This window comes from Onthophagus taurus, chromosome 3 (assembly GCF_036711975.1).
Source record: "Onthophagus taurus isolate NC chromosome 3, IU_Otau_3.0, whole genome shotgun sequence".
Lineage (NCBI taxonomy): Eukaryota > Metazoa > Arthropoda > Insecta > Coleoptera > Scarabaeidae > Onthophagus > Onthophagus taurus.
Window position 1 is genome coordinate 7646378 of NC_091968.1, and position 112393 is coordinate 7758770.

Genomic DNA, 112393 nt, shown 5'->3' on the forward strand with positions numbered 1-112393 from the left:
CATTACTTATGAATCACCCTGTATATGAGGAATAGGAACAGTCCCAAGATCGGACCCTGGGGTACTCCTGTTGCCACTTCTCTTCAAGTTGATTGTTGACCTCGCCAAAAAACCGATTGTTTTCTTCTTTGCAAATATGATGCTAGAAACACTTCAATGCATTTTCTCTTAATCCATATTTTTGTAGTTTGCCTAATAATATTGAATGGTTCATCGAATCGAAGACTTTGGTTAGGTCGCATAATGCAATTTGAGTGAACTTTTGTTGATCAAAACCGTGAATTATATCTTGTATTACGCTGAGTAGGGCAGTTATTGCAGACCTTTGTTTTTGTACCCTTGTTTATTATGTTCTCTTGAAAATGTTGAAAAGAAATAGGTCGACATCGGACGCCATCCGGACTTTGGTAGAATTTGTTCAGAATGGTTTCGAGGCCAATATTTATTCGGGAGCTGCATTTTATGATTTAACAAAGGCGTTCGACTGAGTCTCTCATGAGTTACTAATTCGTAAATTTAGTGCCTTCAATATGCACATCAGCAGCATAAATCTTCTCGAAACTTATTTGACGAACAGATCGCAGTATGTTTCACATGGCGGTCTAGAGTCCAGTCGTCTTCCACTTAGGTATGGTGTACCTCAGGGCTCAGTATTGGGGCCACTCCTGTTCTTGATATTTATCAACGACCTACCCAGTAACATTCCACATGATTCCGACCTCATCCTTTTTGCTGATGATACAACCGTAATGGTCTCCTCAACAGATGCCGATGCCTTGCGTCACCGCATATCTGAGTCACAAGCAGTCACAAACATGCATCTCAAATTGGATTCAGGCCAACAGACTTAGCATGAATAGAGAAAAACACAAACATTAAACTTTTCACTTAAACGTTTCAGGTCGTGTTCGGAGCTAGTCAAGTCCCTGGGGGTCTATCTTGACTCTGGTTTGACGTGGACGGCCCACATTGACCAATTGACGAAAAAACTGAATATCATTCGTCATTCGGAGACTGAGAGACCTTATCCCGTTCAATGTTGTGATGAACACATACTACGGCGATTTCTTCAGCCACGTATCGTACGCGTTAATTTGTTGGGGTCACTCTGCCCATGTGGATCGTGTTTTTGGTGTGCAGCGAAGATGTGTTAGAGTTATGGCCGGTCTAGGTTTTCGGGACTGTTGTAGAGCCAATTTCATTGATTATAAGATACTGACATTCCCTTCGCTTTACATTGTCTCTTATATATCAAGGGTAATATCTTCAAATTTAAAACTCTTAATACTTATCATAATTACCACACTAGGGCGGGTGATACCTTAATGACGGACTATTCTCGAACGGCAAGGGCCAGGGATGGCGTCAATTATTTTGGCATAAAATTCTACAATGTCCTTCCGAAACACATAAGATTGCTAGAGAGTAACAATTTCAACCACAAAATGAAAAATTATTTAGTGGCGAAGGCCTTTTATACTGTTCAGGAGTTTTTGACCAATGATTTTGATGACTTGCTATGACCGGTGTGACCCCAGAAGCCTTTTTCTTCTTTTTTTGTTCTTTTACTTACCTGTTGTTACTTATTACTACTTTTAGTTTATTGTATTATTTTCTTTTATAACCTGTGAAGATCACTTATTGATGCTATCACCAATAAAGTATTATTATTATTATTACATTGATCGCTTAGAGCACGTCCAAAAGCGTTTTCTTCGGCACCTTTCACACACATTTTTTATGCCATATTGCGACTCTGCTCACCAAAGCAGAGTTTTCGGCATCCCGCAGCTCTCCTCCAGGCGCAAAATAAATGATTTAATTTTTCTTCATAAAATGAGTAATGGCGTTGTTAAACACGATACTATCTGAGTTACAATATGAAGTTCCTGTTTGACCATCTTACGACTTGTCTTTTTTTTCTGTACCACGCACTACTACGAATGCGTTTTCAAACTCTGCGATTCCTTGTTTTATGTTCACTTTTAATCGCTATTGTTCTGGTTTGGACATGTTCACTGCCTCCTTGGTTTCCTTTAGAAAAATCGTACATTCTATATTCTGATTTAGCCGAGGTCATTTGCATCCGAGGCGCTATAATGCACTTCTGGATTGATATGATATTAAATATATTTGTGTTCTTTGTCAAGGTTTCTAACATCTTCATCGTATCAATCCGAAATCATCATCTGTGAATAGAATCTGTGGTATTACCTAGGTCTTTGTAGATTTATACAAATTCCAGAATACTTTTTATTCAATCAAAACAATTTAGCGAATTTTGTTTGTTTATAAATAGATACCCAATTAATGCCTTTGAAAAAACTTATTATAAACTTTTTGATACAAATAAAAAATAATTTATATTATATTTTTTCTTCCGAATTATTTTTCATAAACTTTTTTCTTCACCCTTAAATAGCAAAATGAAAACAACCTGGATGACAAAGTCTGAGAATAGACAAAGTCTTCCTCGTTCCTCTTTAACCGTCGGTCGCTTCAAACCCGCAGATTTATACGGAAGGCAAAAGGAGAAAATACAAAGGTGCGATCCGATCTCTCAATTGTCGGGTCTGGTTGTAGCTACCACCGTCGTCGTAGTTGTCGCCGTTGAGCTGTTGTTGCATCCCTCCTTCGGGTTCTTCGGGTCTCTCCTTTGGAACTAGATCAGGCGACGGCAGCAGCAACAGCAGCCAAACGCCCGCAGTCCCGAAGACCTCGGCCTTCTCGTTTAGTGATTGGCGGTCTGCGATACCGGGAACATGACGCGAAAGAAGTGCTCCTCATCATCACCACTCCCGATTCTCTTCGTCGTCGTCGTCTTCATCCTCATTAAATTATCTTCCGCTAAGTGCCGTTTCAAGGAAGGACAACCAGATTCTATTTTATTAGCTACTTGTGAAGCTCGATGTCTTCATCAGGACGATAAAGATATGGTAATTTTATTCTTCTCTATTTTGTTTTATTTTTTTTTGTGATGTTTTATTTACAAATTCTCGTTTTGTGTCTAATGAAAGATAGTCATATAGAGAGATAGAAACTCTTCCTGGTATAGGTAAACACAGTTACACGATGAATCACAGAGTCGTCGCCGAGAGAACGAGGATTATGGCAAAAAGCCGACAATCCGAAAGGAGTCGAGGAGAGATAGTAGATCCTTTTAACTAAAGCCGAGGAACACCTCTATCTTCTGATCGATCCGCCGGCTTTTTGTCTTTAAAATCCTTGGTAAATGATGGCCGAGCCCAAGCAACTCTTAAGATTAATCTTTTTAAATATCCTTGTTATTTCCACTGTTTAATTGATCTTTTCTTCTATTTTGTGTAGTGTCAAAAACTTTGCGTAAGAAGAGGTTTAACAAAACCGGGATCTTGTCCACGCGATATCCAGTATAACTCCAATTTAACTTTATCGCCGTTTTCGGCAGTTTGCGTGGATACTTGTTCCAAGGATTCGCAGTGTCCGGGGATTTTGAAATGTTGCAGGCACGATTGCGGGGTTTCTTGTCAACACCCACTTAATCTTCATAACGCAACAGGTATTAAAATATTATATTTAATGATTTTGTTTATTATTAATTTTGAAACGCAAAAAGTTTTGTTTCTGTTTAGTTCAGACACGTGCTTAACACGTAAACCAACCCACATGTTTTATGTTTACAATAGTACTATTTACAATAGAACCATTTATAATACCCTGGCTAAGCGCATTTATAATAGTTATGTTACGCCATCGTTGTTGGTCTCTCTTTTACTTTTTTTTGTTTCTTTAAAGGTTCGCTTTTCTCTCTTTCTTTCTTCTTTCCGTTGGTGGGTTTATTCTGTCGGTCGGTGTGCGATTGTGTGTGTTGTGTACGAGAGTAAATAAAAGATCGGGCTGGAGCGGTAGGGCCTCGAGTTGCAGTAATTTCAAAAATGCCATTACGCGATTTGCGCGTCAAACCATAAAACGCCGTTTGATATTTATTGCGGCATTGTTGCGATTCTGGGAAGTCTCTGGATTGCCCGCGTACGTGTGTGTATATGTGGTTGGAATGATCTTGGGGTTTATAACTTTTTTTTGTATGATGGGATGGGTTTGATGGTAATAGCACAGTATAAATAACAGACAGTACTCTCACTCGGTTTGGCGGGAAGATATGCGCAGCCCTCATTACGCAGGCGAGCGGCCATTACGCTGGTTTAAATCTTGCTAATCGCCAGTGTGTCTGTGAGGTTTGTTTTTGTGCAGAGCCGTAACGACAAGTGTAAAGATTAAAATAAAATATCAAATATTATAAATAATGACGTTATTACTTATATAATATATAACTCAATAACTAATGTTTTTATCAGTTCAGAAATTTAATTGCGAATAACTTTTTTAATTTAATATTTTCGACGTTTTAAATATTTTTAATGCGGACCTGTTGTGTTTTATGCCAGAATAATGGCTTCGAGGTCATTGAAAATCAATTCGCCACATCAAACGTGCCGCCACTGAGTGAGAGTACTGTCTGTTATATATACTGTGGTAATAGTAAAGGTTATCTTTGATGCTACCATTTTCTTTTTATCTGAAACTAAAAAAGGTTTTAGATAGTGATGGAATGGATAGTGATTTTGGATACCCTTCGGTCGGATATCCGGTTATCCGGCATATCTATCCAGCCATTATGATTATAATTTCTGAAGTGATACCCTATATTGCCACATTATTGCGATATTTGAATAAAAATGAAATTAATAAGAAAGCTGATAAGATATATCAACTTATTTGGATCCAAGATACAACATGAACTTTTTTGATGCTGATTTAACTAACGAAGCAACTCTAAAAAGAGGATACTTTAATTAATAATTGGCGATATATCCACAAGGATCCTTCAAGAAATTAATTTTATAGCAAGTTATCGATGAAAATTGCAACATCACAAATTTTATCAAAACTTCAAATATTGTTTTCTCAAAAACTAAAAGTTATTTTTCAAAACGTGTTCGTTCATTGCAAAGAAGACACTTCTATTAACATTTCGGGAAATTTTCATACTCATATTCCAAGAAATCGATTTTATACGAATTTTTTAAACTTAATCGGCGCAAATTGCAAAATTCGAAAAAATGTCGATTATTTCAAAATTTATTTCTCAAGAACTAAAAGTGATTTTTCAAACCGGTTTTTTGCATTAAAAAGAGGTTACTTTAATGAATAATTGGTGATATTTCCACAACGATCCTTCAAGAAATAAATTTTATAGCGAATTTTGAATGTTATTGAAGAAAATTGCAACATCGAAAATTTTATCAAAACATCAAATATTGTTTTCTCAAAAACTAAAAGTTATTTTTCAAAACGGGTTGGTTCATTGGAGAGAGGACACTTTTATTAACATTTTGGGATATTTTCATACTCATATTCCAAGAAATCGATTTTACGCGAATTTTTAAAAGTTAATGGGCGAAAATTGCAAAATTGGAAACAATTGTCGATGATTTCAAAAATTTATTTCTCAAAAACTAAAAGCGATTTTTCAAAACCGCTTGTTGCATTAAAATGAGGATACTTTAATGAATAATGAGTGATATTTCCACAAGGATCCTTCAAGAAATGAATTCTATAGCGAATTTTGAAAATTATCGATGAAAATTGCAACATCGAAAATTTTTACACAACTTAAATATTGTTTTCTCAAAAACTAAAAGTTATTTTTCAAAACGTGTTAGTTCATTGGAAAGAGGACACTTTTATTAATATTTTGGAAAATCTTCATACTCATATTCCAAGAAATCGATTTTATACGAGTTTTTAAAACTTAATCGGCGAAAACTGCAAAATTTGAAAAAATTTTCGATTATTTCAAAAATGTATTTCTCAAGAACTAAAAGTGATGTTCAAAATGGCTGTTTGCCTTAAAAAGAGGATATTTTAATTAATAATTGGTGATATTTCCACAAGAATTCCTCAAGAAATGAATTTTATAGCGAATTTGGAATGTTATCGATGAAAATTGCAACATCGAAAATTTTATCAAAACTTCAAATATTGCTTTCTCAAAAACTATAAGTAATTTTAAAAAACGTGGTGGTTCATTGGAAAGAGGACACCTTTATTAACATTTTGGGAAATTGTCATACTCATATTCCAAGAAATCGATTTTATACGAATTTTTAAATCTTAATCGGCGAAAATTGCAAAATTCGAAAAAATTGTCGATCATTTCGAAAATTTATTTCTCAAAAACTAAAAGCGATTCTTCAAAACGGCTTGTTGTATTAAAAAGAGGATACTATAATGAATAAATGGTGATATTTCCACAAGGATCCTTCAAGAAATAAATTTTATAGGGAATTTTGAATGTTATAGATGAAAATTGCAACATCGGAAATTTTATCAAGACTTCACGCTTTCTCAAAAACTACAAGTAATTTTTAAAAACGTGATGGTTCATTGAAAAGAGGACACTTTTATTAACATTTTGGGAAATTTTCATACTCATATTCCAAGGAATCGATTTTATACGAATTTTTAAAACTTAATCGGCGAAAATTGCAAAATTCGAAAAAATTGTCGATTATTTCAAAAATTTATTACTCAAGAACTAAAAGTGATTTTTCAAAACGGCTTTTTGCATTAAAAAGAGGATATTTTAATTAATAATTGGTGATATTTCCACAAGGATCCTTCAAGAAATTAATTTTATAGCGAATTTTGAAAATTATTGATGAAAGTTGCAACATCGAAAATTTTTACAAAACTTCAAATATTGTTTTCTCAAAAACTACAAGTAATTTTTAAAAACGTGATGGTTCATTGGAAAGAGGACACTTTTATTAACATTTTGGAAAATTTTCATACTCATTTTCCAAGAAATCGATTTTATACGAATTTTTAAAACTTAATCGGCGAAAATTGCAAAATTCGAAAAAATTGTCGATTATTTCAAAAATTTATTACTCAAGAACTAAAAGTGATTTTTCAAAACGGCTTTTTGCATTAAAAAGAGGATATTTTAATTAATAATTGGCGATATTTCCACAAGGATCCTTCAAGAAATTAATTTTATAGCGAATTTTGAAAATTATCGACGAAAATTGCAACATCGAAAATTTTACAAAACTTCAAATATTGTTTTCTCAAAAACTACAAGTAATTTTTAAAAACGTAATTATTCATTGGAAAGAGGACAGTTCTATTAAAATTTTGGGAAATTTTTATACTCATATTCCAAGAAATCGATTTTATACGAATTTTTAAACCTTAACCGGCGAAAATTGCAAAATTCGAAAAAATTGTCAATTATTTCAAAAATTTTTTTCTCAAGAACTAAAGGTGATTTTTCAAAACGGCTTGTTGCATTAAAAAGAGGATATTGTAATTAATAATTGGTGATATTTCCACAAAGATCCCTCATGAAATGAATTTTATAGCGAATTTTGAAAATTATCGATGAAAATTGCAACATCGAAATTTTTTACAAAACTTCAAATATTGTTTTCTCAAAAACTACAACTAATTTTTAAAAACGTGATGGTTCATTGCAAAGAGGACAGTTTTATTAAAATTTTGGGACATTTTTATACTCATATTCCAAGAAATCGATTTTATACGAATTTTTAAAACTTAATCGGCGAAAATTGCAAAATTCGAAAAAATTTTCGATTATTTCAAAAATGTATTTCTCGAGAATTAAAAGTGTTTTTCAAAACGGCTTTTTATATTAATATGAGGATATTTTAATGAATAATTGGTGATATTTCCACAAGGATCCTTCAAGAAATGAATTTTATAGCGAATTTTGAAAATTATCGATGAAAATTGCAACATCGAAATTTTTTACAAAACTTCAAATATTGTTTTCTCAAAAACTACAAGTAATTTTTAAAAACGTGATGGTTCATTGGAAAGAGAACACTTTTATTAACATTTTGGGAAATTTTTATACTCATATTCCAAGAAATCGATTTTATACGAATTTTTAAATCTTAATCGGCGAAAATTGCAAAATTCGAAAAATTGTCGGTCATTTCAAAAATTAATTTCTCAAGAACTAAAAGTGATTTTTTAAAACGGCTTTTTGCATTAAAAAGAGGATACTTTAATTAATAATTGGTGGTATTTCCACAAGGATCCTTCAAGAAATTAATTTTATAGCGAATTTTGAAAATTATCGATGAAAATTGCAACATCGAAATTTTTTACAAAACGTCAAATATTGTTTTCTCAAAAACTGCAAGTAATTTTTTAAAACGTAATGCTTCATTGGAAAGAGGACACTTTTATTAACATTTTGAAAAAATTGTCGGTCATTTCAAAAATTAATTTCTCAAGAACTAAAAGTGATTTTTCAAAACGGCTTTTTACATTAAAAAGAGGATACTTTAATGAATATATATTTCCACAACGATCCTTCAAGAAATAAATTTTATAGCGAATTTACTTGCGAACTAAATGAGCAATTATGAACCTCTCATTTACACCAAATAGTTGACCAAAATGTTGAGTATAATGGTAATAGATCGTCTAGTGTAAAAATCAAACATGGTGTTCCTCAAGGGTCTGTTCTTGGACCTCTCCTGTTTATTATGTATATTAATGATCTGCCTTACAACATTATTGAAGAGACATATTTATATGCTGATGATACATCCATCGTATTAAAGGACACTACAAAGGATAACTTAATGGCTAAATCACAAGAAGCAATATTGTCCACTCAAGAATGGTTCAGTAATAATCTGCTCAAACTGAACAGTGAAAAAACAGAACATATAGTGTTGGAGACCACTCGACGTGGGAGGGAATCTACAACTGTAAAATTTCTGGGTATGCATCTAAACAGCGGAATGACGTGGGAAGTGCACTTGAAGCATCTGAGGACTAGGCTGACTTCTGCTATCTTTACAATACGAAGACTAAAACAAGTAGCCATTCACCAGGCAGCCAGGTTGTCATACTTTGCATCATTTCACTCGGTGGCGTCGTATGGTGTTCTTTTCTGGGGCAGGGCATCTGATTTTTTGAGGATCTTCCGACTACAGAAGAGGGCATTGCGGGTGCTGTGTGGGCTGAGAACATACGAAAGTTGTAAGAACTACTTTAAATATGAGAATATACTTACCTTACCAAGCATATATATACTTATGGCATTGCTGCATGTTCATGATAACAGAGACAGTTTTCCCTCCAATGGTGGTACCCATAGCTATCTGACAAGATCACGACACCAATAAAAGGTACCGTACCACAGAATTGCATCAACGCAAAAGTATGTGGATTACTGGGGTCCAAAACTCTATAACGTACTACCACCGCAGCTGACTGCGCTGTCTAGGCAACGGTTTAAAAGGAAAATAAAAGAATATTTGATGGAGAACGTTTTCTATTCGTGCGAGGAATATCTCACGACAGTTCAGTCTCACAATTTTAATGCGTAATGTGTAGTGTGCAGTGTGTAATTGTCATGAAATGTATATTTGTATTATTGATATTTCATTTCGTTTAATATGTATTCAATGACGTTTTGTAGTAATGGTTTATTACGATAATAAAATATATTATTATTAGTTCTCATAATAATTTTGACACTCAGCTGAATCTATATTTTAGACTTCAAAGACTCTGTACTGCATTTAGTACAGTTTTGTGACTCCGAATATCTCTAGTAATGACATCCAATCGCATTTCATAGATTATAGATTCTTATCGTATCGTATCTGATGTTGGCCATGTTCTTCAATTCTGCGCAAATTTACTGTTTAGATTCCTGGCACAATATGCAGAGATGCTATAAGAGATTAAGATGCTTTTGCAACTAACTGAAAACGAAAAAAGATAACATTATTTTTATTTGTTCTTAACGGTATAATTCTTAATTATTGTTTCGCAAACAGATTAAAAGATAATCCGACTTAAAAGAGGCAAAAAATTGTGATACACAAACAAAATTAAAAAATCAACAGGCGAAAGATATGTGTGACAAAAAAAAAGGATAATCTAAGAATAGTCATTGCTATTACAGTTTTAAGTGAGACAGTTTAATTATCCAGATGACGACGAAGACAATTTTAGATTGTAAATGAAGAAGTTGGTTGCTTAAATAAAACATCATCTTTTTATGTAATCCTTTTTTCATTTTTCTCGAAAAAAAGAAAAAAAATCAATTCCCAAGTAATTTCTGGTGTACTCGGAGGGATACGTCTATTAAGTAACGCTAATTGAAGGGCAGTCAGTACGAAAACTTGCAAATTAAGCAATTAAGCTCTGCGTTCGCATCAAACCAATTGACGCCTTAACGGTTGCGGATGCCGAAGAAGTCGATGTAGCTCGTTCTCGATCGCTCCAACGGTGCACACCTCGTCGTCGAAACGAGAGATGTTCGGCGCGGAGGGGGCCCCGGTTTGGGGCCGCTCACCGAAACGTCTTAATAATTAACGAAATTACAGAGCGCGGGCCGCAATTTAAAACGGGGGGCACCGCTACATTTTAGCGGCGACCGATCCCCGGTTGTCGGGCCACTTTGTTACCGTCTCGTTACCCATTGAGGTCTTAATGCGGCCGGCTCTTTGGTGGTCCTCGCCGGGGCAAAAACTGGGTCATTATTTTGATATCTCGGCCTTCTACGCCAAGGAACGCTTAAAATCAATCAGTTACTGGCCCCAAGTTGACTCTATACCTGCCGGTTCCTTGGTTGGTTGGTTAGCCCCGCTACTACCTGAGAAAAGAGAAGATCGTCATCTCAACGATTGGAACACCACCACAAAGAAATTCCTTTTTCTTTGCGACAGACCCCCCGATCTTACTGATTTACAACGGCTGAAAATAATCACCTTTTAAATGACATTTTTAACTTGGAAGATAATCTTCTTTTTACTACTTTTATGGATAATTAAATACGCTTTATGGTGTTAAAGAAGTAGTTCCTTGAAAAAAACAATAAAAATTAATTTATGATCAAAGTTACAAAATAACCATAAATCATTTACAAATTTCGGGTTATAAAGTTTAATCTTCCCGCCTTAATGACACTCAGAGAGATATCTTATCATCTCTTACTATGTTAAGCACTAACAAGAAGTGCAATAAATGACACATAAAAGTCCTTCCTGAGTAATTGCTGAACATTGTATAACACAAAGATTCAAGATCAATTTCTGACAAGATTTGTTTTGATCAATACAGTTGTACGAGATCTATATGACTTATTTTGCCTTGCAGTCTTTTTCTGAACGTAAGCGGATGTGTATGTTATGTATGATATTTTAGGTACAATCTGCAATTTTGTTCAACCAAAAGGTTGCTTCTGCTACAAATTTTGAAGGCAAATAGCAATTTTTATGGTTTTATGGTGCCACTTTGCAACCTTTACAATAAGAAGATATTTGAGACTCCACCATTCAAAGACAAAATATTTTGTAAAATGTTTGAATTAAAAGCTTACTTCCTATCTTAGCCCAGTTCTTTAAGAATTTAACTTAAATTAGAAGAATAAAGCAAGAAGACGTTCAGAAGACGATTTGGGAAAATTAATAATTATTTTGATGAAAAAATTAATTTGAAAATGATTAAAAACAAGACCACAAAAGCAATGAATGAAAAAGCTGAAAAAAAAGAAATATAGATTCGATTTGGAGATATGAAAATGAAGAAATGAGAGGAAGAAACCCGAAGGAGGAGGGCTCCACATGCAACATTGTAAATGAAGGACGAAAGATTAATCGCCGAAAAGCACGCTTATTAAAATGTATCAATATATTAACAAGATAAATTGCCGGTATTACGGGGACTGCGGTGACGGATCGCGGCGGGCGGCAGCTTCGGGGGTCCGCGGGAACCCGAGGAGACCGTGTTTACAAAGCCCGAAACGGGGGTCGGCCTCGAAAAGGGGCCGACGGTTTCGACGAAATCATTAAGCTCCAGAACCGTATTCAATTCAATTTACATTTAAATCGTAAAAAAAACCTAAATAAATTAAAAAGACGTAAGATGGAAATTGTCGATAAGATATCAAAAGAATAATATTATCTATTTAATACGCCGCACGTCTCTCAAGACGGCTAAATTCAAATGATTCTAGTTCTAGTCACAGTGCTAAGTAGCGCTAGTTAACACTAGATATCACTATATTCATAGTTTCTATTGAACTAATTACTTTCTAGGTCTAGTGTTAATTCTAGTTTTACACTAACACAATCACTAGAACTAACAAAAGACCTAGAACTAGAAACATTCGGATTTAGCCGAACGTCTTTCAAGACGGCTAAACCCGAATGATTCTAGTTTTAGGTCTTGTGTTAGTTCTAGTCACAGTGCTAACTAGCGCTAGTTAGCACTAGATATCACTACTTAATTATATTCTATATATAATTATTTCTATTGAACTAAAACTAGAACTAACACAAGACCGAGAACTAGAAACATTCAGGTTTAGTCATACGTCTCTGAAGACGGCTAAATTTTAATGATTCTAGTTCTAGATCTTGTGTTAGTTCTAGTCACAGTGTTAAGTAGCGCTAGTTAACACTAGATATCACTATATTCATAGTTTCTATTGAACTAAAACTAGAACTAACGGTCTGAAGACGCACGGCATAACCGATACTTTCTAGGTCTAGTGTTAGTTCTAGTTTTACACTAACACAATCACTAGACCACTAACAAAAGACCTAAAACTAGAATCATTCGGGTTTAGCCGTCTTGAAAGACGTTCGGCTAAATCCGAATGTTTCTAGTTCTAGGTATAGTGTTAGTTCTAGTTTTACACTAACACAATCACTAGAACTAACAAAAGACCTAAAACTAGAATCATTCGGGTTTAGCCGTCTTGAAAGACGTTCGGCTAAATCCGAATGTTTCTAGTTCTAGGTGTTGTGTTAGTTCTAGTCACAGTGCTAACTAGCGCTAGTTAGCACTAGATATCACTACTTATATATATTCTATATATAATTATTTCTATTGAACTAAAACTAGAACTAACACTAGACCGAGCACTAGAAACATTCAGGTTTAGCCGCACGTCTCTCAAGACGGCTAAACCAGAATGATTCTAATTTTAAGTTTTGTGTTAGTTCTAGTGGTAGTACTAGTGTAAAACTAGAACTAACACTAGACCTAGAAGTAAAACATTGATACTTTCTAGTTCTAGGTCTAGTGTTAGTTCTAGTTTTAATTGTTATGCAGCGCTAGATTGTCGTATATTTTTATTGAAGTATAAGTAGAATTAAACACTAGACGAACAACTAGCATCATTCGGGTTATAGCTTGTTTGTATGTAACCCTCTCCACTACCGTTGATAATACCGGTAATATGCTTATTGGTCCTTATATGGGACCTTAGTCCCGATAGGTAGTGGGATTGCTTACTTTAGGTAGCGGAATAACGATTGCTGTCTTCCATTGCGAAGGAAAAACACCCTCTTTTAGGCATACGTTAACTATATGAGTAATAAACTGTAAAATATGACAGCCGCAAAGATTTAATGTGTCTATGCTAATATCATCTATACCGGTAGACTTCGATGTTATTGAACGTAATATTATTCCTATTTCATTAATATCCACATTTCTAAAGCGAAATTCAATTTTATCTTGAATATCAAATCATCTGGATTATCTAAGCCCGGCGCCGGCAGTAGCTTCGTTGTAGACCGGCTACAAATACCCACCCTTCCCAGATCATTCCACAACTGCCTTGAGCTATTATTGTTTGATAAAGGACTCCATTGTTGACTTCGATCAGTAATGTTAAATATAAAAAAATTAAAATTCTTAACATCCGAAATTATTATACCACGCAGCCGCTACTAATTGACGCAACAACCTGATGACGGAAACTTTTTCCGAAACCGGTAGTTGAGAACAAACAAATTTCATTCTTCGGAATTTTATCTTTTTTATGTTGAGCTATTATGACCAATATCCACCATCAAATTACTAAAGTAAGCTTTTTTCTCGGACCTTATCGTATTAGTTTTTAAATTTCTTAGACGTTTGTAATTTTGCCAATCTATATCACGTTTATAAAGCCTAAATTTAGTTTTTGCATTATCCCGAAGCCTCATTCACAACTTTACATTTGCAGTGATCCAAGGAAGGTAGGGCTTAGTAAATTTTCTGATAATTAAAGGAGCATTTAGCAAGTTTAAAATGGAATGTGTAAAAAAAGAAACCTTATCATCAATGTTAGGCATACGAAAAATAAAATGCAGGGAAAGGTCATACAAATCAAGCAAAAAAGAATCAATGTTAATAGATGCCAACGCACGGTATGTTTTACGTAACATCACAGTATACCATGTTGTGATCACTGTAACTACAGTCAACAACATTGTCTATCACAAGAGACGGGTTCGTGGTTATTATCAGATCTATTAATGTAGATGAAATTCTCAATACGTTCAAAAGTTGTTGCAGATTGAAACTGGTCATCATTTTAGGTGATGCGTTTTTTATGCCGCTGAGTGTAGTTCTTTCCAAACAGATTTCATCTTCTGAAACCATTGTCGCCTAAACTAGTCGCCTACAAACAATATTTAATCTCCTATAAGTAGTGTTTATTCTCCAGCATGCAGCATTAAGTTCTACGAGTAAAGACGGCTAAACCCGAATGATAATAGTTCTAGGTCTTGTGTTAGTTCTAGTGATAGTGTAAAACTAGAGCTAACACTAGACGTAGAACTAGAAAGTATCGGGTTTAACCGTGCGTCTCAAGACTTCAGACAGCTTTTAGTTTAATAAAAATATATGCAACAATCTAGCAATGAATAACTAAAACTAGTACTATTACTATGTAGAATGTAACTATGTAACATTACTAATAATGTCACTATGTAGAATTAACATTATACCTAGAACTAGACAGTTCCTAACTTATTTGGGTTTAGCCGCACTAGGTATAGTGTTAGTTCCAGTTTTACACTTGCACTATCATTAGAACTAACATTAGACCTAGAACTAGAAACATTCGGGTTTAGCCGTGCTTCTCATAACATGGGTAAACCCGTGTAGCCCGACGTGAAACCCAATATGAAAAATAATTTGGAGTCCGAGTCGGCTTAGAACCGAAGTACTGTCTGGCTTAAATTTTCTCTTCGTTTATTTAGATGATATATTGGTAGCAAGCAAATCTGAAGACGAACATTTAGAGCATCTCCAAATTTTATTCAAACGGCTTAGTGATTATGGCATCAATATCCAACCTACCAAATGTATCTTCGGTGCTTTATCATTAGATTTTCTAAGCCATCATGTTTCTCAGGCTGGTATTAAACCCTAAAAATATAGAATGAAGCTATTTCAAAATTTCCTCTTCCGAATACGGTTAAAGAATTACAGAGATTTTTAGGAATGCTTAATTTTGACCACCGTTTCCTTGCTAACATTTCTAGAATTTTATCGCCATTACATTCTTTGGTTACTTCTTATAATTCAAAGAAATTAGAAACAATATCTTTATGGACAACAGAAGATAAAAAGGCATTTGAAGCTACAAAAGAAGCCCTAATCAATTCTGTCCTTCTTGCTCACCCTTCCCCTACAGGTACCTATTCTTTAACCACCGATTGCTCGGATTATGCTATGGGAGCAGTTCTTTCTCAAACAATTTATGAAGTTACTTCACCTGTAGCATTTTTTTCAAAGAAATTAAGTTCTAGTCAGGTAAAATATTCTACTTTTGATAGGGAATTATTGGCAATATATTCAGTTATAAAACGTTTCAAGCATTTCTTACATGGAAATCAATTTACTGTATTCACTGACCACAAGCCGCTAGTAGAGCGACATGTACGTTCCCGGACGACTGGCAAACAGCTCTCCAGAACCTAAATAGTGAATTAAATGAACTATATGAATTAACACTAAAGTATAATCTCCACTTGAAACCTTCTAAGTCTCAAGCAATTTTATTCGGTAGTTCTTTGGTGATCAAATCGCTTACCCCACAGTTTACAATTAGTATTAATAATGTTACTATTCCGATAAGTGAAAGTGTAAAAAACTTGGGTGTTACAGTTAAACCATTGCAGATCCTCCCTGGTATTGTACTCTTTCAGAGAAGTTGCACTGAGCATAACGCTCTCCTGTTCTTCTCCAAACTCTCTCTCGACCATCTCGAGAGTACAAGCCGAACCTCGACTGGTCTGACAACAGTACTTTCGCCACTCCGCATTGGTCCACTGAATATGATCTCGTGTAAATTGTAATCTAGCAACACGATGTTCTCGAAGCAACAGTGGTCCAGTTGCTGGTCTCGCTGATCTTAATCCTGCTTCTTCAAATCTCCTTCTTACTGTGCATTCACCCGACGCACTTGCTCCAAATGATTTCTTATCTCAACTGCTGTGGTATGTCGATTTCGTAACACGGTCGTTACAATATATCAATCATCACGGGGTTGTGTGGTGCGTCTTCTTCCTGAAACAAGTTGTCTGATGAAGGTGCCAGTCTGCCGAAATCTTTGAATGGTGCGAGAAACCGTACTCTGTATCGCGCCAAGAACACGAGCAAAGCCACTGTCTGAGCAACATCTGCAAGACTTAAAGGCATTTCTTGTTTAGCAACAGTGTACGACGTTAATGACACTAAACGTCACTGAAATGTTTTCGTCAATTTCCATGACTTGCTTTAATTTCTGATGGCGCTGCCGAACAAGCTGCGTTATCTTTTAGAGCATGTAACTTTGGTGTTAATAACAATAGAAACTTGAACAAAAAACAGAAGTGATCAGAACAGACGAGACTACAAGCCCCTTATGATTAAAATTATTTTCTTTGATCGGTGCACCCCACAGCAAGTTTCAAAATGTAGGAAGAAAACACGCATTAGCGTTATTCACCATTGCTGAAATTAAAGAGCGCCAAAATGGGGAAGCGCCTACAGAAATATTGGCAAAGGGTAAACCTTCCAAATAAAAAAATCTTATTCAAATCGAGGAATACGTTCAAAACTTATTACAGTTTGAAACCGGTCATGATTTTAGGTGATGCGTTTTTTATACCACTGAGTGTAGATACTAATATAGAAGACAATATATTGTCAGCAGGAGACCAGATACTGCAGATAAATGACTTGATACAACTGTCAGAAAAGTAGATACTACTAAAAGAATACTAGAAAATACTATTAACTTAAAATTTTGTTACGTTCCCTACTACAACATGAAAAGAAGTGTAGAATTCGGGTTAGGTTGGTAGTCGTCTTAAGAGACGTGTTTAATTCTAGTTGTAATTGTTATTCAGCGCTGGATTGTTGTATATGTTTATTGAATGAAAAGTAGGCTAACACTAGACCGAGAACTAGAAACATTCGGATTTAGCCGCACGTCTCTCAAGACGGTTAAACCCGAATGATTCTAGTTCTAGGTCTTTTGTTAGTTCTAGTGATTGTGTTAGTGTAAAACTAGAACTAATACTAGACCTAGAAAGTATCGGCTATGCCGTGCTTCTGAACACGCACGGCTATACCGTTAGTTCTAGTTCAATAGAAATAATTAACATAGCGCTACTTACCACTGTGACTAGAACTAACACTAAATCTAGAAACATTCGGGTTTAGCCGCACGTATCTTAAGACTACTAAACCCGACTTCTATACTTCTTTTCATGTTGTGATAGGGAACGTAACAAAATTTTAAGATAATAATATTTTCTAGTCTTCTTTTAGCAGTATCTAGTTTTCTAACAGCTGTATCGAGTCATTTGTCTGCAGTATCTGGTCTCCTGCTGATAGTATATTGTCTTCTATATTAGTATCTATTTCTTTCCAAACAGTTTTCATCAAATAATATTTGGTTTCATTTAATCACCTGTAAATTATATTTAATCACTAACAAACAATTTAACTTCTCTAGCTTTTCCTATGGAAAAATTTTTTTAATAAGGTAGAGAAATCAAGATTTTTTACAATTTCATTTTCGATAACATTACATAGCGAAACTAGGTCTCTTACGTCTTGTTTCCGATATTGTTGGTCACACCTTATTAATTTTCATTTGGAAAAACTGCGTTCTCCAGTTGCAACTGTTACTAGTATTGTTAGCAGGATAGGCAGAGTAATCCAGGTGTTAGGTAACAACTCTTAATGTGAGTGTTTTTTAATCAAATTCAAAACTTAGGTAGGGGTAATCTTTCAGGTAATGTTGCAGACTCAACATTTCGTCACACAATAAGTCTCTGCACTTTTTGTAGTGCAGAACAATGATTTAACAGTTGTTCTTTATTTTGCTTTTCTTTTATGTCAAAAAAAATTTAAAAAAGTTTTAGAAAAATTAACAATATTTTTACGCATTTTTGCAATATGAACGAAGTATATTGGGTGATTGACTTGCTTTGGTCACAACTTTGATTTGAGCTAGACGATGTAGCGAAAATGCATTTGTTCTATGTATTTTGTAAAAGGTTTAAGATATTTTTCAAAAAATTAAACGTTTTTCAGAACAGCTCGACAAAATAATTATGGCAGCTACTTGCTTGCGCAACTTTTTAAGAAATGATTCTTGACAACCTGATGAACTACAGCAAACAGAAGTGCCACAAGGTTTAGATCGTATTAGAAATATGAAAGGCAAAGGTACTCGTGATGCAATAAATGTTGGAGATAAATTCTCAGAATATTTCAGTACGCGTGAAGGACTTGGTCCTTGGCAAAATTAACGGATTAAAGGACAGAAACGGAAATAAGGTTACAATGCAATATTAGGTACTTACCCGGTAGTTTTATTTCCCTAGAAATTTTTTCTTACGCATTTACTTTCATTTCTTGGTTGTGATAATTTTTATCACTATCACTAGACCGAGAACTAGAAAGTATTGGGTTTAGCTGTGCGTCTAAAGAATAAAGCGTCAATAGGAATAATGAACATAGTGATATTTACTGCTATCTAGCGTTACTTAGCACTGGGACTAGAACTAACACAAGACATAGAACTAGAATCATTCGGTTTTGCCGTCTTGAAAGACGTGCGGCTTAACCCGAATATTTCTAGTTCTAGATCAAGTGTTAGTTCTAGATTTGCACTAGCACTATCATTAGAACTAACATTAGACCCAGAACTAGAAACATTCGGGTTTAGTCGCACGTCTTTCAAGACGGCTAAATCCGAATGATTCTAGTTCTAGGTCTTCTGTTAGTTCTAGTGACAGTGGTAGGTAGCGCTAGTTACCATAAGATATCAGTATGTTGCATATTTTATTCGCATTTAGCCGATTTAAAAGACGTACGGCTAAATCCAAATGTTTCTAGTTCTCGGTCTGGTATTAGTTCTAGATTTAATGAACATAGTACGCGTTACTTAGCACTGGAACTAGAACTAACACAAGACCTAGAATTAGAATCACTCGGCTTTAGCCGTCTTGAAAGACATGCGGCTAAATCCGAATGTTTCTAGGTCTCGGTCTAGTATTAGTTCTAGAAATAATGAACATAGTGATATCTAGTGCTAACTACCGCTACTTAGGACTGTGAGTAAAATTAACAATAGACCTAAAACTTCATTTGGTTTTAGAAGCACATCTTTCAAGACGGCTAAACCCGAACGATTCTAGTTCTAGGTTTAGTGTTAGTTCCAATTTTACACTTGCACTATCATTTCTAGGTCTTGTGTTAGTTCTAGTCCCAGTGCCAAGTAGCGCTAGACAGCACTAAATATCACTATGTTCATTATTTCTAGAAGTAAAACTAGAACTAATACTAGACCGAGAACTAGAAACATTCGGATTTAGCCGCACGTCTTTCAAGACGGCTAAAGCCGAATGATTCTAGTTCTACGTCTTGTGTTAGTTCTAGTCTCAGTGCTAAGTAACGCTAGATAGCACTAAATATCACTATGTTCATTAAATCTAGAACTAATAGCAGACCGAGAACTAGAAACATTCGGATTTAGCCGTACGTCTTTCAAGACGGCTAAAACCGAATGATTCTAGTTTTAGGTCTTTCGTTAGTTCTGGTGATAGTGCTAGCGCAAAACAAGATCTAACACTAGATCGAAAACTAGAAACATTCGAATTTAGCTGCACGTCTTTCAAGACTATAGTGGTAGGTAGCGCTAGTTAGCATAAGATATCACTATGTTGGATATTTTTATTGCACTAAAACATTCGGATTAGTGATAATGCTAGTGGAAAACTAGAACTAACACAAGACCTAGAACTAGAATCATTCGGGTTTAGCCGTCTTGAGAAACGTGCGGCTAAATCCGAATGTTTCTAGTTCTAGGTCTAGTGTTAGTTCTAGTTTTAATTGTTATTTAACGTTAGATTGTTAAATATTTTTATTGAACTAAAAGTGGAACTAACAATAGACTTAGAACTAGAAACATTTAGGTGCAACCGTCTTAAGAAACACACGGCTAATAATTTTTCATATAACGAACAATTTGTTGAAATTATTCAATGTAATATTGGATTATGTAAGATTGTATCGTTTAAAAAAATGTTTGCTTATTTTGAGTATTGAAATACGGTCCTGCAAGTTTAAAAAACGAAGTATTCGTGCCGTGGGGCGTGTGGGGGGCGCGTTGATAATAATAACAAGTTACAACTTGTAGGTATCACGCGGTAATCCGTTGCCGACGGACCACCTGCGCTCGTACCGGTCCAATTTCGCAGCTCACTACTGTTTCCCATGTCGATAAAATTTATTTTTATACTCTTAATTGACTCTCGGGGACTCCCCTCGGACCCCCCTCCCGTGATCGCCACAATTTTTTCTTCTTCTCCTCTACCTCTTCTTCTGCTTCTTTTCCTTTCGACCACCTATACACTTCTTCGGCACCATCCAGTTACTCTTCTCCCGTGAGAATCTTTTACTTTACTTTGTTACCGTTATTTCATCTTTATCCTTTTCTTTACTATCTTATCCATAATAAAAAAATTAATCAATCATATTCAAAAATCAACTCAAAATAATAATTTCGAAGATGTTTTTTTGATTTCATTATCGTTTTTTTTAGGTTTACCGCCAATCCCTACAGAAATCCGAGTCCGAGAAAAACGTCGAAGAAAAGCAGCGATAATCGAATGGTCAAAACCGCACTTTAACGATTTCAACGTAATTTATATTTTACAAGAACGTCATTACACCGGAAAACATCTCCAAGCTGATCACATGACTGAATGGTCGGCTTGTATGAAAGCTAGAAGAGCTAGGATCCGTTTTTCAGTAAAACCAGGAACTTGGTACAATTTTCGAATAGCAGCCGTAAACGAAAACGGAACAAGAGGATTTTCACATATGTCACTTAATTTTATTTATTCAGCTGGTAAAAATTGTTTGGGTAATTAATTAATAATTGAGGTAAAAATTGTTTTAGATCCAAAACCGCCAAAAGAACCCACCGATGTTCAAGTAGGTCCTTTATGGCTTCAAAACGGATCTTTAAATACAGAGTTAATATGGTCGCCACCACATTCCGATTTACCAATACAAAGATATAGTGTTTTTTGGAGTCGAAGGTTAATGGGAGTTACGGACTCCGTTTTGGTGCGACAACAATACGTTCCAAAGGTTATTAAATATATTTATTTATTATAATCGATTAAAATTTTAAATAATTAATGACTACATTCGCAAGCAACAGTAACCGTAACAATTTCAGAAATCCATTCTTCTTTTAAACTAGCTGGAAGACTGCTGTTAGAGCTTTCATCTTCGCTAATTTTCTTCTTTAAAACTTTAACTTTATAAGGTGTTGGTTTACATTTATATGGTCCCATCCAGCAACTTTCGCCTTTACAAAGTGCTGTTAACAAATATCTTGGGTAATAGTGAGAACCTAAGTCCATAATTCCTTGTTCTAATCCGCAAGAACAAGTTGGTAAATACGAAGATGGGGCTTTCTTGTATTTCTTGATTCCGGTTGAAACGACTTTTTGATTTCTTCGGATGATATCGAAGAAGTCGTAGTTTGGAGAACATTTTCCGTCTTTACAATGTAATTTAAAAGTATCTTTCGGTTCCGTTTCGATGAAATCTTTTGTGAATTCATCCCAACTATCGGGATAAATTTTCGAGGTTGAGAAATGGAATAAAAGTAAATACAAAGATAACTACAAAAAAAAAATTAGTAAGAATTAAGCTAATTAATTTAACTTACTTTTAAAATTAGAAGTTCTACTTTCATCTTGTTTAGGTGGTGTTTAAGATCACACTGAATTTTCTTTGGGAAAAGAAGGGTTTATATACTTAATAAGAGACAAAACATGTCAATTCGGGGCTTTATGTAACAATATTCTATTCACGTCGGGTTTTCCTTGGGGGAAATCCATTAAAATATTATGTTTCAAGGTGTTAACGTTTTTCTCTATTTTTATTATTTTGGTAAAAGTTTTAATTATTTATCGCTAAATTTCTATTTTTATAAACACATTTATTTTTTTATTTAGGATCAAACAAGATTCTTATTACAAGGATTACAACCGAACTCCTCTTATTTCTTACAAATTCAAGCAATCGCTTATTATGGTAAACAAAAACTTAGGGGAAGAAAATCTGGGTTAGTACTCAACACGACTATTTTAGCAAATGGTACGTAATTTGTTTTTAATTTTAAAATAAATAATCATTTAATTATTTTAAGTAACTGAAGATGATTATTATAAATACCAACAAAATAATTTTGGGTTAAACGTAAAAAAACCTTATTGGAAAGATGGAGATTTAAGAACGAGAATAGTATGGAAGAAAAATAGTTCAAAATATAATATAACGTGGTCGAACGTTTCTTGTAATGACCGAGATGTTGAAGTTATGAAATTAAATGATATAACAACGGTAAGTAATTAATAAAAATAACAATTAAATTATCATGAATTCTTATTATAATGGAACATCTAAACTTTATCTAATCTCAAGGTATAGTAATATAAATGATATCGTGCTTAACGATGAAATGTTTTTATTTTTTGGTTTCGACCGGTTTCGGCTTATATTACCATCTTCAGGAAACCACGTTATTGCGATTTATTATTAACACGTTAAGTACGATGCGAGGCACCAGTGCCTCGAATGAAGTTCAAGCCATAAGAGCTGTCGTCCTTAACGTGTTAAAGATGGCAATATAAACCGAAACCGGTCGAAACCAAAAAATAAAATTAATAATAAACGTTTTATTGTTTTTTATATTTACAATTTTTCCCTTTTCTAATACCGGGTGTCCGCCGGGAAGGTATACTACTTTGTTTTGCCGCCATTTTGGTAAACATTACTCTTGACAGTTCATATTTGGCTGTCGTGAAGTAGAGACGTGGCAAATTTATTATGGAAAAATATTCGGTAAACCAACGTGTTTTAATCGTTAAAACATTTTATCAAAATGAATCATCGATTACTGTGACAATGAGAAAGTTACGTGAAATTTTTGGGAGAAACTTGCCGTGCTCAGGAGTTTGGTCTTCAAAGAACAACTTTGGCCACAATTTTGCACAAGGATTTGCATTTGTTTTCATTTAAGATTCAGTTGACACAAGAGCTTCTTCCAGAAGACCATTTACGCCGCCGTACATATGCCAATAGGATGTTACAGCTCGCCCATGACAGCCCGATTTTCATGAAAAAATCATAATGAGTGACGAGGCACATTTTCATTTGAATGGATATGTGAATAAACAGAATAGTCGGCTCTGGGCAATGGAAAACCTTCAAATTATTCATCAGTCACCTTTGCATCCATTAAAAGTGACAGTCTGGTGTGCAATTTGGTCAGGAGGAATCATTGGACCTTACTTCTTTGAAACTGAAAACGGCGTAACGGTAACTGTCAATGGGGAGCGATATCGTGATATGATTGAAAACTTTTTAACGCCATAACTGCATGCTTTGGGCTTGATTAACATGTGGTATCAACAAGACGATGCCACATCGCATACAGCCAGGATTACAATGGAATTACTGCGAGACCTCTTTCCACAAGTTATTTCAAGAAATGGTGATGTTGATTGGCCTCCACAGTCGCCTGATTTGACTGCTCCGGACTTCTTTTTGTGGGGATATCTGAAAAGCAAGGTTTATGCAAGCAAACCAGAAACGCTGAAGCAACTCAAACAAAATATTCGTGATGAAATTAATGAAATACCGCGTGAAATGTGTGAGAATGTAATGAAAAACGTGCTCAAAAGGGCTCGCATTTGTGAGGGATGTGTGAGATATTGTATTCCATACATAATTGCCGACATTAAATAAAACATTTATCAATATAAGACCCATTCTCTTTCATTTAATCAAAAATTATAAACAAACAAAGTAGTATACCTTTCTTCCTTCTTGTTAATAAATAAAACAATATAATAATAATACAATATAATATATAACAGGGTGAGTTTTTTTCCATGTTTAGTATAGAGATCTTGAAAACTAGCGGATATAGAAACACGATTAAATAGGGAAAGAATTGCAGTTTCATGAACTCAAATTAATGAGCTTTTTGTTTTTTGGATCAAATGCATGGCTAACTAGATATCTCGAAGTCATATCAGTAGAACATTATAACTGTTCAGGTAGTATGCTATGGAAACAATTGATAGATACGTTTGGTTATGACAGCTTAAGACAAACGTATGTTTCGTTTAGTTTCTAATTAACGTTGATTGAGGTTTTGTAAATTATAACCAACATGAATTTTTCTAATCAATAAAAGCGTGATATCATTTAGTGTTACATTTTATGCTATAAAAATGCAATACAAGCTGCAGAACAGTATTTTGATCGTCTTCTCTATCTATTTTGAAGAGACTGATATTTTGCGCGCGTATGGTTCTTTCTGTAAACTAACTAAAGATGCAAGACAGAAGTAAATGTCTTAGCACGAATCCATCAAGATGCATCGGTTTAACATAAGTTGCATCTGAAGCAGACACTTCACAACGTACTGTCGTAAGAGAACTAAAATAGCATAGATTTCATTCATATAAAATGGCAGTTTCACAAACACTACCTCCAGATGACTACAATAAGCGTGTAGAATATTGTGCGAGGTTTATGGACATGAGTGACGCTGATCATAGCTTAGATTAAAGTTTTGTGGACCGTTGAAACACGATTTACAAATTGCGGCATGTTTAACCCTAGGATACTTTACCAATAAAATAAGTATAGTAACTAAATGCTCGCCGGGCCCATAACTCAAAAATTATTGCTTAAATAAAATAATTAGTTGACTGTTTTATTAAACATGCAATACCCTAAAAATTTTTCCTTTACACATTTTTCCTAAAATCAATAATAGCAGAGCCATAGGTATCTAACGATATAACAAAAAAACGGTTTTTTCGAGATATCTAGTTAGTCATGCATTTCATCCAAAAAACAAAAAACTCATTAAATTGAGTTCATGAAACTGCAATTCTTTCCCTATTTAATCGTCTCTATCTTCGCTAGTTTTCGAGATCTCCATACTAAACATGGAAAAAAAACTAACCTGCATATACAGGTTGTCACACAAAAAACGCCCCAACCTGTAACTCTGTTATTTACATTCCCATTTTTATGACCCAGTTATCAAATGATATGGTTCTATAAATACTATGATTTATGCTACGAATAAACTTTTTCCAACGCCATCTTCAATTTTAAGCGATTATCAACTTTTGATTTTCAAATTGCTCGGTATGTTTTTCTTCGCGCTATTGGATAAAGATTCTTTTTCTGAATCGATTAATGTACAATACAGCAACGTTAATTGTAATTGTAGCATAGAAAAACATTAAAATAATTTCCTAACATTCTCTTAAAGTCACTTGTGTTATACTGTAGTGTGCCATGAGAAAAAATAAAAAAACAACTTATAAGTATCATTTACAACTGCTTCGGGCATTCAAATAACATTTAATGACTGTTATCAGATTTGCGAGTTATTTTTTTCCATGGCACACTACAGTATTACAGAAGTAATTACGACAATGTTCGGAAAATTACAATTAATGTTAATGTATTGTACATCAATGGGTTCAGAAAAAAATCTCTATCCAATAACGTGAAGAAAAACATACCAAGCAATTTTAAAATCAAAAGTTGATAATCGCTTGAAATTGAAGATGGCATTGGAAAAAGTTTATTTGTAGCATGAATCAGCATTTATCAAACCATTTCGTTTTTTGTGTGACACCCTGTATATATATATATATACCGGGTGAGGCGTTTAAATTGAGACAACCTTATAACTCATCTCATAAATCCTCAATTTTATAGCAAAAAGTTTCAGATAAAACTTTTGTCATATGAAGGGGGATAATTAAAAATCATTTTAATTTCAGCAATCGTATGACTTTCCAACCTTAATTAATTAAACGTAACGACTGAATTTGTAGCTAAAGAGAAATTTTAACAAATATGGCCATGGGTACTAAAACAACTGCCACCTGCTATGGCCGCCTTAATATTTCCACCCTACTTAATGTTAATTGTGGTGTTCCCTGGTTACATCTTGAATTTGTGTTGTTCGTAACGTTCACCAAATAAATAAAATTTCAAATGTATGTTATTTATGTTATCATGGAGAATACCATAGTTTTGAAAAAATATATATTCATTTAAAAAAACATACTTAACAATTGAAAGACATAGGTGTCGCTTGTAAAATGTAACGAAAACCATACAGAATATTATCCCCCTTCATACGATGAAAGTTTTATCTGAAACGTTTTTTGATAAAATCGATGGTTTATGAGTTATAACGTCATCTCAATTTAAATGCCCCACCCGGTATATACAATATACAGACTGTATCTGAATGACGTTGTTTGAATTTGGTGGTTTTTTCCAGGTAAGTTGTAGGATTTCTTGCTGCCCGTTTATAAGCTGTGTCATTGAGCATGTCCGTGATCTTGTTCTTATAGTCCACTGAATCCATAACCACTGTTTCGTTGCCTTTGTCCACCGGTAGTATATGATGTATACTACCGTATACATCATATATATGAGGTATAGTGAGTATATATATATACATAAGTATATGAGGTATAGTGATGTCCTGGTTATTTTTAAGACGTTTTACTGCCTGGAGTTCACTTGGAAGTTAGGCTTGGGTAAACAGTTGGCTAAACATAGGATCCAGGAGATGTCCATTCTCAGAATTACGGCTTTTTACTTGTTCATTGTAGGTAAGCTGGATTCGACGTTGGCAATGATTTTTTTAACTGGAATTGTCCTGGGGGTTAGGGCGTAGAAACCTTTGCTTAAGACGGCTTTTTCGGCATCGGAAAGAATATGGACAATTTTCTGGATGTGGAGAGGTGACTGCTTCGATTTCTCGGTGGATTCCGTTTGCAAGCCCCCGAATGTCGTTTGGAGTTTTTTGGCTTTTCTTTCTCGTTTGGCGAATTTCCTCTCTGATAAGGGAGTTGCTAGCTCGTCTGAGGATGGTTTGAGTTTGTCGGGATCTGGTATGGTGAGCTAGTCTGGTGAAGATCGGCTGTAAGTCATTGTCACGACATCATTTTACGAAAGTCAAATAGCAAAGTAAGTTGGTTTTCTTTTCGCTTAGTCTTTCGAAGAGCCTGGTTTTTCTGTAGGTTTCTTCCCCGTAGAGGTGTATAATGGTAATGTGTAGTGCTTCATTCATGGATGGAGAAGTATGTGTTGTTGTGGTCGATCTGAGATTTCATCCGTTCTTCCTGTTGGTTCCCTATGGAAAGGGGCAGACGTTTCCCCAAGATCTTACCTGGCATCTTCAGTGCGTTGTCGTAGTCTCGGAAAATGCGTGAAGCACTACGCATTACTATATATATTTCGATTTCGAGCGTCCGACGACGTTGTCCGATCTTGCCACTCGCTTTCATTGAGATTCCTGTCACTCATCGTTCTGAACAGCATATTACATAAAGTTACTTGGTGGAAAATGTACCCAGAACATTTGACTAATAAAGGAAACTTAGATGAGCTCAATTAAGTCACACAATATCATAAGGAATAGTCAAGTGCAACTTCCGCTTAAAAATTGCTGTCAGTCTCTCCTGTTATGACTCTACTCGCAAGTACTGCCACAATAAGTATCGTATCAGCATCATACTAATCAGGACTCATCCATTTCAGTCTTAGAACTGTCAGAAATTTACGCAATTTTAACATGCTCAATTTTCTTCTAAGATATTTTCTTTCCTTTCTAAGATACTCTATAATGACAATATAGAGTACTCCCATGACGTGTTAGAGTAAAGATGTGAAGAAAATTTATTGAGATTATAACTGGGATCAACGATATTAAGATATGAGAAATTTATCGATGCACCCAATCGATTATGAAATTACGCAATGGTGTTTTAATTAATTTTAAGCAAACCTGGCCAGCTCAGTAAATTTGCGAAAATCCTCAGTAATGTTAAAGAAGATAAACATCCCGTAGGTTATGACAAATAATTTCAAAGCATTAATTTCCTAATATTATTTAAATTGAAGATAGTTTTAATTCCTAATCATTTTAATTTCTTTTTTTTTAGGAATCAAAATACGAAGTTCATAGTTTAAAATTTGGATGTAGATACAAAGTAACATTAAGAGAATTTTCAAGAACAAAAACATCTCACGATACAACGGTAACGTTTGCAACCCCATTATGTTTAGAGTTACGTAAGAATAACAAACACGTTCGATGTCATAATCTTTGAATGTTATATAATTTTTAAATTGTATTATGGATGTTGGTTATAGTTAAAATGATTAATAAAAGAGGTTTTATTTATTGAAAAAACTGTTTTTTTTTTTGGCGAGAAAAGGATTTTTAGGATGACGTGAAACGGTTTTTTTAAAAATTTCTTTTGGATATTTTTAAAAAGTTTTTTTCTTTTTATTATTAGAAAAAGACACGAAAATACAACACGATTAACACGATCGTAGATGACATAGAAAAATACAAAAAGAAAACTTAGCTCAGTCTCACTCAGTTAAAAAATTCCTTAAATCTATTAACACGCGACTATCTTTAAAAAATACTAAATAAATTACTTAGAACTTAAGATTCTTGTTTACTACACTACATTTTTTTTTAAATTAAAGAAATTAGATGTATAGGAACAATCAAAGTTGAAAAAAAAAATTAAAATTATATTGTTATCAAACATTGATAGACATCTTTGTTTTTTGAAAAGGATTAAAAAAATATATCACAAGAAAGTACATAAAAAATTCCTAGTTTTAAATAAAACTCAGCTTTAGACTGAAGATTGAGGAAATAAAAAATTAACGTGTATCCATAGAAATATAAAGGTTACTTATAAAAAGTAGCTACAACACTAATAATAAGTCTTATGGAATAATACTTTTTTGTTCATTTTTAGTTTTATTTCCTTACCTTGAGCACTGGGAGTTAGTTTCTTTTTGTCGGAAGACAAACTTGGAAGAGAATATTTATTTTGGGAATGTCTCGTTATATCTCCTTACTTTAAAATCTTATAAAAAAACTTAGTTAATAGGTTTACCAAGCTTACTTAGTTAATACTATCAAATTAACTCGAATGACTTATAGAGTTAAAAAAGAATTAAAAACTACAAAGATGATATATTTTAATAAATAATTAACCTTTCAATACTTTCTGGTTCAAAGTTTAGAGATATTTCTATTTTTAATTGTTATTCAGCACTAGATTGTTATAAAACTAAAACTAACACTAAATCTAGAACTAGAAACATTCGGGTTTAGCCGTCTTAAGAGACGTGCGGCTAAACCCGAACGTTTCTAGTTCTAGATTTAGTGTTAGTTCTAGTCACAGTGCTAAGTAGTGTTAGCTAGCAGTAAATATCACTACGTTCAATATTTTTATTGAACTAAAACTAGAACTAACACTAGACCTAGAACTAGAAAGTATTGGGTTTAGCCGTGCGTCTGAGGACGCACGGCTAAACCCGAATATTTCTAGTTCTAGGTCTAGTGTTAGTTCTTGTTTCACACTAGCACTATCACTAGAACTAACAAAAGACCTAGAAATAGAATCATTCGGGTTTAGCTATCTTGAAAGACGTGCGGCTAAATCCGAATGTTTCTAGTTCTCGGTCTAGTGTTAGTTTTGCACTAACACTATCACTAGAACTAACACAAGACCTAGAATCATTCGGGTTTAGCCGTCTTTAGAGACGTGCGGCTAAACCCAAACGATTCTAGTTCTAGTGTTAGTTCTAGTTTTAAATGTTATGCAGCGCTAGACCAAGAACTAGAATCATTCGGGTTTAGCCGTCTTGAAAGACGTTCGGCTAAATTCGAATGATTTTTAGTTCTCGCTCTAGTGTTAGTTCTAGTATTGTACTAGCACTATCACTAGAACTAACACAAGACCTAGAATCATTTGGGTTTAGCCGTCTTTAGAGACGTGCGGCTAAACCCGAACGATTCTAGTTCTAGTGTTAATTCTAGTTTTAATTGTTATGCAGCGCTAGACCAAGAACTAGAATCATTCGGGTTTAGCCGCCTTGAAAGACGTGTGGCTAAATCCGAATGATTTCTAGTTCTCGATCTAGTGTTAGTTCTAGTATTGTACTAGCACTATCACTAGAACTAACATTAGACCTAGAACTAGAAACATTCGGATTCACACGTCTCTCAAGACGGCTAAATCCGAATGATTCTAGTTCTAGGTCTTGTATTAGTTCTAGTGACAGTGGTAGGTAGCGCTAGTTAGCATAAGATATCACTATGTTGCATACTCTTATTGCACTAAAACTAGAACTAACACTATAGACACAGAACTAGAAACATTCTAGTTCGAGGTCTAGTGTTACTTCTAGTTTTAATTGTTATTCAACGTTAGATTATTGAATATTTTTATTGAACTAAAAGTGGAACTAACACTAAACCTGGAACTAAAACTAGAAAGTTTCAGGCATATACTGAAAGGTTAATGTAGTTTAAAATTCAATTTAGAAACTCGTAAAATAAAAAAAAAAAGATGGCACAATTTCATTTTTTGATTAAAAACCTCATTTTAATCCTTAAATTTTAAAATTTTTAATTCATTGTGTTTGCGGAGGTAATTGGTTTTGATTAAGCGCTTCCAAAAAATGCGGAGCAATATCATTGACCATAACCGCAACGTTTCCGGTTGTCGTATTAACCGGTTGCGTTACGTTCGGGAAAAACGGCAAAATAATCGTGTTATTCACATTATTGATATTCGAAAAATCTATGCCGGGATTAAACATGTATTTATCTTCAATAATCGGATATTGCATAAACGTTTGTTGAAGTATCAACTCTTCCGTTTTACTCAAAACTAAATCCGACGTCAATTCCGTTTGTGCGTCAACCGGAACGACAACCGAATTTAAATCTTGAGGTAAACAACAAGATTGAGGATCGTTAACGTTTTCGATTTGAGTTGAAATATTTTCGACACGGTTATTTTGGGTTATAATCGGGAGTTGTTCGTCCGATTTTTTTATTGTGTTCGTTTCGGGGGTTTCTAAATTTTTACCGGTTTTATGATCGACTTTGTGCCTCCTTCTGATATGTTTTAACCAATTTGGGTAATTAGTGAACGTTCTTTCGCAATATTTACAAACGTAGGGTCTCTCACCTGTATGGACGTTATAATGTTGCTTTAATTTAGTACTGCTTAAAAACCCTTTGTTACAATAAGTACAAATAAAAGGACGTTCTTCAGCGTGAACCATACTGTGTACTTTTAAACAACGCTCGGTTTTATACATTTTATTACAAACCTCGCATTTAAAGGGGCGTTGATCGCTGTGGAAACTGTAGTGGCGAGCTAAATGAGATTTTTCAGCGAAGCTGTATTTATAAAAAAAATAATTAATTTTTAAATCTTTTTTGTTTAAAATGTTATTCATAATTAATTGTTTTACTTACGTTTTTCCGCATTTATCACATCGATGAGGTTTATCTCCTGTGTGTTGTTTGGCGTGTTGTTGCATATTAACTTTTTGGGTAAAAGTTTTTCCACAAACATCGCACATAAATCGTCGTCCCAATCGATGCACATTCATATGTGATGTAAGCCCCCCTCGTGTGTGTAAAACTTTTCCGCAAACAACGCAGGGATAATCCTCTTTAATTTCGCTTTGGTGTTTCCTTAAATGCATTTTCAACCCAGCTTGAGTCATAAAGTTTTTTCCGCACTCTTCGCATGAGAACGGCTTAACTTTGCCATGTTTACTAATGATGTGGACTTGTAAAAGACTTTGTAGGCAAAAAGCTTTGGTACATTTTGTACATCTAATAAAAAAAAATGATTTTTTAGGTTAATGAGAAAATTGGGAGGAAAGTGTATTTACTTGTATCTTCCTTCGGTGATGTGGCGATAACAATGAGAACGAAATGTGCTGTATTTTTCGATGGTTTTATTGCAAAAAGCGCAGGTGTAAACTGGGGTTATGTTGTAAGTTGAGGTGTAATGTTCGTCGAATTCTGCTCTGTATGGGAAAACTTTTTCGCACATGTTGCATTTAACACCCCAATGGGAGCGGAATTCTTCTTTTACGTTGTCGATCATTTCCAAGCTTTCATCACCTATAAAACATTATTTCTACGTAGATTAAATTGTATTAATTTCAATATGGATTTAACATGGCGCAGAGCGGTGCGATACAAAAGATTGTAAAAAGTGCAATAAAAATGTACAGACTGGATTAAAGTGCATAAAATGTGGTGGTTTATCACATCATAGTTGTGTGAAATATTTAAAACCGGTTGAAATAATTGACGAAACAACGATAAATTGCTGTGAGACTCACGAGGAAGAAATAAAATCAGACGACGACCTCGAGTTGTTTTTTGGCAGTGCTGTGGATGTCGGGGAGATCGGTGGTAAAGACATAATACACTTGAAGGATTTATTAAAACATAAGGACTATATAATTGGACCGCGTTATGCATCACTTGACTAAGCGACAAATGAACAATGTTGAGAAAAACGGGATTTTCGTTTTCATCTCTCTAAAAATATGACTTCTCAGAATCGACAGGCTCAAACTATTGAAAATTGTTTGGTGCCTATCTATTTTTATCACAGAACACTGATGACAGCCATTACAAGCACAGAATCCGCTTGGTTAGTTGTTTTACGATTATACAGGCTGTTTCTGTAAGTAGTGGCATAAATTTAATCACAAATACTAGAGTCAAAAATTTTTGAAGAAAATTATCTAAAGTTTGATTTTGGACTTTTCAACTGGTGTCTATTTTATATAGAATTTAAGTCTAACTAGTTTCGGCCCTTGGCCACCTTCAGAGACTCTACAAATAAATTAACATCCTTCATCCTATCCATTTTACAAACAAGTTTCTTAATATTTCTTTTTCTTTTGTAAAAAAGATCACACAGCTAAGTCGAAATCAGATTATTAGTTACTAATTTACAAAATTAAAGTTTAAAAAGTTGTAAAATGAAATTAAGGACGAAGTGTTACAAGTTTACAGGTTAAAATTTAAGAATGCTCTTTTTTAACATAAGAAATATTATGAAACTTGGGAAAAATTCAAGAACCATCATGTGGCTTAAAAATCATTTCAATTTAATCAATGTAAAATGACCCAAAAAAACGCGTTAAAAATGAAAAGAAAGTGGTGAAAAGTGACTAGATTAACTTCAATTATAAAACTTCTATAATATGATAACTAACTTCAGGTTTAAAATGTCAACCTCAATTTTGACATACAGGGTGTATCTAAATGACGTGCCCAAACTTCAGGGGGTAATTCTTTAGGCAATTTTAAGAGTATTTTCTCATATAAACTATCAGCGATTTCGACTCCCCTGCGGAGCTACGCCCCTTCAAAAATGGCGAAAAATTTTGGTTTATTTTATTTTTCCCGAAAACCATTAACACCAAGAAAATGAAATTTGGGAAATATGTTTAGCTTATAATAGGGCATGTTTCGAGCCTATTTGTACTTTCAATCTTCCCTTCTAAGTTACTAAACATAACCCCCCCGTTCAATTTTTGTCTAGATCTCTTTTATGGCGATGATAAATACATTGGAAATATTTTATTTAGATAGACGAAAATATTCTAAAACTTTTTTGCCTCTCTGATGTTCTTCGAAAAATTAATAGTTTCTGAGAAAAAAATTAATTAAGCAAACACTAACTGTTAAGCTGTAGCGTTGTTAATCGAAAGTTGGAATGAATTTATAAAGAAAAAATCTTAGCAGGCTTAGCAATCTTTGTCAGAAATATTTTTGACGTTTAAATGTCAGTGGTTTTCTTACTATTATTATTGTTTTATTTAAAATTTTGAAACGTTGAGTGAACGAGCGTAAATGCGGTAGAACTTTATTCATAAATTAATTTGAAAAACAATAATAATAGTAAGAAAACCACTGACATTTAAACGTCAAAAATATTTCTGACAAAGATTGCAAAGCCTACTAAGATTTTTTCGTTAAAAATTCATTCCAACTTTTGATCGACAACCCCGTTGTTGAACGGGCAGTGTTTGCTTTATTATTTTTTTTCTCAAAAATTAGTCGTTTTTGAAAAAATTTTAGAGAGACAAAAAAGTTTTAGGATACTTTCATCTACCTATGTAATTTTTTTTTAATGTATTTACCCTCTGCATAACAAAATTTTAGCAAAAATGCAAAGGGGATGGTTACGTTTAGTAGTTTAGAAGGATAGGTTGAAAGTACAAATAGGGTGAAAACGTGCCCTACAACCAGTTAAACATATTCCCCAAATTTCGTTGTCCTAGCGTTTATGGTTTTTGAGAAAAAAAAATTAAACCCAAATTTTTCGCCATTTTTGGAGGGGTGTAGCTCCTTAGGGGAGCCCAAGACGCCCATGGTTTATATATCAAAGTACCCTTAAAATTGCCTAAAGAATCACCCCCTGAAGTTTGGGCATGTCATTCAGGAGAAGATTACAAATTCACACCCTGTATTTGTAATCTTCATTAAAAATCCTTTAAAATGAGTAGAAACGCGACATATTTATCTTCAATATTAATGAAGTTATGGTCAACTTCCGGTTAAGAATGTCAACGTCAATTTTGACATATTTGTAATCGTTGTGAAATATCCTTTAAAATGAGTCCAAACATGATACGTTTAATTCTAATATTACTCGTGATTTTGACATATTCTTAATTTTTATAAAATGTCTTAATATTAGTCACAAAAATCTAAAATTATGGTTGGTATTAATATTTAAAAATTAAATTGCTATATTCATTGTTGCTAACTTCGGGTTTAATGTTTTTTATTCTAACTTTTTTGTTTTTTTGAGATAAGTCCGTCATCTTTGGACTCATTTTAAAGGTTTTTTAATGAAGATGACAAATCTGTCAAAATTGACGGTGACGTTTCAAACCGGAAGTGATTGTATCTCCATTAATATCAAAGTTAAATATGTCGAGTTTGGACTCATTTTAAATGATTTTTATGAAGTTGACAAATATGTCAAAATTAATAGTTGAAAGTTCGAACTTTTTGGTTTTTTGAGAGAAATGCGTCGTGTTTGGACTCTCTTTAAAGGTTATTTTATAAAGATTCCGACTATAATAATAAAATTAAAGTTGACATTGACAACTGAAAGTTTTTTTCACGACTAAACCCGAATGTTTCTAGTTCTCGTTCTTGTTTTAGTTCAATAAAAATATACAACACAGCAATATCTTATGGTAACTAACGCTACCTACCACTGTCACTAGAACTATCACTAAACAGAGAACTAGAAACATTCGGATTTAGTCCCACGTCTCTCAAGACGGCTAAACCCGAATGATTCTAGTTCTAGGTCTTGTGTTAGTTCTAGTGATAGTGTAAAACTAGAACTAACACTAGACCTAGAATTAGAAAGTATTTACTAGAATATTTCTAGTTCTAGGTGTAGTGTTAGTTCTAGTTTTAGTGCAATAAAAATATGCAACATAGTGATATCTTATGCTAACTAGCGCTACCTACCGCTGTCGTTTGTAAAAATAACTTAAATTCTATATAAAATAAAAGACATAAACTTTTAATTTTATACTAACATCTAGAAAACAATACTGGTCCGAAATTGTAGGTTCATCTATATTTTCTATTGTAGAATTTCTTGGTGTATCCCAGTGTCATATCTAAGTCGGTTCTTAGACGTATGATGCAAATCGGACTTGCAATTGTATAACGTGATTGGCGCTTAGCTTTATCCTTTAAAACGAATGGTATTTTAGGTCTTTCGGTATTCTGAATTTTTTTCTAAGATAAGTTTATACCTTTACCTACCAGACAGCATGAAAATCTCTAAAAACGATAAAATGTCGCTTAGTCAAGTGATCTATAACGGGGTTCAATTAAAGACTTACGTCCATATATCGGTAGTTTGAAACAACAGATTTTCCTATTAAATAAAATAGCGAAACTGACCCTAAACAAAAACCAGTTCCTAAGAGTGGAATTGAAACTGATTTGATTTCAGAAACCTCAATCTTACTACAAATTTTAAAAAAATTATTTGGATGTTTTAGGAATGATAGCGTCAAATAACAAAGATTCTCGTTCATACACAATATATAAAAATTATAAACAAGAATACATCTCACTTATACAACAGGTCGCTGACAACAAACCACTACCACTAGAAGACGAAAGAATAATCATGATGGATTAATAATAATGGAATTAAATCCAAAGGCTTTTAGTGATTATTTCAAAAATGAAATAGAAAAACTTCTTTCAAATATGCCACAAACTACAAGGCAACCTGATTGGTATTCAAACAACATAAAAATGAGTTACTTTCATGCTATTTTAACAAAACAAATACAATTGAAATACAAAAAATTATAAAGGAAATGAAAAATAAAAAAACCGTAAATTTTTTTGGACTTACAGCTCATGTAATAAAAGAGTGGGTGACGAAATATCTGAGGTTTGAGCTACGAGATACTTTATTTTATTTTGTTTCTAAGAATAAACAGTTTAAATTCAGAGCTGCATTTGATAAACATCGGGTGTTAAGAGGTAATCGATTGAACAACTGCTTGGATGTGAATTCTGGTTCCCATGCACCTAAGATTGAACTTGGACTTGTTGTTGTTTGCATAAAGTATAAACTCACAAGGAAGTTACTCGTAAGAATACTGACAAAAAATGCTTGAGCTTTTTGAATAGAAATTTGCAGACATCCCTGTAACGCACATTGCCCAGGACATGAACAGCACTTCGTTGCAGTTTGAAAATATGTGCGCTAGAAGGGCTATTACCCCATACCAAAATGCAGTAGGTTGCCATGGAATGGACCAACGCGCGATACGCCAACTTGGATACATCCAGCGAAACTGTACTCATCAGGAGTCTCAATGCAAAAATATTACGACTTATCTTTACTCCTATTATGGTAGCATGATCATCAAATTTTAAATTAGGTGGTGTAATACAGGGTGATTCACATAAGAACCTGCTCTCCCCCTGTACATATGTCCCTGCTCTGCCCCTGTACATATGTCCCTGCTCTGTGTCGGTTCTTATGTGAATCACCCTGTATAATATTTTCAAGATCATTACACATACAGTATGTCCGCAAAGTAACGGATATAGGCGATAAAATCATTATAAACGGTTTATGGTAAAATCCCTGAAACGGGTCTAAAGATTTAAATTTTTTGCAATAGTTTGGTACAGATTTTAAATTTCTTCCGCCATTTGTAAATGAGTTATGAGGTCATCGAAATTTTTTTCAACTGGTAATCCCCCATTTTTATTACGGAATATGAAAGAGGATTTTTTTCTAAATCTAGTACAGTCAATATTAATATTGGTTACATAACAACATTTTCAAGAAAAATTACTTTAAAATATAACTACTTCAGATTTGTTGACATGATGAAAATAGCAGTAGCCATGAGTAACTAGAGTAACCAATTATTTTAAACAATTTCCTAAGTGTCAAAAACTGATTTAGCAAATAGTTCACCTCTTTAATACAACATATCCTGATCGCCAACTTATTGGCCAAAGTATGGTGAGCCTAGTTGGACTAAATTTAAAAAGGATGGGCATCTCTCGAAGTCTGGCCTACTATACCTTTCAGGAGAAGTTCAATAAACCGTGGTTTTGGCTGGCCAAGAAAATCATCATGTTACTATAAGGAGTATTGGGTCTAATTTAAACATTAGTAAATCAACGGTTCACAAAATTGAAAAACCCGCAAAATATCATTCCCATTAAGTAAACCTCATTCACGAGCAATGAATTGTAGTTTTTATAACAAAAATTTTGCAACGATGACGAAGACTTTGTCCAATATGCACTAAAGATTTGAGGAAACCTAAACTGGAAAGAAATAAATTTTTTCAAAACGATGTCATTCCTTCCATCCCGGTAATGTTGACCCAACTCAATTCCAACGGCAGTTTATTCCAACAAGATGGCGCGGCACCATACTTCAAGACGTTTTACTAAATTAGTTTTTGACACTCATGGAATTGTTTAAAATAATTGGTTGCCATAGTTACTCATGGTTACTGCTATTTTTATCATTTATACAAATTTGAAGTAATTAAACTTTAAAGTAATTTTTCTCGAAAATTTTCTTATGTAACCAATATTAATATTGATTGTACTAGATTCAGAGAAAAATCCTCTTTCATATCCCGTAATAAAAATGGGAGCCAATTGCCATTTGAAAAAAATATCGGAAAATTTTAATCTTTACACCCGTTTCAGAGATTTTTCCATGAACCGCTTATTATGATTTTATAGCCTATATCCGTTACTTTACGGACACACTGTATATTTCAAGAATATTTTATAATGGTGTAAATATGTATGCGAGAGAGTATATTTGTGATTTTAGAGTAAAGTCAAATATGAAAATGATCCAAAAAGACGTTCAAGGCTGAAAGAACTTGAAGGTCATGATCAACGAAATAACTGATATTTGTTATGTTCTACAAAAAGTTGACAATTTGACCGATGAGGAAGATATTGATGAAGAAACTATCGGTGGAATACAAGATTTGCCATACTATTGCCAGACAATGAAATTGCAACAATGTTGCCTGACGTCGAAGTTGGAAAAGTTCCACAAAATTGCGCAATTGAGATGTAGGTTGATTTACTAAATCAAGAATTGCCGCTTACCACTCAATTAATCAAATTGCCGGTTTTTGAAGATATTACCTGGTGCAAATAAGCTTGTGTTTGATGAAAGCGTCATGCAATGTATTATTTCAAATTTCATAAAATGTTCGAGAGATTATAATCGTCCTCAATTTAGCTTAGATAACGATTTAGAAGTTTTTTTTTAGGTCTACTAATTTTCAGAGGCAAGAAAAATATACATTTAGCAGATAATGATCAGTTGGATAAGAATGATAAATTTGCTAAAGTTGAATGGTACCATACTTCGATCGTCAGTCAGCGAAAAACAAAATCTTCGGAATTATTGAAAATTTCCGGATATTCCAAGACGTCTTTAGGAGATTCTGAACATCTCTAAATATCTTTGAATATCTTTAGAAATTCTCTAAAAGTGTTTTGGAGATTTTGCAAAACCTTTGAAATTATTAAAAATATTCTGAGACAAGTTGGATATCTTTGAATCTCTTTAGAAACCATCTAAACTAAAACTTTTGTACTTTGTGTAAATCGTTTGGAGATTTTAAAGATTTTCTGAAGTTTCCAAAACTTTTTGGATTTTCTAGATATCACTGAAAACCTTTAGGATACCTCTAACACTCAAGACAAAACACAATATCAGCTATTCTTCAAAGCTAATTTCAGACTATTAAAGTATATAATAAGCATACTTGCTTTTTTTATTTTGGAAGATTCCATATTGATTGCAAGATATACATTATCTAGCAGTATTTTGGAGATTTTGCAAATCCTTTAAAGATTTTGAACGTTTTCTGGATTGCTCAAAACATTTTTTGCATTTTACAAAACGTTTATCTATGTTTATCTCAAGACATATGATTTTGTCCATTACAATATTATGAGAGAACAGAAGTGAGTTGAATGAACTTGGAAAAAATCATAGTTATAATACTTGAAACAGGGAAACTCTGGAAATACCTTTACATTGTTTGAGTGTTACCCAACAAAATATTAACTATTACAGTTTTAAGTTTTATAATAAGAATATGTTACTTGAAAATAACTTTTATTCTTACTCTTTGTATTTTGAAATGTCTTTAATGTTAACTGACTATGTTATTGAGCAATAAATATTATTACCTTTATCATCAGCATACCCTCGAAAAATATTATCTTCATCAAAATCCTTTAAAACTTGATCACTTTGTGGCAACTCAGAATTGGAATTAAAAACATCTTTCTCAGTGGGATTCTCCAAACTAGTAGCGTCTTCTTTATCATCTCTAACTGAAATTTCCTTCTTTTTAGTATTTTTTTGCGGGGCATGTGATTTCCTTTTATTTTTTCTCCCACTTTTCTTCCCGTTTTGAGAAAACTTCCAAATTTCACTCTCAACATCAGCAAGATCAAACCCCAGATCGTCATCGAGGTTATAAGGAACATTTACATCAACAAATTCCGTTTTCATGAATGGTTCGCAATCATCTAAACTTATATCAGGGATTTCCACCTTTAAGTTAATACTCGAGGTGAGTTCTTCAAAATCTTCTTGTTTAATTCCAAACATTTCATCGTTTGATGCTTTAACGGGCACTTCAACACCTTCTAAATGACGCATTTTTCGATTTTTTTTCAAATAAATTAAGTGTTTATTGTTTACATTCGATGTAAACAGATTTTTAGGTTAGATTTGAAGTTTAAAGCGATATTTTAGGTTATAATTTAGTTCCTATTACGCGGTTTCTTCGTATTTGTCCAGTTTATTGAGATTATTTTCTTATCTTATCTAAACGATGCAAAAACGCTTTGTTATGGGACATCAAAAGCGGTTAAAAAGGGCTTGAGAAAACTTTTTCAACTTACCAGTTAATATAAGCGTTCTTTGTATTGGGAATATTATAAATAAACACCGGTGAGTTACTTTTAATGGGATTTACGGTGATATTTTTGGCTTATTTGCTTCATTTCAACGATTAGTTATTGAGTTATTAAAAGGGTAAACAGTTCGGGAGCCATTTTACAAAGTTTTAATTCAATTTAATGTGTAGGGTGTTTTTTGTTTAAGGGTTGGTATGAGCCATTAATGACATTTATTTAAAAATTAAATAATTTTTTTATATGCTATTATATTTAACATACTTATCATTCATGAATATTTCATTTAAAAATTTAATTAAATAAAAACAATTTTTATTCAAAATTGATTTTTTTAATTCTTTTTTATACAAAGAGAAGAAAAGATTACTCACGAGATGGCGCTGCAATCGTTTATTTAAATTCAAAAAAATAATTAAGTTTAAACATTTTATTATTTACACCTTAAATATAAAGTTAAATCAATGTTACACTAATAATTTATGTAAAGGTATGGCTGAAATATCACAAAATGCAACAATAACTCTTTAAGATAATCCTCCAGATCTAAAAGTTGTTTAAATACAATTTTTTTTAATCCAATTTGCAACGTGACTAGTACACTTAAAATTAATATTAATTAATAAACCTTATTATTTACCCTGAGAAGAACACATTAATTGGTAACAAAAATAATAATGTAATTGGGGGAAATGCATGTTTTTAAGTACATTTTTTTAATAAAAACTTTTAAACGCAAAAAGTGTTGTTAAAATAGTTAAAACTACATTACTTTGAACAACAAATCCTTTTCCATTATAAGAACGAACCGGGGACTGTCTTAAAGTAACGGTTCTTCCGTTTAAAGGTTGCACCTTTCTGAAATTTAACGTTAAAGGTCCTTCTTCGGACCAAATTGATTCAAAATGGGTGTATTGGTCGGCGGAAATTGGTAAAGGTTTTCGAAAAAGGGTCCAAGTAACTCCTTCGTTACATCCAGGGGTTGTTAAAGAACCCTGATACCTAAAATAATCTGATGTGTGCCTTGGAAGGAAACTTTTCGGTGAAATCATTCTTTCTAAGGCGACTTCTTGCGATGGATTCTTCTCAACTCTATCCATTACTTCAACTAAAGGAATGAAATCATCGTCGTCATCAAGAGATATTTCGAAAAATACACCTAAAACCGCAATTCCTTGGGATTCTGCTGCTTCTGTTAAGCTCGAGTACTTTGTTGAGTAATGCACTAAATGCATTTCAAGAGGGAAACTAAAATTTAAAAAAAAAATTAATTAAAATAAATATAAAAAATTAAATTTAAATGTTACCTTTCCCCGTTAACTGTATGTTCTGATTCCCAATGGAAATGGATGTGATCTAAGATGTATTTATCGTTTAACCCACCTCCAGTAATTATAGGGGCTCCATCTGTACCATTTAGTAAAGTAATTGCAACTAAAATTATTAAAATACGTTAGTTTATATGATTAATTAATTTAGATGTTTTGTTACTAGAATGTCCGTTATTTTTTACTCTTCCTTGGTAAGCTTTGTCGTAATTTTCGAAGATAAATGCTGAATACACTCGATCTGTTGTTTTGGATGGAATTAAATCTATTGGGGATTGAGCAGATCCAGTTTGGCACACTCCAGGCCAAGAATCTTTAAAGAAAAACAATTTTTATTAAATGTTACTAATTGTAAGTGTCTTACTACGTAAGTGCTTTGTTATTATTCAACGACGTATTTTTAAAATTTCTGTGTATGTACTATATGTAATTGAGCTTTTGAAAATAAATTGTTATTGAATATAGGTATAGAAAGTGCAGAAATAATTATTCGAGCGGCCGAGAATTGCAAGAAATTATAGATAATTTATCAGATATAGAAGAAAATATTGTCGACTTTGGCGATGAAAGTGAAGGCGAGAATGAATTTATTCAGGAAGGCGATCACAATAGTGGATCCGAACAATCCATGGAATTATCACATAAACAAGAAGAAGACTATCAGTTTTATGTGGGTAAAGACATAGATACAATTTGGAAATGTACTCCTGTAGCTGTTTCTAAGAAAACAAAACATAAAAATATTGTCAAAGTGATGCCTGGGTACAAAGAATTAGCAAAAAATGTGTTAAATTGTTTAGAGTCGTTTTTTATGTTTGTAACCAAGGACATGATTGACAATATTGTATCTTACACAAATATATATATTGAGAATAGAAGATCAGAAATTGTCTACCAAAGGAATAGAGATTGTAAATTAACTTGCCGTATCAAAATTCAAGCTTTGTTGGGAGCACTGTTCATTATTGCGGTAAAGAAAGGAAATCATAAATGTAAATAAATTATGGACCAACGATGGCACTGGAATGATAAGACTGAGGGCTGCATTTAGTTATAAGAAGATTTTTGTTTCTACTTCGCGCTTTACGTTGTGACTATGTAAGAACTAGAAAAGATCGAGAAAAAACTGATAAATTAGCCGTATCAGAAATATTTACTATAGTTTTGTGAAGAATTGCATGAATAGTTACAGTTTGGGAGAATTTGTTACAATAGATGAGATGTACAATATATGCCACAGAAACCAGCCAAGTATGGCATAAAAATGTATGATCTGTGTGATAGTAAGACCTTCTATGCTTGGATATTTAAGATATATTGTGGAATTCAACGTGATGGATCTTACAAGACATCCAATAAACCGTTCGACATAATCCAGAGGTTGGTGAAATCGATAAGAAATTCTAATCGAAATATAACAACCGATAATTACTATACTAGCTATCCTTTGGCTGTTTATCTTCTGGAAAATTGTCCTATGTTGATTGGTACGATGAAGAAACATTCCGACATTCCAACATTATATCATAACAATACAGAAGAAGGCTACCGTCCTATCACTTTATTACCTGTGATCAGAAAAATATTTATCTATACACCAATTCGGCTTCAGACCTAAGTAATCCACAATCCATCCTTTAATTGATCTCACGAACAACATTCAAGCTATCAAAATCCAGTACAAGAAAACTGCGACTTTTCAAACGATGTTTTGCCATTGTACTGGCAAAACCACACAGTAAAATTTTTTTTTTTTTTAATTACTTTATTTTTATCCACAAATTCAGATTTTACAATAATATATATAGGGTGCCATTTAAAAAATTGGTCGTGACCTTCATATAACCTCGAAAATAAGGTCAAGGTCAAAAATGTTATCGTCATATGGTTTCCCTCTTCGCACAGAACAACTTTTATTTCATTTTACATAAAAATGAACCGTTTACGAGATAATCGCTTGTCCCACGTTAAATGAACCAGCCTGTATAAGTTCCTTCAACAACACGATATGGATCTCTTAATGTTTGTGGAAACTGAGATGAGAACCGACCAAAAGATATGCTATAACAACTGGCAGATAATATAGCGCAATGGATGTAAAAGAGATGGAACAAGAGGTGGATCTATAATACTAATGAATCCAGAAAATCCTCTCGGTAAAGCAAATGCTCCATTCTTGAATAGACCTTTCAATAAATGTCTCTACTGCATCATCCCATTCAACTCAGAACTTATTCATATCTTCCTTGATATATCCAACCTCATTCTCCCCTTGAAAAAAATATGTTCCACAAAGCGTCGCAATATAAATACTAACCACCATGTGTAACGCAACAAAATTTGCTGCGCTGACACACTGATACTAGCGCACCTAAGTGAGTTAGCGCAATGTATCAACTCAATTGCGCCATAACACAGTTGCTGCATGCATCACATCTATCTCTCGCTGGTCAATTGCGCCGGTACCGCCTGCTGTCTCGTTCCAAGTTCTAGCAAATGAAGGTTTTATACGTGATTAAGGGCTGGAATGTTCACTGACATACATATTTGTAAATCTTCAAGCCACACCGCCGTGCTTTACTACGCCAAGGGTGGCGCATTTGAGTTGACTCATTTTAAAATTGGGTATCAGCGCACGTAACACACTGTACTAAGTTAACTCAATTGCGCCGCGCAGCGCAGTGTTACACATCTCTAATAAATACGCAATAATAGTAGGTGATTTCAAGCTTAACTCAGCGAGACGTAAAGAATTCCAGTTGTTCCTGGACAACTCCAATTTTCCTGGTCTCAACGCTGGAGGTACTCATCCACATACTTGTCCAATATTTCCAAAATTCCTTCATTCCCAATCCAAATAGTGACTACGATAATAAACACCAACATTTTATAAGCGTGTGGTACACAAGATTCTTGAACATATCCAAACACAGCCATGATCAAATACGGGAAATAACTCAAGAAGAATATGACGAACATCTTGCAAAAGGAAAAAATTAATGCCACGGATCTGATCTTATAACCAAGAAGTTACTCAGATAACTTAGTTCAGAAGTACACAACACAATCCGCAACATGTTTAACTTTTGCATACAAAAATTCATATTTCCACCTATATGGAAGAAGGGCACAGTTATAAAAAGGAATAGAGAGGGGTTTCTATAAGGTTGATCTGATCATTCATTAGTAATATTTTCGGGTCATCTCTACGTTTGTCGATTTCGAATTGTTCGAGTAAGTCGAGTTTATTACCTTTGTTACATACGTGTATAAGGGTGGAATTTTTGAAGTCGATGTTGTGTCCTGTTTCAAATCTATGCTTATACAGGATGTATCTGAATGACGTGCCCAAACTTCAGGGGGTGATTCTTTAGGCAATTTTAAGGGTACTTTCTCATATAAACTATCAGCGATTTCGACTCCCCTGTGGAGCTACGCCCTTTCAAAAATGGCGAAAAATTTTGGTTTATTTTTTTTCCCGAAAACCATTAAAATGAAATTTGGGAAATATGTTTAGCTTATAATAGGGCATGTTTCGAGCCTATTTGTACAGGGTGTCCCAATTTCGATGTCCGCATAGGCTATCTCCGAAACTAAAAGAGATAGAAAAAAAGTAGCTTACATGTCATGATCTAGTTTTTCGAGAAAATGCTAATACCGAAAACTCCGCACAGCTATCGTCTTTTGTTTTCGCCCTATCGGCAAAAACTGAAAATTTTGCAAAAACGACAATCGCGAATATCTCACTTATTATCAAAGATAGAGTATTATAAATAAAACATTATATGGGCAACTTTTTACGAAGAATTCAGTGGCGAAGCTAGAATTTTTTTCCCATCTTTTATTTTCGAGATTTTAGACGTAACTTTATTTTTTTAAATGGAAACCATAGTTGGCTATGACTTAAAATAATTTGGTATTTTCTTCTGATAACAAATATATATAGTTTGTGGGGTATATTTCTTATAGTTATTGAATAATTAACAAAAATTCATTTTGTTCTATCTAAAACTAATGTATGTATTTAACAGATAATGTTGCTATGGTGATAACCATACATACTATGATGGAACATAATGTTTGAAATAATTGCCAAAGCTTGTATTTAAAAATTCGATAATAACTCTGGCATTATGTGCTGGTACGATGTACCAGCATGTTAAGTGTCAAAGTATAACAAAACTGAATAAAACTTTACAATGAATTTCGAAAATTATGAAAAATTTAACATGATGGAATGCTATATGTTATCAGATAAGAATGCGACGTTAGCCGCGGAATTTTATTTCACAAGATATCCTGAAAGAAGATAACCGCACGTAAGAACCTTCAGTCGGTTAGCAGAAAATTTAATAGATATTTGGTCCTTCCCCAAACCACATGCAAAAACATACCAAAATGACCTGCAAGAGAAATTGCAACAAGACGTGTGACCCAAAAGCCGCTGCTCCCGAATATGAAAGAAAAATAAATATAAACCATAAAAACTTAAACTCAGGGAAATACCTTAATATATTAAGGCAGCAAATTGAGCCTTTAGTCAACAACTTGCCACTAAATATGTCTCAAATGATATATGCCAGATATGCCACATAATGCCAGAGTTGTTAGTGAATTTTTAAATACTACTACAAATTCAAGGACAGTAGAGTCTAACAGGACTGCTACATCCATTGTTGTGACAACCTACCCGCAAACTACGTCACACCATATTCCACGCCCAGCTGTTATTATGGTCTATGCGTTTGCTGTGTGTTTTTAGCGGTTATATCCTAGATGTATTCATATTAGTTTTGAAGTTTTATGTTTTAGACGTATTAATGTCTATCATATAACCTCTAAAAACACAGACAGTTACCAGGCGTGGCAAATAGTGTGACGTAGAGTGCGGGCAACCAACCCGTAGTCGACTACAAAAATACAATGGATGTAGCAGTCCTGTTAGATTCTACTGTCCTTGCTACAAACTTTGACAATAATTGGAAACAATGCTTTCCCTGATGGTATGGTTATCACCATAACAACATTAAGTTTTAAATACATACAATAGTTTTAGAAAGAGCAAAAAAATTGATACATTATATTCCATCATAGTATGTATGGTTATCACCATAGCAACATTAACTTTTAGATACATACATTAGATTTAGATGGAACAAAATGAATTTTTGTTAATTATTCAATAACTATAAGAAATATACCCCACAAACTATATATATTTGTTATCAGAAGAAAATAACAAATTATTTTAAGACATAGCCAACTATGGTTTCCATTTAAAAAAATAAAGTTACGTCTAAAATCTCGAAAATAAAAGATGGGGAAAAAATTCTACCTACGCCACTGAATTCTTCGTAAAAAGTTGCCCATATAATGTTTTATTTATAATACTCCATCTTTGATAATAAGTGAGATATTCGCGATTGTCGTTTTCGCAAAATTTTCAGTTTTTGCCGATAGGGCGAAAACAAAAGACGATAGCTGTTCGGAGTTTTCGGCATTAGCATTTTCTCGAAAAACGAGATCATGACATGTAAGCTACTTTTTTTCTATCTCTTTTAGTTTCGGAGATAGCCTATGCGGACATCGAAATTGGGACACCCTGTACTTTCAATCCTCCCTTCTAAGTTACTAAACATAACCACCCCCGTTCAATTTTTGTCTAGATCTTTTTTATGACGATGATAAATACGTATAGATAAAACAGATAAGATAAATACACGTTTTCTACCAAGATTTTTTCATTAAAAATTCATTCCAACATTTGATCGACAACCCTGTTGTTGAACGGGCAGTGTTTGCTTTATTATTTTTTTTCTCAAAAATTAGTCGTTTTTTGGAAAAATTTTAGAGACAAAAAAGTTTTAGGATACTTTCATCTACCTATGTAATTTTTTTTTAATGTATTTACCATCTGCATAAAAAAAATTTTGCACAAATGTAAAGGGGGTGGTTCCGTTTAGTAGTTTAGAAGGATAGGTTGAAAGTACAAATAGGGTGAAAACGTGCCCTACTACCAGTTAAACATATTTCCCAAATTTCGTTTTCCTAGCGTTTATGGTTTTTGAGAAAAAAAAAATAAACCAAAATTTTCCGCCATTTTTGGAGGGGTGTAGCTCCTTACGGGAGCCCAAGTCGCCCATGGTTTATATATCAAAGTACCCTTAAAATTGCCTAAAGAATCACCCCCTGAAGTTTGGGCATGTCATTCAGATACACCCTGTATATTTGAATTATTTTTTGTTTTGTGTTCTGCTAGTCGTTTTGATAATTTTCTGCCTGTTTGTCCGATATATATAGCTTTGCAGTTGATACATGAAATAGAATAGATTACACTGCAGTTGTGTGTTTCCTCTTTATTCTTCTAACTGCTTAATAATTTAAGAATGCTGTTGTTAGTTTTATAGCCACCTTTAATTTCTTATTTAATACAAACAGACGCTTTAAGAGTTTAATTTCAACTTTCCAAACATTGTTATTATTTTTTTGTTTTTGTAGTTTTGTTAATTGTTATTGATTTTTTTACACGGAAACTATTAACTTTAAGGAAAATACTAATGAGACAAAAAAGTACCAATAAATAATGAGCTTTACAACCCTTATTTTTGTATGTTAATATTCGATAGCGTTCAATTTTGAGAGCTCATAGCTCGAAAACAAAAGAGTGGCGACGCTACGTTTATATAAAAAATTACACTAGTCTACAAAAAAAAATCATAAAATGTACATCTGACGCCACTGTATTTTTCTTATGTGTTTGGTCCCCTAAACTCAAAAATCACATTTAAAATTTTTTCTATGGATACGTTTTGGAGCTATGAATTTTTTTTTTTTTTTTTTAGAGGTACTTTGACTATTTGCACCATATCTCGAGTTAGAGATGACCGATCTGGTGGTGCTATTCATCAAACTAAAGAGTATTGTATAGCCAATAAATGGTATTAATGCTTATTCCAATCGGTTCGGTAGTTTTAAAACAATGGCCCATAATATGTGAAAAAAAGGATTTTTTTAGACAAAATGTGAACCAAAAATTCATTCAATATCCGTGTAGAGTCGCAGAAAAATTCTTTTTTACCTTCTACGTAAAGGTTGCTCTTTTTAGAAGACAATAAGGTACGCAGGATGAGAATCGGTGGAGAAATTACCAAAAATTATGATCTTCTATATGTGAGAGCACAGCTTTTTCTTGTACAAAAAATTCCGCGCAACTAGACCGTTAGAAATTTTTAGGTTTCATGTTCATACGTTTCTGAGATTTTACGTGTAGGAGCTATTCATCCCAATCTTTCGATTTAAAATAATTTCAAGATGGCTGCCACATCTAGTGTACCGGAAGTGGCCTACAACTTCGTTATTTTAAACGCAATGCTGCAATTTTTATTGGATATTTGAATTGAAAAACGGTTTTTTTAATCAAAAATGACAATACAAAATTCACACGCAAAAAGAGAAACGCAAAAATTTCGTCTTATTTTTTACATACAGTTTGTACTATTACAATAGGAGGACAGTATTTACGACCAAAGCCTATAGAGAAATATCGAAATTATGATCATTTGTGAGTCAAAGTGCCAACATCCAGCTTTTCCTGTTTCTGTAATTTTTTTCAAAAAGCACGAAATACAGTTCTTCATTCAGTTTATTTTGATTGTAACACTTAGGTATTTATAAAATAGTATGCACAAGTCTTAGAAATAAGTTTGCCCCCCGCTTTGCCTTCTGTTTCTTTGAGAATCCGTCTCTCTTATGAGGAACCAGATATAGTCTCCCATCATTCCTTCATCCCAAATTCCCTGATAACGCCGCTCAATGTTCTTCATTTGTTGGTGGAATCTTTTGCCATGTTCGTCACTTACGTCACCAAGATTCTCCGGGAAGAAATTTAAGTGTGAGTGTAAAAAATGAATTTTTAGAGACATATTTACACCTGTTGGAAAAAATTAAAATAAAATTAACCGCATAACTGAAAATAATGAAATAACGTGTATTTGTAAACTGCCTGCATCCCCATAGCTTTTGAAATGTACATCGAAATTAAATTCAGAATAAAAAACGTGTCATTCCTTCATTGTTTTTTTATTCTGAATCAAAATGTCTCTTAACTCGGAACCTGCAGGGATGCCGGTACTTTACGGATACCCGGAATAATAATAATAATGATCTATACCCATTTTTGCATAATTCTGAAGCAAATTTTCAACAATTGTCTCGTAATTCGGGCTTTTATTGTTTCCAAGAAAATCAGAAACAATTAACTGAAACGAATTCCAGGCTGCAGCTTCAACGGATGATAAACAAGTTTGAAATTTGTCATCTTTTAAAAGTTTTTTTATTTGTGGACCGTTGAAAACACCTTCCTTGATTTTTGCGAATGAAAGATTTTCAAATAAGGTTCTTAAATAAGCAAACGCTTGGCCTTCTATATCCAGCGCTTTCACAAAATTCTTGAAGAGTTCCAAGTTTAATATGTAATGGCGGTAGAAGGATGTTTTCTTTTTTAATAACAGGCAAGTATTTAATGTTGCCCTCGCCGAGGGTGTGGCTTTTTCTTTCAGGCCATTGCTTCCTCTTATAATGGTGTTCCCTTGCGCGGCTGTCCCAAAGACAAAGGAAACAACAATATTTCGTGTAGCCGCTTTGTAAACCACATAACATGCCTGTGACTTTTAAATCGGCACAAACTTTCCAGTCATGGTCTTCGTAATTAAGAGATTTTAATAGTTTAACCATTGTTTCGTACGATTCTTTGGTATTTACAGCATGCGCGATCGGAATTGATGGTTTTTCATTTCGATTATGCAAGAGAACTGCTTTCAAACTTTTATTGCTATCAATAAATAACCGCCACTCGTGTGTATTATAAGGCTGGCCAAGCTCCTCGAACAAACCGGGAATGTCTTTGCAAAAGCATATGTTATCAGTTGACGTATAATACTTTGAGTAAGGCCTGTCACGGTCTCTGTAATATGTTACTTTAACACTCGTATCCAAAAAGTGATATTGCTTCATACGAGATGCATGTAATTCTGCTTTCTCCTTTGAAAGCTCCAAGTCTCTTACCCAATCATTCAGTTCTTCCTGTGTTAGAAGATGCTGTTCATGCTGTCCTTGACATTCAGTTAAATCACTTCGGAAATCTGACGTATCAGTACTTGAGGACTGAGATATAACGGAAGTTTGGGACTGAGATAAATCAGGGCAGTTGGGGATGGGAAGTGTATCTGAATGCGGAACTGGAAACGTGACAGATGGTACATTTGGATAAACCCATCGCATATTTTTCCCAATTCCGGTTTGTTTACTTAGGCAAAAGTAGCAGTAAAAAACTTGGTGTCCATTGTTCTTGAAGATTCTCAGCTCGTATTCCAAAATATTGGAGATAATTTTCTTGTACCGAATTAGTAAATTTACGTATGTTTTTCTTGACGACATATTCACCACATACATAACAGAAATTAAGGGGGTCGTTTTCACACTCAAAAATTCGTTGTCTTTTACTCATTTTATAATCAAGCATGCAATTAAACTATATTATACGATACAATTTGTGAACAACTGTTTAAGAGCCCACTTTACCAGGTCGGTCAGTTTCTGAGGGGCGCAGACGACGGACGTTCGGAAGCAACGAGGCGGAGTTTATTTTCTACTAGGCCCGACCCTTTATAGATTAAAAAAACATCGTGTTTATTTTATTACGATTCTTTTTCTCGTCGATGTTGTTAATGAAGAAATTAAACGACTTCTTCTAAATATTATTGTTTATTAACAATTTTTCTTAATTACGAATTACAATCAATCTTTTTATTGACTTTCCAATTTATTTATTATTTTGATTTTTTATTAATAATCGTAGTCGTAGCCCACCTTTTTACTACGTTTGTTTTTTTAAGTATTTTGGTTCACAACAATAAAACATTTATATCATTTTGAAACGAAAATAACATTTATAACTTCATTTTATATTAAAATAGATATATTTGCAATACAGGGAATGTGAAAAGTTCGGTACAACATTTATAAATTATATCTTTGTTGTATTATTATGCGTTCGTTTGATATACAGGTGTCTCAGAGTAACCGTGTAAGTAATTTTATTTGAAAACACAGGTAGTTACAAAAATTAAAGAAAAAATAGCTGAATAAATGTGGTTCCTTTATGAATATTATTACTTTTCATTCGAACTTTTTTAATATTTCTGTTTAAAAAATGGACTGCATGGTCTGCATCACCTTGTATAAGTAAATGAAATAATATGTAATACCTAATTAATAATAATATTAAATAATGATTGAAGTATACAAAATATGGCTAATAGTGTAATAAATAAAACAGCCCTGACTAGAAAAATCTTTAGAAAATTTTAATTTGCCATCGTTGAATAGATGCAAGCTCTTGAAATTCGCTGGACACTTCACCTCGACGATGGCATTTTCGTTTTTTATTGTTTCATTTGGACTTGCAACTAAGAATCCATACATCCTACGGATGAATAGAGCTCAAGAGCTCAAATTTTTTTAATGCAAGCCATTCATAGTCTTGGCCATGTTTAGTGTTATTATTTCTAGCAAATTTCGAGTACAAGATTGATTTAACTTTATTTAAGCAAGACGTGTCATTTCTCATCCTACATACATCACCAAATCTCGATGCAGTTAGGCACAGATACCTTTCTTGGATCCATATCTGATTGGTACTTTAGCTTCTGGTAAGAATTTGTATTTTATTTCTGTTAATGCATCCATCTTGCAAGTTTCCAATAAATTCTTCTTTCTTTTATATTCTTCGTGTGAAATGTCACTCATAAATTATAACCGAATTGCTATCATTACCCTGATCGGCTTTCGCTACCTACCTGAATTACTCTGTATACACGAGTATTTTATTTTATTGTATACAATTATTTTATAGCAGTACCACTCCGGATGATGCATCGTAATTGATGTTGTTCGAGCGTTTAGCGTTTACAGTCTTTATTCAGTCTTTATTTACTTTTCCTGAAGCTGTAACTAAATTAATTCTTCTTTACCTGCGTTCTTCATAAACTGCTATGCCATGTCACTTGCGGTTTCTTGATATTTTTGGAATGTTTTTGTTAACATAAATAACAAACACATAACAATAATTCTTCAGCCTGTGTATATCCGGTACCGACAGATAACAGAAGAGTTTATCTCAATAGACTCTTTGCTTTCTTCAGTGTAAGCTTCTTTTTTATCCCGCACATAAAACATAAAAGAAATGAGCTGCTAAGCCCTGACTCATTAATAAATTTAATGCGAGTTTTGTTGCAGTTGAATGAATTATTCTCCACCATCAGTATTTGGTTCTGCATCATTTGTATTATTTATCTTATGGTATCGCTTCAAATAATGTATCGTTTTAATTTTTACTGTGATGGTTTATTCTTTTTAAATAAGTCCTTTTTATGTGTGCCACAGTTTATACAATAAAATTAATAAAATTTAACTTACCTTTCTGAATGAATACATTTTTCAATTGAATCTCGGACTATAAAATATGAAATTTTAGATTGTATAAAAATTTATATCGTAAATTATTACCGTCTATTACTCCTTTTTCGAGAATATCTTTAAATGCTAAGGGGTAGTTTTTTAGATGAACATACTTACCCATTGTTTATAAAAACTTTACACAAACTAAATTAAACTAACACTATAGTACACAATAAAATAACAACTATTGACTATAAATTCAAAAATTTTGTTAAATTACACAATCATTAGTAGAAAATCACGGAAAATAAAGTTCAAAACGTACTTTTGGAAATGATTATTTTCTCTACCACATTAAAAAGTAATAGATAAAACAAGGAGCTTCGATGAAGAGAGTCGATGTAAGCGCCGCTCAGTCGGCAAGAGGCGGGACTAACGCGGTGGTAATACTTCGTGGGAATCTTGACGGAAAATATTCATTTTTACGCTACCTTTTTGCAATTTTAGCAAATTACAAACTATTCCTTTATAACTAAAAATTTTGAAAAAATTGATTTGAAAAATATTACTATTTTCAAGTATACTATCATGCAAGCTAAAAAAGAACGACCAAATTGTATAATATTGAGGAAAAAAACCCCTTTTTTTGGAAAACTTTAAAAATTTTCACCATGCGTTATGTAGAATTGTTAGAAGAAGCTATGTACAAAATTTCATCCAAATATTTTCATAAATAATGTATGTTTTTTGTAATTTGCCGAGCTGTATGGTAAAGTAGCCTCTTAACGCTGAATATGGAACTCGAATGAATAACTTTAGCAATCTTAGTCTCCACGAAACCTTCCCTTACGGTACAGTGGGGGTTTTTATGATGCTCACTTTTTTCTTACCATTCCGGGAAAAAACCTTTTCATTTGTCCACGAGAAACGTATTTATTTTAATATTGTTCAAGTAGGTAAAAAAAGATGGGACAAACCTGTGTGCGAAGAACCTTTGTTCTAAAACCGATAGTTTTCCAAGAATAATAAAATGCACTGGTACCTCAAATATCCTTTTTCAAGTAAACTTAATTCACTGAGTAAAACGGCAATATACGTTAGGAATACCGAAAAATATAGAAACAGGAAAAACCTGGGCATCTTCCTATTGTAAAAGTACAAACCTTATGTAAAAAATAAGACGGAATTTTTGCGGCTCTCCAAGGTGTTTAAGTGAATTTTGTATTGTGATTTTTGATTAAAAAAACCGTTTTTCAATTCAAATATCCAATAAAAATTGCAGTATTCCGTTTAAAATAACGAAGTTGTAGGCTACTTCCGGTACACTGGATATGGCAGCCATTTTGAAATTATTTTAAATCGAAAGATTGGGATGAATAGAATAGTTCCTATACGTAAAATCTCAGAAACGTATGAAACATGAAACCTAAAAATTTCTAACGGTATACTTGCGCGGAATTTCTTGTACAAGAAAAAGCTGTGCTCTCACATATAGAAGATCATAATTTTTGGTAATTTCTCCACCGATTCTCATCCTGTGTACCTTATTGTCTTCTAAAAAGAGCAAACTTTACATAGAAAGTAAAAAAGAATTTTTCTGCGACTCTACACGGATATTGAATGAATTTTTGGTTCACATTTTGTCTAAAAAAAATTCTTTTTTCACATATTATGGGCCATTAGTTTAAAACTACCGAACCGATTGGAATAAGCATTAATACCATTTATTGGCTATACAATACTCTTTAATTTGATGAATAGCACCACCAGATCGGTCATCTCTAACTCGAGATATGCTGCAAATAGTCAAAGTACCTCTAAAAAAAAAAAAAAATTCATAGCTCCAAAACGTATCCATAGAAAAAATTTTAAATGTGATTTTTGAGTTTAGGGGACCAAACTACATAAGAAAAATACAGTGGCGTCAAATGTACATTTTATGATTTTTTTTTTGTAGACTAGTGTTAGTGTTAGTTTGACAAGTACTACATCCTAGTAAAGTTTCCGGATTAAAAACTGAACCACCTGTATTATGTAATTAATTACATACGATAAATATTATAGAATTATTCACTGTAAGCGGAAAAACTCGCTACCGGGTCGATAGCTTAAATAAACATATTATATATATTTATATGTTACTAAAAAATTCAAAAAAAAATTAATGTATATTTTAATTAATAATCTAAAATCAACAAAACTTCAAACTCATGGTTTGTTTATTTTTAATCAATCAAATTCGTTTGATAAACAAAGCTTCATCCATTATTGAAAAGTTTTCGCATCAATAAGTATTTTAATCAATTCATCTTCATTTCAAAAGCATAAATTGAAAAACACCTAGATCAAAAACGTATTGTTTAACCTGGACACAATACCTCATGGTCGATATTTCCTCCTCGTTCATTTTAAATTCGTTTTGGTCGACAGCCAAAGGTTGTTGCAGTCAACAAACTGCACTCGGAAAATGTGCGCCAAAATGTATTTATAAAATAGTTGGAAATCACGAATTGATCATTTGAAAAGTTTTTAACGGTCAAAGATCAGAGAACGAAGTATTTCTTTTCGAAAACGATATTTTCTTTGACGCAGTTTAAAAAGTTTAAATGCGGTTTTAAAAACATACAACTTTTTTTCAAGAAATGTTCTAATCCGTTTTGTTCGCGCCTTTTGATGTGGTTCACTTGAAGTTTTAGTTTATGAATTTAGTTAAAAAAAATAGGCGACAAGTTTTTGATTTGGTGCCAATTTTTTTTTTTTAATTTGTTAATTTTATTAACATAAATTTATTATTTTTGATATTTTTAAAATTTTATTTTATGTGACACCCGAACAGGAATAGTTATTTCACGGTCCAACGGAAAAATTTACGATGGATATTTTCGGGTTTTGTCATAAAAATAAATTGCGAAAACTGGCAGATCGTTTTATATTTTCAGACTGTTATATTCACATTGTAATTTTTATATCTTTCCTAAAACATATATTTTACATCAAATTAACTTTACTGTCTAGTTTGAATGACAAATTACAAGATTATCAACTTTTTTATCTCAAATTGCCACTCATTGACAACTCAATTACTTGATAATCGATAATCTTTAACTGTTTAGATGTATGAGTAAGAGGAACGATTAAAAATCACTTCATAATTTTCTAATTTACTTACCAGAATCTCCATAAGACCAATTACTCCCTAAAACCAACTGAACCCCTAAAAAAAAAAAATAAAGTTTATTTCTAATTACATAATATGTATTATTAATTAAGTGTTAATAAACAAACAAAAATATTGAGCGCCAAAATGAAATGACTAATTTTGTTATGGTTATTTAAGAGTCAGCGGTCGCTAAAAAACGTAGATAATTGAATATATAAATAAATAAATCTGTCGTAAATTATGAAATTGTTGGCTGAATTACGACTCAATAAAAAAATATGGCTGAGTTGTAAATTGTTGAGGCTTAAAAAAATCGTTACTTAATCTGTGAGTTAACGGTGATTATTTCGATAGCATATTAACGAAATTATCATTGGAAAACGTTTAAGACATTTTATTTTGAAAAGGTTGGAATTATTAATTAAGAAGTGAAAAAAATTTAATTCATTAATTCATCACTTATTAAATCGTATCATGGAAATTTATAAAAACAAAGAAATTGTTCTCGATACATTAAAACTTAATCAAATTTGTTATAAAATGGTTTTTAATTCAGCTTGATACCTCATAAAAGAAAAGAGTATTATTAAAAAAATCATAACATCGATATTAGTAGGAGTAAGAAAATAATTTTCAACACATTAATTAACGAACAAATTAGCTTTAAAATAGTGTTGATTTCAATCTGATATCTCAATTAGGTATTGAGATACGAACACTCAAAGTTCTTTAATTATCAACCAATCCTCAATCAATTTAGTGTGCGTCATTTAAAAAATGGTATCATCGGGATTTATAAAAATGAAGAAATTATATTTGGTGTGTTGAATCTGTATTAAAATTGCTACAAAACGCTTCTTATTTCATTTTTATATCTCATCTCCTTCTTGAGATACGATATTTTTAAATTAAATCTTTATTAAGCGAAGACTATTATTTAAAAAAATCATAACATCGAGATTAGTAGGAGTAAGAAAATAATTTTCAACACGTTAATTAACAAACAAATTAGCTTTAAAATACTGTTAATTTTATTGTCATATCTCAATTATGTCTTGAGATACGAAGACTCAAAGTTCTTTAATTAACAACCAATCCTCAATCAATTTAGTGTGCTTCATTTAAAATATGGTATCATCGAGATTTATAAAAATGAAGGAATTATATGTGGTGTTTTGAATATCTGTATTAAAATTGCTACAAAACGCTTTCTATTTCATTTTTATATCTCATCTCCTTCTTGAGACACGATATTATATTTAAATTAAATCTTTATTAAGCGAAGACTATTATTTAAAAAAATCATAACATCGAGATTAGTAGCAGTAAGAAAATAATTTTCATTACATTAATTAACAAACAAATCAGCTTAAAAATAGTGTTAATTTCATTGTGATATCTCAATTACGTCTTGAGATACGAAGGCTTAAATTTCTTTAATTATCAACCAGTCCTCCTCAATCAATTTAGTGTGCTTCATTTAAAATATGGTATCATCGAGATTTATAAAAATGAAGGAATTGTATTTGGTGTGTTGAATCTGTATTAAAATTGCTACAAAACGCTTCCTATTTCATTTTTATATCTCATATCCTTCTTGAGATACGATATTTTTAAATTAAATTTTTATTAAGCGAAGATTATTATTTAAAAAAATCATAACATCGCGATTAGTAGGAGTAAGACAATAATTTTCAACACATTAATTAACAAACAAATTAGCTTTAAAATAGTGTTAATTTCATTGTGATATCTCAATTAGGTATTGAGATACGAACACTCAAAGTTCTTTAATTATCAACCAATCCTCAATCAATTTAGTATGCGTCATTTAAAAAATGGTATCATCGGGATTTATAAAAATTAAGAAATTATATTTGGTGTGTTGAATCTGTATTAAAATTGCTACAAAACGCTTCCTATTTCACTTTTATATCTCATCTCCTTCTTGAGATACGATATTTTTAAATTAAATCTTTATTAAGCGAAGAGTATTATTAAAAAAAATCATAACATCGAGATTAGTAGGAGTAAGAAAATAATTTTCAACATATTAAGTAACAAACAAATTAGCTTTAAAATAGTGTTAATTTCATTGTGATATCTCAATTACGTCTTGAGATACGACGGTTTAATTATCAACCAGTCCTCAATCAATTTAGTGTGCTTCATTTAAAAAATTCATATCATCGGCATTAATAAAAATGAAGAAATTGTACTTTACACATTGACACGGAATGAAATTTGCTTTAAATTGCTTTTTATTTCATCCTGATACCTCATCTATTTTTTGAGATATGATTTTTTAAAATTTAATTACTATTAACCGAACAGAGTTGTATTAAAAAAATCATAACGACGAGATTTGTAGGAATAGGAAAATAATTATTGGCAGATTAAGTAATAAATAAATTTGCTTTAAAATGCTTTTCATTGCGTTGAGATATCTCAATTAGCTTTTGAGATATGATGGTTTAAAATTCTTTTATCATCAAGCTATCCTTAACTACTACAGCGAGGTTCATTTAAAAAATTCATATCATCGGCATTAATAAAAATGAAAAAATTGTACTTCACACATTGAAACTGAATGAAATTTGCTTTAAATTGCATTTTATTTCATCCTGATATCTCATCTATTTTTTGAGATATGATTTTTTTAAATTTAATTACTATTAACCGAATAGAGTTATATTAAAAAAATCATAACGACGAGATTTGTAGGAGTACGAAAATAATTTTTGGCAGATTAAGTAATAAATAAATTTGCTTTGAAATGCTTTTCATTTCATTGAGATATCTCGATTAGCTTTTGAGATATGACACTTTAAAGTTCTTTTATCATCAAGCTATCCTTATCTACTACAGCGAGGTTTATTTAAAAAATTCATATCATCGGCATTAATAAAAATGAAGAAATTATACTTTACGCATTGAAACTGAATGAAATTTGCTTTAAATTGCATTTTATTTCATCCTGATATCTCATCTACTTTTTGAGATATGATTTTTTTAAATTTACTTATTATTAACCGAATAGAGTTGTATTAAAAAAATCATAACGACGAGATTTGTAGGAGTAGGAAAATAATTTTTGGTAGATTAACTAATAGATAAATTTGCTTTAAAATGCTTTTCATTTCGTTGAGATATCTCAATTAGCTTTTGAGATATGATGGTTTAAAATACTTTTATCATTAACCTATCCTTAACTACTACAGTGAGGTTCATTTAAAAAATTCATATCATCGGCATTAATAAAAATGAAGAAATTGTACTTTACACATTGAAACTGAATGAAATTTGCTTTAAATTGCTTTCTATTTCATCCTGATATCTCATCTATTTTTTGAGATATGATTTTTTAAAATTGACTTATTATTAACCGAATAGAGTTGTATTAAAAAAATCATAATGACGAGATTTGTAGGAGTAGGAAAATAATTTTTGGCAGATTAAGTAATAAATAAATTTGCTTTAAAATGCTTTTCATTGCGTTGAGATATCTCAATTAGCTTTTGAGGTATGATGGTTTAAAATTCTTTTATCATCAAGCTATCCTAAACTACTACAGCGAGGTTCATTTGAAAAATTCATATCAACGGCATTTATAGAAATGAAGAAATTGCACTTTACACATTGAAACTGAATGGAATTTGCTTTAAATGGCATTTTATTTCATCCTGATATCTCATTTATTTTTTGAGATATGATTTTTTTAAATTTAATTACTATTAACCGAACAGAGTTGTATTAAAAAAATCATAACGACGAGATTTGTTGGAGTAGGAAAATAATTTTTGACAGATTAAGTCATAAATAAATTTGCTTTAAAATGCTTTTCATTGCGTTGAGATATCTCAATTGGCTTTTGAGATATGATGGCTTAAAGTTCTTTTATCATCAACCTATCCTTAACTACTACAGCGAGGTTCATTTAAAGAAATCATATCATTGGCAATTATAAAAATCAAGGAATTATACTTTACACATGGAAAATGAATGAAATTTGCTTTAAATTCTATTTTATTTCATCCTGATATCCCAACTATTTTTTGAGTTATTTTCTTTTAAATTTATTCTTTATTGGAACATATTAAAATATTAAATAAAAAAATAGTAATCATCTTTAGAATAGGAACCTTTGCATTTCTAAAAATATAGTTAACAAGAAGTACATTTTGTTCTAATTAGAAATACAAAACAGGTTTCATTAATGAACATAACTCACTTTTCTTTTCAACAATTTTTTTATCATCATAAAGAATTGATACAATAAATAAGCATTACGTAACCGAACGGGTAAGAATAAGAATAAAAAAGTAATAATTTAAACCATAATTGCCTAATAATTTTGATAAAACATAAAAAAATTAAAATAATTAACAAATTTATTAATATTAACTACCTTGACATTTTCAAAAAAATTTCTTTTTTCGCTTTTTAGATTCATTAACGTCCCGAGTAATAAATATCATTTTACAATAAATATTCATAAGTCTAAAGGTATCTTTTTTGTTAAAGAAAATTGCTTGAAACTTGTTGAATAATCAACGAGAAAAGCGGTATATTTAGTCCATTCAAAGGTGCCAGGATAAAATTAACAGCGCGACATGCAACAAACATTATTGAATAACTGAAAACGTCAATGTGAAAATATTAATTTATAAAAATAAATAAGTTTAAATTTAAATTTATCTTTTAAAACTTTTATCATTAACGGAAATTGTTAAATTGTTCACTTCCAATTTCGATTTAAAATATAAAAGAGGGGGATTCAATTAAACTAAATACTTTTTTTGCACTGCATAAAAAAAATAAAGAAGAAACCTTTAAGGAATACTTTCGATTTTAAATCGTTTGAAATTAAATCTTGTTTTATTAAATTAGATTTAACTCAATTCTTTTTTTTTCTATTATGTAAAATAATACTAGTTAGTTATTAGTTACTTACCACAAGTAGTTAAAAAAAGAATTAAAAAATACAACATATTTTCTTGAACGCAATTAAAAATAGTTATCACTTAGAACTTAGTTATTGGAGTTGTTGTTGGCACAGAGACTGGCAAGGTATTGAGAGTTTTAGCTACAGGTCGTCGATATATACAAGCGAAACACCTCCTGCTACAACTATATTAATCAAAACAGATATCGCATATTTTCTGTAGATATATAGAAATTAATTCTGTTGAGAAAAAGATTTTTATTAATACATGAAATGGTTTTTAAATTTTAATGATTAAATTAACATATACAATATTATTTTTTGAATAGATTTAATTTACAAAATTTATAATATCCCCATTAAAATATTTTAAAATTAATATCTTAACTTATCTCAATTCAATAAATTAGAATTAAACTGATTTCTAAATGACCCGAAACTGTAAATCTTTCAAATCACTGATTACACTGTGAGTAAGTAAAATTTCCAGATTGATCGGAATTTTTACAAAATAAATTTTAATTTTTATTAATGGATAAGTTAAAAACTGAAATTGATGGATTTTAATGTTTTTTTTTACTTTTATCTGTTTCAGCGCGCTCTAATGGCTAAACGGCCGATCATACGAAAATTTTTTGAATATATAAGATGAAGAAAATTTTATCTGCTTTCATTTTGCATATAATGGTTTTTTCAAAAAAACGCATATTAAACGAGATATAGGTAAAAGAATCTCAAAATGGATCTTTGTTGTTAAAATCGATTCTAACTCGAACGTTGTAGCGGATAGAGATTAATGTTGTGCATAATAATAGTTGGTAATGAATCAAAATAACATAATACATAACTAATTTGTATGTAACATTGATGTTTTTTTAGATATAATGAAAAGAAGCGTAAAAATTACAAAATGGATGATTTTTGTTATGAGAATCGATTCTAATTCGAAAGCTGAAACTAATAGAGATTAATGTTGTGCATAAAAGTAGTTAATAATGAACTGAAAAAACATAATTTATTGCTAATTCACATCTTGTAATGATCGTTTTTGTATACAGGGTAAAGATTGCTCAAAATCACAAAATGCATGATTTTTGATTAGGATCGATTTTAACTCAAAAACTGAAACCGATGGAGATTAATTTTATGGATAAAAATAGTTGATAATGAACCAAAACGACATAATCCATAACTAATTTTCATATAGTAATGATCGTTTTTATATATAAGGCAAAGATTTACCAAAATCTTAAAATGCATGATTTTTATTATTAAAATTAATTCTAACTCAAAAGCCAAAACCGATGGGGATTAAAGTTATGTATAAAAAAAGTTAATAATGAATCAAAAAAACATAATCCATAACTAATCTGTATCTAACATTGATTATTTTTTAGATATAATGGAGAGATTCCTCAAAATCAGAAAATGGATGATATTTGATTAGAATCGATTCTAAATCAAAAACTGAAACCGATGGAGATTAATTTTATGGATAGAACTAATTGATAATGAACCAAAACAACATAATCCATAACTAATTTCCATCTAGTAATGATCGTTTTTGTGTACAAGCCAAAGATTTACCAAAATCTTAAAATGCATGATTTTTATTTTTAAAATTAATTCTAACTCAAAAGCTAAAACCGATTAATTTTATGGATAGGACTAATTGATAATGAACCGAAAAAACATAATTCATAACAAATTTGAATATAACATTGATTATTTTTTAGATATAACGGAAAGATTCCTCAAAATCTGAAAATGGATGATTTTTGATTAGAATCGATTCCAACTCAAAAACTGAAACTGATGGAGATTAACTTTATGGATAAAAATTGATGATAATGAACCAAAACAACATAATCCATAACTAATTTCCATTTAGTAATGACCGTTTTTGCATACAACGCAGAAATTTACCAAAATCTTAAAATGCATGATTTTTATTATTAAAATTCATTCTATCTTAAAAGCTAAAACCGATGGAGATTAAATTTATGGACCAAAATACTTAATAATGAACCGAAAAAAGATAATTCACAACGAATTTTAATATAACATTGATAGTTATTTAGATATAACGGAAAGATTCCTTAAAATCAAAAAATTGATGATTTTTGATTAGAATCGATTCTAACTCAAAAACTGAAACCGATGGAGATTAACTTTATGCATAAAAATAATTGATAATGAACCAAAACAACATAATCCATAACTAATTTCCATTTAGTAATGATCGTTTTTGCATACAACGCAAAAATTTATCAAAATCTTAAAATGCATGATTTTTATTATTAAAATTCATTCTAACTTAAAAGCTAAAACCAATGGAGATTAAAGTTATGGACAAAAATAGGTAATATAGAACCGAAAAAACTTAATTCATAACAAATTTGAATTTAGCATTGATTATTTTTTAGATATAGCGGAAAGATTCCTCAAAATCTGAAAGTAGATGATTTTTGATTAGAATCGATTCTAACTCAAAAACTGAAACCAGTGGAGATTAGCTTTATTGATAAAAATAGCTGATAATGAACCAAAAGAACATAATCCATAACTAATTCACATCTAGCAATGATCGTTTGTGTATACAAGGTAAAGATTTCCCAAAACCTTAAAATCCAAGATTTTTTATTATTAAAATTCATTCTGATTCAAAATCTGAAATCGATGGAGATTAAATTTATGTATAAAAAAGTTAATAATGAATTGAAAAAACATAATCCATAACAAATTTGAATTTAACATTGATTATTTTTTAGATATAACGGAAAGATTCCTCAAAATCTGAAAATGGATGATTTTTGATTAGAATCGATTCTAACTCAAAAACTGAAACCGATAGAGATTAACTTTATGGATAAAAGTAGTTGATAGTAAACCAAAATAACATAATCCATAATTAATTTCCATCTAGTAATGATCGTTTTTGTGTATCAGCCAAAGATTTACCAAAATCTTAAAATGCATGATTTTTAATATTAAAATTAATTCTAACTCAAAAGCTACAAAAGATGGAGATTAATTTTATGGATAAAAATAGTTGATAATGAACCAAAAGAACATAATCCATAACTAATTTCCATCTAGTAATGTTCGTTTTTGTATACCAGGCAAAAATTTACCAAAATCTTAAAATGTACGATTTTAATTATTAAAATTAATTCTAACTCAAAAGCTAAAACCGATGGAGATTAAAGGTATGGACAAAAATAGGTAATAATGAACCGAAAAAACTTAATTCATAACAAATTTGGATTTAGCATTAATTATTTTTTTAGATATAACGGAAAGATTCCTTAAAATCTGAAAATGGATGATTTTTGATTAGAATCGATTCTAACTCAAAAACTGAAACCAATGGAGATTAACTTTATGGATAAAAATAGTTGATAATGAACCAAAAGTACATAACCCATAATTAATTCACATCTAGCAATGATCGTTTGCGTATACAAGATAAAGATTTCCCAAAATCTTAAAATCCACGATTTTTTATTATTAAAATTCATTCTAATTCAAAATCTGAAATCGATGGAGATTAAATTTACGTATAAAAAAGTTAATAATGAATCGAAAAAGCATAATCCATAACAAATTTGAATTTAACATTGATTATTTTTTAGATATAACGGAATGATTCCTCAAAATCTGAAAATGAATGATTTTTGGTTAGAATCGATTCTAACTCAAAAACTGAAATCGATGGAGATTAACTTTATTGATAAAAACAGTTGATAATGAACCAAAAGATCATAATCCATAATTAATTCACATCTAGCAACGATCGTTTGCGTATACAAGGTAAAGATTTCCCAAAATCTTAAAATCCACGATTTTTTATTATTAAAATTCATTCTGATTCAAAATCTGAAATCGATGGAGATTAAATTTACGTATAAAAAAGTTAATAATGAATCGAAAAAACATAATCCATAACAAATTTGAATTTAACATTGATTATTTCTTAGATATAACGGAAAGATTCCTCAAAATCTGAAAATGGATGATTTTTGATTAGAATCGATTCTAATTCAAAAACTGAAACCGATGGAGATTAACTTTATGGATAAAAATAGTCGATAATGAACCAAAAGAACATAATCCATAACTAATTCACATCTAGCAATGATCGTTTGCGTATACAAGGTAAAGATTTCCCAAAATCTTTAAATCAATAATTTAATAATGAATCAAAAAACCATGATCCATAACTAATCCGTATCTAAGATTGATGATTTTTTAGATATAATTGTTTTGGTTGTTAAAACAAATCGTTTTCAGATGGATCTTAAATTATTATGGCGATAATATCATCCATAAAATTAAATAATCTCAAATTAAATAGTTTTTATTAATAAAATATGTACTTGATTTGGTTATAGTAACAAAATTAGTAACAAAAATAAAATTTCTTAATCAATCAATAGAACAAAGTACAAGTTGATTATTGCTAAATTCAAAGTTAACGACTAATTACCCGAAACAGAACGTATGTAGATTTAACGCATCATAAATTAACGAAAAGATAACCTTTTAACAGAAACAAAAATTAAAAATAAGCGATTTTTAAATAATAATATTTCTTTTTCTTGGAAACCACAGAATCAATATACACTTATTTTCATTATAATATTATTTTGTTTCTTAATCTCTTTGTAAATATTTATTAATCAATTTAAAAATCATAACAAGAATTTTAAATTTATTCGGAATAGATAAAAATGTGATTAAAAAAATTGAAAAGATAAATATAGAAACAACGAAAGGAAATTAATAATTACAAAAATACTAAATATCACAGTTTTATCGAATCGTTTCAATAATAATAAGGAAAACATCTCGAAACTGTCATAAATTTAAGAATCGAGCTAACAATCTAACAATAAAAACGCTATTGACTTGATGATTTACGATAAAGGGGTAATAAACATTTACAATTATCGTAAATAATGTCAATTAATTAAAAAAAAGTTAATAATACTACTAAAAAGTAGCAAATAAGTACATCATAATCATTTGTAAATATAATTTTATATTTGTCTATAAAAAATTGTATTATTAAAGGCATTAATTAATCTTTATACAAACGATTGTTTGAAAGTTTGAATGTTTTAAAATAAATGGGATGTTTATAATTTTAAAATAAATCGTCGCGTTAATAGATAAAATTGCTAAACTCGACCATTAAGTTTATATTGTGGGTGTTATTTAGATATAATACGTCTGTAATTTGTCTATTATTTATTTCTAAATCGACTAAATTGAAAGAGTTATAACTTAAAAAAATAACAATAAAAATGTGAATCAATTGGGAAAACAAATAGTAATGGTTTTCACAACAATTTTATCAACTATCAGTCATTGACCACTCGTATTTAACTTTTCTTGCAATTTTTTAACCCACATAGATAACAAATAGGATATGGCGTTTTCTTCTTTGACGTTTTTTAAAAGTTATTCTTATTATTTTTTTTTAATAATCAGTAAAATATAAACGTAATTCCCGCGAGTAACGTCGGCAATTTTATGAATAATTCAAGGATGTTGTAGTATGTAAAGGAAATTAAGTAATGCACATACATAAATTGCAAATGATACACTTGAAACATCTACTATAAATAGTAAATACTTCATATGCTACGTTTTAAATCGTTTTGAATATTTTTAAATTATTCTTCTGATTTGAATTTTAATATGCTTTAGTATGCTTTTAAGAATATAATGAGGTGTAGAGTGCACCTCATTATATTCTTAAAATATTGAAAATAAAAGATGTTTATTCCCAATTTAATAAAAATAATAAAATATAAGGTTTTTAAGGTGTTACTTTAAATTTGTTATGCGTTTGAATAAAATTACTTCCCATGTCAGTTACAGTAATACGATAAAGTCTACATACTAGAAGTCTATATTATTTCAACATTTTACATAAAAAATGTATAACTTATTATTTATAATGAAAAACACAAAACACAATCATATTTATAACTCAACTAAGGTCTACATAACCGACACTTAGATACACCAAGAAATTCTACAATAGAAAAAATTAGATGAACCTACAATTTTTGGCCAGTATCGTTTTCTAGATATTTCTAGATGTGTTAATATAAAATGAAAAGTTTATGTCTTTTATTTTATATAGAATTTAAGTCTAACTGGTTTCGGTCCTTGACCATCTTCAGAGCCTCTACAAATAGATTAACATCTCTCATCTTATCCATTTTACAAACGACAGCGGTAGGTAGCGCTAGTTGGCATAACATACCACTATATTGCACTAAAACTATCACTAACACTAGACCTACAACTAGAAATATTCGGGTTTAGCCGTGCGTCTGAAGACGGACGGCTAAACGAAAAATGTCGACAAGTAATATGTCTTGTTAGCCCTTAAATACCTAACCGGGGTCTCTATGAAACCCCAACTCATCGAATTGAGTAATTTATTTGAAAATGTTGGCAACATTGCCGTTAGGTATGTGTTAGTAAACACACATTAAAGAGTCTGTGAGTTTTATGTGGAGTTTTAGTGTAGATACACTAAGTAAGTATAAATTTAACGCTGAATAACAATTAAAACTAGAACTAACACTAGACCTAGAACTAGAAAGTATCGGGTTTACCCGTCTTGAGAGACGTACGGCTATATCCGAATGTTTCTAGATCAAGGTCTAATATTAGTTCCAGTTTTAATTGTTATTCAGCGTTAGATTGTGGTATATTTTTATTGAACAAAAAGTAGAACTAACATTAGACCTAGAACCAGAAACATTCGGGTTTAGCCCTGCGTCTCCTAAGACGGCCGAAAAGTCAGGGTTGTCATAAGGACGTCACCTTTTTCCACACTCCTTTGCAAAACTGCCCAATGCCTGTACTATTACGCTATGTAGCACATACACACTGTTCAAACTAAACTGTCGGGTCGGAAGTAGGTGAGCACATTGACTACGATAGTCGATCGATTATCATGATGTCGCGAAGAGCTGTTATAATTGCCCTTATTATAAAACGAAGGAAGATAAAAGTAGTATGCGCATATTGGGTACATCCAATTTACACTGATCGATTATTGCGAGAACAGTTCCACACGCTGTATTAAAAACTACTAGAGTATCCAAAAAAGTTTTTTGCTTTTTATAGAATGAGCATTACCAGTTTTAATGAACTTGTAACTTGTTCAATTTATTGGATCAGCCATAGCAAAACGGAATACAATTTTACGACGTGCGATATCTGTCGCATAGAGATTAAGTTTGACATTACGGTAAGTAAAATAACTAATGATAACTTATAGTAAGTAATAGTATTTAGCACTGATGAATGGCAGGGGCGGGTGTTGCGGGGGCACACGCACGAATAAATTTGCCATCGGGCAGTAAAACTAAAATATTAAAAATTGCACATTTAATTGTGAGATCACTCATACCTAAATTTAGTTTACTGGTTCATTTTAATTGATGCTCAGAATTATGACGTGCTAGCGGTATCTGAAACTTGGCTAAAGAGAAAAATTCCGGATGATGCTGTAAGAATTCCAGGGTTTGATCTTGTGAGGAGGGAGAGACGTGTTGGTCGTGGGTATCTATATTAGTGCAGATACACCTTTTAATATTATTGAAACGGACAATTCTATAGATCAGATCTTGGCGGTTGGAGTGGTTTACAGGCCCCTAGGTGATAATCTATCAAATTTTATGGATAACTTTGAGAACTCAATCTCGGAATGCATAACGTCGTTGGATTGTACGTTGTGTGTTGGGGATGTAAATGTTGATCTATTGAATTCTCGGTCAGGATCATCGGTGCTTCTTGAGTCATTCCTAGCATCTGTTGGGTTGTATCAATTAATTGATGAGCCCACCAGAATTACCTGCACATCGCAAACACTTCTTGATCTTTTGTTAGTTTCGAACAAAGATCTCATTAAGAATGTAGGCACTTTGCATGTCCATCATATTTCAGACCATGAATTGATATCATGTCAAATTATATACGATACTGGTAAAAAGCCTGCAGTTTACCGTACATATCGAGACCTCAAAAATATTAATTATCAGCAATTTTATTCGAATTTAAAATCAATACCTTGGAGAAATATTTACCATTTGTCTGATGTAAATGATAAACTAAATTACTTAAATGATAGTATCCTGACTTTGGTAGATTTGCATGCACCCTTGCTGACCAAACGTTTTACCAAACCGGCAAGTCCATGGTTGACAGATAATGTAAAATGAAAGATGGCTCTGTGAGATGATGCCTTTCATAAATTTAAAACAACTAAAAATACAACTGATTGGACATCATACAAAATATTACGAAACATAACTACAAATGTCATAAGCCTCCTATATGTGTTCAGCATCAGTTTGATCTCTCCAAGGCTATCAGAAATAAGGACTATATCGTCCGCGTAGCGCAAATTACTTAGGTATTGCCATCAACGTTTATATCTTTTTGGGTGCAATCCAGTTGTTTAAATGCACTCTCCAGGACTGTGAGGACCAATTTGGGTTCAACATTATATCGCCTTGTCTTATTCCACGCCCAATGGGTATTCGGTCAGTACTTTCCTGCAATTTTACCGTCAATGTAGCATTCTTGTAAATGTTATAAATAAGTTTGGTGTATCGATAATGGACTCTGCATTCTTGAAGTACTTGCAAAATTGCCATCAATTCAATTTAAATCAAATTTTATAAATACCTCTAAATACCCATCTTGGGTAAATACCCCGGGGTATACAGGGTGTCTCAGCGAGTCCGGTCATTAGACGTTTCTAGGGTTCTGGCCAAAATAAAAATTTGAAAATTCAGACTTAAGTATTCTCAATTACGTTCTCTTCGACTAAAATATTTTCAGATTTCTTGCACTTTCGGTTATACCGGAAGTCGCCACCTACTTTATTTTTTTAAATGGAACACCCTGTATATTTTTACATATTTGGTTTATAAATAAGTTGCAATTTGATTCGGCCGTTCTCGAGTTATTCGAATTTTTCTAGAAAATTCTGCTCCAGTAGACATTTGTTCAAAAAATCGGAGAACACTCGATTTTTGGAATATCAATTTAGGATTCAGAACATGCTTAAGCAACATGATGCGAACATTTTTCAAAAAAACGCTAATTATTTCTCAAACTATTAATGTTAGGCATATGACATACGGAGTATAAAAGATGTAAAATGAGACGCCGAAGACGACTAAGCAATAAAATATACCCTCCATATTATATGGATATGGAGGGTGCCATTTAAAAAAATGAAGTTATGGTACTTCCAAATTTCGAAAAGTTAATGTGCCATAGTAAAGTGACCAAACGATTTAGACTCCATCATGTTCTTTAAGCATGTTCCGAATCCTAAAATGATATCTCAAAAATCGAGTGTTCTATGATTTTTTGAACAAATGTCCGCTGGAACAGTCTGAATTCTCAAATTTTTATTTTGGCCAGAACCCCAGAAACGTCTAATGACCGGTCTCGCTGAGACACCTGTATATTCAGGGAATTTTCCCTTGAAAATAAATACCCAGATATTTAACAACACGGGTTGGAGGTCACTGACAATATATTCGCAGCTCAGCGTCGCCAACTGGCTACAATGCTGTTGGCTTTGGATTTTTCAAAGGCGTTCGATACAATAAATCACAAATTACTAATTAATAAACTTCATTACTTTGGATTTTCAAATTCTGCTATTCAGTTGGTTGCTTCTTATTTACATGGTCGATCGCAGCGTGTACACTTTGATGGTTCTCTGTCATCGATATTGAAAATATCCGAGGGTGTACCACAAGGCTCAGTCTTGGGTCCCCTCTTATTTGCTCTGTATACTGCTGATATTCATACTGTTTTAAAACATTGTAAAATACACTTATACGTGGATGACACGCAATTGTACTTGCATTTTCCCCCATTGGATGTGGAAAAGGCGTGCGAGCAACTTAATGAGGACACATGCGCTTTGTCTAACCTATGTATGTTGCTGGGACTGTTTTGCTCAAAAAATTTGAGAAATTCCTTAAAAGCAAAATATCTAATGTAGTATTAGTGGGCGGCGTGGCTGTTCCTGTAACCGATACTATAAAAAAGTTGGGTGTGCTAATTGATCAAAGGTTGAGATTTGAACAATATGTAGGTAACTGTTTGCGGGGGGGCGTACACTACGTTGCGATTGATTTATGGGAATAGGCATGTGCTGAATAAACAATTAAGAACACGTCTTTGTGATACCTTAGTCCTGAGTCGCATGAATTACTGCGACGTGGTGTATGCTCCTAATCTTACAAGGGTGACTGCCTGCCGGATACAGAAACTTCAAAATTGTTGTTTAAGGATGATCCATAGCAAAAGGAAATATGATCATATATCACATACGTTGATGGACAGCAGTTCGTTAAATATGCAACAGAGACGTGAGTTGCACTGTGCTTTGTTGTACTTCAAAGTAATTAACTATAAGTGTCCGCCATATCTGGCTGAGAAACTATCATATAGCAATGTGAATATTCGACGGAAAAACGTTTTAACAATTCCGAGACATGCTTCCCGAAGGTCTTTCTCCTATTTGATTGCCAAGACTTGGAATAATACACCCATTATCATTAGTACTATATCTTTCAATTTATGTAAAATATATTTTAAACGTCAACTTTTCACTGATTTGTACTAATGTGCTTTCGCTTTGCTCTGTGCTTGTTATTGTTATGGTTATTGCTGCTTTTCTCTTTTTTTTGGTTTATTAGTGATTTGGTATTTGTATTTAGCTCTGTCGAAATAGGGATTAAGTGGAAGAGCAGACGTTCGTAAGAACAGTTTGAACATCGTCGTTGTATTGTTAAGTTGTACCTTGTTGGTTTTCAATGAAGACATATTATTATTATTATTATTATAATTTTTCGTTCTTTAGGTTTATTTTGTATTTTACTTCTACACATTTACTAATTCAGAATCATCAGTAAAATTTGAGTATTAGGAGTCGACCATGTCGTTTGAACACCATGGAGATGTAATGTAGTGTTTTGTACACTACATTACATCTGTACATTCTGTACTGAAGAGAAATGTGATTCAGATATATAATTTAATGTGCGTTGATATGATACTGAATTGTCTGATGATGCCGCGTAGTTCTGATCTGCTTCAATATATTTAATATTCTGATCTTAGCATTCAGTTTCTCTTTTGTGCTAAGAGCGTGGAGAGAAGGAATAATAGCAAATATATAAAGCAAAGTTGGTGTCTTCATCAGTTTTTGTGCTCCAGTGCTTGCAGCAATGCCTTGTCTGTATCATCAATAGCTGATTCGATAGCTGAACGATTTTTAGCGTTCTTATTACTCACCACCGCAGTCACCTGACCTCAACCCCATAGAGCACGTATTGGAGCAAAATTCGAAAACTACATATTAAAAATAAAAGCGACTTGAAAGCTGCACTATCACGGGAAGGACCTAACAAATATTAATTTTATGTATAAGAGTAATCTACTGTATGTAGACTTTTTTGAGTTAGAGATATGATTATGACTTTTGTGTTCTCCATGATTTATAATAACTGATATAGTTTTTACGTAAAATATAGAAATAATCACAGGTTTAAATACATATAATAAGCGGATAATACATATAATATCTTCTCTACAGTAATTAAAAAAGCGTTAATAAAAGTAATAAAATTTTTTTAATACAAACAGAAATCTGTAATTTTTAAACCGTTCTGTAAAATGGGTTGCCTACCTAAACATACCTCCACGATATACTTAATTTTATGTACTTTTCTTATTAAAAAAGTGGTGATTAAACAATATTTTTTTAGATTTTAATTTTTAATTATAAAATTCTATATATTATTATAGATTCCTATAATTTCTTAAATTTTCCTTTAAACCTCAACTTGCATAACTGGTTGCCTACCTCTCAAAAAATTAAATCTCAAGATTTAATTTAAATCTTTGCAAAAATTAATAACTAATTCGTGAAAGGATCAAATATCTCGGGAAACATTTTTATTAGATTTAACCATTTAGGTTATCTCGAATTCCGCACGAACCGGAAAAAAGATTTGAGGCGCATTTACGACTCCTTTGGGTCGTAAAATTCGGTTTTACGAACCTTTTTCTCTTCTTTACTTTCCGTATTCGCTCCTTTAAATCTTTTGAAATATGCATGTTTAGTGATTTAATCAAAAAAACCCGATTTCTTTTCGTTAATTTATTTTTGGTTGATGACCATTTAGAAAATCGTGTTTTACATGTGTTTAGGGGATTTACAACGAAAAGTTTTATGGATAGTGAAAAAAAGATAGATAAGAGAATAATTTATTAAGGTTTTAAAATTTTTTTTTGTGACTTAGAAGTTAAAGGTTTAATAGAGTATCTAAATTTGCGATTTTATAGATTGTTTTAAGACGTAGCACATTCTTGAGTACATTCTTTCTAATTATTAGTAAACATCGTCACGGGTTGCAACGTTAGATAGGTGAAAGGATGGATGATCTATTTCTGGACTATTTAGAAGCGTCAGGTGAGCGCCCATGCACACGACTTCCGTTCGGTGTTTTCCAGTTCACAACAACAAAATTCCGTGGGTCCGCGTCGCTTATGAATGAGGCTGACCAGGAGGAGAGTAGGAGAACAGGACCGAAATAGACTCTTCGGTATGTACATACATATATAAAATAACCTCTTACGGGCGTAATTCAAGTTAAAATCAAAATGATTCAAGATGTAAGGAATATCGTGGGAAGGAAAGACAATTAAACTCTTAAAAAGCTTTAAATCTTCAAATTAAACAATTAAATAAAGCACATAAATTAATTACTCAGAGGTGAAAGTTTAAAGTTAGTCGAAAAACGATTAAGACGGTTAAAGAAAGACTTTTAAAAATAAATTGGATATAAAAAACGTAAACGGTATGAGTGTGTGGCGCCACACGATTGCGATCCGTGCGCGTTTTAACGCAATTAGCACACCGCGGCTCATCCTGTACAAGCTTGAGCCGTGCATTAAAACTGCACGGTAATTGGTGGTCGCCCGGACCCCGTTAACTAGGAATCCGCATCTAGAATTTAACATTCAACGACGAGCCTTCGTAATCGTCCTAGAAAATGAATGCGCGCCGGTCACGTTCCGTGGTATATCCGTGATTATGAATGGATGTATTGGCGCCAGGTTGTAATTATTTAAAAAAAAAACTCGACCGGAAATTATTTATATCTAAAAGGAAGTGTGCAACATCGTTACAATATTGTTACACCTACACCATTGATTTTTTGACTTCTTGTAAATGCTTTAGTCAAATAGTATGAACAAGAAAACGTTCAAATGAACCTTACAGTCTCTGATATGACATACTGAAACACGATGAAACTGGAAGAAACCTTATCATTACTTACAGTCTCTATCTGTAACTAATCGGAAGATGAAACTTTGATAACTGGTAGATAAGTATGCTGAAAGACCATAATCATATTGGTTAGAAAATAAAGAATTGCAATCCAAAATAGAATGTATAGGGTGTCTTAATTTCGATGTCCGCATAGGCTATCTCCGAAACTAAAAGAGATAGAAAAAAAGTAGCTTACATGTCATGATCTCGTTTTTCGAGAAAATGTTAATGCCGAAACCTCCGAACAGCTGTCGTCTTTTGTTTTCGCCCTATCGGCAAAAACTGAAAATTTTGCGCAAACGACAATCGCAAATATCTCACTTATTATCAAAGATCTTATTTTCGAGATTTTAGACGTAACTTTATTTTTTTAAATGGAAACCATAGTTGGCCTTGACCTAAAATAATTTATTATTTTCTTCTGATAACAAATATATGTATATAGTTTGTGGGGTATATTTCTTATAGTTATTTAATTTAATTAAATTTGATTATATGTTACTGATCACTATGTCTTCAATTGGTTTTTATTATCAGAATGTGCGAGGTCTAAGAACTAAGTTGAAATCCTTTTACACTAACTTATTGAATTCTGATTTTGATCTTATTAATCGAGACCTGGTTGCATCTTGGCATACACTCGGCAGAATTGTTTCCGGATCGCTTTAACGTATTCAGGTGCAATAGAGCATACGGCAACGATGGGGATGGTTCGATGGGTGGGAGAGTTTTAATTTGTGTGTCTACTGCTATATCAGCGGTAGCCCATTCAGGCTAGGGGTTCTTCGTTACATGTTTGTTGTGTTTATATCCGTCCAAATTATAATTTAGCATTATATTCATTCATGGATCAGCTTACTGTACTCACACGGCGATATTCTGGCGACGAATTTCTTATATGTGGCGATTTTAACTTGCCAAAAATTAAAGATTGCCAGATTGATCTCTGCTCTTGTCATTGTGGTCCGTCGCCTTGCAGTAGTGCCCGATCTAGTGATTTTCTCGATGCTCTATCCCTCTGCGGCCTGAATCAATTTAATGACCACCTTAATGCCTTCAACCATACTTTGGATCTCGTTATTACTAATTTTTATTCAATATCTGACATAGCACTGAGCGATACACCTTTAATTCGAGAGGACATATCTCACACTACTTTGGAGTTTTCCTGCACAGTAATCGCACCTCCAAATCTTAAAGATAACTTACCCGCTTGTTATAACTACAGAAAAGCAAAATTTGACTTACTCAATTCACATTTGAACGGGATTAACTGGGAAAGAGAATTGGCATTGACAACCATGTTCCCAAAATGTAACAGCGAGTGAGTGGTTTCCCTGTGTGGTTTACGTTCAGTGCTGTGCGGGTGATTAATGAAAAGAAGAAGGCGCACAGGAAATGGAAGCGCTATGGAAATCATGTTGATTATCTTACCTTTTCTCTGTTGAGAGGTCGAGCAAAATTCCTTATTAACCGTGATTATAAAAATTATATAGCTGCGCAGAAACAAATATAACGCACAATCCCAAGCATTTTTGGTCATTTATAAAACGAAGAAAGGGCAATAATAATATACCGTCTGTGGTTTATTTGGACAACAGCACCACTTCCGATCCTCGATCTATCTGTTCATTGTTTGCTGACTTTTTTCACTCTGTGTACTCAGTCCCCCGGGCTGGTGTGGTGTCTGGTGTCACGACCGGCTTCAATAGTGCAGATACCATTTGCTTTGATCAGATTGAGGTTGAGGAGGCACTGGGAGGAATTGATGCTTCAAAAGGTCGGGGTCCTGATGGTATACCTGCCATTATAATTAAAGAATGTTACGCATCTTTGTCACTTCCTGTAACCATTATTCTGAACAAATCGATTCAATCTGGTGTTTTTCCATTTCCTTTCAATCTGGCAACAAAAGTGATGTATCCAACTACAGGTCAATATCTTTATTATCAGTTTTGAGTAAAATTTTTGAAAAACTAATTTATAAACGACTATTTTTTTCTTACTATTTAAAAATAAAATTGATACTAGACAACACGGCTTTTTTGCGGGTCGCTCGGTCGAGAGTAACTTGCTTGAGTGCAGTGATTATATTTTTTCTTCTCTTGATCAAGCAATTAAAGTGGATGCCATATACACTGACTTCAGTAAGGCTTTCGATCGCGTAGATCACAATCTCCTGTTGCCAAAGCTTCAGATAATGGAAATTGATAACTATTTGTTGCTATTGATTGCTTCTTATATACGTGGTAGAACTCAGGTAGTATCTATTAATGGATATTATTCTGATATAATGTCCGTTCCTTCAGGCGTACCTCAAGGGAGCCATCTTGGCCCCCTTCTTTTATTACTTCTTCACAGTAATAAAGCACTCCCAGTGCTTAATGTATGCAGTAGATATGAAATTGTTTGCACGAATTTCCTCTCCACTCGACTGCTCGAGAATGCAGGGTGACATTAATGCACTACAACTCTATTGCTATGAAAATGTTATGACACTTAAGCCTATCAAATGTAACGTTATTTCTTTTTCAAGAAGTTCGAATATCATCAAATACGGTTACAGCTTGGGTGACTATGTTTTACCCAGAGTACCTCAAATTAAAGACCTTGGGGTCACTTTTGACAATAAACTAACATTTAGTGGTCACGATGATGGAGTGGTTGGAAGAGCGCTGCGAATGTTGGGCTTTGTCATAAGGTCCACAGACTCTTTCAAAGCGGTGAAAGTTTTATATTTTGCTTACGTGTTTAGTATACTTAACTTTTGCACTACTATTTGGAACCCGCAGTATCACACTTATATAAACAGAATCGAAAGAATTCAGAAGAATAAGGATACGATTCTGCGTGCAGCTCTTTCCAACTTCTTCAACTCCACCAGCGCCGCTTATGTAACGATGCTCTGACATTTTACAAGATTGTCAATAATAGATCTGCCTCCTCGGTCTTGTTGGGTTGTGTAAATATACGTATACTACCTCGATCTTTAAGACATGAAACTATTTTTTATACTCCCATTCTGAGGACAAATTTATTTCAAAATTCACCTATGATTCGGATGACGATTGCTTGCGATCACTTCCATAAAACTGGCAACGGTGTAGAGGTTTTTTGTAATGCGTATGGAACATTCAAGCGCTTGATAACTGCCGCTGTGGTACAGAACAGACTGATTAACTTGACTGTTACGTAATCGAATGTACTCTTTATTTTTTCAAATTTCACATTTTATTTATTTATGTGTATTTTCCTTTTTTTTTCATTTTGCCTTATTATTATCTTTGTTTTTTTATAGAATAATTATTGTTTTTGTTAGTTAATTTATGCGTAATTAACCGCACAATGTGTTAATAATTTATCTGTTAATGTAGTGACACAATCTTCTGGGTTTGTCCCGTTTTGTGTCCACTGGTATAAAATAAAATAAATAAAAATAATTAACAAAAATTCATTTTGTTCTATCTAAAACTAGTGTATGTATTTAAAAGTATACTATGATGGAACATAATGTATCAAATAATTGCCAAAGTTTGTATTTAAAAATTCGATAACAACTTTGGCATTATGTGTTAGTACGATGCACCAGCATGTTAGGTGTCAAAGTATAACAAAACTGCATAAAACTTTACAATGAATTTCGAAAATTATGAAAAATGTTAAATGATGGAATGCTATAGGTTATCAGATAAGAATGTGAAGTTAGCCGCGGAATTATATTTCACAAGGTATCCGGAAAGAAGACAACCGCACGTAAGAACCTTCAGCCGGCTAGCAGAAAATTTAATAGATTTTTGGTCCTTCCCCAAACCACGTGCAAAAACATACCAAAATGACCTGCAAGAGGCTGAAGCCAATGTGCTGGCTTCACTTGCGATAAATCCATCAACATCTTGCAGAGAAATTGAACAAGACGTATGACCCAAAAGCTGCTGCTTCCGAATATGAAAAAGAAATATGTATAAACCATACAAAGCGGGGCTAACTCATTATTTACGTGCCGGAGATGTCAATCTAAGATTAGAATTTTGTAGATGATATTTAGAAAAATTAAATAATCTGCTGTTTGTTCAAAATGTCATCTGGACCAATGAAGTCTCTGAGTGTTCAAAGAAGGTTGGGTTTCAATGTATGGTGTGCCCTTTTAGATAATAGAATTTTGGCATATAGTATCTACCATAAAAACTTAAACTCAGGGAAATACCTCAATATATTAAGAAAGCACATTGAGCCTTTGGTCGACAATTTGCCATTAAATATGCCTCAAATGATATATTTTCAATATGACGGAGCACTAGCACATAATGCCAGAGTTTTTAGTGAATTTTTAAATACTACTACAAACTTTGGCAATTATTGGAAACAGTGTTTTCCATCATGGTATGGTTATCACCATAACAACATTAAGTTTTAAATACATACAATAGTTTTAGAAAGAACAAAAAAAATTGATATAGTAGAAACCACGAGAGCTGGCAGTGACAGATCGCAGACTTAGATTATTTCACCACACACATTTAAATGTAGGTTATGTTAGTAATGGAGGTTATATGTCAAACATTGTCAAAGATATTATCTAATGATTTTCCTTTCAAAGAAAACATTTTCGGCTTGTGAAAACACTAACAGATTCATGACAACGCTGACAAGACGTTTCGATTTGAGGTTATAATTATAGAGTTAAATCCCTTAGAAGAACAGACGTACTTTTTCGACGTAGCCATTTGAATTGTACAGCAGACATATTAAACTAATGCTATTTCTTTCTAACACACATTACTCTCTAGCGGTTTGTGAACTACGTATGGCATTTGTAAGAGCGGAAAACGATGATTTACTGCCAGCTCTCGTGGCGTCTACTATACATTATGTTCCATCATAGTATGTATGGTTATCACCATAGCAACATTAATTATTCAATAACTATAAGAAATATATTACACAAACTATATTTATTATCAGAAGAAAATAAATTATTTTAGGTCACAGCTAACTATGGTTTCCATTTAAAAAAATAAACATTGACTGTTTATTATATGCTGACGATGCCACTTTGATTATCCGAAGCAATGAAGCTGAAGAGGTCATTCAAAGGTCAGAATTGGTTCTAGATACAGCAGGTAAATGGTGCATCGCGAATGAGTTGTGTTTGAATAATGGGAAAACAGTCAGAATGATTTTAAGTCAGAGAAATTTTAATTTTACTAATTTTGGTAGCCCGTCGTTTGGTAAATTCTTAGGAGTTCACATAACCACTCCAATATTGAAGTTCGATCATCATGTTGCCGCTATATGTAAGAAAATTTCAAAAAACATCTTTTTGCTACGAAACCTTATTGTCAAGGTGGAACTAGAAGTAGTGAAAACCGCTTACTTCGCGCTTATACAAAGCCATATTTCTTATGCCATTTTAGCGTGAGGAAACACTCCCGCTAGCAAACGGGTTTTTAACTTACAGCGTAGGGCTCTAAGAGTTGTAGGAGGCCTGGAATACAGTGAGGACTGTCGACACATCTTCGATCGTTTAGGCGTTCTAACCCTGCCATCTATTTACATACTAAATTGTATATTGTATGCTCTGAACAATTTCGACGAGCTTTTAAATCATGCTGATATTCACAAATACGCAACTCGTAATCGTTGTAATGTGTATGTTGATATGTGTAGATTGAGTATGACGCAGCGGGGTCCAACATACATGTGTCAACAGCTATTTAATAAGTTGCTGTTGAATATCAGAAGTCTTCCGTTTCTTACCATGAAACGTAAACTGACACATTTCTTGGCTTCGAATGCGTTTTATTCCGTCGATGAATTTTTAAAATGTAATATTGATATTTCTTAGTAAGTAAATGAGAACCTGTAAATTAAACTGACGAGTGTAAGAGAACTATCTTATAGCACAATAAAGATTATGATTATGATTATGATTATACTGTTCCTGATTATGAAGTGTTCCCTAATCCTTACACAATGGTTAGAGCAGATCGCAGCGAACGTCGTGAAGGTTGCTGGCGATTGACTCGAGGATCGCTGATGTGTTATGTCTTAACTTATCTTCTCCACTCGATACCATTGATCTTGTTTCTACCAAGATACACTTCAAGACTTCGGGTTACTGTTTGAAATTGGTTCTTTGCCACATACCATCCGCTACTCCGCTTGAGTTATATAAGTTTCTCCTGTCTTATCTGGAAACTGCTGTCGATTTATCGTCTGGAACTGCTCTTCTTGGTGATTTTAATATCCCAAAATATCCCGATCCATGCTGTGATTTTAGTTGTTTACTTGATAACTTCGCTAGTTACAATAATCTAGATCAATTTAATCATATCACAAACAATATGAACCGCACACTTGATTTGGTGTTTGTTTCTTTAAATGTACAACTACACTGAGGGAAATTATTCTTGACTTTCAAGAAAAATTTATTCTTGAATGTATTTCATAGAAACAATTATAAGATACTCTTAAAACAAAAAAATATTTTTGTTTTAAGAATAGAAATATTATCGAATTAAGTATCTCATATTCTTAGTATCGAAGAATATCAATTCTTTGTATCAAAAAATTCATTCCTGCGTCAATAATTTATAATACTCAAATGAAGAATTATACAAGATTGTTGTTACATGAATAAGTTTTTCTAAAAAGAAAGATACGTTATTCTTGACATAAGAAATTTATTCTCGATATGAAAATGGGATTGTTGACGAAACAGTAAGATACTCTTTTTCAAAATGATTGATTTACTATCACTAAAAATTCGTTTTCTTGAAAATCAAGAATATTTGTATACTTGCTTTGAGAATATGTGGTTTTTCTTCACTTAACAAAATGATCTTCTTGTGGATATATAAGAATATGATAAGCTTGTGCCAAGAGTAATAATCTTCGTTCAAGAATATATTTCCCTCTGTGTAGACGTATTTAAGTCCTCATTTGAACTTGCCAGCAGCGACAGTTCCATCTTACACTTATGATGGGCATGACTACTCTTTCTGAGGATGTGGGTCGTTATCAAATTCGTCAAGATTTTAGCTATGCATTTCTACGAGCTTACTTGGTTGGGCTGTATTCAGCGGTTTCGAGGGTTGATTGGAGTGAATTATTAACACTGCATTCAGTCGATCTATGTTGTGAGCATTTTTACTTAGTTTTTTATGAATTATTGGATGAGTACTACCTTAGGAAACGTGGTAGAACAATTGAATTTAAACATCCAACATGGTTTAGTCAAGGTCTGAGGCGCTTGTTCAGTAAGAAAAAACATTATCATAAAATGCGCAATATTTTCAATTTGATTATCATGGCATCATACTTTCCGCCGGTCTGGAAACAGAGCAGAATTTGTCCAATTTTTAAAAAAGGTACCGACCTATTGCTATTATAAATAATTTCGCTAAGTTGTTTAAACAGATCATTGTGAGGAAAATGGAATTTAACCTAAATTCGCTAATATGAACAGCACAGCATGGATTCTGCAAAGGCCGTTCCAGTACCACCAATTTAACAGTTTTCACTCAAAATGTTTGCGAAGCATTAGATTGCCGTTTACAAACGGCCAACTCAAAAGGATCAACTCGACCATGATATTCTGTTTCGAAAAATTAAGGACTTTGGTTGCGATTTAAGTCTTTCGTTGCTTCTAAAATCGTACCTATCAAATCGAACGCAATATGTCGAAATGTCCGGAATCAGGTCGAAGAAATAATGGTCGCGAGTGGTGTGCCATAGGGTTCATGTTTAGGACTTTTACTGTTTACGATGTTTGTAAATGAATTGCCAAATTTGTTCAAAAGTTCAACATTAATCTATGCCGACGATCTGAAGGTTTTCAGAACAATTGAATCGGACAATGATGGACCAGCTTACAGGAGGACTTGACCAAGTTGCGTTCATGGTGCCAATCAAATGGGTTGACGTTGCAAAATGTCAAATCATGACTTATACAAATAAAAGAGAAGTTATTCATTGTGATTATCGGCTGGAAGATACATGTCTTGAACGTATGTCTGAAGTTAATGATCTGGGGGTTTGGTTCAACAGTAAACTGCAGTTCAGTGGCCACATAAGTAAGCTGTCTTCTGATGCCCTGAAAGTCCTCGGGTTTATCACTCGAAATCCCAGTTTGCCAGGTTGAGCTCAGTGTCCACTCTCTATAAAGCGTTCGTGAGAAGTAAATTTTAGTATTGTGCAATTTGGCCACCAACAACTCAGAATAACATCTCCGCAACAGAAAGGGTGCAGAGGAAATATGTTAAATAAATACATTTTCTAGAATTCGGGCATTATCCTCCTAGAGGAAGTGATTACTATCATGCGTTACTTCAGCGTTATGATCTCAGTTCACTCGAATCAAGATGACAACTTGCTGCTTGGTCGTGTGACAGCACCTGAAGTCCTATGTCGATTAAATTTCCGAGTACCAAGAATGGAGTGGACTCACTAACACTTTCTTACCGCATACGGGTAACACCAATTGGAGCCTACATTCATAAAATACACTGACCGGCAAAAAAACCGGCCACTAAAATGTAGCCACAATTTCAAAGCTGGCTTACTCGCGAACCACTCATTCGTTTTTGATGATTCTTTTTTTCATCGAAAGGTTGATTCTTCTGTAATAATCCTGCGATAGAAATTTTTATTCGAATATTAATTTGAGCATATACGGGGTGCAAGAATGAGAAAACCTTTTTTTCTCGAAATTTGTAATACCCTGTGGGGTGCAGCTGCTACAGCAGAGGGTGTTAACTGGAATCAAACGGTAGCCCAATCTTTTCGGAGCATTTTGTTTTTTTATTCACTCTATTATCTCTGTTACTAACGAAGATGCAGTATTTTAAAGCGATCGCCTTTGTAAACAAGACGAGTGACAATAGTAGCTGATGACCGTTTTATTGTTCTAAGCAATCGTAGAACGACAGCTGTAGAAGTTCGGTGTCGTCTTCAAATGGTGCATGTTGTTGATGTCAGTAAGAGAACCATTCGCTGAAAACTTGCTAGATGTGGTCTCGCTGCAAGAAGGCTGCCAAAGGACCGAGGCTGCTTCCAAGATATCTACGCGCTTACATGTAAATTGGGAGATCGAGCAATGGAGGAAAGTCCTTTTTACGGAGGAGTAGTGGTTTTGTCTATCACCCGATGGTCGATGATCGAATATGAAGACGTTGAAGTGAAAGATTTGTGGACTATACAATTATGAAACGCGAATGTTTCGATGGTGGTTCTGTGATGGTGTGGTCGGGAATTTACAATGAAGCCTATACAGATTTTTAATCTTTGTTAAAAGTGGCGCCTTAAATCACTGACCTTGAAAACAAAAACTGGGCACACGAAACAGTTTTGCAGAAGCACTTACATTTTCTTAGAATTACCGAATTACGTACGTCCTTCATTATTGTAAACATCTGTTGACAAATAAACAAGAAAACAAACTTAATATAATGTAACAATTAATAATAACACGAAAATTAATAGCGTGTGTGCCCCCCAGAAGCTAAAATAACCTCATGTAGTCGACGCGGCATCAAACTGATTAGGTTCGTAATTGATTCCTGAGGAATTGCGGCAAACTCTTTTTCAAAAGCAATTCCTAACTCTTGAAGGTTGTCCGGTAGGACAGGACGACGAATGCGCCTCTCAAGTTGGTCCCAAAGATATTCGATAGGGTTAAGGTCCGGGCTGCACGCTAGCCACTCTATCCGTTCAATACCCTACTTCATCAAGAACCACACGTGCTACGCATTGTCATGCAATAGCATGAATCCGTCACCAATAAAATGGGAATAGAACCTCCATGGAAAGGTACTCTTTCCGAAATTGTGCAGGTCGCAAATCTTTCATTACGACGTCTCCACACTCATTCTTGACCATCAGGTGACCGGAGACAAAATCGGGACTCATCAGTGAAGAGCACCTTACCCCATTGTTCCATTCCCTAATTCATATGTACAGGGTGTCCCAATTTCGATGTCCGCATAGGCTATCTCCGAAACTAAAAGAGATAGAAAAAAAGTAGCTTACATGTCATGATCTCGTTTTTCGAGAAAATGCTAATGCCGAAAACTGCGAACAGCTATCGTCTTTTGTTTTCACCCTATCAGCAAAAACTGAAAATTTTGCAAAAACGACAATCGCGAATATCTCACTTATTATCAAAGATGGAGTATTATAAATAAAACATTATATGGGCAACTTTTTACGAAGAATTCAGTGGCGTAGGTAGAATTTTTTTCCCATCTTTTATTTTCGAGATTTTAGACGTAACTTTATTTTTTTAAATGGAAACCATAGTTGGCTATGGCTTAAAATAATTTGTTATTTTCTTCTGATAACAAATATATATAGTTTGTGGGGTATATTTCTTATAGTTATTGAATAATTAACAAAAATTCATTTTGTTTCATCTAAATCTAATGTATGTATTTAAAAGTTAATGTTGCTATGATGATAACCATACATATTATGATGGAACATAATGTATCAAATAATTGCCAAAGTTTGTATTTAAAAATTCGATAACAACTCTGGCATTATGTGCTGGTACGATGCACCAGCATGTTAAGTGTCAAAGTATAACAAAACTGAATAAAACTTTACAATGAATTTCGAAAATTATGAAAAATGTAACATGATGGAATGCTATATGTTATCAGATAAAAATGCGACGTTAGCCGCGGAATTTTATTTCACAAGATATCCAGAAAGAAGACAATCGCACGTAAGAACCTTCAGCCGGTTAGCAGAAAATTTAATAGATATTTGGTCCTTCTCCAAACCACATACAAAAACATGCCAAAATGACCTGCAAGAGAAATTGCAACAAGACGTCTGACCCAAAAGCCGCTGTTCCCGAATATGATAGAGAAGTTTACGTTGGAGCTGCGATAAACGATAATAACGACGATACTACCAAAACAACGAAATTGCAGGTGTTTATATTGGAACGAGAGCTGCGATAAACGATAAGAACAACAATGAGAGCAGCGATAAGAGCTGCGCAAAATGAATTGAAAACGATTTGTCAGAACAAATCTGTTGTGGTAATTTTTATCTTTTTGGTGCCACAAGGGGGACCTAACAAAAATTTCACTAATTAAACAGTCGATATCCATGCCGACCACACCTGATAATAGCAAAGAAAATAGGGAATACAATTAGCGTCGCTCTTATCGTTAGTCGGCTGTCAAGCTTGTGACAATTCGTCGCTCCAATATAAACACTTGCATATAAAACTATGACAACAAATTCGTTATTTTGCTAGTATCGTTTATCGCAGCTCCAACGTAAACGCACCCTTAACCATATAAAGCGGGGCTAACACATTATTTGCGTGCCGGAGATGTCAATCGAAGATTAGAATTTTGTAGATGATATTTAGAAAAATTAAATAAATAATCTGCTGTTTGTTCAAAATGTTATCTGGACCGATAAAGTCTCTGAATGTTCAAAGAAGATTGGGGTTCAATGTATGATGTGCCCTTTTAGATAATAGAATTTTGGAATATAGAATCTACCATAAAAACTTAAACTTGGGGAAATACCTCAATATATTAAGGCAGCACATTGACCCTTTGATCGACAATTTGTCACTAAATATGTCTCAAATGATATATTTTCAATATGACGGAGCACCAGCACATAATGCCAGAGTTGTTAGTGAATTTTTAAATACTACTACAAACTCAAGGACAGTAGAATCTAACAGGACTGCTGCATCCATTGTTGTGACAACCTACCCGCAAACTACGTCACACCATTTTCTACGCCCAGCTGTTGTTATGGTCTATGCGTTTGCTGTGTGTTTTTAGAGGTTATATCCTAGATGTATTCATATTAGTTTTAAAGTTTTATGTTTTTAGACGTATTAATGTCTATCATATAACCTCTAAAAACACAGACAATTACCAGGCGTGGCAAATAGTGTGGCGTAGAGTGCGGGCAACCAACCCGTAGTCGACTACAAAAATACAATGGATGTAGCAGTCCTGTTAGATTCTACTGTCCTTGCTACAAACTTTGGCAATAACTACGCCACTGAATTCTTCGTAAAAAGTTGCCCATATAATATTTTATTTATAATACTCCATCTTTGATAATAAGTGAGATATTCGCGATTGTCGTTTTTGCAAAATTTTCAGTTTTTGCCGATAGGGCGAAAACAAAAGACGATAGTTGTTCGCAGTTTTCGGCATTAACATTTTCTCGAAAAACGAGATCATGACATGTAAGATACTTTTTTTCTATCTCTTTTAGTTTCGGAGATGGCCTATGCGGACATCGAAATTGGGACACCCTGTACGCGCCCAAATTGAAGGCGTGGTCGCCGATGTCTCTGGAGCAGCCGAGATCTTTTGGCAGATCTTCTTGCAGTCAGATCACTTTTATCAAGTCTTTGATGAATAGTTCTTTCACTTACGTCAACCCCACGCACCATTTGAAGACGATGCCGAGTTTCTACAGCTGTCGTTTTTTGGTTCCTCAGATTGTTTAGAACAATAAATCGGCCATCAACTGCTGTTGTCACTCGTCTTCTACCGAAACCTTGCCGCCTAGTGAAATTTGCTGTTTCCACATATTGGTTCCAGGCATCCTGAACTATTGTTCGGGGTATACCCAACGTATGGGCAACGTATTGCTGACTTTTGCTATCCTCAATTAAAGTAACAATACGCGCAACATCAGTTACTGACAACGGAATTGCTATTATCAAGTCAATTTACTATTCGAAACAAATGACATACGCTACCTAGCGCGCCACCTTAGATTTTTTATGCTTGTTTGTCTTGTTTTTACAGGCATTCGCTTTAAAACACTGCATCTTCGTTAGTAATAGAGATAATAGAGTGAATAAAATATATATTATGGCCTTATATTTCTGCCTAAACTTTTGGTGTCCACTGTTCTGAACATAATTCTTTTTCATGGCTTTAAATCGCCAGGATTGTGGCTAATAATTCGTCACGATGACCAGACGATGTACGAGAACTTTATAGAAGTAATTCTACGTTTAGATGCATCTGTTCACTTTATTTTATTTAATGGTGTTCTCTTATTGAAGCATACTATCGAGTTTATAGCTTTTCCAATTGTTAGAAACTAATTTAGACAATTTTGTCACATTATCAAACCTTTACCCTCACTTCCAAAACTATCTTATTCTTTTATGTATCCAAGAAATTTGAAATAAAGCAATTGCATTTTAAATATAATTTTGAAACGTGCAATTTCGTTGGGTTTTAGTGCTTATAAATCATAAGCGGGGGCGCCGGCGATACGCTACCCACATAAAACCGCCGAAACGCACTATTTTAAAGGCCTGTATATTATTCCTGGACATTCCGAGACTCTCGCCTACTAAGTATACCTTATACCCGACGCAGACCAGAAACTTCTAATATCCGACTTCTTCCGATATACCCTTTTACTTATTTATCTACTCGCGCGAGTGTTTTGCTCCGCAACGGTTACGGTCGACAATATTTCCTTGCGAAAATAAACGGTCCCACGCGTTTCGAAGAAACTTCAAAAAGATTTAAATTTAAATCAAAAGATTGCAAAATTGATGGTTTTAATTCTTTTTGGCCAAGTTAAAGTGAAATAGAGATGTTCTCGATTTTCAAATCTCTCATTCATTGATTAAAACGAATTGATTTATTTTGTTGTCTAACATTGTAGATGTTACAAGTTTTAGTTTAACTTAATCTTTAAAGCCTTATAACGTTGGGTTAACGAACCCGTTGAAATTTCATTCAGGAAAAAGCCAGCGCCGCCGCTGCTGCCGTGCAGATACGAACCCATAGACCAAACAATAACAGTTTTAATCGCGGATTTCGCTTACGAAGGTGTTTCAAACCGCGACCCGAGTCTTAAAAAAAATTTCTTTTTTAACTCAAGTTACCTGACACGGTTGTTTTCTAAAAGATAACTTAATCTCTATAATATAACAATTTAATAAACATTTTTAATCAATAATTTGTATTAATACATTTTAGATTCGAACATATAGAAATCGTTTCTTTTTGGGTACGTATTAAAATAAGTAAGCTGTGTGTACATACATAAGCAATAAAAAGGAATGAAACGAAGGAAATGTTTGGCCAATGTTCAAGTATCGTATAAAAGTCAAGGTGTTAAGTTACAACCACTTCATAAACCAAGTTTAGGATTTGCTTTCTTTATGTTTTAATTTCGGTACTTAAAAATTTATATTAAAAGTAACATTCTTGTTTCTTGTATTTATATACAACACATAAAACAGTTTAACTTAAAAAAAATAATGTTCTGGAATGAAGTCCTTTTAAAGTAAAAGATTTACGAACGCGCGATAAAATCAGCAATGTTAGATACCAATAGACGCATTCTAATTCGAAATCGTTACGTACGTTTGCCGGTTAAACTGGCGATCGAAATCCGCATAAACATGCAGTTAAAACCCACGCGTTTTCTCTGGCGCGAATAATCGTCGAACTCAAAGTGTTAATCCCGTCAGCCGTATAAGGCGTCAATCACCAATTTAAAAACTAGAAATTGCTCTCTTCTATCTTTTATCTAGTTAAGTTATGTACTTAACAACGAAACGTATCGGTATAATACAAAGTTCGTGGTATATATACATATGGAGACGGTAATATCTCTATCAGAGAAACGGATGGTGAACAATTGACTGGCTTAGAAACCAGAACCCGTAATGGAACACAACCGTAGTTGATGGAAGAACGGTTCTGTTATGCAAATGGTCGATGTTGGTTCGTGTTGCGCCGTTGACGAAGAAGAACGTTTTAAATCTTTCGTAGATTAAACATATTGATTTGTTTCTTTGTCAACCTAGCTTTATTATGTAACGTTATAATTGAGTCTTGGGATGGTTTTTGTTGTTACTAGTTTAAAACGAAAAGAGCATTAATAATCCAATTTATTGGCAATAATTTTGATAATGTTGGTGCTTTGAACTCGTCCAATAAGTTTAAACTGACTGTTTGTGTAAGTTTAAACTGTTCATATGTCCCAATAGAAAATAATCTCGAAAGGTGAGATTATAATAATAATAAACTTTCTTGTTATGAAACAAATAGCATATGCAGCGTTGTTAAATACCCGAGTACTTATTTTCAAGGGTAAATTTAGTGGGTAGAAAATACCCGGCGCTTATTAAATGATGTGTATATTCTCCAAATATCGATTAAATCGGGGAATCCCCTGTATACCTCTCGAGTAGAGTGTAACAGAAGTACCTATGCTCAGGCGATATTATTATACCGTTCTCGATCAGTGCTAGGGTCTGATTTATGCGAAGTGGACATTTACCCGGCGCGCGTCGATACGTGACTAAATTGTTACCATATTATTTCTGTGTTTTGTGTTTTTTATTAGTTTTTGGTGAATTGTGGTTATTATTGAACAGTTGTCGCATTATTTCAATTTTATCAGTTCGAGTTCCAGTAAGTTAAAATTATAACAAATGAAGTAACTATAGTTTATTGGCATATCAGTATTGCAGTAGATAATGGATTCTCAGCCAGGGCCATCAAATATCAGTAAATGGGTGGATAGAAGGCCTTTAACTAAAAAAGATCTAGAAGAGGAAATAAGGAAAATAATGGAGGAGGAGAGTGATGACAATGAAATTCCACCAACTGAATCAGATAGTGAAGTTGACCACATTTCAGTAAGCGACCATCTTACCGACACTGACGCAGACGAACCATCAGAAGATGAAGGCAATTTTTACGAATCAAGCTCGGCAGGTACTCCATCTTCTCACTTTTATCTGGGGAAAGATGGTACAAGTTGGTCCAAACAACATCCACCAATAAATGTAAGGACTAGAGCCCATAATTTAATGACCCATCTACCGGGACCGAAAGGAAAAGCAAAGGATGCAACTACTCTTTTTGAAGGTTGGAATTGTATGATTTCTGATAATATTATAAACCATATTGTCAGATATACCAACATATACATAGATTTGTCGCGAGGAAAATTTGTTAGGGAGAGAGATGCCGCTCCTACAGACCAATGAGAGATGAAAGCACTTTTCGGTTTGCTGTACTACGTTGGGTTACTGAAGTCTGGGAGACTCAATACAATGGAATTGTGGGAAAAAGATGGATCTGGTGTGGACATATTTCCAGCCGTCATGTCTCGAAAACGCTTTTTATTTTTACTCACTTCTTTATGTTTTGACGACATACGTGATAGGCACACCAGACGACAAAGTGACAAACTGGCTCCCATACGTGAACTCTCTGAATTATTTAAAAACAACATTCAAAGCTCCTATGTTATTAGTGAGTATGCCACAATAGACGAAAAATTGGAACCTTTTAGGGGAAGATGCTCGTTTAGGCAGTACATAAAGAGTAAGCCAGCAAGATATGGCATAAAAATTTTTCTTTTGACTGACAGTCGTACATACTATACGAACAACTTTGAAATATATGCTGGCAAGCAACCGGAAGGTGAGTACAAGTTACAAAATGATCCTTACTCAGTCGTATGCCGTCTCATCAAACCAATTGAAAAAACTGGCCGAAACATAACAATGGACAATTGGTTTATGAGTATAAAGCTAATGAATGATCTTTTGAAAAATCATCGCTTGACCTGTGTTGGAACCATCCGAAAAAATAAAAGGGAAGTACCAACTGCATTTGTCACTCCAAAAAATCGGTCTGAATATTCTAGTTTATTTGCGTTCTCGGAAAATAAAACATTAGTTGCATATTGCCCTAAGAAAGGTAAAATAGTTTTGGTGGGTTCAACTATGCATCACGATGACTGTATCAACAGTGAATCTGAAAAGCAAAAACCTGAAATAATAGAGTTCTACAATTTGACTAAGGGTGGAGTCGATACTGTCGATGAATTATGTGGATTATATTCTGTATCCAGGAGGTCGCAAAGGTGGCCACTAACTATATTTTTTGGTTTTCTGAATATTGCGGCGATAAATACTTACATTGTTTATAAAAGCAATAAGCAGGAACAAATTGCCCGAAGAGTATTCTTGAAAAACATGGCAAAAGAACTAGTAAGAGAACATTTACAGTATAGGTCCACTATTATCTCGCTACCCAGTGACATAAAAACAAGGATAATGCTTTTAATTCCACAAAATGAACAGGAAGAATTTCTTCCTGCGAAGCGCCAGAAAGTATTGTCGGGAAGGTGTCAAGTTTGCCCAGGCCGCAAAGACAGAAAAACTAAAACATGCTGTAGTGCGTGTAATAAACTCATATGCCGAGAACATTCTATACCAATTTGCCAAGGCTGTTTCGCAAATAAGGTTGTCCCCGTTCTGAAAGAAGATGAAGAACTGGAAGAAGAGGATGTCTAGGTCATTTTATCATTTTTTTATTATTTTTTTTTGTTCAGTCTCATCATGTGTTGATTTGGTTTTATTGAGTACAATTTTATGTTCATTTATTTTAAATATGTCACAAATAGAGTTTATAAGTTCAGTTACACAATCCATTGTTTTATTTCCCGAAAGAAGACTCAAATATCTATACTTATACCCAAAATATTTATAAAAATCAAATATCGGGTAAAAACTACCCGACGCGCGTTTTAACGTGAGAGTCAGAGGCGCGCGTCCTCTCGGGTTAAAATTAATTTAAATTGAGTTGATGGCAGTTTTGCAAGCACTTCACGAATGCAGAGTCGATTATCGATATACCAAACTTATTTATAACATCTGCAAGAATGCTACAGTGACGGTAAAATTGCATAAAAGTACTGAAGAGAGTAAAAGCAGTAAAGTACTGATTGTAAGTAAAACAAGGCGAGACACTGTTGAACCCAAATTGTTCATCACAGTCGTCAGAGTGCATTTAAACAACTGGATTGGACCCAAAAAGGCATAAACATTGATTGCAAATGCTTAAGTAATTTGTATTTAGTCGGTCATACTTCCTAATTCCATTTTGTATTTTCTGTATACGATAAGACGTATCGCAGCGTGGTAAGTTGGTGCCACATAAATAAATTGTGACCAGACGTAAGCATCGCTTAATTGTTTTTTGATATGATATGACAGATATGCTCTATGAGGATATAGCTTCCTTAGATAGAAATATGCTTTCTTTATATAATCATTAATCTGCCTACGATATCTAAAGCTATTATCAAGAGTTAGACCCAAGCACTTCACACTATCTAGGCGCTGCAAAGATGTATCTCCACATTATGACTCCCGCTATGATAAAATGCTTGATATATTTAGCATACATATTAATGTTGGAAGAGGTCAATCGGGTAGCAAATCTAGAAGTATAGAGTGCAAAAAGAAGCAGCCCCAAGACAGAACTCTGCGGAACACAAGAACCTACCAATAACTTCTTGCGATACCCGACCACCAACTCTTACCTTTTATGTTCTACCTGTTAAATAGTTATCTTTTAGTGCCACAGCACTTTGACCCAGTTTCAATAATCTCACTATACGACAAAGTAATGTATGATCAATGGTGTCGAATGCGTTAGAGAAGTCCAAGAGTACCACCGCTGTTAGCATACCCTTATCAGCCGCACCCAAAACATCATCAGTGAGTTTAGCATAGCTGTAGTGCAACTATGATCTGCACGAAAACCGGATTGCTGAACTGATAACAAGCTGCTCTGTTCCATATAAGAGATTAATTGATTTTTCATGATTTTTTCTAAGATCTTAGACATAGTTGGCAAAATACTGATCGGACGCAAGCTCGCATAACCAACCGTATTCTTTTTCTTTGGTAATGGAAGTATAACTGCTTTGTGAACTTGTATAACCGTAAAGAAGCATGAATGTCAAAAATGATTAATTATTTGTTGAGTAAAGTAGCAAACTTTGTCATTTACATCCTGTATATAAAATATTTTGTTGAAGGCTCTATTACTTTAGATCACACGATTGTAGAGCGTAATTTAGAGGATTATTATTTAAATAAAATTGGGCTCATTAATTATTTTCTGCCGTTTCCAACCTAATTGTCGTCTTCAACCTGATTGTGTCCCGAAATTGTAGTGGTCAATGTCAAAAAGTTATCAATGGACCTCTCCATTAAACGTATCGCTCCGATCAACAGCATCATTGCAAAAATATGCTCATAAAGTATGAGTATGAGTTTTTATTGATTTAATTTTGATACTGCCTAGTGGTTGCTCTTTGTTCCAAGTCAATTTTATTTGTTAACCTCGGAGATAAGCTAAAAATGAGCTTTAAAATTAAACAGTTTTGAAGGTTGTCAGATTGTTTAGTTTTTGGATTGATGTAGCACAATCTTGAAAAGTATCCAAATTTTGTATCGATATGGTATCGATGTTGAGCCTCGGTCGCAAGAGATTTCGTCTTAATTAAGTCATGAAATGGTCACTTGATTATCTCATCAGCGGAAATAGGGCCATAAGCTTTTTTTATTGACTTATTGGAAAGTTTTTTAAAATTGATTAACCCTATATTTTTTAATTTTTGATTCTGAGGCTTAGTTTAAAAAAAAATAATAATAAAGTTTGAAATTACAGGGCGCGAACTCCAAAGTACGTCACTCATATTTGAGCGTACGATTAGAGCGTATCAAATCAATAAAATTACTGGCGAGAGACAATGCTACGAATTTTATGCGCTACAAGAAAACAGTCTTTCTTCTTACTTAAAAGGTCATCTGGAGTCGGGGGTGGGAAATTTTGAACTTTTACATTAATTATTGCAAAAATTACACAATTTTCGAACGTAAAAACGTTACTAATCCGTCTAATTTAATTTAGATTATCGATTTTTTGAAAGACAGTCTTTCTAATCGATTGACCGTAACGGCCCTATTGGAAGCGTTCAAGATGTGGGCCTACCGTGGGATGCTTAGAATATCATGGACAGAACATATAACCAACATGGAGATTTTGAGAAAAATGAAGAAGTACACGGAGATCCTACAAGAAGTGAAAAAAGGAAACTGCAATATATCGACCACATTATGAAAGGTCCGAAGTACGAGTTTCTGCACCTCATAATCCAGGGAAATATTGTGATGTTAAGTTCTTTAGTTTTTGGATTGATGTAGCACATCCTTGAAAAGTATCCAAGTTTTGTATCGATATGGTATCGATGTTGCGAATCGGTCGCGAGTGATCTCGCCTTGTTATCGCCTTTTATTTTATACCAGTGTTATACTTGATTATTTCTTCAGCGGAAATTTGAAGCCTAGGATGCTGAGAATATCATGGACAGAACATATAACCAACATGGAGGTTCTGAGAAAAATGAAAAAAGAACACGGAGATGCTAGAAGAAATGAAAAAAAGGAAGCTGCAATATCTCAACCACATTATGAGAGGTCCGAAGAAGCACCTCATAATCAAGGGAAAAATTGTCATGCTAGGATCTTTAGTTTTTGGATTGATGTAGCTGCTTGCCCGCAAGCGACCTCGGCTTTACAAAGTTGCACATCCTAGAAAACACATAGCCTCGCAGATGGTAATAACGAAGGGAACCGATTCTCATAGGTTGTTTTGGGTTGGGTTGAAAGTACGCACCTCTTTTATAGAGTACTCTTGATGTTACATATCTCCGAATATCTCAGTAATGTTGTTATGAAACACATATCTCTTTACTATGAGATAACATACAAACAACATTTTCAGATCTATTATATTATCAACTAATAAATACTTAAAGATACTAATTTGTATCTTTTTATTCTCACAAAACATATTGAAACATTTCAAATTACCTCAAAAGTGTCCAAGTTCCAAGAAACCTTTAAAACTTTCAATTTCCTTTAAACATATACAATTACCTTAAAACCCGATCATAAAATTGAAAATACCCAATCTGCGTATTGATGAATTTCTTCGGCTGTCGACTTTTAAATACAGTAATAAACGGGTACCAATTTCTCTTACAGGTAAACTGTAAAAGCTTTCGAAGCAACAATTTAGCTTTCCCGCTGTGTGCTTTCACATTGTATTCGTTGTTATACGTAATCTATATTAAAACAAAAAAGCAATTAGCATATTATTTGTTTAAATAAAAAAATTAAAACTTGAAAAACAAGTTCGTTTACGATTTTGTAATTGCTAATTCATTGAAATCTCAACGCGTTTCACTCGTAAATCAGTCGTTAGGATCAATAAGGAAGTTTAAACCGATTGGAATCTTAACAACAAAAGATATTTACGCGTGTCTATTCTGTGTTTCTTATTATTTCTGTATTCAAATTGAACTAATAAAAAATCTTTTAGATATTACTCGAAATCTGGTGTAACTCTTCTGAACTAATCAGTATTAAGCAATTTTTGGTATAAACATCACGTGGTGAAGAGAGGATACTATTTCTTGTTCAATCTTGCACTCTTTCGAATAAGAAAAATTTTTTGTAATTTGTTACTCCCTCTGTCAAATTATGATATACATTTCTCTAAAATTTATGGATTAAGGAAAGTTTGGAGAATTAACGAGTTTCTATCGATTTAATATAATATAATGTAATCTTAATGTAATTAATGAAAGAAACTAGAGTTCTGTTTGTCTAAAGTTAAACCAAATCGATGTTTTGAGGAAACATGCAAAAGTCTATGAACGCAGCAAAATGCAAAAAGATGATTATCGATAACGTTGTACCAGCCATTAGATCCAAATTGATTGGTTCCAAATTGATGATAATGGATCAAGATAACATAATTCATAAGTAATACCACCATATTTATCTCAATTTCTTATGCACAAGCCAGGAAATCCCACAATATCAAAATTGACAATCATCTACATTAAATACTGTTATGATTAAAAAACTGAAAGTGATAGAGAAAAACGTTTCCCATAAAAATTAATGATAATGAGTCAAGACAATATAATCCATAGTCAATGCCACCATAGATATCATCATTTCTTAGGTTCAAGCCAGGAATTCTCAAAATATCAAAATTGACAATCATCTGCGTTAAATTCTGTTATAAGTAGAAAATTAAAGGTGATAGAGAAGAACGTTTTCCATAAAAATTAATGATAATGAGTCAAGATAACATAATCTATAGTCAATGTCACCATAGATGTCATCATTTCTTAGGTTCAAGCCAGGAATTCTCAAAATATCAAAATTGACAATCATCTGCGTTAAATTCTGTTATAAGTAGAAAATTAAAGGTGATAGAGAAAAACGTTTCCCATAAAAATGAATGACAATGAATTAAGATAACATAATCCATAGTCAATGCCACCATAGATATCACCATTTCTTAGGCTCAAGCCAGGAATTCTCAAAATATCAAAATTGACAATCATCTGCGTTAAATTCTGTTATAAGTGAAAATTAAAAGTGATAGAGAAAAACGTTTCCCATAAAAATTAATGATAATGAATCAAGATAACATAATCCACCGTCAATGCCACCATAGATATCACCATTTCTTAGGTTCAAGACAGGAATTCTCAAAATATCAAAAGTGACAATCATCTGCATTAAATTCTGTTATAAGTAGAAAATTAAAGGTCATAAAGAAAAACGTTTCCCATAAAAATTAACGATAATGAGTCAAGATAACATAATCCACAGTCAATGCCACCATAGATATCACCATTTCTTAGTCTCAAGCCAGGAATTCTCAAAATATCCAAATTGACAATCATCTGTGTTAAATTCTGTTATAATTAGAAAATTAAAGGTGATCGAGAAAAATAATTCCCACAAAAATTAATAATAATGAATCAAGATAACATAATCTACAGTCAATGCCACCACAGATATCACCATTTCTTAGGTTCAAGCCAGGAACTCTCAAAATATCAAAATTGACAATCATCTGCGTTAAATTGTGTTATAAGTAGAAAATTAAAGGTGATAGAGAAAAACGTTTTCCATAAAAATGAATGATAATGAATTAAGATAACATATTCCATAGTCAATGCCACCATAGATATCATCATTTCTTAGGTTCAAGCCAAGAATTCTCAAAATATCAAAATTGACAATCATCTGCGTTAAATTCTGTTATAAGTAGAAAATTAAAGGTCATAAAGAAAAACGTTTCCCATAAAAATTAACGATAAAGAGTCAAGATAACATAATCCACAGTCAATGCCACCATAGATATCACCATTTCTTAGTCTCAAGCCAGGAATTCTCAAAATATCCAAATTGACAATCATCTGTGTTAAATTCTGTTATAATTAGAAAATTAAAGGTGATCGAGAAAAATAATTCCCATAAAAATTAATAATAATGAATCAAGATAACATAATCTACAGTCAATGCCACCACAGATATCACCATTTCTTAGGTTCAAGCCAGGAACTCTCAAAATATCAAAATTGACAATCATCTGCGTTAAATTGTGTTATAAGTAGAAAATTAAAGGTGATAGAGAAAAAAGTTTCCCATAAAAATTAATAATAATGAGCCAAGATAACGTAATCCATAGTCAATGTCACCATAGATATCATCATTTCTTAGGTACAAGTCAAGAATTCTCAAAATTGTCAATCATCTGCGTTAAATTCTGTTATAAGAAGAAAATTAAAGGTGATAGAGAAAAATGTTTCCCATAAAAATTAACGATAATGAGTCAAGATAACATAATCCACAGTCAATGCCACCATAGATATCACCATTTCTTAGTCTCAAGCCAGGAATTCTCAAAATATCCAAATTGACAATCATTTGCGTTAAATTCTGTTATAATTAGAAAATTAAAGGTGATCGAGAAAAATAGTTCCCATAGAAATTAATAATAATGAATCAAGATAACATAATCTACAGTCAATGCCACCACAGATATCACCATTTCTTAGGTTCAAGCCAGGAACTCTCAAAATATCAAAATTGACAATCATCTGCGTTAAATTGTGTTATAAGTAGAAAATTAAAGGTGATAGAGAAAAACGTTTTCCATAAAAATGAATGATAATGAATTAAGATAACATATTCCATAGTCAATGCCACCATAGATATCATCATTTCTTAGGTTCAAGCCAAGAATTCTCAAAATATCAAAATTGACAATCATCTGCGTTAAATTCTGTTATAAGTAGAAAATTAAAGGTCATAAAGAAAAACGTTTCCCATAAAAATTAACGATAAAGAGTCAAGATAACATAATCCACAGTCAATGCCACCATAGATATCACCATTTCTTAGTCTCAAGCCAGGAATTCTCCAAATATCCAAATTGACAATCATCTGCGTTAAATTCTGTTATAATTAGAAAATTAAAGGTGATCGAGAAAAATAGTTCCCATAAAAATTAATAATAATGAATCAAGATAACATAATCTACAGTCAATGCCACCACAGATATCACCATTTCTTAGGTTCAAGCCAGGAATTCTCAAAATATTAAAATTGATAATCATCTGCGTTAAAATCTGTTATAAGTAGAAAATTAAAGGTGATAGAGAAAAACGTTTCCCATAAAAATTAATGATAATGAGCCAAGATAACATAATCCATAGTCAATGTCACCATAGATATCATCATTTCGTAGGTACAAGTCAAGAATTCTCAAAATTGTCAATCATCTGCGTTAAATTCTGTTATAAGAAGAAAATTAAAGGTGATAGAGAAAAATGTTTCCCATAAAAAATAATGATAATGAGTCAAGATAACATAATCCATAGTCAATGCTACCATAGATATCACCATTTCTTAGGTTTACGCCAGGAATTCTCAAAATATCAAAATTGACAATCATCTGCGTTAAATTCTGTTATAAGTAGAAAATTAAAGGTGATAGAGAAAAATGTTTCCCATAAAAATTAATGATAATGAGTCAAGATAACATAATCCATAGTCAATGTTACCATAGATATCATCATTTCTTAGGTTCAAGCCAGGAATTCTCAAAGTATCAAGATTGAATCATCGGCGTTAAATTCTGTTATAAGTAGAAAATTAAAGGTGATAGAGAAAAACGTTTGTCATAAAGATTAATGATAATGAGTCAAGATAACATAATCCATAGTCAGTACCACCATAGATATCATCATTTCTTAGGTTCAAGTCAGGAATTCTCAAAATTGACAATCATCTGCATTAAATTCTATTATAAGTAGAAAATTAAAGGTGATAGAGAAAAACATTTTCCATAAAAATGAATGATAATGAATTAAGATAACATATTCCATAGTCAATGACACCATAGATATCATCATTTCTTAGGTTCAAGCCAAGAATTCTCAAAATATTAAAATTGACAATCATTTGCGTTAAATTCTGTTATAAGTAGAAAATTAAAGGTGATAGGGAAAAACGTTTGCATAAAAATTAATGATAATGAATCATGATATTATAATTTATAACCAATGCTACCATAGATATCACCATTTCTTAGGTTCAAGCCAGGAATTCTCAGCAACCATGAATGAATTAATAGATTGTGTTAAAAGTGCCTTCGACGCATTAACTAAAAAAAAGATAGATAACGTATTCTCGACACTACAAAAGTGCATGGAGTTAACCATGACGGCCTGAGCAGGCAACAACTATAAAATTGAATAAATTTGAATCTGAGCGTGCTACAGAAAAACTTTTCGAACGAAAGTTGTAGCAAATTGTATTCTTAACAAAATTGCTCTCAGACGCATAGATATCGAGAAAAATATGAAAATTCATGAATAAAGAAAAATTTCGCCATGAAGGGCGTTTACATTGAACCAGCTGAATTGTGATTAAAATTTTCATTAATGTATGTTTAAATTAAGTTACAAATTGAATTACTAATTTTGCAAACACAATAAAGCAGTTTCCATAGCTTTGTATACCATAATTTGAGACAAATTGTAAAGAGAAATGTATACCATAATTTGGAACACAGATATGTTTCAAAATGTTATTATGTTATTATGTACATTTTTATTGAATTGTTATTCTGTATGTTTTGTTATTTAGTGTGTATATGAAGGTCGTAGAATATTATAAAAGGAATACCCGTCTAGATTAAGTTGTCTCAGTTGAAATTTTATGATTGCGGCGAATTTTATGATGAGTACAAAGTGTGTGGACTATTTTAGGTTAATATTTGGTGTTAAAACCCTATTTATGACCAGGTTTTGTGAGGATATTTCAGTCAGTAATCCGATTCTACCTTTACAATAAAAAGCAATATTAGAAGAAAAAATAATAAACAAAAACGAAGATCTGAGCGAGTTTAAGAATATTATTTTAGTAATATATTTCATATTAATCTATTAATACTTTTGATTGACGGATGTAAATATGTATGTTTGTTATCCACTCAACATTTTTGAATGGAGAATATTCATAGAAGTTTCGGGTTTATTCAATTTTAAAATTAGACTAAGATATTTATAAATAAGATTTTAAATTTCGACCGCCCAAATTCCTTCAACAAAATTATTGTGTTAACGTATTAAATCCCAAATTAGTTTACAAAGAAAGTACAGAAATCAACTGCAACTTTATACTGGTTTCGAGTTTTCTAATATCTTATTAACCAAAATCGTTTCACAAATTCTCAAGATTGATAAACAATTTTCGCGTCGCCATAAAGATTGGATAACGAATTGCGGTTTCATTTTCGCTGGAGAGAAAAAAGCGATTTATAAACACCTCGGTATTTTGTTTACTACTACACGCAGGCATTTATTGAGACGGTAAAAATTTACGATCTGCAGACAGAAAGGTGAGCGTAAAAATGCCCGTTATAAATCGCAATAAAAAATGAAATATTCCCCATTATAAATATTGCTAAATACAATAACAACAAATCGTGAATTGGGTAATTGGTAATAAAAACGTGCCAGGAAAAAAAGAAAATTGGAATGATAATAAAAATATTTACTTGTGATATCAATTTTATTATCAATGTAGATTGCAAAAATTCAAGTAAAAAAGATTTTTCTTTAAAAATGTTGATGGTCAACAAAAAATGACGTTAGAAAAAAAAATAAAAAAAAATCTTTGGTTAGTTTCGTGTTTTGTATCCTTTAAGAATGTAAATAAAAGGGGTCGTGTGAACTTCTATTAGTCGCGGTATCCACACGTTGTCGTATGTCGATTCCTTCCACTTCTTGGTCATCGCCTAAGGTTTTTTTTTTGCTTTGCGGCGATATCCTCTCGGTTTGTCGCATCAGAACGGCGTTCTTTTCCGTGTGTGCGAGGCGACCACTGAGAGAGCAAACATTCGATTTGTTCTTCGCGCCTCGTCTAGTGTTTGTTCGACAAACGGGCAGCGAAACTGTTTGTAAATCGTTTTGTTTTTAGAGAAAATAGTGAATTGGGTGTCGAAGTGCTTGGGGAGATTCCTGGGGAGTTAATCTAAATTCCTTTCGGTTTTACTTCAAATTATAACGATATATTTTACCAATAAATTTTAAAATAGATTTTGAATCAAAAATTATCACATCATGACCATATCTCAGTAATTTACGGTCTTTTAAAGAAGCTGCACAACGACGCCTCTCAACATTTATAAATCTTATTAAGTCCTCGAAAGGTTTGAAACTGGAATCAAGAGATTGATTCATAAGTATCTTCTATTTGAAGTTTAGCACAAATAATACATCGTTATATGAACATGATCTCTGTGACCCAAAGACGTCGTCAAAATAAAGACAGAGACAGCTACGTTCTTCACGCAATGTGCTCGAATATCAAATTACCATTATTAGAACTATTAGGTTGGGTTGGGTTGATAAAAGAGAAGGCTGGGATAGCTCGAAAAAACCTAGCCAAAATAATGACTAGGAAAGGAGGCCCGAACCAGTTACGACGCAACTTATTAGCTACAATCATAAGATCAATAACACTATACCCAGCACAGGTATGGGAAAGTGCTTTGAAACACAAGAAATACGCCAATATGTCGAGATCGATTGGTAGAAAAACAGCCATAAACGTGACATCTGCATACAGGACAGTTTCTACAACAGCAATAGAATTACTGGCGAGATGCTCACCGATGGATCTCCTAGCACAGGAGAGAAGCGAAAATTGGAGAGGGAGAGGCTAGGAAAAGAAAAGAACTGAAAAATCATGTTTGCAATATGGCAGAGAAGATGGGGTATATATAGCGGGTGGACTAAGACCTTCATTAAGGACGTAAAGGAATGGTATGAATAGGGAACCCAAACGGATTATTACACTACCCAGACACTTCGCGTCGTATTTAAGAACAATTAAAAAACAAGAATCCGATCTATGCTGGTGTCAGTGCGGAGAGAGGGACTCCCCTCGGCATACAATTTATGGATGTGTTAAATTTGAGAGAAAGTGACATGATTTGGAAGTGAGGGTTGGACTGAAGTTTGAGGAGAGGAGCGCAGCGAACCTATAGATGAGAGATAAGAGGTGTAAAAGTTTTTAAGAGAGGTTATGAGGAAGAAGGAGCAGGAGGAAGTGAGGAGGGAATTAGAGAACTGCGCATAGCACAGGAAGAAAATCTGCGTTAAATTCTACTATAAGTAGAAAATTAAAGGTAATAGAGAAAATTAATGATAATGAGTCAAGATAACATAATCCATAGTCAATGCCACCATAGATATCACCATTTCTTAGGTTCAAGCCATTAATTCTCAAAATATCAAGATTGACAATCATCTGCATTAAATTCTGTTATAAGTAGCAAATTAAAGGTGATAGAGAAAAACGATTCCCATAAAAATTAATGATAATGAATCAAGATAACATAATCCATAGTCAATGCCACCATAGATATCACTATTTCTTAGATTCAAGCCAGGAATTCTCAAAATTAACAATCATCTGGGTTAAATTCTGTTATAAGCAGAAAATTAAAATGTAAAGATGAAAATGTATTAAATGTTCAGGATCAGTGCTACATATGTTTCGACTCACACCAGAGTCGTCATCAGGCACGACGTCAGATGGGTTTACAGGAGAAGGATATAATATTGATCTCATTACAAATATTAATGTTTAAACAAAATTATCTCGTATTTAAACGATTCAACTAAATGTTACGGCACTATAAATCAACGGGAAGAATTTTTTCATCGAATAGTCAGATATTAGATCACAAGTCAATTGGGCACACATTAAAAATTAAGACGAACACGATGTAAAATAGGTACTGGTGAAAATTAAAGGTGATAGAGTAAAACGTTTCCCATAAAAATTAATGATAATGAGTCAAGATAACATAATCCATAGTCAATGCCACCATAGATATCACCATTTCTTAGGTTCAAGCCAGGAATTCTCAAAATATCAAAATTGACAATGATCTGCGTTAAATTCTGTTATAAGTAGCAAATTAAAGGTGATAGAGAAAAACGTTTCCCATAAAAATTAATGATAATGAATCAAGATATTATAATTCATAACCAATGCTACCATAGATATCACCATTTCTTAGGTTCAAGCCATTGGTAGAAAAACAGCCATAAACTTGATATCTGTATACAGGACAGTTTCCACAACAGCAATAAAATTGCTGGCGAGGTGCTCACCGATGGATTTCCTAGCACAGGAGAGAAGCGAAAATTGGAGAGGGAGAGGCTAGGAAAAAGAAAAGAACTGAGAAATCATGTTTGCAATATGGCAGAGAAGATGGGGTATATATAGCGGGTGGACTAAGACCTTCATTAAGGACGTAAAGGTATGATATGAACAGAGAACCCAAACAGATTATTACACTATCCAGGCACTTCGCGTCGTATTTAACCCTAGAAAGCTAAACTACTCAAAAATGGCGTTAAAGCTAAACCATCGTAAAATTTACGACTGGAAAAAAAATTTAATAAAAAATACTACTAGATACAAATTTTGACATTAATGAATACAATTAGTCAAAATATATCATTCAAAACATATTTAGGGCAAATTTGGAAATTACAAGTCTTCAACGCAATCGACACAGCACTTTCCGCGATGTTCAGCGCAGATCGGCCTGTTGCAGCGGCAGCAGTAGACAGTTGTCATCCTCCTCTTGACGGACGGGCAAATCCTACAAATTGTTCGTGGTAGGTTTTGAGGAAGGTCATGGGCCCTGTCTGGGACGAAAACTTTCAAGATATCCGCAATAGATTGCCGGAGTTTGCGAGTCAAAGTTGGGTACTGTAACCACTGTTGAAGCCATGGCTCGATAAGGCTGTGGCTTTTTCAAATCGGTTTCTGACCCGTTCTCACAACATTAGTGACGTAAATGACGTACGCAATCACTAGTATAATGTTCATAATGCATGCCATAGAACACGCACAAAGGCCAACGTTTAGTCGTATTTGGTCCAAAATATCCCCTTTTGTAGCATTGTAGGTTTCGATTATCTGAGGTTTCTTAGATACTTGATCGATGACAGGCTTTTCGTGGCAAGTGGACAGTAGCAAAACCACTTTTGAACTTTTTGCCTTGTAAGAAACAATAGTTTTTGGCCCATCAAAACAAAACATGCTTGTGCCTATGGCTCTGTTTTTGGGATGTACCATTTCGGGAGGAATTTCTCGTTTGTTCTTTTTCAGAGTACCTACAATGGTGAGTTTGTAGGGGTCCTCTAAGAGTGAGGTTGCTAATGGTACAGAGTTGAACCAGTTGTCAACCGTTATATTGCGATTGGATCCATGACAAGTTGTTGACAGTTTTTTCACAAAAAACTTGGCTTGAGGCAAACCTTCTGAGTTCAACGTTTTACCTGTGTAAGGAATGGCATCAACCATATATTTAGTGGCATTGTCACACATTAAAACTAACTTTAGCCCGTATTTATCCGGCTTGTTAGGAATATACATTCTAAAGTTACATCGCCCTCGAAATGCGAGCAACTGCTCATCAATTGTCAAAAATGAACCGGGCTTGTAAGAACTTCGGCACGCAGCAATAAATAAATCCCAAACTTCCCTTATAGGAGCAAAGTTGTCAGTTTTTCTCCTATCAGCTCGAGTGTTATAATCATCGAATCGTAAGCATTCCAACAAATAATCAAAACGGTCGCAGCGCATGGTGACGTGGTATCTATTACCACTGATTTCTGGGTTAAACGGCTCGTTTGACGGTAAATGATTGTCCTTTTGGGCAGCTGAAAGAATTAATAACCCTAATAGACCATCAAATTCGGTATCACTCATCACACTAACAGTTTTATTTTGTGCCTTATAGTTAGCACTCTTTTCTTGAATTTTCAAGTTTGTGTTACACACAATTTTATTTTTGATTTCGTCAGTTAAAAAAGTCTGAAAACTTCTATCGGTATTATTTTGTTTTTTGCAATATCAGTGCATCCTGGTGTAATATGAATAATATTTCTGCCTATCGATGATCTATTTCTAGCAGCCATTGACTTGTTTGTCCAACGATGCCCATTTTTCCCTCTGAGACTAATTTTATCACAAACCACTACGTGTGGATCAAAAACAATAGGATTAACGTTATCAGTCCTTTTCTTCTTCCTAACCGGTGGTAGAGGTTCTTCTTCATCCATACTTGAAACGTCTGATAGCTCTAAGTCTGCATCAGGGTCGTAGTGTGAGTCTGCATTAGTATCATCACTGTTTATAACGCCGTCATATACCAGATGATCTACTTCATCATCCGATCCAGAATCATTGTCAGATGTATCACTATCACTCTGTAGCAAGTATTTTTCAATTTTACTTTCAGTACACTTCCGACTCATTTTTGAAACTTATTTATATTTACATTAACTTATGTACATTTACCACTAAAACTACGCATGAGAACAAAATATTAACACTTTTCAATCAATAATAATCCACTATAAATAAAACGGGTGTGTAAAAAAATGCAAGTGTTAAAGCTAAACTATCGTAAAATTTACGAGCGATCGAAAGCAGAGCGAAAATGACAAATTGCAAAGAAGTGCACCAAACACTAACTGATGAAACAGCGCCAGTAAGGCACGGAACCAGACGGACGAGTCAATCGTCGCAGGGTGATATAAGAAAACTAAACAAAAAAAAATATACTCATAATTTTTACGATAGTTTAGCTTTCTAGGGTTAAGAACAATGAAAAACAAGAATCCGATCTATGCTGGTTTCAGTGCGGAGAGAGGGACTCCCCTTGGCATACAATGTTTGGATGTGTTAGATTTGAGAGAAAGTGACATGATTTGAAGGTGAGGGTTGGACTGAAGTTTGAGGAGAGGAGCGCAGCGAACCTATTGATGAGAGATAAGAGGTGTAAAAATTTTTAAGAGAGGTTATGAGGGAGAACGAGCAGGAGGAAATTAGGAGAGAGTCTACGAATTAGAGAACTGCGCATAGCACAGGAAGAAAATGGATGAATGGTGATGATGGGGAATAAAATGGAGCAGAATAGGAGAGAAAAGGGGATTATCCCCTCAACCGGGTATGTAGAAAGTATACATTCAAAAAGTTTATGAATTTCTTTTTCCATCACCACGACTACGGATGACAGGAATCTGAAAGAAGAAAAAGAGCGCGGGAAGACCAAGGGTGAAGAGAATTATTGATTGTGAGCGAAATGGTGGAGGAGAGAAGGGGGGCCTTTTCCCCGCAACCGGGTATGTAAAAAATATAAGTGATTTTAAAAAGTTTATGAATTCTATTTCAACCATCACGAGCGTGTATAACGGGAGATTGCGAACAAGAGGAGAAGTGCGAGACGATGAGGTTTGATGTTAACGTTGATTAAAGATGACTGTGATCGCAACGATGAATTCTTCCTCAATCAGTGTTTTCACATCACTCATTACGCCTTCATCTCGGTTCCGGAGTAGAAAGAAGAGTCCCAAACTTCCAACCGAAGTACTGAAGCGTTCCACCTAATCAACATCTAAGGCGCCAACAGTAGGCCACAAGGTGCCACAAGCATTTTTCCCTCCTCTGCCCCCCAAAAAAAGGTTGTATTGGGTTGGGTTCGGTTCGGTTGGCTTGGGTTACTTTGAAATCCTTATATTCTTTTCTTTATTGTCGCTTTAAAATGTGGAACTTAAAATTCGCTCTCTTAAATATAAGACCATTAATGCTGAAGGTTACAAGCTTACGTGATTTTCTGTCTGACTCGAGCATGGACATAATTGCTCTTTCTGAGACCTGGCTCAGATTTGGTTGTCGATGATTTAGTTTCTATAGTTGGTTACCGTATTATGAGACGTGATAGGGGTGGGTAAATTAATGACAATAAAGTACAACAAGTTTTTTTATTAATAATGAGTTAGTTCCAATTATTAGTTGCACACTCTCCTACTTTTTGAGGTATTGTGTCCAAAACAGTTTCTAATTCATGTCGAAGTGTTTCCAGCGTTTGCAAAAGATGAAACAAGTTCTTGTAACATCGATGTGAGCATGGCAAGAGATTGACACTGTCCTCTAGGAATTGATGCATAGAAGATCTTGCAACATAGAGACGGGAATCATCTACTGGAAAAGTGGACCTTCCAACTGTTGAAGAAATTGATGGATATGATATTCCACCATCTCATCTAGGTACATATTGCTAGGAGTTCAGATTTCTAGACTCCATAAGTTATTACATTCCATACCATAATACTTGTAGTTTGGTTTTCACCCTCATACAGAACTGAACCCAACCCAAAAGCCAGGAATATAGAAGGGAACCTAACTCGAAAGCAACGAAAGTCTAATTGAAAGCAACCCCACCCGATAGGTACTCAACCCGAAAACAACACAACCCGAAAGGAATCCAACCTGAAAGCAACTTAACCCGAAAAAAATTCAACCGAACCGGAGAGAAACCCAACAAACCCAAAAGCAACACAACTTGAAAGCAACCCAACAAGAAAGCAATAAAACCCGAAAGGAACTCAACCTGAAAACAACTCAACCCTAAAGGACCCCAACTCGAAAGCAACAACTCAAAGGGAAGCCAACCTGAAAGCGACGGAATTCAACCGAACAATAGACTGGTCGGAAGAAGAGATAGCATTCTACAGGGGAAACCTCGACACTTGGCAACAGAAGATACAAGAGATCAATGGTTTGGAAGAACTTATCCAGGTAGTGCGGGAGGCAATACTGAAAAGGGAGTGTGTACGTAGGGGGGGCAGAGTAGGGAGGAACGACTGGGATGATGGCGAGTGCACGAAGGCGAAGAGGGAGGCGAGAAGGAGGTTGAGGCAGTGGAGACGGAGGAGCATAGGGGTGGATAGATATAGGGAGGCCAGGAGAGGATACAGAGAGTTATGTAGTAGAAAGAAAACAGAACTGAGGGAGAAGGAGGCCGCAGAGATTAGAGGGATAACAAGGGAAGGGGAGGTCTGGAGGTATCTGAAAAAGAGAAAGAAGGGTAGGGAGAGGATAACCAGCGAAATAGACATGACAGAATGGAAGAGTTACTTTATGGGATTATTGGGATGGATTGAAACGAGGCTAACGGGTTTGGGAGGCTATGAGGGAGATGGGGGAGAGGAGATAGCAGAAGAGGAGATGGAAGCAGTGCTTAGGGGATTGAAGAAGGGAAAGGCGCCAGGGGAAGATGGGATCCAGAACGAGGCATGGTTGGATCAAGGGTGGTGAGAGTGAAGTTGTTGGAGGGGATGAATAGCGTATGGAGAGGGGTGGTATTCCGGAGGGGTGGAAACTGGGGGTAATTTGCCCAATATAAAAAGGGTAATAAGGGAAGGGTAGAGAGCTACAGGGGAATTAACCTACTAGACTCGGCATACAAGGTATACACGAAGATACTGCTGGGAAGACTGGAGGAGAAGATGGAGTTGGGGGGAATTTTGCCGGATGGGCAGGCAGGCTTTCGGAAGGGAAGGGGAGCAATCGACAACGTGTACGTGTTGAAGCATCTGGCAGATAGAGAGCTGGATAAGAAGGGAGGGAAATAGTACGCCCTGTTTATAGATTTGAAGGCGGCTTTTGATAAGGTGGATAGGGGAAAGTTGTGGGAGGAGGGGGATCACGGAACACCTAATTGCGAGAGTGAAGGAAACATACATGGAGACTATGGCTAGGATAAAAGTGGGAGATAAGCTGAGCGACGTGTTCTGGACTACGAAGGGACTGAGGCAGGGATGTCCGCTGAGCCCAAGTCTGTTTGCACTGTATACGGCGGACCTGGAGGATAGATTGGGGAAGGGGCAAATGGGAGAATTGGTGGTGGGAGGTAGAAAGGTGCATATGTTAGCATACGCGGATGACATCGTGGTCATGGCGAGAGAAGTGGCGGAGATGAAGGATATGATAAAGACATTCGAAAGATATTTTAGGGGGAAAGGGCTGGAAGTGAATGTGGGGAAGACAAGGATGATGAAGTTTTGTAAGGGTGGGAGAAAAAGAACAGAAAACTGGAGATGGGAGGGAAAAGAGATCGAGGAGGTTAGGGAGTATACTTACATGGGGTATGTGTTTAGGGAGGACAACAGGGAGGGGTCGCATGTGGTAGCTATGGCAAAAAAGGCGAATAAGGTGATGGGACAAGTATGGGTTTGGGGGAAGAGAGTCTTTGGAAGGAATGTGGCAGCGAGCAAGATTATGTTTGAAGATCTGGTTAGCAGTGTGATGATGTATGGGACAGAGGTATGGGGATGGAAAGAGCAGGCAATGATGGAGGACGTGCAAGCTAGATATTGGAGATGGGTGCTTGGGGTGGCGAGAAAAACACCGGGGTATATAGTGAGGTAAGAGGTAAGGGTGGATAAGGTCAGAGTGGAGGCGGGCAGGAGGGCAGTGAAATATGAAGAAAGAATAGAAGGGAGGCCAAACTGCGGGTCTTGGGGAGTGTTGGAGGGAAATTAGAGAGGGGAAGATCAGATATGGGAAAGGAGACAGAGACAACTATTATAGACGAGCGGGCTACTCGGTAACTGAGATAAATAGTAGACGAAGGGTGGGTAAAAGAGGGAAGGTATAACGAAAGGTACAGGGACATAATTACGGAGGGGCTGCCTAGATACTTGTTATTGGAAGGAGATGAGGAAGGGAAGAAGTTGATGGCTAGGTTCCGTTGTGGAAACGAGGAGAGAGCTAACAGATACTGGATGGCCGATAAGGAGAGGCGGTGTGGCTATGCAGGGAGGAATGGGAAATGTTATCTATATTAGAATGTATTAAAGGGAAAATTGTAAATATTAAAAAACAATAAAATGCTTATCAACCGAGCAACAAGAAAAATTTACTAGAAACTTTGGTTTCTGTATCTTGGTTTTTCTAAGACATAAATTTATATATAACATTATTATTGTGTCTTCTATGTTTTCATAATATGATATCGTGGAGAAACATCTAAAATCCAAATCATTTAAGATTACTTCCCTGAAAAACAGTGTTACTTGAAACATTTTGAAAGCTTAATCTTAATAGGATTAATTGTTTGAATAATTTATTTATTATAGATATTGTCCGTAAATTTGATTTAAGAGTATTCGTTTGGTTTTAAATATTTGATTGAGTTTAACGATCGACGCACGGATTTAAAAAAGAAGAAACGGAACAAAACTCCTCACAAACCTTGAAATTATCGCCTATTAAAGGTTTCAATGGACGAGACTGCGAGTTCGGATTATGCAGATTCGCACCTCGCCCTTCTTTACAAAAAACGACCAAGAAGTTAATCGGTTCTTGGCTTCTTCGAATTATACCTCAACGAGCGAACACAGTAGGTTTCGCTGTTGAATAAATTGTTCAACAAGTTAAGTAAAACACCACAAAAAAAAATTTTTTTAAATAGGAATTAATTTTAACAAAAAAAACTTATTTAAGAAATATTTGTTTACACTCACTTCTTATTGTTTCTTCTTAAATTAACACTGAGTAACAAAGGAAAAAAATAAAAGAATAAATGTGTCTGTAATTGAAGATACAGTTTTTTTTAAACCACTTTTACTTTGAAGTTGCTTTACAAGTTGACAAGTTAAGAACTTTAAGGTACACCAGAAATGTTCTAAATTTAAATTTTAACACTAAATTTAAACACTTAGCAGGTTTAAAATTGAATATTTCTCACTTGCATACCATCCGACCAACGTAATAACCTTCTGAAATAAACTTTATCTACCAAAAAGAATAACAAAATATTCCGCAAACCACGAGTCCATAGGAAATGCCCCGAAAAATAAACGCACCCACCTCGAAGGCGTATAAGACGCCCACGCTTTCGAAAAACGGACGTCGAATGTTAAATTTATCGATGAAGCATTAACACTACATTGTTACCTGGTCAAACACCGAAAAAAGACAACGAAACAAAAAAAAAATATATATATATAGGAAGAAAAAGAGAAAAAATCGTTCCCCACAAAAATCAATTATAACAACATTTATTATCGAAGCAAGGAGAGGAAAAGTTAACGTTGTCGTTGAGTTTTAGAAAAACGATTAGCACTTTAAACGTTTTCGCCCCCCGCATTTGCTAAGTGCTTATTCGTGTTCCTATCTTTATTCGTAAAATTA

General features: G+C 33.4%; 5 protein-coding genes and 1 long non-coding RNA gene across 8 annotated transcripts; 2 read left to right on the forward strand and 4 right to left on the reverse strand.

Moving 5' to 3' along the window:
- Positions 1-2608: 2608 nt before the first annotated feature.
- Positions 2609-28651, forward strand: LOC111415234 (Kallmann syndrome 1). Its single transcript, XM_023046800.2, has 7 exons — positions 2609-2936; positions 3328-3538; positions 20924-21232; positions 21284-21477; positions 22356-22497; positions 22550-22743; positions 28401-28651. Exons 1-7 carry the CDS (start codon positions 2763-2765, stop codon positions 28566-28568), a joined length of 1392 nt encoding a protein of 463 aa, XP_022902568.2. The 5' UTR covers positions 2609-2762; the 3' UTR covers positions 28569-28651.
- LOC111415235 (uncharacterized) lies at positions 21477-22136 on the reverse strand. Its single transcript, XM_023046801.2, has 2 exons — positions 22067-22136; positions 21477-22019 (listed from the first exon to the last, which is right to left on the reverse strand). Exons 1-2 carry the CDS (start codon positions 22091-22093, stop codon positions 21525-21527), a joined length of 522 nt encoding a protein of 173 aa, XP_022902569.1. The 5' UTR covers positions 22094-22136; the 3' UTR covers positions 21477-21524.
- Positions 28652-28723: 72 nt separating the features above from the next.
- Positions 28724-40971, reverse strand: LOC111415233 (zinc finger protein 480-like). 3 transcript variants are annotated; one of them, XM_023046797.2, is made up of 5 exons: positions 40796-40971; positions 40073-40718; positions 32185-32419; positions 31760-32125; positions 28724-31681 (listed from the first exon to the last, which is right to left on the reverse strand). In XM_023046797.2, exons 2-5 carry the CDS (start codon positions 40548-40550, stop codon positions 30904-30906), a joined length of 1857 nt encoding a protein of 618 aa, XP_022902565.2. In that variant the 5' UTR covers positions 40551-40718; positions 40796-40971; the 3' UTR covers positions 28724-30903. The 3 variants fall into 3 exon arrangements, with proteins under 3 accessions (XP_022902565.2, XP_071051419.1, XP_022902566.2); XM_071195318.1 differs by having other exon boundaries at positions 40073-40713; positions 40796-40965; XM_023046798.2 differs by having other exon boundaries at positions 40073-40736; positions 40796-40965.
- A 214-nt stretch (positions 40972-41185) lies between these two features.
- On the reverse strand, positions 41186-61821 carry LOC111415231 (carbonic anhydrase-like). Its single transcript, XM_023046795.2, has 5 exons — positions 61707-61821; positions 56762-56806; positions 42299-42448; positions 42115-42241; positions 41186-42055 (listed from the first exon to the last, which is right to left on the reverse strand). Exons 1-5 carry the CDS (start codon positions 61741-61743, stop codon positions 41524-41526), a joined length of 891 nt encoding a protein of 296 aa, XP_022902563.2. The 5' UTR covers positions 61744-61821; the 3' UTR covers positions 41186-41523.
- On the forward strand, positions 51696-53926 carry LOC139429357 (uncharacterized). Its single transcript, XR_011640005.1, has 2 exons — positions 51696-52844; positions 53431-53926. It is a non-coding gene; the product is annotated as an uncharacterized lncRNA (long non-coding RNA).
- Positions 61822-105160: 43339 nt separating the features above from the next.
- Positions 105161-106120, reverse strand: LOC139429321 (piggyBac transposable element-derived protein 4-like). Its single transcript, XM_071194993.1, has one exon. It carries the CDS (start codon positions 106118-106120, stop codon positions 105161-105163), a length of 960 nt encoding a protein of 319 aa, XP_071051094.1.
- Between the last annotated feature and the right edge of the window lie 6273 nt (positions 106121-112393).

Excerpts from the sequence above, each read along its gene's own strand:
- LOC111415234 (XM_023046800.2), top strand. The coding sequence starts at position 2,763 with ATGACGCGAAAGAAGTGCTCCTCATCATCACCACTCCCGATTCTCTTC. Across the intron at positions 2,937-3,327 it reads ATCAGGACGATAAAGATATG|TGTCAAAAACTTTGCGTAAG; the intron begins GTAATTTTATTC and ends TATTTTGTGTAG. Across the intron at positions 21,478-22,355 it reads GACAACAATACGTTCCAAAG|GATCAAACAAGATTCTTATT; the intron begins GTTATTAAATAT and ends TTTTTTATTTAG.
- LOC111415235 (XM_023046801.2), bottom strand. The coding sequence starts at position 22,093 with ATGAAAGTAGAACTTCTAATTTTAAAA. Across the intron at positions 22,020-22,066 it reads TAGAACTTCTAATTTTAAAA|TTATCTTTGTATTTACTTTT; the intron begins GTAAGTTAAATT and ends TTTTTTTTGTAG.
- LOC111415233 (XM_023046797.2), bottom strand. The coding sequence starts at position 40,550 with ATGCGTCATTTAGAAGGTGTTGAAGTGCCCGTTAAAGCATCAAACGAT. Across the intron at positions 32,420-40,072 it reads AGGGTATGCTGATGATAAAG|GTGATGAAAGCTTGGAAATG; the intron begins GTAATAATATTT and ends AATGTTTTATAG. Across the intron at positions 31,682-31,759 it reads TGTGATAAATGCGGAAAAAC|CTTCGCTGAAAAATCTCATT; the intron begins GTAAGTAAAACA and ends TTATAAATACAG.
- LOC111415231 (XM_023046795.2), bottom strand. The coding sequence starts at position 61,743 with ATGTTGTATTTTTTAATTCTTTTTTTAACTACTTGTG. Across the intron at positions 42,242-42,298 it reads AAAAAATAACGGACATTCTA|TTGCAATTACTTTACTAAAT; the intron begins GTAACAAAACAT and ends TAATAATTTTAG. Across the intron at positions 42,056-42,114 it reads CATACAGTTAACGGGGAAAG|TTTCCCTCTTGAAATGCATT; the intron begins GTAACATTTAAA and ends TTTAAATTTTAG.
- LOC139429321 (XM_071194993.1), bottom strand. The coding sequence starts at position 106,120 with ATGAGTGATACCGAATTTGATGGTCTATTAGGGTTATTAATTCTTTCA.